This window comes from Calypte anna, chromosome Z (genome assembly GCF_003957555.1).
Source record: "Calypte anna isolate BGI_N300 chromosome Z, bCalAnn1_v1.p, whole genome shotgun sequence".
NCBI classification, from domain to species: Eukaryota; Metazoa; Chordata; class Aves; order Apodiformes; family Trochilidae; genus Calypte; species Calypte anna.
Genome location: NC_044274.1, coordinates 64,788,988 through 64,914,541, shown reverse-complemented (window position 1 = coordinate 64,914,541; position 125,554 = coordinate 64,788,988). Strand labels below are relative to the sequence as shown.

At 43.1% G+C, this 125,554-nt stretch overlaps 2 protein-coding genes across 2 annotated transcripts; one reads left to right on the top strand and one right to left on the bottom strand.

The window, feature by feature from the left end:
• Positions 1-30,124: 30,124 nt before the first annotated feature.
• Positions 30,125-83,003, bottom strand: KIAA1958 (KIAA1958 ortholog). The gene is made up of 3 exons (XM_030467476.1): positions 82,930-83,003; positions 50,768-52,028; positions 30,125-31,263 (listed from the first exon to the last, which is right to left on the bottom strand). Exons 2-3 carry the CDS (start codon positions 51,915-51,917, stop codon positions 30,218-30,220), a joined length of 2,196 nt encoding a protein of 731 aa, XP_030323336.1. The 5' UTR covers positions 51,918-52,028; positions 82,930-83,003; the 3' UTR covers positions 30,125-30,217.
• A 15,922-nt stretch (positions 83,004-98,925) lies between these two features.
• Positions 98,926-114,516, top strand: HSDL2 (hydroxysteroid dehydrogenase like 2). The gene is made up of 11 exons (XM_030467709.1): positions 98,926-99,053; positions 102,442-102,605; positions 102,996-103,094; positions 103,221-103,335; positions 105,698-105,801; positions 106,714-106,812; positions 110,956-111,150; positions 111,644-111,706; positions 113,000-113,173; positions 113,709-113,837; positions 114,273-114,516. The coding sequence occupies exons 1-11, from the start codon at positions 99,037-99,039 to the stop codon at positions 114,383-114,385; spliced, it is 1,272 nt and encodes a 423-aa protein (XP_030323569.1). The 5' UTR covers positions 98,926-99,036; the 3' UTR covers positions 114,386-114,516.
• The last annotated feature ends 11,038 nt before the right edge of the window (positions 114,517-125,554 follow it).

The window sequence follows — 125,554 nt, the reverse complement described above, 5'->3', positions numbered from 1 at the left end:
TCAGTGGGGTCAACTGGGAGGTTGGCAGGGTCAGCTGGGAATCAGTGGGTCTTGGGGGTGTCAGTAGGACAGTAGTGCTTCGAGGTCATGGGATCACAGCGGGGAGGGTTCACCAACCTTTGGGGATAGAGCAGAACAACCTCTTCCATGCTAGATGGGTCCACATGGAGCGCAAGGAAGTTCTTGGCCATCTTCTGCATCTCTTTGTGGGCAAAGAGGGAGGGGCACAAACGAGGGACCCAGGCATCCACAAGTGGCAGGGAGGATGATGTCAGAGTGACCAGAGTGCAGTGATGGGGATGGCCATCCCAGCAAGGCTGAGTTGACAGTCGCAAAGGGTATTTACAATACCCCCCTGGAAGGGGCAGGGCGTGGACTGGAGGGTTGAGAGGGCACATCCTAGCCCCCTTCATCCCCCTATAAATCCCTCCTGTTCCCCACATATCCCTTCAGCCCCTCCCCAACCAGCCATTGACCCTTCTGAGTTAACCAGCATCCCCTGCCCCTCCAAAATCTACCTACTAAATCTGTGCACCTTCAAAACACCCCCAAATCCCCATCAGACCACCCCATACAATGTCAACACCACAGCAAAGTGCTCAGATCAGTGCTGGGTCATCTGCACACTCAGCATCATGGGGCAGAGCCCTTTTGGGTCACCAGCCCTATAAAGGGATGGGTGGTGCAGGGGAAAGCATCTATGGAGTCCAACACTCAGCTCCCACAGCATCAATATTCATGATTAATTGAATGGTTCAGTTATCAATATGCATGATTCAATACTGGTTTCAAGCAGCAGAAGCAAATACACTTATGGGATTTCCATACGGTACCATGTAAATGACACAACCTTCTATCTGGCAGCCAAATTGATTTCAGAAATAGCCCTGTAAATAATAGTTACAGAGAGTTACAAAATACATCTTGGCTATTCCCATGAACAACAAAGCAAAACACTGAGCCACTGCTGTGGTTCTTAGCAGCCTGACATACAACATGTTATTGACAAGCAACTGTTAGATTTCCTGCATCTCCTAACATTAGTATTTCATAGAAGAGGTGAGAAATGTGCCTTTATTTCTTTTGTGTTCACTAGCATTGAAAAGGATTCATAACTCAGGAGATGAAGGAATCATCCTTCAGTGACTTGGAGATCTCAGTTATAGGTAAAATAGTTGGAAGAGTTTAAATTCATTAGCAGTCAAAAATAAGAATTGCAGCAGTGTTGGGGAGAAATGCCTTCCTGGGCTGGGCCAGGATAAAGGTGATTTTCTGTCTTGTACTTCTGCTTTCAGCTAAGTCTCTTGTAAGTAGCTGCACTTGCTGAAATTAACAGCAAGTTTCTCAGTCAGTGTCTGCTTCTAGGACTGGTAATGCTTGATGTTTATAGTTAAGCTGGAGAATGGTCTGCAGAACCAAGGGCACTGTTCAGTTCTGAGAACATTTTGCCCTCCAGAAGGAGAAAAGGAGTAAAGCGGTCACACCTACAACCCTCCCTTAGGGAGGAAAGACAAGATAAATGACCAAAATTGACCAAACAGAGTATTCCATCTCATACACATCATACTCAGTATAAATTTGAGGGATCACAAGGGTCAGACCCCTTCCTTCCTTCCCTTTCTACTTCCCCTTCTTCTCCTGTCCTTGTTTGCTTTGGCATCCTGGGAGGATTCCATCCCTTCCTCTCCCTGTGCTCCTGATCCATCCCAGCCTGAATCTGTGTGTTCCTGCCTCCATCTCCCAACTGCTGCTGACCCCAGGAGTCCAGCCTGGACTTTCCCAGGGCTGCCCTGCAGCCTTGGTATTGAAGTGAGCATTGCTGGGGGGGGGGAGGGGGAAGGGGGAGAAGGGATGAGCATGGTATCAATTTTCCCATATATTTGTATATATTTAGTAATTTTTCCTTTTTTGTGGTTAGTGGGGCTATAGCTGTTATCTTCTTAATCACATCCATTGGGACGTGGCGACATCCATCTTGCTACTTAATCCTCAGAAACTGTATCTCTTGCACAGGTCCCTTGACCTGGCTTTTAAGAGCAAAACCAGCCTTTAGAAGGATTTCGATGATCTTATTACCTTTCCTGAGGACTTCTGTTGCTGTGTCACCCCACACAACAATGTCATCAATTTACTGTAGATGTTCTGGAGCTCCACCCTTTTCCAAGGTATTGTGGATCAGTCCATGACAGATGGGAGGGCTGTGTTTCCACCCCTGAGCCAGTCAATTCCAAGTGTACTGGACAGCTTTCCAGGTGACTGCTCCTGTCATTTGGTTTACTTACCAGGCCAGTGTTAAACCGTGACAGATGCAGTCAGAACAACTTGTACAGGTGTGAAAGGATGGACATAATAATTCAAGATTCTCCAAAAACCACCAGGCCATGAAAACAACACCGCCCTAACAATGACAACACTGGTGGCCTGGCCATGGTGAGAGGCAAATCAAATACAAATACCCAGAGAGAATCCCACCAGGGAAAAACAGGCAGCAATATCCCTGCATGGCAGAGGTGGAACATTAACTGCATTGCTTTGCTGCAAGGGGACAAAAGTGCTTAGGAGACCCAGGGTAGCCTCAGGGCAAGGGAATGTGCTTCCTCCTTGAAGGAACAGGGTGGTTGGCTGAAGGGGCTCTGACCCTCAGCCCAGGGTGCTCAGGAGCCCTGGCAGTGATTTGGTGCCCAGCAGTGAATGCCCAGCAGAGGCTGAGGTGCCCCAGGGGCCAGGACTGGTGGGACAGGCTCAGCAGCAAAAAATCTGTCTCAGAGACCTAGTACACCCAACAAACCTTGTACAGATTCCAGTGCCACTGTCAGAAGGACTGTCTGGAGAGTGAAGATTTGTGTTGCACCTCACACCTCTCCTTGCTAGTGAACCCTTACTTCTAACAAGCAAGAGCTTGCTTTGAAGCTGATACCAGCTTTTGCACACAGATTTGTCATCTTCTATTTGTCTTTTATTTTCTTTTAAGCTTTCCTCAGATGTGACTTACAGCTGGTCAGTTGCTATTCTTGTGCTACAGAAATGCCTGTTTGTAAGTTTAGGTGTATCCTTTGCAAAAAAACCCCATCAAAAAACAAACAAAATCGTAACCAAAACCAAACCAAACCAAACCAAAAAAAAAAAAAAAAAAAAAAAAAAAAAAGAGAGAGAGAAAAGAAAACTAAAAAAGAAAAGGTGACCAAGCAGGAAACAAAAAGGAAGGTGTGGCATGTTCTTCCAAGCTCTGGCCCCAGCTTGACTCAGCCTGGGTGTCAAAATAGTACCAGACACATGGGATTGTCCCACCCAGTGCTGCATTAGAGTGAACAGCAGAGTAATCAAGGTAGCATTGCTCAGTTTCACAGTGAACTCCCTAAGGGCTCTCCTGCCCCCCAGGCCTAACCCAGGAATCATGGCTTTGTTTTATAGTACCCAGGAGTGTTTAAAAGGAGGTGTGCTTGTTTAATGGCAAAAACACAGCAAGTGGCCACAGAGAGAAATCCATTGCTTTGGAAAGCAGTCATGAGCGGTCCCCTCAGTCTGTATATGCTGCAAACAGCCAACATGTAATACCAGAGAATATCATTGTCACTGTGCTAGACAAGTAAGAGGCACTCACAGGACAGAGTTCAGGGTTAAGCTTTCAAGTGGAACAGAAATCAGCCCATGGATTCATGACTAGCTGGTTGGACATCACCCTGAGATGCTCCTAACACACACTGATGGATTTGAGTAAGTTTTAAGAAGTTTTTTTATAATTCAGCAGCCCCAGATTAAAAAGCTCCAGTTGTATTGCGCCGGACTGTTTCCAGCTAGACCCACTTTCTGCACCAGCAGCAGCAGGAGGCAGAGAGAACCCAGAAAATACTTCAGAATTGTCCATGGGAGTTCTTCTAGTAAGATCATACCACAGCTTGTCTATCTACCAGCACATCTGTGACCTTGGCTGGCAGATCTCAAATGGACTTCTCCGGGCCCCTGGGAGGTCCATGACTGCTATGGTTTCCTTTGGGTTGTGTTTTAACTAGGTATGGAGCTCTGTTTTACAAATAATCTCTGTGGGTTAACTTCACGTCTCTCACTCCAGCATGACATCTTGATCCCATCTTCTCTCATTGTTTTTCCCTAGACAGGTTTAAATTTTTCATGAACCTCATTAGTGAACTCAGCAAAAGCAACTTCATCCATCTACACAAGTCCCATGACATCCTTTCAGTGTCTGAAGTGTCTTGGCAAAACCATAAGGAACGGGTGGCTCACTCAGGGTCTGGACATGCTGCAGCTGTTCCAAGGATGACTAAACGCCCTCAGCCACTGGGCAGGGACCTTCTCTGTAGCTGCAGAACTTTCTTCATCCCCTGTGTCTCTGGGAAGGTCTACTTTGATCACTCTCCATTCAATCCTGGAACCCCAGGGAATGGGACCACTGGGAATGGTGTGTGATTCTCTGCTCAGCTTCCTTGAATCCACTTGTCTCCCTTAATGTTGTCTGTCTTATCTCTGCACTTCTTGGTTAATTGCCTGCCCACCTCCCCCTTCTTCCACAGTTGCCCAGTTGCTTTTCTCACCCCATCATTAGCAAAACTAATGAAAGCTCTTTTTTGTATCAGCAAACAAATTATTCAGGGAGGTGTAGAGTTCAAGGCAAGGTTTTTCTTAAGAGCAGAAAAATACTCAGCAAGTAGCACATATGATCATGGTTCTGCAAACCCTTCCACACCTGGACTTGGGGCTGCTGGTTGAGGCTGGGAGGTACTTCCCTGTCTTCTGGCTTGAGTTTTTTCTAAAACTCTAAGCAGAGTTTTTTCTAGGTAACATTTTCCTGTGTCTTACACACCTTCCTGGAGATGTGAGTGTAGGATTTGCAGCTGTCTCCCTTCACTTCCCTAATTTTTACCTGGTGACCCAGGTGACTCAGTCCTGGGTAGTTCATTACTTTGTCTTTTCCTTGCAGGAGAGTGCTCAGCCTGGTTCATGGGTTGACCTAGACATGCCTTGTGGATGCTGTCCTGACTGCCTTCAATAGGCACCTCTCTGTGTGGTGAGTCACCTGAGTCTACAGTGAAGATTGCAATGACCCTTGAGCCACCATAGCAGTAAGAGACTTCCAGTCCAGCAAAATGAACAACAGCCTTTCGATCCCAAGTTTTCAACTCCTTCATGCTGCCACCCATGTCCTTACCCAAGTCAGCAGATTGGTAAAGAGATAACAGATGGAGTAGAGAAAACATAGAATATGAGATGCTTTTTTTTTTTTGAAGTATATATCTGAAACTGTTATTTTACCTTCTCATTCATCACTGAGTCCACAAGAAACATGGGTGGTTTACAAACACCAGGTTCTTTGGACTCTGCCTATGTGCAGGTGTAACTCTGCATAGCCTGGCTCAGGACTGCAGTGTATGGCTTTTTTTGTTTTGTTCTTTAGGAAACTTCAGTGACTTGATAAATCGTATTGAGCAGATAAGGTTTAAAATCAATGTTTTGAGTAACTGAAAGTCTACCAAAGAATGGAAATCTTTATTTGATTGAATTAAATGTATTTCTTACACTGGTTTGTGAAAAATATTTTCTTGCAGCAAAATCAAAACATCATTTCAGCTTAAATCAAGTGGACTGAATGCATCATGCCAGATGCTTTGCTGGCTCCATGCCCATGTAAGTTCAACTGTCTGGAGGACACATTTTGAAGTGAAGACACAAACAGACACTCTGACTCCACTTAGTTTTTCCTTTGGTATAACAGCAGCCTCCCTCCCCAGCAGACAAGATTGTGGTAGGACATTGTATTCATCATCCATCCTGCTGACAAAGAATGTTAGAACTAAAACACCAGGTCCATCTGCTATTATGTGCTTAAGTGCACAGTTGGGTATGGAGAGAAGTCTGCATGTCCTCTTCCACCCAAGCCAGCTGTGGTCATTCTGTGTACCATACTAGACACTCAGATAAGCAGTGCATTGATAATCTTAGAAATAATTCTGGAGCTTGCCAAGGTGAGCATATGCCTCACATCATGGATGTGTTTGGTCTAGGGTGAGCAGGAAGGGAATGCAAAATAAAATCTCTGCAATTAATACATTCTTAATTAACCATAATCCTATCTATCTTTGAACTACCAGAGTAAGGACTATTGTTGTTCCAGTGTAATCTCCGTGGCCTACAAAACATAATAAAGTTAGGATTTGCTCTACTGCTCTGATTTTGTAACGTAAGAGATGTTTTAAAGGAAGGTGTTGAGTGTAAGAAACATCCACTGAATGATGCAGATTGGCCTGGAAGTCTGCAAGAGCTCACTTCTCAACAGGGACAGAGCACAGCCTCATGTGTTCTTACACACCTCTCTGTTAATGGCTGGAAACATAGAGCTCATGGCCTGAGTTTCTGGTGCAGAGCAGAAGCACAAGGCTGCTGTAAAGCCCATCTCTCTGGAATATATGTGCTTGGGCACAGCACAGACGATACCTGCTTTGGCTGGAAATTAAGCTGTGATGGAAAGCCAAGGGGGATGCTTTCTTACCCTTTGCAGCACTGAGTATTTGCTGACAGTCAGAAAGGATAAGTGCTTCTCTTGACACATCCAGATTTTATTTTTGGCTTGGTGACTATGAAGTACAAGATTTCTCAGGACTCCCAGAGGAGTTGCATTTATCAACAATGCCCTTGCAGACGAAAGATGGCACAAGTGGATATGGCTGAGAAAATGGTCATACCTGGCTACTGACCCACACTATGGCCTTTGGCAAGTTCTATCACACCTCTTTCAGCCTTGTCAGTTTGTAGGAAAATGTCTTCTTCAGATAAAACTAACATAGTAGTACAATGCTAGTCTGATTAGAGCATATTAATCACTGCTGAAATACAGATAACCGTACTCTGAGACGAAGAGGTCAAATGGGTTAAGTATGGCTCACCAAAACATATGTCTCAGGATCATGGATTTGAGGAGCTGCTAGAAAAAAAGACAATCAGCACAAAGAAGTTTGGCTAATAGGCTAATATTCTCTGTGGCAAAATTTGACAGCTAAACACCTCGTTCTTCCCCTTGTCCAAGTAATTTCTGTAACAGTTCAGCTCATAATGGTTTCAGAGTTAACAAAGGTGACACAGCACAATGTTTTCCTTAGACATTTAGACTCCCACAAACAATGTATGCATGAGCAAATCAGTGTTGCTGTGTTATAGCCACTGCTTCTAGTGCCTTGACTCTGCTGGTCAACAGGGAGAAGCTTGCAGTCATTGACAGAAACTCCAGCAATCCCTATTACCATGACTTAAAGCAACCACTCCTACTGTTCTGTATGGTCCCTCAGCTAATATATGTTAATTTTGCAGATGTCTGAACCCAGACAAGTGCCTGCCTCCCCTGCAAGACCAGGATTCTCCTGGGCACACAGGCAGAGAAGAGAGCCAGGATACCCTTCTCCACGATACCCTCCACCATCTTCTGCCACGGAACATTCCTGACCCACCAAATGCAGCCACAACAACTGAGCAAAGAAATTAAGGGCAAAAAAATTCTAGAGATGATAGAGACAGCCCGTGTTTTTTTGTGGCCCCCATTTGTGCCTAATGAATCCTCACCATGATTTCTTTTACTGCCAAGAGCCACCAGAAGGCACCAGCCTGGGAACTGCTCAGTGGTAGTGACTGCAGGAGCAGCTCCTGCTGGTCAGCAGTTTCTCTATTAGTTGCCAAACAAACAGTATGATTTTCAGGGTGCATTCATGTTTTAAAATGATTTGTGATAGAATGACTTCTTCTGTTCCTTTCAAAGATAAACAAACCTAATCCAAGCCCAGCTTCTGCTTTTCTTTAGCTGGTGATTTGCTCTACAGGACTCAGAATGGTATTTTTAAACAGGGAATGCTCTTTATTATTGCCTGTGAAACAAAATAAAACAATGACAAACAGAATTTATTCTCTGGGTGCAGTGCCCACAATTCACACCCAAAACCCTGTTCTGTCAGATGCTCCCATTATCACCACATGAGCTTACCTGGAAACCTTGAACATCCTCTGCCTTCCCCAGCAAAGGCTGCCAAGGCTTCCCAGGGTCAGGCTCTTAAAAAACACTCTGACAGTGGGAAATAATGTGCACAGCCTGTAAAGGGTTGTAGGCAGCAGACTTTATGTTTCCCTGATAGAGCTGATGCTCCTCTGTGTTTCAAGATCCAGCAAATTACTTTCTTAAAATTAAAATAATGCTGTGCAAAAACATATAAAAGACAGAAGCAATCTTAAATTTCACAACATCCTACAAATCAAACAAATCATTTCATAAAAGAAAATCTGGGGAGTTTGGGGGAGGGATAAGTTTTCTTTCAAAAAAAAAAGTACAACTAAATGTCATTATTTTATCTTTGCAATCATGTTCCTGTTGGACTGAGGCTGTGATTTCAAGGTGCTACTCAGTACTAGAAAATCAATGGCATACAGCAGGCTCAGTAAACCTCATCAGACCTCTTACAGACCTTCAAACAGGTGGAAAAACAACAGCCATATCTTTCCTTTAAAAAAGAAGCTGTTTGCACATCATCAAATTACTCATCCTTAACTCTGGTTTAGGTCTCCCAGGTTTTCATTCTTATGACTTGAAGGCTTGCAACACCTGAAATTTTCCTCCCCATATAAGGTGCACCAAGCTGTAGCTGTGGAAGTTTAAGGCAGTTATTTTTACAACTGACCACTAATTATTTTTTTAAATTACATAATTTGGACACTTGGACTGGGGACAACTTAAGTGCTTTAATTTTCAAAATGAGCATTTGACCACTGATACGAGCCCCCTTGAAGATGTCTTGAAACCTCAACATCTGCACATTGTTGATTTTTGAGCTAAATGCTCACCATTTCTAAATGACTGTCTGATAAAGCTGTCTGTTGGGGATGCTGTGATTAGTTTCATGTGTTTGTTTGTTACTAGGTACAGTCAACAGCATTTTCTAGCAGTACCTACAGAAGCAGTGTAAAATTATCAGATACTGAAAAATATCTATATTGACAATACACCGAACAAGTGGATAAAACTGTATATAATTAAAAAATATGGGGGTTTTGTTCAGTAGCTCTGAAAGACAGTATTGGCACCTCTGATTCAAGAGTTCTTGGTTTCCCAGACTGAGCCTCCTTTCTCCTAAGCTATGCTTGCTAAGGTGCAAAATCCATGATGCATGAATTGCTGCCTCTGATGAGGAAAAACTTGCTACCACCTCTTTTCTCAGGAGACCTAGGACCAGTGAAAGACACCATGTGCCCCAGCTTTTCAGAACAAAGCTGTATTCATCCTCAAAATGGGATCGCACCATGTGCATTCATACCTCCTCAGGAAGAATCTGATGTCTTTCCACTTTTTTGCTCTTGCTTTAAAGCAGTTCATCCTTTTCATACCACACTAAAGCTACTGAAGGGAGAGATGGCCCCATTCACATTAGGGGCTGGGGTGTGTGTCCACATACTTGTAGAAGTGTGTGCAGAGTCTCTGAGTACTTGTAGCAGAAATGGCTCTTCATATTCACCCCACTTCCTTGCTTCACACTACCCACTCTGGAAAAAAAACCTGGACCCAATTCAGCGTCACCAAACCCAAAGTTGGTGTGCTGCTGTAAAGCTCATACATTCAGGTCCTGGCTGGGGCATTTCACCACTGTGGGCAGCAGGGTTGGAGGGCTTTTATCTCACAGGCATCCCATTCTCCACATCTCTTCCTTGTCAGCAAGGGAGAAATAGACAACAGTGTGAGAGCGGGCATCAGACAATCCAGCCTTGCTCAGGACCTTGCTTATTCTTGAGCTCTCTGGTGGAAGAGCTGAGGGTTCTTCTGATGATGGAGAAACCAGCACCAGCATTCTTGACAACCCAGGCCAGGCCTCACTGGACAGCATGGAGGGATGTGGGCAGAAAGTCAGACCTACCTGTTCTCGTCATGGTGATGTAAAAGTCCTCTGGGAGTTCAAGCTTCACTGCTGGGGTCTGAAACAAGAAGGGGAAAAATGTGTCATGTACTATGGGAAGGAAATGCATCTCAGGTAGGGAAGACATATTTAGGGCTTCTCCATGTTCTGTTTGAAGAAACCTAGAGCAGCTTTCACACTTTCCCAGAAGTTTCTTTGGGAGGAGGCTACATGTTTATTTAAGCAAAAGAGATGCTGTGAAACTCTGTGGTGTAAGGATGTTCAGATAGACCAGGTCCACTTCACTGGTGGTGGTACCCACCACTTTTGCACCAGCTGTAGAAATTCAAGTTCAGAGAAAAGTAAAATTCCTGGGGTTTTTTGAAGTGAATGAAGGTTTGCAGTCACACGGAGGTGTGACTGTGTGCAAATTTGTGACCTGCCATGTGGGTACAATACTCCGAACATCAGCAGCAACATGGTACATGCATAACCTTTTCAGGCAAAGAGGAGGAGAAAGAGAAGGAGGAGAAGAAAAAGAAGAGAAGCAGCTGCTGCTTCTTTTGGCCATGAGATGTCAGTACTGCAGCCAGGCTGCCAGCCAAGCTGCTTCAGCCTCCCCATGAACAACAGAAACAGCCATAAAAATGTGGGTGGGCCTTTTTGTGCTTTGGCCTTTAGCCACAGCCCTTATTTTTGGTGTGTACACTGGTTTTGCTGTGAGTTCATTTTTGGAGGAAAGATCTCCAGTGCTCTGAGTTGGATTGGGCAGCTCTGGGAGCAGGAATCATGAAAACAGATAGGGTTATCCTTAGGGTAACAGCAGGGATCCTTGTGAAGGCTGTGTGCAAGTGTCATGTACATGAAATCTTAACCATCACCCTGGGTTCCCAAGCTACTGGCTCAACTATGAAGGCAACAGAGTGTGAATTAGAAAAGGTTCCAACTTTATTAAGAGACACGTGGGAGGACCACAAGGAGGAAAAGAAGGCTGAAATCCCATGTTCTTCCAGGCTTCATAACTTCATTTGACCAGAGAAGCTGGCTCCACCACTGAAAAAACAGGATTTTGCTCAGTTTGCTAAACTTAGTGATGTCCATGTAATCTCTGAGTCATCTATTCACACAGCAGTATTTTCACCCATAGAGCATAGAAGGTAGCTTTAGTGGTTTGGGGCTCACATCATTGATACACAGGTACTTGGGATTATCATCAAAATTAAAGATGGGAAATTTGCTGAGTTTAGTTGAATATGCTAGAATACAAATAAATAAAGGAGATAAAAATATTCTGTCCTACTGACATGATGCCACCACTTCTGCCTAAGGGAAACTTGTTGTTTTTCACAAAATGCAAGAAGTTTAAGACAGATGAAAGACAGCACTTTCATGATGATTTCCCACAAGTTTGTGTCCTGAAAGCTCAAGATGTGGCAGGAAGGGTAACACCAAGGAGTCACATGGCTGCCACAATACTAAAAATGTAGCTGCCAGACAGAGCCAGTGATAGCCAGGAAATAACACAGCATCTTTTGCCTTTCTGAAGAAACAGTAGGAGGAAGACAAAGACAAAGGTTTTTCCTTTGTTAGTCAGCTCAGGAAAAGGGGAAAAAAAACTTGCCCTTCACAGTCTGTCTCCGAGGTGCCAGTGTGTCACACCAGTGTAGGTCTCTGTGTAAGCTGGGCAGGCAATGCTAACCAGGCAGGGCTTTCCACTCACAGCCACCTTCCGCCCCTGTGAGGGATGAGCGAATCAGGCCCTGTCACATCAGTGGACCAAAAGCAGGTACCTCTTGATGAATACCATGAGTTAAGTGAAGACATACAGTGTGCAGTTACTAAAAGGTGAGCCTTAGCCCCACAGGCAGGAAATAAAGTAAAGGATTGATGGAGAACCTTTTTATAGGTCCTCAGGCACTCAATATCCTTTATGGAAGAGTTATACATTTTTATGATACCACTATAACTTTATTATATCCACTATACTTTAAGTCTACTTTTTACAGGGCTGAATCTAATGGATTTTGCAGTCCAATGCATTCTAGCTGTGAAAGTTTTGCTCTTAACATCTGTGTACTGAGTGAGGGATCTTCACAGTGACCATCTCAGGTGGCAGGAAAAGGGAAGAGGTGGTAGACTCAAGAGAAGGAAGAAGCTGGATTTTTCCTTCCAACCTTCAATTATGTACTCACAGATGATCCTCACTGCAGCCCCAGAAATGTAACTTTGCACACTAGGATGGGGCGATCTTAACAAGAGGTTTCTCATGTGGAGATTTTGCTGTTCATACAAAAGGCAAACGACTGCATAAAACCAACTGGAGAACCCACTACAAGCAAGGTAAGTTGCAAAGCTGAATAGATGCACTGTGCATGGGTTAACACCATCAGCACATTGTCTGATCCTCCAAGATATGGACAATGACATAACAGCAGTCCTCGTTCTGTGGTCTGCAGACCCCTGACAGCCCAGGGTCTCCTCCTGAAGACTCCATGAAATCTTCTGAAAAAATACCACACTGTGCAAGGGCAACATCTGAAAAATACTCAATAGTATTCTTCTACTGCCCCATCCCCGGGCACAGTTCTCACAAACTGAAGGGACCCTTTTCTCCTGTACTTGGCAGATACTTGGCAGACTAGAAGGCAGCTAGTCAGTGGATGAGAACAGAACTTCTTTCCATCTGACAGAAAGGCTGGAAGTACTTTTTCTAAGCTGAGCTGTGTTTACAAACTTTGCTCACTACAAATGATTCTTCTTTGTGCTGATGACCACTGCCTGTGGTGCCTGCCAACCACCCTGTCCTCCTGCTACCCAAGGGATGGTGCTGCAGAAAGGAAATGTGACAAATTCAGGTGGCATGAACATGAGTGGAAGTTTCTCCGGTCAGTGGCCTCACGAGCTCTGCACATTAAGTTACTAGATGGGCAACTCTGCTGAAGAAAGGCTGGGATGCTCATGGGAATGACAGTCAGCTCAGTGGCCAGCAGTTTCCTCAGCAAGGGTTTGCTACAGCCCTCTCACAATGTCTGTTCAGACACTGTTTGCACCCCTAATCAAGAAGCAAATTTTAGGTCAGGCCTCCATAAAGCCTAACACCTCCCAGGATGTTTGTCTGCCCAGCCCATGGATGAGTCACATTCACCTCACACTGCATTTCCCCAGAAGTCACCTGCTACTCTACCTCTGAAATTGTCACCTCAGGAGCTGCCACCAGTTTGCTCTTCTGGGTCAAACAAGGGTGATTTCTGAGAGCACCAAAAGTACTAAAATCAAGAGCCTGAACACACAGTTCTAGTTGTCCTGGAAGATTTAATAGCATCAACCTCACTGATGTTCTCATACAATCCTACAAGCATTAACTAACTTCTGACAGGCCTTGGTTTGAAAATCATGGTGAACACTTCCTGAATCACCATATCACTAGGACAGTTTAACAAACCACATCAGAATATGGACTTAGACTGCTCCTGGCTTTGCAAGGCAGGGTTTATCACATACTAGGATATTAAGTCATAGTCTCTGTTTTCTCCGGTTTTCAGATTTTCAAAACTGAGGTGTCTGGTATGAGTTGAACTCTGATACATGACAGTGCTGACGATAATATCCTATTATTAGCTCTTTGGTTCTGAACTGGGACAGTGAGTCAAGCACTTCATCAGAACAGGACAGCCAGCCAGCCATTCAGGGATGTCTCATACCTTATGCACGACAAGCCCATTTAAGTCCATATCCCTTTTTCCTTTTCTTTCCACTAGACAAACTGTACTCATAAACTGAGAAATTACAAACATTGGAAAGTATTACACTATGTTGAAAATGCATCCAGATCTGAAAGTGATTGCTGCTGCGAGCAGCTTGCAGATCTAATACTTGCAGAAAAGTTGTCTTAGCATAACCAACTAAATAAAAGGGTGGTATTGCAAAGACAGGTATGTATCAGCTACCATCTCTAAGGGTGTTGTATCATCAGAAGGCTGGAACAAGAATTAACCAGTTTTACATGGCTGCAGGAAATGGATCATCCTTGATTTGCTTTTTTTTTTCTTTTTCTTTTTTTTTTTTTTCATTTTCTTTTCTTTTCTTTTCTTCCCATCAACGTAATGACTATTTGCTTTCTTTTATCTGGAAAAAAAGAGTTCATCCCTTTCTTTCTTGGCCAGGGTGGAGGAGTACTGGAAAAGGCTGCAGTCATGGTCCAAAGGCATACCAGCACACAGACTCTGTTTAAGATAAGAATATTCCCCCCCTGCCTTCATCGCTAACTTCAGCGGCTGCATGCCAAACCACAAAGCAATTTGCCCATCGCCTGTCAGCAGCCAGATGATGTTCTAAGAGTTTTAAATTATGTCTGAATACCTTGTGGACTACTTGATAGCAGTGTTGGGACACGAGATACTAGGATAACCTACACCCTTACCATGTGTGGACAGGAGCTCTCACTGGTACCTGTCACACAGATTTTGAAAAAGCATTAAGTGCCCAGGAGCACAGATCTCACAGAAGGGCCTCACAAACCTGTGCTCTGGGCTATAACCACATCAGCAATTGCAGGTTCTGAATCTAGTCCCATGAGACTGCATTTTCATGTGTGTAGCTCACAGGCTGCCTATGAAAGCAAGCACATCCTGACTCTGTACTATGCTGTAAGCACAGCATGACTTACAGAGAAGAGTCCTGGCATCTAAATCTGAGAGTCCTGCTCCCTTGCCCTTGATCAGCCTTTTGCCTCCCTCTTCCTGGAGATTACCTGAGGGCTCATTTCCAAACCACCCTTCAGGGGATGCAGGCTAGATGCATGAGAATATGCAGCACTTGAACATCTCAGTAATTATGGTTCCCTTGAAAAAGTCACCTTCATGTTCAGCTTGCCTGATGCCACACTCATGGTAGAAAGCCCACAAAACCACACAAAATAGCCACCTGTGCAGGCACAAGCCCTCTTGCCAAACTTATGTCAGAGATGGTACATCATACAGGAAAAAAACAGTTATATTTGTCATTGTTTGCTAAAATGTGCACGCACCCTACGCCTGTACAGACAACCATTCTGTTACCTGATGGTTTGTAGATGCCCTGTGCCAGACCCTTAAAGTTGAAATGCACATGGTAAACATTTAGACAGATAATGCTCTACTCCATGCTGAGGCCAGGGGTTGTACTTTCTGTTTGGTGAGGGAGGAAGGGGAGGGCTGCTACAGAAGTTAATGAGACGCCATTAAAACTTTTGAGGTTTCAGGTCTGATTTATTTTAGATCTCTCTGCTCTCCCCCAAAGAGAAGGCAGCTCACCACACAGTGCCTGTTGCTGTCCCAAACACAGATGAGTGGTATCATCTTGTATCACAGGCTTTACAGCTCCACAGCAAGCAGCATCCTACCTCCTCAGCACTTGGATCTTCTGCCTGCCCTCCCTTGTGTAGGCAGGTTTTTCTCCAGATCTATTCTGTTTACCATTTTGTGTGGGGACAAAAAAACCTCAAAATGCTGTACCTGCAAGAACACATGGAGCTCTGAGGTGAATAATCCTGCTGCAAATAGGATTTTATCTTTGAGCTCCTCCAGGTATTCTTTTCTCACAGCTTACAGAGGAGCAGCAATAAGCATGTCCCATATCTGCCAGTCCTGCATGTACATTCTCTCCTGAAGACCTGTAGGAATCCGGCCCATAGAACAAAGTGACCATATACAAATTGATGTATCTTCTTCTACACAGCTGTCTTTTTTTTGTTTCTTCTTTCCAATTACTCTCTTTGAGAGCTAATCCATTATCAATAGTCAAGGCTGTAATGTAACAAGAAGCCAACAGGCTATTCTAAAAACAAATTTTGCAGATCTTTCCAGGGATAGCTAACAATTTAAATTTGTCCTAGGTGTACACTATAAAGCAAACCACCAGCAAGCTACTCTGCCATCTCCAAAGCCTATATGAAGAGGTGATGTGCCCTAACATCCCTGAGGAACTTAGGCACCAGTTGCAGGCATGATATTTTAAGCAATGTCTTAAGCACAAAGTTCAGATTCATTCAGTTGCAAGCAGAAGACTTCACCACATTTGTGAGATCACCCTGGGCAGCTCTTCAGATTGCCCAATGTCCTCAGTGCTGTTTGCCAAGGCCTGAACCCTGCAAGACAGGTTACAAGGTGTGCACAGTGCTGCTGGTTAGCTTTGGATCCAAGAGGAGGAGGAGAGGAGACACAACCATCCCACGGGCTGTGGAAGCATGGAGGCTCTTGAAGCGGCAATCTGGGTTAAATCAGTGTACAAAGGAAAATGTGAAAGCAACTGAGTTACCACAATTCTACCAGTTTGCTTAGCTGCATCTGTATTAACCATGTTAACCACTCACCATCACCTGCATTCTCATTTTGAGATGAAAGGAAAGCACATTAGCTTCAGCCTCTGTGAAGACAGCTTCATCCAATATATAGAGTTTAATCCAGCTGGTTAATTTTGCATTTGCAACAGACACTAAACTCACCTGGTATCCCCTGGCCATCACCGGTCCATATCTCACTTCTGTGTCTCTTCATTAAAGGTCTCTGTTTTCCATTGTCTTTTGTCACAGGGGCCATGACAGGGCCTTTGACACAAATCCTTTTATATGCTGTCATGCTGAGCAACCACACGTAGTCCCCCCACCAGCATCAAGCAGCAAGAAGGGGATTGATTCACAAGAATTTGCCAGATTCTGGCAATGCACTCCCAGAACACCTGGTGAAAATTGTATTCCTCTACCCCTCACCCATGGTGTCACTTGGGTCTTACTGTCCTGCACTGGTGTCTGAACACAATGCATAAACACATTACTTTTCCCTATATGCCTGTTTCCTATGGGATTTGGCTCTTTCCTTTTTCTCATGTTCCTCTGGGAGAACCTGGGACACTCTTAACTGTCTACAAAACAGCTGTCATTCCATGAACAGCAGCTTGGTGGATTTCATTGAAGTTCCCAAGGGATTTTTCACTTGGCATGTTTCTCTTTCACATTATAGAGGCTTTAATAGCTTTATTTTTATTATCCTTTACTTTTAAAATCTCAGAGAAGATTCAGACATAACAAGCAACTATCTTAAAAGATGCATATCCTTGGATGAACATTTTATTCTCGATGAACAGCAAAACAAAACTACTATGTGGCAAGCAGCTGAAGTTCTAAGTGAAAAGAGATAATTTCAAGCCAAACTGTGCCTTAGAATTGATGTAACCCCATCAGGTTGGGGAAAATGCCTTTAATCCAAAAAGGGTCTCAGGACATGGGCTTTCACCCTTACTGAAGTGAGATTAAATGGGCACATGGTTCAAGTTGAGCTTGCTTGCAAGTACATTCCTGAGCCGGGAAGGATTTAAGCCATTGTTTCTCTGAAACACAACCTCAGAAGTTAAGGAGGGCCTTAAGCAAGCCTGTTTGCACTCTGCTAATCGAAATGCATCACAGGTCTATGAGAACTTCTCAGACAGTCTGATACTCACACTTGAAAAGCATGACAGAGGGCTGTGATTTTTTTACACAATGTGCTTCAAAATGCCAAAGTAATTGCAATCACTTGATCAAAGAAAGCAGTCAGATTTGCAGAAAACTCTTTATTAAATACATGAGACTTGGTTGCTACACCTGATTACAGACAAAATAGTGAACAAAGCATGCACTTATCATAGACACCAATTACTATCTTTCATTATTTTAAGTGGTCCTTAATTCTGTAAGTTTAAGGCTTTACCACTAGAAATTTTAAAAAACAAACATAAAAAGTCATACTACAATAGTAGCAAACATTGTACAGACAGTGAAATCAATCCCTAACACAGCAGAACCAATCTTCTTTAAGATTATCATAAGGGAATAAAAATCGAGCTGAAGAGCAATGAAGACCAGACTACCTCTCCAATTTGCAGATCAGTAAAAGTGAATGCCACACTCCAGTTAGCACACAGATGAATCCGTTCTTTTCAATAGCCTAATTATCTGAAAACTGAACAAGAGAAGAAGCTCAGACACCATTAAAAAAAACCCCAACAAACAACAACCTCTTGGTTTTCCTTTCTTCTTACTGAGGGCACTTTTGTACTCAAACACTAAAAGAACATTTTTCAAGAAGATATCCAACTGAAGTGTGCAGGCAGCAGTATGGCAGACTTTGTTTACTCCATCCAATTAAAGATGTGAAGGCTCTTGCAATAGGAAAACAAAACAATGAAAACCCAGTTCTCAACCGGCACAAGTGACAGACAGCTTTGTTGATCTTACTGACCTTCAGTAAGACCTGTGTGAATTTTGTTGGTAGAAACACGCTGTAGCAATAATAAGTCACCCACAAGGGGCAAAGCTTAGCTGGCTGCTGACTACAAAGATTACCAGCCCTGGAAACCCAGCTAGAGATCTGGAGCTTGAAGTAGGTTATGAAATCTTTCCTCATGTATGGCAGTGAAGCCTTTTTTGCTCGTTTTTCTCAGGCTGCTGTGTAACTCCCCAAAAAAGGTAATTTGAGGACAATGGGCTTTAACAGGTAGCTCTGAAAATTAACTGCAGTTAAGAAGTTTATTCACATTTCCACAAAATGATCTAGTAATCTCACTCTTCCCCTCAGATATTCTAGCTTTTCAAGGCTTAATGCAATTAAAATGCATCAAAATATGACTTCTCCCCAGTAGACTGTCATGTAGACAGTCTCCTAAATGCCGGGGCAAGAGATCTGTGTAACAAAGAATCCTATGCAGAGAAAACTGTGTTTCCAATGGAAGATGCATAGCACTGCTCATGCTAAGATCTCTGCCTTAAATAGCTGATTACAGCTCGGGCTTGCAAAGCCGCCTAAAAAAAGCAAAGTCTCCAAATTCCACTGGGGTTTGAATGGATCATTCTCTCCTGACTCTTGTGAACAGCACAGCATAAGCTGTAGTTTTTTTCTAAAAAAAATAATAAAGGAAACCACTACCAACAACAACAAAAAACAGGAACCCAACCCCTCTGCAAAAAACTAACTCCAAAATTTTGTCCTGTGTAACACACTTCAGACAAAATGCAATTAAAACAATTACAGGATTGAGGATATGTACACTGAAGACAACAGTGGGATTGCATCTTGAAACTTGTGAAACATGGTAAAAAGGAAATAAATGCCACTAGCCTCTATGACATGCCACAGGCAGCAGGATAAATCCTAATGCCAGGTCTGCAGCTGCAGAAACTTAACTGCATTTCCAGCATGTGAAGAACTAGTTAGAAGGATCCTGATCACTTTCTTGATTCAAATCTAAGATGAAGACCTATTTAGTTTCATTATGGAAGAGTAGAAGAGAAAGAATAACAGCTGCTGTGCTGCAGGAATCTGATGTAGTTGGGTTTTTTTGTTTGTTTGTTTGTTTTTTGGCAAATTGGGCCAACACCTTGAAGAATGCCTCACACATTTAATATTAGGGCCAAATAGGCAGGAGTTCTGCCGAGTCAAAACTCACACATGCTCATGTGCAAATGGCTACTAGACAGCACAACCATGGAGAAACACATTATACCTTCTGGTCTCAGCTTGCTTCTGATCTGGCAGAAGGAGCCTGAAGAAGCTACCAGTTTTTAAAGGACAATAAAAGGGCCAAACATTTCTGAAGAGAACCCTATTCCCTCCAAGGGATGGGAACTGAGGTGCTGAGAAAGGCTTCTAAACATCCCAATTTCTGGGGGAAAGTTAAGATCTTTGTTTGGGGTTTTGAAATTTACCAGTTTGTGTGGGACTGGCTTGTGACAGTGGACATGGGACAATTTTCTAAGTGTTCTGGGATGCATCCGCTAATACTGCTTTTTGTAAATGCCCTGGGTACCATGAAAAGGAGCAGCTACCTTGACAATTTTGGCATGAACTTCTTTTTGGAAGTATTTTACATTACAAGGGCTGTAAATTATCTTGATTGGGAACAGAGATGGGTTTAGACTTGTAACTGTAAGGATGAATTCAATACTCTCTTATTTTTCCAATGACACCGTTTTTCTGGTAGCTTGTTATTCTGATTTGAAAAGTCTTTTCAAGACATTAACAGGCTTCCATCTCGCAGTAGAGATGGAAAATTGATGGGTTTCTTTTCTTTTTTTCTTTTTTTTTTTTTTCCCTACAAGATGCTATTGTAAAGATGAGCTAAGGTACAGCTGACTACGCCAGGTGGCTGGGAATTGCAGTTGACATCTTGCATTTCCCTCCTGCCTGTTTCTGTTGTAGGATTACAGTATGGTACAATTTCTGACTGTCAAAATCTTATCAAAATCAAAACAAATGTGTATGCATGTGTGTATTGGCTCTACTGCCAGATTCTGAGCAGCGGGTGGAAAAGGAACTAAAAATGCAATGTCAGAATTCTGATAAACAGGGTTTGTCTGCCATGAAAGCAGTTGGAAGGAACAAGACCAAAAATCTTGGGCTTGAATTTCATCCAAGTCTCATTTGGCAGTAATGTGTGACTTCAGCAGAGGAGGACAGGGACTGGAATCCACCACCTGACCAGGTTGATTCTTGTTTACAAGAGCAGCTCACTACTGTTGAGAGCTAACAGTTTTTTATTGTAATCAGAGGGTTGATTTAATTAAATGGCATTTTAGCCTGCTCTGCAAGGACTTACATAAGCTTGGCTAATCCATGGGTCTGTAACCAACAGGAACATTTGGGTACTACGCATTCCCTTGTAACCTTCACATAGCTGCCCCACTGCAGCTGCAGAAGTTGTACCTGGGGAAGATGGCTTTTTTCACCTCTATTAAAGGAGGTTTTTCCAAATGAAAATGAAAGAGAAGACACTTTAAAGAAAGACAGAGAGTTAGCCATTATTTTCTTTTTCTTTTTAATTTTTTTTTTTTAAGCTCCAAGCTGGAATGTGATCATCTATGAAGAACAAGGTATTAGAAGTTTGGCACCTCCTGACTATCACAACATATTGATTCCTTCTACAGAAGGCACTAAATACTGGCTTAAAACAGGAAATGAACAGCAATATGCAGAGTTTTATCACAGACACAAAAGAGACCTGCTAACTGGCACAGTTTTGTTGTACAGTTTTCAGTTACCTACAACAGTGGTGATTATAGCAGCAATGGTTAAGCATTTTTACAAGTACTACATAAACATACAAATGTCAGAACATCTAGAAAACATGCAAAACTTCAACAGCAACACCACTGATTCACACAATGCATAGAAATATTCTTATTCTTATTTGGCAAGACAGCAAATCTTTCTGTTATAAAACAAACCAAAAGAATTAACAAAACCTACTTCTTTTACAAATTGTCCTTAAAAAATTGAGTTGTCATAAAGTCAATGAGTGGAAATCAGCCTTAGAGAGAGGTTTAACTCAGAATGGACTGGTCCTTTAGGCGAGTTCCCATTGTTAGGTGGAAAGTTGGTTAAGTTTAAGCAAAATGAGTTTTTCAACTGCTATTTTGAGCGAAAGAGTGCTAATCTTTTCAGCTAGGAAAATGGGAGAAAACACATTCACAGTAAAAGATTAGAAAGATTAAATATTGCATGCAGGGAAAGATAAAAGACTCACTTTAACTGTTTCTCCCTAGCACTGCTCACCATGAGCCCAAGGGTTGTCATAGCAAAAATGCTTTTCAAAGGCATAGTTAAAGCCAGAAGATAATTAAAACAAATGGAAAAGATTTTCTAACTCCAGTGTAAATCAAAGAAGGATATTAAAGGATAAGGATTATGCTTTCCTTATTTAGAAAAAAAAAAAGACAAAACCTTCCATTGTGTTTGCCAGGCTTTTCCACTGCTTTTCCACTGTCTCCATCACATGTGGATATTCTACCATTTCTTTTTCTTCAAATCTTGAATAATTTGGTCTACCCAAGAGGTCTCAGGATGACCCTGGGGCAGATGAGTCTCATGCAAAAAAGCCAATTCTGACAACACAACTATGGCCAAACCATGTCCTTTCCTGCAGACTTCAGGCCCACTTGTTCCAGTGAGACTGGTCACGAGTTAAGTGCAATGACAGCCCGACTGGGGTGGAAGCAGAAGGCATGGGTATGCATTTCTCACAGTACTCTGCAGAACTGGCACCAAATCCCCTCCAACAGCAGCACCACCAGCTCGCAGGTACTGACATGAAAGAGAGAAAAATGACATTTTCACTATTTCTTTTCTCTGGCAGTTTTCAGACTCTATTCAGGCATTTCATGGCATGGTTTTCTGCACATTCCTGAATGTGCTCTGGGTTCTTCTGCACCTGAATTTCACATCCCTGCACCCAGCCCTGTGCAGAGAAACCCAGCCTTGTAAGCCACTCACAGGGAAAGCTCCTAAGCTCCTGCAGAAACAAAAGCTTGCAAGATCTGAACCATGAGCAGCATGCAGAAAACAAATGTCTCCACAAACTGATTGACACTGCAGTCATTGTTCAGTGCACCTTCAGCCTCAGAGTCACTATGAGATCTGTTGTCCTACACAAAAGCAACCAAACTCTGCTCAAAACCAGTTACTATTGCCTTGCCTTCTGGTTCTGCACTTCGCATCCACTGCTGAAGACAGAGCAACTGAAGTGCCTCTCCTGCATTGGCTTGCTTTCAGGCTGGAAATTTTACATACAGTAAGTGAATTAAATGCGTGATAGTAGAAGAGAGGGAGGAATTCTGGCAGGAGAAATGTGGGCCAGACCAGGGACTATTTAGGGGTAGACATGACTTAGGCCAGCTGAGAACATGCTCTAGTGGTAAGGACAGCCTTGGCAAGATGACAGCCTTCAGAAAGGGGATTGAATTCTAGACATGAGGAATGTTAAGAGAGTCGTCTTTGTTCACACTAATAACAGCCAAAGTAGCAGAGATAATATCTGTAAAATGGATTTCAAGAGTTTAGTTTGCTACTGTAAAAATAATTCAGTATTTTTGTCCAAAATATCTTGCATGTTCTTGATTCTTTTCCCCTCTCGTGGCTGTTTCATTATTTACTTGACACTTCTAGACTGTATAGAACAGTAGTAACCAAAAAAACTAAGGCAGGTTACTGAAGCATTGTGGAAGATCTGAACACCTCATAACCACTGAAACTGGGATAGATCCCACAGACTTCAGTGACAGCACCTACTATGCCAGCCTCTTAAACACTGTGAACAAAAGCTGCATAATGACAGAAGAACCACCTGAAGTCTGAAAAGATACTGATTTTTCAGATACTAGTGACTGCTCTGTCATGAATACAGAGCACAAGGACAGAAGATTAGGCAAAATCCATTCTAATCCTTTTGAAACAAGTAAGTCCATTTAAAATGCAGATAGCTCACTTAATGGAAGTTGTGTAATAAAATAGAATTTTGTGTGCATTACCAACTAAAGTTAACCAGTTGAGTGAGGAAACAGAGGAAATGAGTTCTGCACTTGAGACAGTCTCTAGCAACTATGTCAAGCCCCATTAGTTCTTGTAATGAGCACCTTGTATGCCAAACCAATTTTTTCCCTCATCAGATGAATTAAAGCCTTACGCATCACCACAGCTTTGAGCATGGTCCAGTGACTGGCTAGGGTCAAAATCTTTAACACGCTCAAGGCTGTCTCTAAGCTGTGGGGCTTTTTAGCTTTTCAGCCTTTCACTGCTGTACACGTGGCTTTTGGGAAGGGCTGAGGTGCTGGAAGACAACATCAGCAGAGCTTTGCAGGGCCTCAGCCAGAGGCAGTGCAGTGAGGAGGAACAGGCTGGTACCTGGTGTGCAAGAGTGGAGATGGTAGCAGGGCAACCACGTAACTCACTGGGGCTCAGAGAAGCTCCACTTGTCCTCAGAAGGGCCACTCCATCGCCGGCTGTCTTATACAGTCACAGTCATACTGCTGAGAAAGAGGTGGAGCAGTGAAGTCCCTGGTGGCCCTTGGCTTTCCAAACCCTTGAGGAGACATGATGCAGCCCCACGTGTCCATCATATGCTGTCCACGGGGAAAGCACCATCATTTAACTGTGCTTAGGGCCTTCCCCCTTCTTGGTTTGCAGACACCTGGCTGATAGGGGTGTCCTTGAAAATATTCCTGGTCTCCCAGTTTTTCTGGAGAGTGGTGCAGTGAGAGCCACACTGGCTCTGCAGAGCCAACAGATGTTCCTAGAGCACACCAAGGCATGCTCAGCACCTAGGGACTTTCACCAGGAAGCATAGTTCAAGTGTTTCAACTAGGAATATAACCATACTTAATGCTGGACTGTCTTCTCTCCACACTGCTCCTCAACACTGAGAATGAAGATGCAGCCTTCACATTGACATTTAACAAAGAACCTTCATTAACAAGTGTTGACCCACTTCCTACCATGTCCCACAGTCAGCAGCTCAGTCCTCCTTTATATCAGAGGCACGACTTGACTCATTTCAGGCAGATGAAACCGTATTTGTGTGTCCTGTCATCTCTCTTCCTTCCCACCGACTGACACTGCCTCTGGGAGTTCAGGGAGTCAGGGGGTCCCCAGTGCCCTACTGCCTGCACCTTGTGAGATCAACTTTCTCCCATGATGGAGCGAGACCACGAGTCATGTACTGCTGAGGAGCAGTCATCTCAGTCCTGTTTTAAGGATGCCAGTGGAGGGCCACACAGCGCACAGATGTGGTCCTGGTCCTCTACACAGGAGTGAATTTCATCTAATTTAACTATTTGAAAGGTCTCTCACAAAAAGCAGAAGAGAGACGGAGAGTGCTGCCAGCACAAGACATGCAAGCCTACAGCATGTTGACATGCAGCATCCCACAAACCTCACATACCCGATGCAAGGATGTCCACCCTGAGTACATTATCCCCAAAGCACAAGGTCACTTGGTAGGCAGGGAGTGAGCTCTCAGACAAGAGGGTCCCTGCACAAAATGGTCCCCTTGCCCCACAGTGCAGATGCCAGGAGAGGGAAATGTTAAAGGATACGGGACAGACAGAGGAGCAGGGATGTCAGGGATGGGGAAGGCCACTGCCACTTGCAGCTTATTGTCAGGAGCAATGATCAGCCTGTGCTCCTCATGGTCCAGTCAGATCAGTCGATGCACTTGGGGGATGTAATCAGACACAGGGACAAGAAAGGGTAAATGTGAGCTGGGGGAGAAGGAATCCTAGTGCAACAGGAATCTCCATTTCCTTTAAAGTTGTTTAATCCCAGACTCTAGGGTGACAAACACCTGCTCTTCCTGATCCCCATCTTCCACCCCACATTGCTCGCACAAAGAGCAGGACAAGATCTGGTCACAAATATCTGAGACAAACAAGCACAGCAGTACAATGCACTGCTTGCATCTCATTCTCTACATAGCTTTCCAAGAGGGCAACAATGTTGTAGACTAAATACCAGTGCACAGCAGCTTCTAAAAACAAAAACACAAAACAGATCCAATGCATTGATACTCTTCACAAAACCAGAATGTGTGACAGGGACACTGTTACCATGGTTAGATTGTCCTATGTGTCAATAGCCTGGGTACTGATATCCTAGAACATTACAGTATGCAAGTGAACAAGGTATGTGGGGCCATTTTAGACATTCCTTGTAATTTAGTCTACAATGTAGTTCACAACAATGTTTCATTCTCCTGCACTTAAAAATACATTTTGTTGCATAAATACATATTTGAAAATTAAGCAAGCAGTTTGCAACACCTAGATATCAAAGACTTAAGTTTTAATTACCTGCATGAATACACATACATTGTGCAAATCCACAACACCATAAATACATGCGTGAGTGACTAATAAAACAGAGCTCAAGCTGTCCACGTGCACAGCTCTGCCCAGCTAAATGTGCAATCACATGAACAGATCCAAGCGTACATAACGTGCCCAGCTGCACCCAGATCAGCCCAGTGATGTCTATGTATGATCCCCATGTCTGACTCTTGGTTTGGTGTCACAAGAAGGCCACATGGGAAAGCCTGCACAAGATCTGCACAGGCTCCCCTGCACTGTGTGCTGGCCTGTGCTTTGGCACTCTGCCTCTTGCTTAGGCTGAAGGCCAGATTTGCTCTTGGTAGCACTAAGCCAGTCTCCCAAAAGCTGGCATGTGGTTCTGAAGGCAACCAGTACATCTGCAAGTGATTCAGAAGGGTCTGAGTCTGCACTGCCCTTTTGATGGGCTTCCAAGGTTTCATGAAGTAAGCCAGGTGACTATGTGACTCTGGAAGGGAAACATCTTCCTCTGTTCCTACCCCAGCTCTGCACCTCCATTTGTTAGCAGATTCAACTCAATAATCTGGCAGAAAATCATCTTACTTCTCCCTTTTTTCTGCTGCATCTTCTGCTGGGCTACTGAGTTTCAAGGTTGGACACCAGATCAAAGGAAGGTGAGTGGCAGGAAAAAAGGGAAAAAGAAAGAAGAAAAGCAAACCAGCTTTTCTTCTACCCTTATCTTATGGAAATCACAGCCGGTACCATGAGGAAAAGCTCAGCTTCTATCTTGGAGCACAGCTTAGTAAGGAGCACAGGAAGCTGTCCCACTGTAAGCCACTTCAACTATCACCAGCTCACAAGTCATGCTGTATGGGAGCAACAAGTTTTGCTAGCTGCCCCTTTGACTCCATGGTGAAACGCACGTGGTACCAACAGCCGTGGCAGGAGACCTTAATCCTTTGCTCCATTCAGAGCGGAAGGGTTGTAAAAGGTGGCAGCATTAACCCCTGGCCATACCACTCTGTGGTAGTAGCAGAGAAACTGCACACCACCATGGTGAGCTTGCAGTCACTGGTGAAGGAGGTCTGACACCTTGGTACTTGGTCAGAGTACTGGAAGAAAATTACCAGCAACTGAGTTGTCACCTGACAGCTGAGTCCAAATTGACTGGAACATCACCTCTCCCACCAGCACGAGACAAAGCCATGAGAGTGCTATAAATCATAAGCCCCCCTGACAGTGAGTTTAAAACCCTCTGAGGGCTTTCATAGAAATGGTATTTCATTAAGCTGTGGTCACTCAGTTCCTGTAGCAGTCCACAGATGAAAAATGGGTAACCATCTAGATGTGCTAAATGTCCCTCAAAGCCAACAAATTTAGAGGGTGATACTACTTGGTTATAATATTATGGCCACATGTGTGTATTTAACTACTTCAACAAGTAGTCTACTTGGGGCTGCCCCATTAGAATTTACCAGGCAATCTGCCACCAGCACCAACTGGAAGCTGGAGTTACTAATTCCCTATTAAAGATGTCACAAAGCACAACAAAACCACCCTTGTAATGCTGAGACTATCACAGTAACCTCACAAACCACAAGAAGATAAGCAAAAGCTCCTGATGTGCCCTACTAAGCCAAGGATGTCTAAGATGTTGCCTCATCTAGTGCACTGGTTGGACATCACCACAGATCATCCCAAAACTGTGGAAAACAATAACTCAGGCAGTATGCAGTGTCAAGAAGTCATGGGAAATTCTTTTTATGACTTCCTAGCTCAAAACCCAGGAGTGCCTATCTTCTTTCTTCTTCTTCTGGGTCACTCTTGAGAATTTCTGGCTCCTGTGAATGTATTTGAGGTCTGTGCTGAGGCTTAATCTCAGCCCTGATGTGCACTTCAAAGACCTGTTTACAGCACAGCAGCTCTGCAGCCAGTGATCTGCCTCCTCAAAGACAAGAATTGTGGAATCACCATGCCAAATAGCCCCCATAAATTGAACACTCCAAAGCAACAGGCCTCAGGCACACCCACAGAAGGTGTGAACCACTGCTAAGCTCTGAGCCTGATAATAGTGTGAGAAGCAATTTGGTTTTAAGGTCTGTTTTTCTGCCTTGTGGGGCTTCAGGACATGACACAGCCACTCCATGGACTGACTTCTTTCCCCTCCAATCTCAAGGCAGCTATCCCAGCAAGAAGGGTGTGGTGGTTAGGGGAAGAGATGTGGAAAGCAGAGAACTGGCCAGCTGACACCCAGCCTCATGTTGCAGCACACAAAAGACAAGGTGTGACAGCAGATCCTGCAATAGCTGCCACTGGCAAGTGCTGAAACAAGTGCTGATGAGGGAGAAACAGAGACTAAAGACCTGCCTAAAGGTTGGGTCCATGGTTGTGCTCTCACCTGGCACCTCTGAAGAGATCCTTGGCATGGGACCCCCACCCTACAGGAGCAGCTAAGAGCAGCTGCATGAGTCCTCAGTGGGAAATGGCCAAGAAATCCCACCAGAGCGCACCACTGGGTTTGCAAAGCTGTTTTTAATTGTATCACAATAAAAGCACTGCCACAAAAAGGCAAGGCTGTGGCAACAGCAATCAGACTGCTGCTCTCATCTGGCAGCTGGGCAGCCATCTTGCTGGCTGCACCCTAAGTCTTTTTGTGCTTCCTTCTCCTTTGCCTGTACATCAGATCTGCCATGGAAGTGATGGGCACAGCTTGCATGTACTTCAGTAGAGTAAGTGGGTCTCAAGCCCCAGAGAAGTCACAAAACCACAGCTCTGCATTACGAATGACTGCCTGTGCCCACAGCCCACCAGAAAGGCTGGGGCTGCAAGTTTGGTGGCTGAACTACCACAGCATGCAGGACCCTGGGACAGCTGGCACACAGGACACACAGACTTGGTGTCAGCCTTGCTATGATGTGTGGAGCACAAGACCAGAGCACGCTGCATCATCTGCTGGAGGCTTTGTGAGAGGACAGGTGTTTATTACAGTGGAAATCTTTGCTCCTGTATCTTCCAGCAGCGCGCCTGCAACCTGCCCCACCTGCAAAAGAGACCTTCAGTAAGGCTTAAGTGAGGTACAAGCATTCTGCCACGTCCTTCACAAACAGGAACATTTCATCCTAGCAACACAGAAAAAAAAGGTTTTAAACCGCTCAAGGTGAATTAATTTATTTCTGTCTGCTACCTTTGTTTCACCCTTTCTTTAGAATTAACGATGATTACTGTAACTGCACAGTTGCACAGCTAAAGAATATAAAGGATATCCAGGAACGTGAAGGAAGACAAACAAAAAAACCCCTGAACTAAAGAAACAAAAAAGCCCCTCAGTAACAGTTTGATCCAGCACTCATGGGAAGTCAGCTGAGGATGACTCTTTCATTGACTTCAGTGGGCATTATATCACTCCAGGTCACTTGTCTAAAGCCTTGTTGCAGCTCTTGGGTATGCTGGTGGATCGTAAAACCGAGCTGAACTACTTGAGAAGAACTCTACATTACTTTAAAGGTCAAGAATTATAATAATTCACTAAAATGCTGTCTTTGTTAGTGTTTTCCCTGTACTTAGAAAGAGGAACAATTATGTTTCAAAGTCAAATGCTGGAACAGCAGCACTAATTATTTCAAGACTTTAAAGACTAAATTCTGCCTTCAGATTCACATGCACATTTTCCATTGGCTGAAATGGAAATAACTGATGCGTAGTTGACTTTTTACATTCGTTTTCCAGCACTTAAAACTACCAAGCTTTTTAATCTTCTGTAGAAAATAGGAAATTAACATCATACTCTCTATGCTATTTTTTGTGTGTGTGTGTGTGTGAATTTCAAATGATGGCTTAGGACATATTTGATGTATTTATTTCTGTTCAGTTAGGAATAAAAATGTGGATTTTTCAGCACTGCTGCATTCCCCATCATACTCAAAGAGTGTCTCTGAGTTAGTAGATTTTATGCTAAGTATACACAGTGGCAAAATTCCAACAACCCATGCTTAAACAGTTAAAATTATGTGTATGACAGTGGGTTTACCATTATACTTTTGCATATTGTTGAAAACAATACTTTTTAGTCTAAAAAACAGCAACATTTTGATCACAGAATATCATCAACAAAAGCCTCCAAAATTAAAAATAGTCTTTAGCTGACTTCAGGGTTTTTTTCCCATCTGGCATAAATGAGCTTCAGAAAACAAAATAAAACCCAGAAATTGTTGTAAATGGTTTTATGAACTTACATTGATGTATCTCCTTATTTCTTGGTCTTGCTGATTAAGAATAAGACAGCAAGTAAGAAGCAGCAGCCAGTGATAAGTTTGTCTCCTCCAATTTGGGAGGTGATGTTAAAATAAGAAGTTGAAAAATACTTTAAAACAGAATTGCTATGTAAGCCTCCCTGGTGATTTAGACTGATGTATGCATGTTAAAATGGTATTTTCAGTCTATCTTGTGCTGCCTGAGAACCATTTTTGTCCTTTTAAAATCTGCATTTATTTTATAACCCCTAAGTACTTTTCGTTTTTGTATTAACACTATAAATACTATGTTAGTAATACTAAACTATTTCTATTGACTTATTTGTAAAAAGAAAAATATATTATGTATTTATATACTTTTATAAAGTGAAATAACACTGGAGAGAGGACTAGGGGAGAAGTGTACAATCACAGTTGATTTGTTGGGCACACAATCAGTGGTTAAAACAAAAAGGAAAAGGAAGAAGTGTTCAGGTGACATCCCTCTTTCAAGCTGTGTCAGAGGAAGAGTCATAGGATGCCGACACTATGAAGTTGCCGGTACTGGAGTGGCTGGCCATGGACTGGGCAGCCTGCTGGCTCAAGTTATTGCAGATCAGCACCAGCTGGTTGCTCTGCGCTTCTGAGAGGGTGCTACAGCTCTGGTAGACACTGAAGTTGGTCTTCCGTCCGGGGATGTTGCCTTTCTCACACATGGTCTTTACCATCTTGGCAAGCTTGTTTTTCCCCAGGGCTTGGCAGTTGTACCAGTGAAGCGCGGCCAAGTTGACGACGGGTTTGATGGAGAGGTAGAAGGGCGCGTCCTCGTAGCGCATGGCTGGCGGTCGCCTCTGGGCGTACTCCTTGTAGTCCTGCACGGGGCAGGTCTGCGGGGAGTGCTGGGTGGCGTAGACCCGTGAGTCCGTCCCGCCCCTCTTGCTCTTGGCATTGATATCCCCGTTGTCCGGCCCCATCCACTCCAGGTATTCCAGCCCAGTCTCTGTCACCCGCAGCCGGATGTCTCCCCACTTGAGGGTGGACCCGTGGAAGCCCGTGCAGTGTCCAAAGGCCTTGGTGTTATTCAGCCAGACGAGGTTCAGGAGGCCTTCGGGATTGTATCGGCTCAACAAGCCTCTTTTGCGCAGGATCAGCTCATCGGCAAAGGTGAGCTTCATGGATTTGTGTGGCTTGTTTCCTTTTCCTTTACACCTCAGCTCGATCTGTTTTTGCTTTAGAGCTTCCTGGGACCTTTTGAACTCCTTATCCCTCGTAATACTGTATCCATACCTGTGCTCTTTGAGATACCTCTCCAGCCCACACTGGTAGTTGGCCAGGCTGTTTGGCTCGTATTCAGACCCATCCTTTTGCCTGGCATCCACAAAGAAGGAAGCGAGGTAGGCATCAAGCTCTTTGCAGGGGATGACATAGATCTCCCGGGTCTCAGAGGGGTACTTGGAGATGAGGAATTCTCGGAAATTGCGGAGAGCTGTCTGTGTGCTGCGAATGGTCTTCTCGTTCTGCTCCCTGCTGAGCTCTGCTGCTCGCTCATCCTGGTCTGGAAGAGGGAGAAGGGGAAAGACAAAATAAAGCAGAAGCTGTGAGTTTCAGGGGCAAACTTTTCCCCAGAACAAATTCCCTTAAAAAGGAAAAAACAACAACAACAACAGATCAGTTACACAAAGAGCACTGGTAAACACTGCTACATACTTTTTCATGACCGAAAAGGCAACTTTGGTTTCACAAATGATGTATTAGAGCATGGCACAAAACCAAAGTAGCTCCTCATGAGGCTGAGGCACAGTTTTGTGCATAGAGATTTGTGGAAATAGGCATTAGAGGCAATCTGCTTTTTAGAACAAATGCAAGGTAGGTTTTTCTGTGAATCCGAGTGCTGTGTGCAGGGCTCAATATGAGTAATAAGTCCATTCTGAACTGCTTCATTTATGAAACTAATGAGAGGTTGCACTGGTTCCCATTTTTGCTACAAAAATAACCGAAGCATCGTATTTATGATGGGAAAAATTATCTTTAATCAAACACATTTTTAAAGAGCTACATAAATCTAAACAGAAATGTACGGTACAAAAAAATGGAGCACATCCTGACAAAGCAATTGGCAGGAAAAGCACTACAGAGCAATATGTAATTTAGAAATATACAAGAATAAAAAAAACAGATAATATGTTCACATCAGAAGACATGGAAGAAAAATATGATTATACCCAGTTTCTCTGGGTAATCCATCTATACCTTGACATGGAAATACAATTATAACAATTTATTTTAATTTTGCAGAAGAATCCTGTTCTGCAAACAATTTTATATTGCTCTGTAAGGCTGTACTCAAAGGTCCTTACTGTCAGCAATATATCAAACCACAACATTCAACAACTACTGCTACAATGGTTATTAGTGACAGCTGAATTTTGGGCTGATCATAAGCATAAAAAGGAAAAGCTTTTGACATACAAGTGATGTGTATTAAGGACAGTGTTCCTGGCATACACGAACTGTTGATCTACAAAAGGACACAGTTTACAAGCCCATAGGTGGAACTGTCATTATGAATGTGACAAGCCTTCATGATTTTAGCATATGAACAACAAATGCAAAGAAGAAAAAACCCAATTATTTTACTGTTCTCTGTAATTGTGAATTCTTTTTTTCTGTAATTCTTTTTTTTTCCTCTCTCACTTAATAAGCAGAAGAGGTGAAAAAGGTTGTTTCATTTTGCCTCTTTGCAAAAAACATGCACTTTCAGCATGTCCTTTTAGCACTCACCAGGTATTTTCACACCCAACATTCACAACACAAAGGTCTGTGAGACCAGGGGGAAGTTGTCAATGTCCCTCTCTTTCAGGCCAACCATCACACTCAAGCTTTGTAGCAGGGCTCAGACCCTTGCTACATGTGCCCACTCTGACCTGCAAGCATGTTAAAAGGGGAGGCAGTAGGAAAAGGAAAGTGCTCTGTCTCCTTCCCTAGCCCACCAGCAATTTTTCATGCAGTGCAGATACACTGGTGTGCAGCTGGACAGCTTCCCCTTCCATCCATCTACAGAATAACTCCAAAGAGAGTTCATCCCATCACCTCCATACCACAGCTGTACACAGGCACAGGGAGTGACTTGCCCTAGGTCTCGGTGGACAGCCCTAAATAAGGGTCAGGTATTAAACCCTAAAATTGTGTCCTGGGTCTTCCCTGTGAGGCACCCCCTGAGCGCCCAGCCCTCAGTGAGACCTATTGAGAGGGGCCTCAATTGCTCTGCAAAGCACAGAGAAGCATGGGCAGCAGCTGAGGTCCTGGAAGGCTTCTGTAGCCGGGAAGAATGCTGTCACAGAGCACTGATGTTCACTCAAGCTGTGCTCAAGGGGAAAAAGAAAAGGTCAAGAGCCTGTCTGAGAAAATGATTTTAATACTGATGTCAGTATCAAAGAGCTAGCAGCCTGCAGAGAAGTCTCATGCTTCAGGCAACATGTTTTATAGGTCCTGTTATTACAGGTAGGCACAGGCTGGAAACAAAGAGACAGTGCTCTTTGAAGCTCTGAAACAAATGTGTACTCTGGTACTTTATTCACTGCACCCACCAGCACTTAGGCTGCATAAGCAATCAGTGCTTTGACTGACAGCCCACATTTTAAGTGCTGTTTCAATATAAACAGCACATATAATGGCTTGGTTTAATACATGTCATCAATCACTACTTCTTAGAGGGTAGCCTGTCACAACACAGCAGTGATACCCAGTCAGTCATTTATGTTTCAGCATCCTTCCTTAATCTGCAAAGAAAATTGCTGTATCTGCAGCTAACAGGTACAAACCCATGCTGAAATGAAGATCCCCTGAATTTGCACAGGTAAAACAGTATCCCAGATACCATACATTCCTGCAGCACTCTGGAGTGTTACTCCCCAAAGCAGGTGAGAAACATTAAAGATAAGGCTTCTCACCCAGACACATCAGGAGGACAGCATCAATTTTGACTGTGAATCCAGTGTGCAGTGGCAGTGGAGTATTCTCTTCTTCTAAGACTGCCCAAACATGAGGCATATTACACAGCACAGGATGAATGGAGGGAGACACTGGGACCCCAGGCAGAGTCTGAGACAGCCAAGGTCATGTGTCAGCTGAGCTAAAGTCAGCCTCTGCATGTGCTCATCATCCACAGCAAAAGCAGATGCATCTGAGCCTAACTTAACTAAGACAGCTCTTTACAGCCTAGGATAGTTGACAAAGGAGAGTTCTTCTTGTCATTGAAGTCTTACTTCATTTAACCAAGATTTCATGGTGCTGAAAGAAACAATATAATCCATCTCCAGCTACCATGGAGAATTAAACTGTATCCAGGCACACTTTCAATTGCAACAAACTTTGTGTTTTCTCCTGATTTCATAATCTTATTCTTTCTTATTGTGGTGGCTTACCCTAGTCAGGACCTAAGCACCTCACAGCCACTTGCTCACCCCACACCCCAGAGGGATGGTGAAGAAAACAGAGCAAAAGCAAGAAAACCAGTGAGTCAAGACAAAGAGTTGAAGGGAAATATAAAAAAACCCCGAACAACAAGAGTCGTTCACCACCTGCCACAAGGATACCAATGCCCAGACAGCCTTTGAGCAATGCTCACCTCCCCCAAAAAACTCTCCCTTCATTTTTTTTTGCCAAGCATGATGTCAGATGTCAGAATATCCATCTGGCTGGGCTGAGCCAGCTCTTCGTGATGCAACCCCTCCCAGCCTCTTGGCCACCCTATGCCTACCTACAGGAAGGGCAGTCATTAAAAAGAGATGTTTAAAGGGATGCAAGGTGCATTCTTTCTGTAGAGCCTTTGACAGGACAAGGAGATGATAAACATTATTTTCTGCATGCCCTTGTAAAACATTTAAAACAAACCCATCTACTCTACACATCTCTACTTTGCCTACAGGAGATAAGGAGAACTGAATCAAAAAACCTTACCACAGTCGGGATACTTGGCACTGGTTGTTCAGCTCTAGCCACAGGGCCATGAGACTTGCCAGAGCAGATTAGGCTGGTGTAATGTAATTTTGTTCCTTACAAACCCACCCAGACTTACAGACACAAAAAGGTTACATAAAGTAATGCAGTCATTAAGAACTAAAGACTAAAAGGCATCCCAAGTACCATCATAGTGAACTTCTGAAAATGTGTACGTAGTGGTAAGGATATGACAAGCTGAGAGTGCAACACTTCATGTCTGGGTCTGGTTACTGAAAGTGGACATTCCTGTCCTGAGACAGGAGTATTTCCAATGCAATAAATCCAAGAAGTTTGCTTGGTTTCACTTTGCTGCATCTTGATAAGTAGAAACTAAAAGCTCTTTTGGCCAGGCCCTACTTTTTTACCTGCTGCTTGTTTGGGTTTTGCTTAGGGTTTTTGTTTGGTTGGCTCTTGGTTTTGGTTTTTTGTTGTTTTTTGTTTAATTTCCTGTGGTACTTCTAGAAACTATTGTAAACACAGGCGGGGATCTGTATTAGTTCCTTGACCACTGCAAGCATAAAACTGTTTGCTTTTGGGCTTCCACGGTTCATATCAACTCTTCACTGTGCATGAGTTCCAAACCAGGAAAAAGCACAGAAAAAACCTCCTACAAAACACTTCTCAATATAAGAACACATCTCTGTATCACGAAGGCCCCATGTTGCAAATTTCTGGAGGGCAGGAGTGCAGGGAGGTGTTATAAATGCTTTCATCATTCTTATAGTCTTCAGTAGGTATCTGCTGTTAGGCTCCAAGAAGACGACATATTCTCACTGTGGTCTAATTTGTCTCAGCAAGTAAAAAGATCTGAACCAACCAGCCAAAAATTATTTTCCTTGTCATAACACAATTTTGGAGTTGGTACTGCTGTTACCCCTGTTTTACAGACTAGGAAAAGAAACAGAAAAATAAATGGACTTGAAGATGCAAATTTTAAGGTCCTGCCCCTGTCCAGCTGCATCGATGGAGCTCTTGAATTTCCTGTCTGATCTCACATCAAAGTTTCATTTCCAAAAAAAATATAACATGGCAGGAAAAGCCATTAAAACCCACTCTACTGTGGGATCTGGGGTAAACTCCCACCTAAGAGTCTGAAAAAGTGCCAAGTAGTTTAGGTGTCCCAACTGACATGTAGCCAAAAAGATAAAGTGACCTGGCAGAGATTAAACAGGCAACCTAGTGGGAACTGAAACCATGAGATGATGTCTCCCACAAAGCAACAGCTGTTTCTGATCTCTTCATAACCTTAACATGGCCAATATTTAACATTATCAGCAGAGTTATCAAATTCAGGTTTGTTTTTATTTCAGCTCATACACATACTCAGACTCCTTGAAAAGGACACAACCTCTGTAATTATGTATGGAGGAAAGGCACTTCCTTTCACAGCAGATAGATGCAGACTGTTAATGTTCAGAGAGGGTTTGTAACGTTAGTGGGAGTCATGAGCCTGACAGATTATTGCAAGAAATCTTCAAATCTGCTTAAGGTAGGCAGTGAGATCTCGGAAGAAAAAAACTAAAGGTGAGTATTTTGGTGGTAATCACACCCAATTTGTGTTGTGACTAGGGAAACACTTCTGCAGCGTAACTGCTTCTACCAAAATGCTGTCATTCAGGTGAAAAAGCCTCATTAACCACACACAAGTCACTGTGTATCTCTCCACAGTGGTGCTAAGTGCTCTCTCCTCAAACCCCAATGCTTTGACAATTGGCTCTTTCCTCTGCTCCACAATGACTAAAAAGCAGCGATATCCAACTCAGGGCCCTGGCCACACACACACAGCCCACTGAAACAGCTAACGTAAACCACAGTCTGCTCCTACTTTTCTCCTGTCCCCTGCCTGTTTCAAGAAGGTATCTTGCAGGCAAACAACATTCTCATGTCCACATCCACCACAGACAGAAGTCTCCCTGCTGCACAAGGGAGGTTTGGTCAAGCCAAGAGGCAGGGGTGGGGGACCCTCTGACAAACGCAACCTCTGGAAGCAGAAGCTGTCAGGAGTGGCTGAATGTCACACCATGGCATCCGCCTGGACAAGTCCTCTTTCTGCATGCAAAACTCAGAAAGATGACAGATGCTTTCCACTGTACCACAGCAATGACCTAGTGAGAGCCACTCTCCTTTCTCACCACCGAAGAAGGTGAGGGTGTAAGAGCTGGAGGCCTCCCTGGCAGAATCATCTCTAACCATTCTCAGAAACAGCCTCAGATTAAGAGACAGAGAGTGATGCACACTTGGAGAACGGTGGTTTTGGCACTTGTACTATCTGGTATGTTCTAACTTCCTTGGGGCAACTCCTACACTCACACAGCAGACAAAAGCTTAAGTCAAAAATACATATGTTCTAATGTAATTATTAAATGTCCAACAATAATTATTTAGGAAGTCATGAGGCCAAACAAAGTGCACTCTCCATGCCATGACAATCATAAATTGTTTAAGCTTAGGCTTTTGGTGAGTCAGAGTCAAAAGAGGCAGGAAAACCCCAAAACTTCCTGGAGACTTTCATCAGTTTTAGACATCCAACAGCAACTGAGAGCTGAAGGATTAAAGGATTAACTTGTTAGCTACACTAGAACAAAGTGCTCCTGTACCTTCTCTTGAATTTCTGTGCCACTGGTTTGACATTGCTATTAAATTCTGCTTGACAAAGTTCCCTATTTCCACTACGTCAAGTAAAACTCTATGTAGTTTAACATTTTCAAAAAAGGCTTTCATCAACATGTAAAATCTGCAGTATGATAGTTGTTTATTAATTAAAACCTATTTATGAAAGATTTTATGTTTTCTGGCAAAAAACCCCTCCATGCTTCTATTCAGTTAATCTCCTTCAAAAAAACTGTCAGTAAAATATTTTATGATTCTGAAACTAAAATGCTTTAGATATTCTCAGAGAAAAAAGAACACAGATTCCAAACAAATGAGCACGGGAGTATTTACACACTGGTATGTCAATGAAGTAAGAGTCACTAAAATAAACTTCAGTCATCCATACACGTTTTGCACTGCATGAAATGGGTATAGAGGAAACATATAGGGATTCCTGCTTGGTCATCAGTGCTAGGTTTGAGTTTACTGTCCCTTATCTTTCACCACTACAGCCTGAAAAGATAGGAGGCTCAATGTGTCTGCTAGCAAGATCAACAATAAAATTGACATCAATATTAACAGGACTCCCGTTTGGTCCTCAGACAAGAGAAAGCCTGTGGCCATGAAAAATAACTAAGAATTTATGTTCTCCTATGAATGAGTGGACAAATGTTTTACACAGTGGATATTAGCAATCACTGATGAATTGTGCTAAACAGCAGCACTTTGGAGACTTGGATTTGTACAAGTCTTCCCTCTTTTCCACCTGCTATAGGTGACAGCTGAGCTACGTCAACACAAAGATTCTAAAAATGGATTTTCTAAATCAAAAAGGCTGTAATGTGTGCAAGTAGACACCTTCTAGTTGTCTAGCTTTAACTCACATTTCACTTCTTCCATTAAACATTTAGATTATTTCTGGAGTATGAGGCTGTGCAGTTCATACCCCCTTTTGAAGCTGTTCTATGATGCACTGGTGGGAATCAGTGCAATGTAAAATGGAATGTATTTCCTCTGCATCCTGATAGCAAGGCTACTTGCTCCATGTTACCTCGGGTCCCACCTCTACTTGCATGAACAGATGTATCAACTCTATCTCTCTCAGGCTTGCCCAACAGTGCAGCAGGGCAGCAGGGCAGTACAGCTGCTCCCTGGGGCACAGCATGAAGAACAGCAGATGCAGACGAGGTTTTGCAAGAGCACTGGAGAAACCATTTATCTGGTACTTAGATGATATCCAGGCAAAATGTTCTCAGCTCATGGCAGGACTGGAGTCTGACATTTCAGCTGCCCTGTCCCACGTCAGTGACCTGGAGCATGACCAAGCCTGGAAACAGCTCCAGGTTTACCTGCCCTGCCTCTTCGATTTCTTATTTGCACAGCTATTATATTTACAGGAGGATTATTTAAAAAAAATCATAAATTCTTTAAACCATAACATAATTGACTGACCCAGCTTTTCATAGACACAGAGGGTTTTTATAAAAGCCCTGCTTGGAGTCTTCTATACTACAACCCCCAAAACGTTACAAAACATTCTAAAAAATTTGGAACGTCTTTCATTTCAAAATAACCAACTGATCTTTCTTCTATTATGTTCACTTTTAACACGTAATTGCTCTTCTTCTAGGCCTCAGGTTAAAAAAAATAAGGTAGACTGGTGAGATTGGAGTGATGCTGGAGCTGGTAATAGCAATGCTCTACCCACAATGAGTGGCAGACGTCAGCTTTAGGTTGAACATGCATCTTTGTATTCAGCCATATAATATTCTAATAATTCCAAATCAAGTTGCAGATTACACTGAAAGTTAAATCCGTACTCAAAGTACTGACAGACATTTTTTTGCTGAGTATTTTCTTCAGAGTAAATACTTAACTCTGGAAAACAGAATTCTTTTTTTACCTGGCACTTTTTAGCAATACAGTGACATGTTGCCCTTTCAAAGAGTGTTATTTACTTTAGGATCTGTGGCAGAAGGAATTAAAGGACCATGTCAGTGATTATCTGACCTACCCTGAAAACTGGAAGGTGGATGATGTATGGAATCAGTACAAGAAGTGTTGCATACACATCCTCAGTAGAGTATCTATTTTTCTTCCAAGTAAGTTCACAGATCAACAAAGCATATTTTTAATTGTATTCTGAACTGGGATCCCTGTATTTAAGTATATGCTTAGGTAGAAATGTAGAAGTGTTCTGGACTGAGTCATCATTTGTTGAGAAGGTAGAACAAGGGCACAACTGAGTAACATTTATATAGAATCATAGAATGGCTTAGATGGGAAGGGACCTTAGAGACCATCTACTCCAACCTCTCCACCATGGGCAGGGAGACCTCTCAACGGTACTAGGCTGCTCAAAGCCTCATTCAGACTGGCCTTGAACACCTCCAGGGAGGGAGCATCCACAACTTCATGTGTAAGACAACTTGATTTAAAAGTTGTTACGGGAAGAACAAGAAAAAAAATCAAAATTAGTAGAGAAAAACCTGAAAAGGTCTGACAAACATCTCATTTCTTGAATTATTCTTGTAATTTAAAAATTTATGAAGTACTGCTCAGCCAGCAGTTCAGCTAGTGGGCTGCTTTGCACAAATCACAAGCACAAATTTATACAGCATTATACAAAATCTTGCTCAGTGTAATTTTGTGCCTGTCTGCAGTTGCAAGCCCTGTAGCCCTGATGTGAATCAGGACATGGACATGTATCCCCTTATAGTCTTAGTCTTCTCCTTGAACAACATCCGACATCACCAGAGGCTTGAAGTATTCTCAGCTTTACCCCACCACCAGTTTTAATGTAATTGCTTTTACGAGTTTTTGTAGTTGTCATAAGAATAGCTGGAAAAGCAATGCGATCTCAAAGGGATTAGGAGCCAGGAGTATGAAGTTTGCTTGCTTTTGATTCACTCCAGACATCATCTGAGAAGCAGAGCTGGGAATTATCAGAGGGAAATAAAGACGAGAGAGAGAAGGGAGAACCAGAACAAAGAGAAAATGGAACAACACCGAAGAGATTAAAAACAGATGAAGCTCTTCAACATCCAAAATCTAATTTATATCACTCTTTCAGAATGAGGCAGTCTAACTGGGGCAACAAGCAGTGAAACAAAGAAAAGAAGAATGTAATAAATATTTTATTACATTAATCATAATAAGCAGCACTTTAAGTTTTGGCCAAACCATATTCTTAAATCAAGCTGAAAATGTGAGCAGTTTCAGACTGAAGAGCACGAGGCCCACATGACTGTAATTAACATAATAAATCATGCTGTAGAGCTCTCCACACAGGCTGACAGCATCTAGCTGATATATTGCTTATTAGAGGCTGCAGACATTTCTGCCTCCATTTTATTAAAGTGCCATTGGTAGTGAATCAAATGGTACCCTTTTCTATTCTGTCTGAACTACGTACTGCAGGTGTGACAGGAAACGTGTGCTGGGAGCCTGTGCCACTGACTTCTGGTGACACAGGCCACAGCATGCACACCTCCACATCCATCCTTAATTTAGGATGGTACTTAAATCGCCTTGTTACAAAGGGCACAAAAGATAAGAACAGAGAGCTCACAATTTACAAAAACCTTGCCTAGTCAGTTTCAGTGCACACTTTCAACACATGCATTGCTTTTGTCTTCACTGAGTTAGCAAGCAAAATTGGAGGACCAGCTCTTTACACAGTTCTACAGGGAGAACCAGCTGCAACACTGAAAGTGAAACAGCTCCTAAGTTGGATTTTTTAGCCCACTTTGAACCTCTGCTGAGAGTCCTCTCCTCCTCACATGCCAGAAAAAATGCTAACTTTGAACTTCATCTCAACCTTTGCAAATGCAGCCTTCGCCATGAGTGAAAGTTCAAAGATGTAAAAGTCTTAAAAGGCTGGGGGGGCTCCATATCTGGGCAGTGACATGAATACATCCCAATTTGGGGAGAGGTACACACCTCAGGCTTAGCTGTACTGATGGGCAGCTGCTTACACAGCCTGGATGACCAAAAATCACACCCTTTGTTGCCGATGAGCCATGACATGTCCAGGCATTTGCCAGGACAAGGAGTCCCAAGAGGCTGGAGCAGCTGGAAATTCTCCACAGAGAGATGAAGAGAGAAAGAAATATAAATTCATCAGGAATTAGGCTGTTGTTTGTGGCACAACTCATTTATTTATGCCCTTGAATACACATTTAAACTTACTTTTTCATAGTTTTACTAGATATATAGACACATTTTGCATCTCTACTTCAGTAAAATCTCTTCAAATAAATTGAGGCATTTCAAAATTTTTTCTAGCTATGTGCACACAGAGAAAGCATATGCACCTCTGTGCTGCTCAGAATTAGTATTATTACTATTTCTCTCCTGTAATTATGTTGTCAAAACTCTCTTATCAGGATTGGGCTGCTATTTCTGTAAAAATAATTTGTCCCCTGTATTCAATACAAACAATCAGTTCCCTGCTACTGTATGAGTTCATACCAAACCCAACACCAACTAATTTGTTTAAGAGGTGACATGGAGTGTAGTTTAATGGATATAATTACAGATTAATATATACATATAAACCAGGCTGTTTTATTATACACTAGCACAATAAACAGTCTTATGTATTTAACTGTACAAGTGAACAGTAAACAGGACAAGTCAAACTGTATGTTGTCTGAGGGCTAGCTGAAATCAGGGAAGAAGAAACAATGACAATTCCTTATACAGACAGAAAAAAATGGCAATCTGCAAGCAAAAAGCAAAGCATATATGAGTACAGAAGTGTGAATGCTGTGCTGTCATGCCAAGAACAGTTTTTCTGTCTGACAATTTGTTTTCTTGGATGCACAGACAGTAAGAGAGAGCAAGTCCCAAATAACAGGCAGTACTCAGTTTCCCAAGAGTCAGTGACAGAAAAAAGCTCCAGAAACTGGCAGATTCACATGACTGAAGGACAGAGATCACCACAGACAGAAGAATGCTCTAAGTTGTGGACAACATTTATTCCCATACAAAACCATCCATGATCCTGCAATCCTTGGTCAGCCACAGCAGTAAAGCAGAGATCAGGCAGATGCTCAGTTCAGGGAGAGGAGAGTATAAAGAGAAAATTGAAGGAAACTATTCAAAGATGTGGGGATTGGTGAAGATGTTATGAGAATGGCAACTCTGTGAAGACCTTGAAGCAAAAGCAATGATCCTTTGATCCCTAACAAGTCGTGGGAGAGGAGCTGAGCTATGCTTGATGAAGAGAGCAGACATGCTTTGTGCTGATAAGAACAATGATTTTATCTGCACATAAAAAGTTGGAAATTTCCAAGAAAGCTGTGGAAGAATACAAGAGAACATTTGGGAGAGGGGTTCAGGGGACCTGGGGGGGAGGCTCAGCTGTAAAATTCAGCTAGCGAGTTAAAAGACTTTGATTCAGATTGTGTCAGTGAATTTGGGTCTGTGCCTTAATACACCATAGAAAGATGAGAGATAAACATCTTCATCTTCCACAGGCTTAATCTCTGGTTACAGGTATGTCCTGCTTGAAATCATGCAGTAATACAGCACATTCAGCATCTGTGGTGTGACCTGGGTCAGCACAGCTCAGGAGCAATTCTTTCCTCATCTGAACAAAACAGAAGGCTAGTTTTTTTTCCTTTTTCCTTGTTTGAGGGGGTTTTTTAGGGTGATTTCTTTTTTTCTATGGAAAAAACAGCAAGCAGGTGATTAAATATTATTAATCTGTTGCTGTATGCTTTCATCATGAAGATGTAGTTAATGAAAAGCAACAGCAGACCACAATGTCACTGCCAGTCTAAAGTCATCCTGAGTTTAACCAACAGGTCACCACATACACTATTACTCCCACTGGGCGTGTACTTCAATTACAGATAATGAAAGTGACAGGTATATGTTAGAAGTAAAGTGCACTTAATGCTTGATGTATAATTGAGCATGTTAAGCCAAAGCTTCCACAACACTCAGAGAGGTCCTCAGCACCACAGAAGAAGCACAGAGGAAGTGCTGTGCTGGCTGCAGTACCTGGGAACTGCCACCTCTGAGACAACTGTGATCAGCCACATCCTGACATCTTTGCAGGCAGCATTGCTTGGCCCCAGATAAATGCAGACTCCTTTGGGAAATGAAAATACAGCTCTGCCTACAGAAGCCACCAGCCACATTCAAACCATTCAGAATAACCCATGTCAAAAATAGCTGTTGTGTGACCAGTTTGTGGAGGGCCTCAGCAAGAACACTTCATCAGGGAAAGATGTCTCAGTTTCTCTCTTGTGGTGTTGTGATTTAATAGCCTGATGCAACATTTCCTGTAACCAGGATGGGCATATTCTTCATTTAAATATACTTGATCAAAGAAAGATTGATTTCTGCATGTTTCAGTGCTTCCAGGTTCTAAATGTTATGGTAAACACTGCTCTGTGCTGTGTCAGCCATGGTAAAGCATTTACGATCATGCTTCTGTCTTTCTTTCTGGAAAAATTTGAACCAGAATTCCTGTATTCAATCACGTTCTAGTTTCACTGCAAACAAACAAAAAAAAAATCCCACAGTAGAACGAGACTCACTAAGAAGGAAATATTTGAGGTATGAGAAAAAGGGAGAAATGAGAAGCTACAATGTTTTGGCTTCACAGAACACCTTACAAAAGAAAGTCATGCTCCAAGCATGGTAATAGGTGAAAACAGTTTTTTCTAGAGTTTACTGCTCCTGTTAGAAGCTTAGACCTCCAATACATTGTCAATAGTTGTTCTGTAGATACATTTACTGAAGTTTCAGCCACATCCAGAGTGGACAGCACCAAGTCCTGTATCCTCTCTCCATTCCAGTACTCCATTCAAAATGCAAAAGGAAAGTTCCTCTCTGAGGCCTTTCCAGGGTCAGTGTCTCTCTTGGCTGCTCTGCTGCATCTCCTCTGCAGATCCCAATCAGATTTTGCCTTGCCTGTTTTCTTAATGAGAGACTCACAAATCAAAGGATGAAAGTAACTTCAAAATTAAACAGAGCAATCCCAAAGATAACCCAAATAGATATCTGATCAAGAATACCATGTTAAATAGTATTCTATTTCCGGAAAATAAAGTGATGTTTAGAACAGACTTGCCCAGTTTCCTTTGATGTTTCCATATGTTGTCAGGACAGCTGGAATCAGCAGAAGCCTTATTTTCTTCCAGTATTACAAAACACAGCACTTTGCACAGAACAGTTGACTGTTTAAGATGTCTCTACTGAAAGGGAGAGTATAGCACCAAAATCATGTTGGTCTTGCAAAAATGTGTGTTTTCCGCTTCTCACTTGTGCCTATTTTTTGCTTTCCTGCCTTTCATGTTGGGTTAACATAAGAGAGGGGGTACACTTCTATATCTAAAATGAGCAGAACCATTAATTGAAGCTGGCAGTTTCTGCTCCAGTATGACACACCAACTTAGTTAATACTGTTTGTGCTATGGTACTTAGAACTAAAAATATGTATCATAATGCAGTGTCAATAATTCCCAGTGATGCAATTCCTCTAATCAGAACCACTGAGAACAGTCCTGGCTGTCTGGCAGCTGAACTTGGCATGCTTTGCAGACTTAAATCTTAGAAACTGCTGGGGTGTGGCTGCAACAGATCTGCACGGAATAGACTCCTTCCTACCTATAGGCAAGCAGCTTCCACAGATTCAATGGCAACTACATTCCTCAATAAGCCTATGCAGCTTTTATTACAGCTAACCAACCCAAAGCCCACCCCCTAATACAATCCACACCAACCTACTTTCACTGTGAATTAACAGTTTCCTCAAAAATGTACATATACAAATCCAGTAATGGTGCTGCCAGGAGCTCTCTCTGCCTGGTGCAGCTGGTTCCACTCAAGAGGACGTCAACAGTGAACACAGAACATGATCCTTGACATCAAGAGAAACCCCAGCCTCACCTTTTGTGTGCCCACCTGCTTTGATATATACTTAGTATTTAAGAAAGCAAGAAGATCATCCTTTTAGTGACAAGATTACTGCTGGTCTTCAAGGCTGCAAAGAGCCTTCTGTGTCTGCAATGAATTTCCACTGAAGAAAATACACATGATATCCTGTAATGGTGTTAAGTACATTTCTTAAGCAGATTGAAAATCTGAAGATGTTTTAAGACTTGATGAGTCTTCATTTCAGTGTTCTCCTGCAGTAACTTGATAAATGCTTCCTACAGGAACAGCTTCATAAAACATACTTGTATTAGAATTATTAGTACTATGAGATGATTTTTAAAAAATGGTTGCTATGCTGTGTATCCAGGTGACAAAGGCAAATATATTATGACTCTGCCATGTCAGAATTTGTTTTTTTTATGATATTGTCCTGATCCCTTACGATATTGTAAAGGTAAGTAATACCATCCTCATTAGCAGAATTTCGTGAGTAAAGCCTCCAAAATGTTATCTTATAATTTAACAACATTTGGACATAGATAATTAAGGATGGGAGTGTGGTGGTAAAATCCATGCTGCAAGATCAGAAGGCAGTGGCAATGCAGGAGGTGATAAATCAATTCACTATCTTCTTTTTGATTATGATTAAACCTATGATCTGATTTTGTACTTCTAAATATTCTAAATAAGCAAGGCAACTTTAAAAAAAAAAAAAAAAGAGTATAACGTTTTTTTCTAATTCTGTATCTCAGCACTTAAGAGCATGAATTTATCTCAATTATGAGACCTAAAGGGTCACCAGTGGACTCTGAACTCTTCAGTCCAACTGAAGAAGGGACAGTCTCATCCCTACAAATGTTTAATTGTTCACTTGATGACATCCAGCAATGTATGTCCCTGAAGGCAGGTCTCAGCAGTCACTTCAGCCAAAAGCCATCAATCTTTCTATGTAAATTACAAAGACTGAGACAGATCAGTGATTATTTGAGTGTTCCTGGAAGAGCATTAATCTTTGACGTGATTATTTGCCTTGTGTTACATTCATTATTGGCACAGTTCCACTGTACTTGGAAGAATTACAGCAGAGATTAATTTGGCCTTTCTCTATGTATGGCTGATGCTTTATATACCTCTTAAATAAACATTAATTCTTACTTGCATTTCTTTGGCATGTGTGTGCTGACACATTTCTTTCCTTGCAGTGTAAACAATGATTTACGAGTTTAAATTAAACCTAGTCAAAGCTGCCAGTTCGTAAGGTGTGGGGGACTTCTCCCTTCTAAGTGTTGTAACACTGACAGTCATCTAACGGCCTCTAATCCACGAGTTTTATGATCACACCAGGATCTCAGCCCCCACTTAATTTAAACTAAACTAAAACAAAATTGCAGAGGGGGGAAAAGGGAGACGACCTAGTTGTTTTAATTACAGAAAAGCACTTACAGATATTCCACCTAAAAGCACTACACCAACATGAAATGACCCTCAGATGCACTGCATTTTATAAAGGTTCAGATGGAGATGTTATATGAAAACATAAAAAGGACAGGGATGTTCACCCTGAGAACAGAGCATGTCCATGTAAAACATTACCCAGCAGCTTGGTGAGTTCAGCAATGATAAGCATGATGGATAAGTATGATGGCCTTGTGAGGGTAAGCACAGAATATGTGCCACATTTCTGACAGAAGCAACAACCCTAGTCATTTAATTTCCAGGATTTTTTATTTTGCATTTCCACTCATTACTCTCTGCATTCTCTGCAGACTTTATATGCATGGATTTGACATCTTTTTAGTGTATCATTGTGGAACATTTTCCTCCTGCATTTATAGTGTTGGACTAGTGCTGGACCCAAGATATTCAAAGCACAACTTAACCATCAGTCTTCAGGTGGAAAGTATTCTTCACAAGAACTTCAGCAATTCTACTCACAAAGTAAGTCCCACCTGTCTGAGGATCAACACTTGGCTTCCCATTCACATAATTTTTTTTCACTCACCTTCCACCTTCACTCATGTAGCCTACCTTGTCCTTGATGGTTCTTGGACATAAAAAACAGGTAGGATTATTAGCAAAATGAAAAGACAGAAGAAGCTGCTTGGGAAGCAGAAATTGCAGAAATACCCTGCTCCCCACAACTGCAAAAATCTGTCTCCTATCACATGTAGGTATTTTCATTTTTTCCACATGAATAAAGGACTAAATAATAGCTACATATATTCTTGAAAGCTCTGTTAATAGCGTGGTAAATACCAATATGAAAATCCACAGATGAATGTCCACTTACTAGGGCTGAAGTTGAACAAAAATAATTCAGTATTTTCCACAATGCTAAAATGGAAACCTAAACCCAGCAGAAATAGGTGCCTAACCTCAATCAGTCTTCACTGGGATGCTGCTTCACTTTCAAGACACAAAAACAGCTTCATAAAGTCCCTACATACATGTTCATAGAGTGGCTAAGGTTGGAAGGGACCTTAAAGATCATCCAGTTCCAACCCCTCTGCATGGGCAGGGACACCTCCCACCAGCCCACATTGCTCAAGGTCCCGTCCAGCCTGGCCTTGAACAGTTCCAGGGAGGGTGCAGCCACAACTTCCTTGGGCAACCTGTGCCAGTGTCTCACCACCCTCAAATTAAAGAATTTCTTCCTATTGTCTAACGTAAATCTCCCCTCTTCAAGTTTTAAACCATTTCCTCTTGTCACCTCACTACACACCCGTCTAAAAAGCACTTTCAGTACAGGTAGTCAAGGTTTAATTGAAGAGAGTAAAATAGGAAAAGAAGAAAAGTTTTAGAAACAATTCAAAAAGTATAATGTGGCTTCAAATGGCCTAAGCTAACATATATCAACAATACTTTTTATTTCATGGAGAATCTCACTCAAAATGTCATTGCCTCTGCAAGTGCCATGCATGGAAACTATCAGTTGTGTCAGATAAGAATACAAGGATACGTGACTTTAGGTAAATCTAAGAAGAATATCTCCTGCTCATAGGATTACACCCTTTAGACATAATTTATTACTTAAGGTCTGCCTCCTGCAGAGATCTCATAATCATATGACCAGTTCAAATGGGGACAGGAGCAGAGATTCACAAACTATTTTAAAATCAAGCAACAGTTTGCAACAGACAAGGCAGAATTTAGATTCCCTGATTGTCAATCATCCACTGAAACTATAAACTAATAAAACCTCTGCTCCTCTTTGTGTAATTCTTTCCTGCCTTTTTTTTTCTTTTTCCACAGAAGAATTATACACATTCTTGTTCTGATCAGTTAAGGAAAGGAATATTTTTACCTATGATAGATAAACATGCTTTTGTACTTAATATCGCTCAAATTATACATATCATGTACCACTTCTAGTACATCACTTTTTGTGAACAGAAAAATCTAACAAAATCTGTGTACATGAGCCACCACACTCTCATCTTTCATCAGACCTCCATATTTTATCTGAAAACATTTGCTGTGCAGAATTACACATCTGTAATAAATTCACTTGCCAATACTGCTCACCTCTCTGCAACTTTACATTTTATTAATGCCAGCACTTCTTTCCTAAAGGAGCAGGCTTCATGGAAATCGGTGACTTTACTGTCATGTATATCAAGCTTTGGTCACATGCCAATCATTCTACCCTAATTAAAATACAGTTACCTCTGAGCACAGTAACAGCATATCACAATGCCATACCAGGCTGGGTAGAAAAGGTGCCTAGTTCTTTTGAGAACAAGAAATTTGAGTATTGTGAACTTAAATGTTTGATCTGGAATTCAGACGGTATACTGAGATGGCATTGCTGTCTGTATAAGAAGTGCTGGGAGGTTCTTACATCCAATTTATGCAGTGGGTGTAAATCTGGATAAAATCCCACTTTGTTCTCATACTAAGACATGAGACATGGACCAGCTCTGCTCTGGAAATTATAAACGCCCAAATGTGGCACTATGTCCATTCTTGTTATGTTTAACCCTAAGCAGTAACATTTGCTGACCATGTTCAGCTTCTGAGGACCTGGCAACAGCAGTATGAAAGGATTTGGTTTTTTAATTCATCTGTTGAAAATAAAGCACTCTTCCAAATTATACCCATTTATGCACATTCTGCCTAGTTTTGTATTTCATTGTCTCAGACTGCACAATTGAGACTGAGCACATTGCAAAGGCAGGCTGGTTGTAACCAGCTGAAGCATATACAGCAGTGACACACTATAAACTGAGGAATGCAGAATAAGTAGGTCTACCATGTTCTAGCTAGTTCATGAACTAGCCAGTTCTAAACTAGATGGAATTTTGTAAGGGAATTTCATGAGGGATGTTACATGATGAGACTGCTGCAAAGTAATGTGTCAAAGATGCAGCCACACAGAAATCAGTCCCAAAGACATTGCTTTGCTGTAACAAAGACAATTAATGATAATTTCTAATGCTTCATGAGGTTTTACTTTGCAGAACTGGGTATCTAACTTTGCCCACTGTTTTATCTGGCAACAAGATGAGCAGACTCTTGCCAACTGATAGATTTACTGGCATTCAATCAGGTCTCATGGTGTCCAAGTTGAATTATCATCCAGGCTGTTAAAGTCACTGTTTTTAGCACTTTAAGTAGCTGCCATAGAGACTGTATATAGGCTTGCTTTCCCCCCCCCCCTCCCCCCCTCTGCTGTTTGGCTCTGCTCTGGAAAATGTGCTCTTACCCTTGCCTTTTCCTGGGATGGCAGTACCCACCAGCTGAAGAATCAAAGCCAACACTGACTTAGGTCCTGAGGCAGCTGGTGAATCTGCTCAAGATTTTCTCTCCTCCAGAAGACTTACAGCCAAAACTGAATCATTCTGCACAGGGGATAATCATTCAGCAGAAGCACGCTGCTTTAGCAGCCTCTTCATCCAATTATGTTGATCTGTTCTCAGAGCTATGACAGCAGTGAGAGATTAAAAAAACCAAAAAGGATATGGTAGATGGGTACTTCCACTGAGAATAAGGAAAAAAATTATTTTCTTTTAAATTCAAGGTTCAAGTGTTACCAGTTTCACGCTTAAGATTGTGGTTGTCCTCATCTCTGCAAGCTGCTCTGATACACAGGTCAGGAGAACAGTTTCATGAAGATTTACAGAAGCACAAGACTCTCTCTACTTACTCTGCTTGTGCCCTTCTGTCCCTCTACACGTGAAGCATCACTGTTCTGACAGGCAACACCCAACCCTCACCCCCAGGCTGCACACACTGAGACCACTTCTGGACCACCAAAAATGCACATGGTCAGGTCTCACAACCTCCCCACCCCTTGCATGCTGCAACACATTGTCACACACTCCCCCATGACACAACTGCACCCAAAAGGGACCCATAAACCCTGCCTTTCCCCATGGCCGTGGGGGTGCTACCTACCCTTTGCTCAGTTCAGGTTTTCCAAATCCCTTTCCAAGCAGGGGGCTTCTCTACCCACTGAACTATGAGCTGACAGGCCTGGGGCACCCTCATGCCAAGCAGCACCTCCTCCCTGCCTGCCCCCGTGCCAAGCCAAGCCTGGAGCCACCCCAAAATGATTCTCAGCATCCTACCTGGCATCAGCTGCACTGCGGCCTCAGGGGTGGTGGTGGGGACTGCGGGGGGCTGCTGCTGGCTGGAGCTGACCTCAGGCTCGGCACTCACCGAGGGCGAGCCGGCTGCCTCCCCTCCCGGGGCCGGCGGAGGGGCGGCCGGGAGGGTCTCCTCAGCGGCTGGCGGCTCCTCCTGCCCGGGGAGCTGCAGGGCGGAGAGGGGGATACTGATGGGTTTCCCCGCGGCAGCGTTGGAGCTGGTGGCGGGCACCTGCAGGGCAGCCGCAGGGCCACCGGCTGCTCCCCGTGCCGGGGACGCCAGGGGGCCGCGGGGCGGTCTCTGTGTGGGCAGCCGGGGCGGGCCGGGGGGCGAGGTGGAGCGGTGCTGCGGGTCGGGTTCGGGGCCTGGCGCTGGCTGGGGCAGTGCCTTGGTAGGGCCCAGGCAGGAGGGTCCGGGCTGGGTTTGCAGCTTGGGCTTGGACATCTGCGTCAGGGCGAGCGCTGGCCCGTCAGTGCCAGCCGTCAGCTCGGCGTTGGCCACTATGTAGTAGTCCTCAGGGAGCTCCTGCTTTATCTTCTTGAGGAGCACCTCCCCGCCACCCTCATCGGCAGGCTGGGCCTGGGCAGCAGCGGGCAGGCTGGCAGGCGGCCGCTTGCGGGGGCCGGCGGGGGCCCGGTGCGTGTGCGGCTCGAAATCGCTGTCCTCGTCGGTGACGGAGGATTCACAGACCATGTCAAAGAGGGTGGCCTCATCCTCGTACTCCTCCACGGGCTCGCCGAGCTCCGAAGGCTCGCTGCAGCAGGAGAAGTCGCAGGAGTCACGGGTACGGGTGCAGTCCAGCTTCGTCTTGCCCGGCCGTCCAGGGTAGCGCTCCAGGGGGCTGGCCTGCACCTCCGAGGGCACCCCCAGCATGCTGGGGCTGTCCGAGTTGAAGCTGCGGCTGTCCTGGAAGCAGACCCGCTCCTGAGAGCCGGCTCGGCAAGTGGCAGCCAGGGGCCAGTGGTAGGCATGGCCAGCGCTGCAGCCCCACATGGCCGTCAGGTTTCCATGAGCCCCCTCGGAGAGCAGATGCTTGAGGTTCGGGATGAGGCTGCAAATGGTCCCGTGGCTGTGGGCCCAGCTGACCAGTTTGGAGAGGTTTTCGGAGGAGGTGTGAAGGCAGTCCTCCATGGTCAGGATGAAGAGCTCCTCGCCGCTGGGACGTCGGCTGAAGACACTGTTCAGATCACAGGCTCCTGACACCCGTGGTCACCCGTTGCCACGCTCATGCTTGCTGCTCGCCTGCAAACAGAGAGCAAAACCCCGCTCTTCAGCACTCCCAAGGCAGGTCCACGTTTGCAGAGGCAACGAAACATTCATAAGCTCAGCTAAGCCCATTTCCCTCTCATCACATGCGCTCCAAAGCACATTTCTCAGCGCCACACCTGCTTTTAAACAGCCTTGTTCCCTACTCTGCCTCCAAAATATCTGCCTTCAAAACCAAGGAAGAATATCACTGCAGTGCACAAAGTAATATAAAACAGCTTTTCCAACGAATCAGCTCAACTTCAGTGGCAAAGTTGAAGGGTAAATGGGTGGTAACAGGCAAATGCAGCCCAAAAGATGGTGACTGGGTCTCCGTACTTTGGAAATTAACTAACATCTTAAAATAACCAATTTATCTTGAACACCAGGGCAGCAATCAGACTCCAACTCAGACACTCCCCTTGCACCTGATGAAACATTATGACATTTTATATAATTTATGCACATTTTTCCAATGTATCAAAGACCTCCTTTTCAGCTGCATTTGTGACACCAAAATGAAGGCCAGAAACTTTAGTTTTCCGTAAGGGTAAAAAATAAACAAGTTCCTACTTTGCTATGCTATACTGGCAGTCATCAGTTATCCAAAGGCTTGAGAGAAGCTTAAAGGACCTGCAAGGTTTAAGTCATAACCTTACTTAAGACGCGAGAATTAACCTTTTGCTTTTTACCATATTGTCTATTTTTCCAGATTTAAATCATGATTCTGTTCATGACAAACGCTTGCCATTTTTACCAAAACTCTTTAGAAATCTGCATCAGAAGACAAATGACCTCTGAGGCCAAAACCAAGAATCCTACAACACAGGCCAAACATAAAAATTAAAAAACTGTAATTTGTTAATCTTTTTCTAGCAGGAACTGATTCCTGCCCAGGTGGTACAGACACCTTCCAAGCAATGTCTCATCACACACAAGACTGCAAGCACCAGAACATTCTATGAAACATTGCAATTGTTTCTCTAATCTGAATTTCTTTTATCATAAAAAAGACAATGGAACATGATGCAAGAAGTGCTTAATTCACTACATGAGAAGAAAGGAAGGGAAAAAAACCTGTAAAGAATCGGCATTCTTTCAGTAAACAAAGAAGAGCAAGGAATTGAAATATAACTTTATTAAAAATACAGATATTGTTTATGAAAACTTGCTGGACTACTTGCTGGGTTACAACTTGTAGCTTTCTTTCCCCTGAGAGGTTTACTAAGATACCTGGTATCAAAATTCAACAATCTGAGTACTAAGGTCCTGATGGTATACAAGCAGGACTGGCACAGATTTGGTGTCTGCTTAATGACCATGAAGGCACTGCTGGGGCTGGGGGACAGACAGCTGGTACAGCCGCAGGCATCAGGCACTGGGCTGACAGACCCAGGCTGAGCTCAAATGGGGCTCTTGGGCCACCAGGGCCTGACAAAAAATTTAAGGTACAGTGGAAATGCTCAGTTTACATACGTCTGTGGGCCAGTCATGTCTGCTATGTATCATCTGCTTAAATCACCATCTGTAGGAGACTGTTCACAGGAACATTTGCTATTACTACTTATTTTTTAACTTTTATTTTGCTTATAATGTTCTGTATTCCACACACTTCTAGATTTAAGCTGCAGTCAATGTTCATTTTCCTATCATCCAGTCATTTTAATATTTAACTACTGCAATAAAAATATCTTTTTGTGGGGTTTTTTGGTGGTTTTTTGTTTGTTTGTTTATTTGTTTTTTTATTTCTGATTTTCACAAAGACCCCACTACTGGGACACTGGACCCCTCAGAAGTCTGCTTCTGAGGTGAGACATCATTAGTCTATACTGTAAGGATTCTCAAGGACCACAGCTAAAATAAATCAGTCAAGTGTGAAGCTCTGTTGGACTTTAACACATCCAGGTAACTCACACTCCAGAAGTGTGTAAGAAAGCACAGACAGGTCAGAGAGGGACCCAACACACAGCCCTCATTTTAGGTCCTCACTGTTACAAAACTGAGCAGCCTGTCTTTACACTACTACTTCACTTTTAAAAATGAAGTTTATTTGAGTTACTGGAGAAAATCATTAATAAAAGAAGCTCAGACAACTCCAAATTTCATGGTTGCTGGGCAGAGGCTGGGCTGAGAATGTTTTGAGGTTACTGATCAGTTAAATAAATATTCGTATTTGTCAAGCAATATCCATGTTTCCTATCTTGCCCGGTGTTAACTGCCAGAAGTCACCTTTTCAAACAGGGGATCACATCTCAAAAAACAATTTCTACCTGGTATATGCATATTTTAAATTACTAAGCACCCATGTGGAACTTTTTCTCATTAAAGCAATCAAGAGATACTGAAGAAACTCCAACACTGCCACAGGAAAGCAAAGTCTGAGTATCTCTTGCTGTACACACCTGATAACAGAGCATTCACCTTTGGTGATTTTGTCAGGCAACCAAAAGTAACTGGGAACTCCTCTAAGTTGCACAGGCTGGTGTGGAAACTCTCCCTGAGCTCCTCCCTCCTGGTCTTTCTGAACATGACCTACAAGACTTGGAGCTCTTGTTGTTGCCATCTCACTTAATATTTTCACATCTCCTGTGAGACTCTTCAAGTCTCCTGTCAGGTAGCTGCAGACAGCTGTGTTTGCTCTGTGCAGAAGGAGGTGAGGAGGCTGTTTCAATGGTTTTGCTGTCTGTATCCCTGGCTACCTGCTCCCATTCACCAGACAAAGGGTGACCTGTGCAAACAAAAACGGGACAAGTACTGCCTACAATTTCCTTCATGAGGCTCACCATTGGTTTTTTCCTCCCCAGCAAGGCACTGTGCCTCACCGGTGGGGTCAAGAATGGAGCTAGCATAGGAATTTCTAAATATTTTGCAAACTTACAGGTATTCTTCCAAAATCTTTGAAATTAAGATGACAAGGAGGGAAGTCCTGGATAGTGTGGAAGAAGTATAGGAAACAGAGTTAAAATGGCATAAGAGCCAAGCATGATTCTGCAGCAGGGCAAGCCAGGGTGGATGCACAGAGAAGAAATGCTACAATAAACTCCAGCTTCTATTATTGCCCACGGAAAACTCCAGCAGTGGTTCTGATTTCACAAAGCTCCTTGCATGATAAATGCAGTAGGTCTCACCCTGCCAGCATTTTAGACAATAAAGCTCCCCTTTGAAACATCTACAAGTTGTTATATTTGTTTGCTTGTTTGTTTGTTTGTTTGTTTTAAACCTTTTAGAGGTGAGCTATCAATCCTGACAGAAGTCAAATCCCCCTGGGCATCCACATTTCTACTGCCTGCTGTATCCAAAGATTTGGACATAAAATGTGACCCAACACAGAAGAAACACCACAAGATGGGAGGAGTATCACCATACTCACCCAAGGCAAAGAGGGCAATCTGGAAAGTGAACAGAATAAAGGATGGAGAGCTTTAGTTAGGGCTATATTCAGAAGCTACACTAGTGCATGTGAAAACATGGCACTGCTTAGTTACAGCAAAACCAGGGATATATCTTGGAAAGAGATAAAGCTCAGTTTGGCTGAAAAAACATTTTCCACACAGGGAAATGAGATCAGGTTAACTGCCTCTGTCTAGATTGTTTGTGCAGGGCTGAAAATGCAAATACATCAGTTATTCAGAAGCAATATGTCTGGTTTGCCAAGTGCAACAGAAGTTGACAATGGCACTTTGGCAGGGAGGGACTCATACTGTAAAAAGCACAGCAAATCCATCGTTATCTGCCTGATTTCCTGAAGAGGAACCTTGCCTGCTCAGCCAGACAGCATGCTGCTGGCTGACGGTCTGCTCTTGTTTGCTAAATCACATTTTAAAGATTATATGTCATTCATTCAGACCGGCAAGATTCAATAAGATGATTCATGGTTAATAACCCAGTCACATGGATACTCTGAAATCATACAGTAGCGGGCAAAACCAATATAGCTTCAGAGTGAATAATGCTGGTATTTTAACTGCATCACAGATGGAGAAGCCATAACCTTCCACAGCACACAGCATTTTTCTGCTGTTTGGTGCCCAGCAGTATCTAGTTCAGAGTAAAGCATGTAGAGGCGCTGGAAATTCACTGCAGCTATCTAAGATGCTACATTATGAATTCCATGTAATGGCTTGTTCAGCTTTCGCAACCTCATTTACAACATGACTCTGAAATGACTAATTTGTACATAATAGATGCTCTGCCAGAAAGCATTATTGTTACAAAACCATTCCTTGAGATTCCTTAATGCATTAAGTGGAACATCACTTTATTGGGGAACAGGGATATTTTACATATCCTGAACCAGGCTTTTGCAACTGGAGATCTACTTGGTGACCAAAGGGTAATAAAAAGTAGCAGTCTCTAAAGATCATTCCTCTTCCATGTTCTAGGATGGGACTTTGGCTTATCTACTTTCATGGAGGCAAAATTCTTCCTGATTTTACACACAGCAGTAGGAATAGGCCCTTTGTTTGAGTCAGAGAAGAAGCACCAACACGAGGTAAGTCCCAGCAGCAACAGCAGTTGGTAGCCGTGGCCATCTTGAACCCCTTCCTTCATCCCATGTGAAGGATGAACAAACACTGGTAGGAAGCACTGCCTCTCCTCCTTTCCCTCATTGTTCATGTGTGCATTGCAGTGGAGTTTTGGTTAGGATTTAGTGGGAGGTCCTCTGGGACAAATGGGGGAATCTGTAATGTGGCACTGCCAGAAAGGAAGAGGTGAGGATGCAGTGAAGAAGATGAATGCAAAAAAACCGTGATGAAGCAGAGCTGTGCGGCTGGAAGCATGTGTCCTTCAGCAGCATCTAATCAGAAACATGCATTTGGTGGACCTACAGGGAGTGTGACAGCTACATTTTGTTGTGATGAAGGCAAGAAACCTTGTTGGGAACCTGCCCTCTGACAGACTCACGGGCAATTAGCAACTGATTTCCTTCATGGAGCAGCATCATACAAGCTGACACAGACTACTTTCATGACACAAACAGATGTTTGAAAGTCTATGACCACTAATGATTATTAGCATTTCAGTAACGGATGTTGATTTTTGTTCAAGGGAACAATACAGCCATGGATATGTGAACCAACTCCTGCTTAACAGTATCAGCCCCAGGCTAGTACTACTGAGAGTTTTCTAAAGGCTCAGTATTCTCATGTAAGACTACAATGCAAAAATTACTTTTTTAAAAATAAGAACTATCTTTCTTCTCTCACAGCTGTATGAAAACTCTAAAACCTGAATCTTAAAACATTAAAGGACAGGAGGGAACAAGCCTGCCAGTACTCATTTACACAGCATGGATTTCAAAACAATGTTACTACAAATTAACTTTTCTTCTTCCCAGATTGAGCCTGCCTTGTTTTGCCTGCTACTGTAATTGGGGAATGCAAACCTCCCTGTCTGTGTCTGGATTAAGGAGCTTTTGGGTGGATTTTCTCCTCCCTGTCCCACCGTTAGGGTGGGGGGGGTGGGCAGGCCCAGTTACCAGCTGGGCCTAAATTGTGACAGGTGTAAATATCCATCTCCATCATGATTTTAGCCAATTGAAAATATTAAGGCTTCTTTTAACATATGCATTGCTTCAATCAAATGCTTAACCCTGCTAGGGACTGAAGTCAATAGTGGCAGAAATCCAAGCAGCCATTTCTCAAGAGAAGGCACCAAGGTCCCCAGCAGGTCCTGCTCTGGTCCCACAGGCTGGGCTGGCCAGCACTCCAGGATCACGGGCAGTATTTCTGCTTCTCCAAGTAGAGGCTGAAGCAGACTCATCAGAAGCTGCTGCCTTCCCCCCAGTATCACTCCTTAAATGTCAGAGGCCCCAGAAATATACCCAAAATCAAGCCATTGCTAATTTGCTTCCCTGCTGTCTCCTATAAGGGAATGCTGCTAACAATGCAGTTAAAGAAGTTGCCTCTGTATTTTATTTCTTCACCAATATTGCTAAGGATGTCATCAGCTTGCCCAGGTAATGGGATGAACAACCACTCATTCAAAATGAGCCAGTAAATTCAAAGTGGTGCGGGTGGGAATAGTTCAGTGAATTTGCTCTAATTTTAGACTTCAGAAGTACAAAACTTCTATGTCAATGCAAATATTACTGTATTTATTTTGTCTGAAAGGAAGACTATGAAGCAAGAAGAAGCAAAGTGGGTGGAGAAAGACCATGTAGAATGGCAAGGTATGCATTAACTATGTGTCCTCCTTTACCATGGTGGAAAGAAGCAGACCTCCATCTCTGATACATGGTACCCTTCAGTTAGGAAAACATATTTTTAATTTAATGTCTCTCCTGAAAACAAAAGGATATAAATTACAGACAATGGGCTCACAAATTCTGGCAAGTTCTGCAAGCTTCTGAGATAGTTTGGCAATACCATGTACCCTTAAACTGGAGAATTAATCCTTTAGCATTGCTCATGTGTGATTGTTTCCTTATTCCTTTTTGTACAGTTACCAGCTGGTGTCTTCAAGGGAAAAACAAACTCTCACCTTAACAGCATCATAAGAATTTCCTAGGTATGTGAGCTTGTACTATTTCTTCATGTTTTTAGCTCTGTAAGAATTGATTTAGAAATAAATAGGGATGTACAGTAGGAACACAACCTAATTTCTTACCTCCACAATTCTAGACTCACAATTCTAGACTCATCCTAAATTTTCTATTGATTCAACCATTGTGCGTTTTCTGCTTTGTGTCTCTCAGAGCTTCTGTACTTTGGCCTTTCTGAAGTCAGTAGAGCTCTGCTACTAAATACACAGGCCAGAGTTTGACCCTGAAAAAACCACAATTATTGTTCCTATCACCAGTAAGAAGCACCAAGAAGCTTTTCTGAGATAGGGTGCAGAGAGGAGGAAGAAAAAATAACCACATATCTTCTGGGCAATTTGTGCTGTTCTTCATTCAGAAAATCTCGTGGTTGTCTGTTACATTTGCTCCATGAGACCGCAGCTTCCCCTCAGCTGATGGTTAAGTCTTCAGGGAAGACTCTCTCCTTGCTAAGCATGGCATGCCTTCAACTGCAGCTGTCATCACAGCAAGCCCGAGGAAAGCAGCAAAACCTGTTTGCTAGTAAAACTCTTTTAGTTGGCTGAGAAAAAAGGTATTTGGCAAGGACAGCATTTGGAGGTTCCCTTGTGTTTTCACAGAGAGTCCTACCACGGGATTAGGAGCCACCCAAGGACCTGCCTTGTTCACAAATGAAACTGACAACAGAACAGACTGAGAAACAGTCTAGGAGTTTGATCATTAATCCAAAGCTAATGCTACCAGCACACTGCTGCTTTTTTTGGTAATTTTTCCTAATTGCCCACGAAACAGGACTCATATGTGCCTTGCACCTGAACAGTATGGCTGAAGTATCATAGAGGGATCAAAAAATCCCCAAGAATAGAAGCAGGTGGAAAGGGAGTAAAACAGAAGATGTAGCAAATCTCAGCAGGATCTCATCATTCAAGAACCTCTCTTCCATCACGATGCAAACTCCTCAGTTTAAGCTTCCTCAGACTGACTTGTTCCTCACTCTGTTGTCCCTATCTCACTGTGACTCTCCTGATCACTGCTCAGACATGTTAATTCCATACCATGAATCCTCTAACAAGTCAGCTTCTGTGCTGGTACTTCCTAGTCACAAGCTTCCATCCTCAGGAAAACAGACCTGATTTATCATTTGCAGTACTGTCCTCATTTGCAGTAAGTAGGATCACCAGAGAAGGCCAGAGAGATGCACGGGGCTTCTGCTTCTTGCTGAGGAAGGATCTTCCTTCTAAGGAGCATATCAGAAAGAAAAGTGAACTTTGCACTATGTATCTGCACAGTTGCTGTGCACCTCCAGCACTAGAGAAGTCAAAGGACTTGGCAGTGCTACATTTCATTTTATTACCTTGTGTCTCCCTTGCATATCCCAAAAGGATATGTTCTGCCATGCTCTTCCCAGGAGCTCTAAAGCTCTATGGTAATCCTATAAAAGATTAACCCTCCATACTGGTTACAACTAAGCAGTGTACAGCTGAACCTGGAAAAGATTTAACAGCTTTGAAAGCACTGAACAGGGTAAGCATAGTCATAGTGCTTGAGGAGTGTAAATGTGTAAGACAGTGAAATCTGGCTGATTCAATTCAGTAATATAACCTGAAACTTTCTTTCAAAGTCTTAATGAAATGCAGCTCATTTTGTTAACAGACACTTCTCCCTGGGGTCTACAGTGAAGGGCTGAGAGATGAGATGGATGCTGTGTCCTGGCTTGAAAGCTATGTTTCTTCAGGTTGAGAGACACTAGCAGTTGTATGGATCTACTGGTTGTTATATTAACAGTTCAATGGTCATTGTGTAACCCAGACTGAGAGGAACGGCCAAGACCCAACATGGAAATAATTCTCCCCCTTTAGTAGCACTCCATGAGCTGCATTCATTCAAGTTTCACCTCATCAACATGCAGTTCTGGGCAGCATTTGTAACTGTTTGCATCACTGGTGGAATCCAGCTTGCCTGTCTCATCTCTCCACATCACTAAGTCTGCTTCAGCATTCTAGTTCAAGTTGCATCTCCTTGTCAGAATTTAATAAATGAGATACCTCTTGCAAACCAGTCTGGGCTTCTTGGGATTTTTTTGTATATATATGTACCATTGTATGAACATAACTGTGTGCTCAGCACACAAAGGTGGGATTATTTTTGGCTGTAGCTTAAATTCCAAGCCTGGAGAGGAAACAAAGAGTAGACATGAACTTCCAAGTCTTCATTATGTCACCAGTTCTCAGAAGGCTGCTCCGGTATAACAATTTTCAATGCACTTTTACAAATGGCAGAGTTTCAGTGAAGGGAAAACACAGCCAGTTTTATATGTCCTTGAACTGAACACACAAGCCAAGTCTTGCATAACTGAACTGCTGAAGCATCAGATTCCTGAAGTTAGGATGAATCTAGCCTTACCTCACCTCTCTTTGAGCTACTACATTTGCATTTCAGAATGCTTCAGGCTCTACTGGATAAAAATTACTAAATATATATATCTTTATATATATATATAACTAAATATATACATATAGATATATATATCATCTATAAATATATATCATCTATAAATATATATATATATATGATCTAACCCACATATATATTAGGAATTCTTCTATTCACAAAAATACACAGCTGGACCAGCTCAAATCCTGCTTGTAGAAACCTAAGTGCTCCCTCATCACACAAGATACAATGATTTACTCACAGTTCATCCCAGCATTCGTTTCTACTGTGGTGTAAGGTTACCCAGAATAAAAGTGTGGAGGGAGCAAATATTTTCAGTTACATTCATTATTTTCTCCACTTGCAACAGTGGATAATATGTATCAAGAATGAAGATCAGGGCAAAATCCATCCTGGACATAAGCCCATGGAAAACTGAATCTTGTTAGAATTTGGCTCTACTTTCTTTTGAAGTCATAATGGGTCTGACACTGAACCTTCAGACCCAACCATTCTTTTCATAAGGGGTCTTTCTAAAGGAAGGGTTGGACTCGATGATCTCTGAGGTCCCTTCCAACCCAGCCAATTCTATGATTCTATGATTCTATGAAAGTCAAGAGGAAGTTTCCAGCTCTGACACTTTCATCATTACACTGTTGCTCACTCCTCAAATACAGATAGGACCACTACTGCACAGGATGAAAGAGCTGTTGTGATACAGCCAAACTATTCAACATCAAGCTTGCTTAGGTGACCTTGATCTCGTACCTACTGAGATCAAGAATCCACAGAGTTCAGTGATCACTGAACCAAGCCCATGAGTTTGGACTTGGCTAAGGAATAATGCTGCTGCAGCCACCTGATCCCTGTTATTTGGGATCTGGAATATACAAAACATACTCATATCATTTTTGTATCACTATCTTTGATAGATGGCATTTTAGATTAGTCACCACTGCACTGATTGCTGCTCACACTTTGTCTACCAAAATTTAATATAAAAAAACCAAAATAAAAAGCAGTGGGACAGATGTTTTACTATGCTCTGGCTCCAACATCACTGGCTAAGGAATTCAGCATGAGTGGGGTAACCCCGCACACAGCAATGCCCGCTCATACATTGTTCTCTAAAGTTCCTTCCAGAACTTTGCAAATCATAGGAAAATATGAAATCTGTGCTTAAACACAATTCTACAGGTGTGTAACAGCTCTGCAAAACAGCCTTTTGGAAATGTTTTATTTCTGGCCCAGGCTCAGATTTTACCCAGCAATATCCAGCTGTTCATTACAGCCCAAAGCCACTCCTGCAGCCCTCAGAGAAGGACTAAAGCATGATGAAGGGGGTCAAGATTCCATGAAACAAGAATAAGACCTCTTGCCCCTTTTCTTGAAATCCAGCACCTCTTAAAAGTGCTAAGAACTCTTATATCCAACTGGCATCCTTGCTCTGAGCAAGCTATAGGGGGACACAACAACAAAACAAATTCCCAGAGCAAATGCAATGTGTATCTGTATCTGGTTTGCTTTTGCCAGAACTGGATCTTGCAATAATCAAACAGGGACTCCAAGGAAGCTCTAGTACTTGATGAAGAGACTCTGGAATAAAAGCTACTCTGGGGAGGAGACAAATGACAGTGATCAGGAACTCGGCACCCAGCCAACACCTGGATATAGCAAAACAGCACTGCTGGAACAGTGCCAGGGTAACTACCCAGTGTTCACAGTGCTTTCATGAGATTTGTCAACAGGATTGTTGACACCTAGAAAGCAGTGTCAAGGTAGATGTGAAAATATAATCCTGAGGCAAATATACATTGCTATAGCATGCAACCACCAGGACTGCTCAGAAGTAGACACTCTACTTAAGAAGATGCCTGTGCATTTGCAGTAGTGAAACTCTCCACTGCAGTCAATCTCAGCCATCTCTCATATTTTACTAGCTCTGTATTCAGTGGATATAGATTTTGAATAAAGAACACACTTTTTGGTAAATAATTTCCAAAAAGGTTACCAACAATGAGATTTTAAAGTGCTGATTGTTTGTTGAAAATATAGACTTTACTTACCTAACAAAGGCCTTTTAACATTCAATTTAATAATTAAATAAATTTAACAATGATACCATTGCTTGGCTATTTTATGTTGTTCAATAAAACCTGTTCCAAAATTGCACCTTCACCCCATTTCTCAGGATGATTTGAACATAAAACTCACTATGTCAAAGATGCTACCATTTGCCTTAGCTTGCAGTTCACGTTCTCTAATGGAGGAATTTCACAATATACTTGGAAAATCTTTAAAACATATAATTTCCTGAGTTTACAAAGCAGCCTGTGTACTATCTCTAATTTTAGAATTACAATAAGAATGAAGCCCACACAGCCTGTAGGCAACATGTTTTCCTTGGTCTTTAATTTTCCTAGAAACTGTATTAAGAGAAAGTCTGAATGTGATTTACTGGAAAGAAAACAGGAATATTACTGTTGACTTGCACACAAATAATGAGACCAAACTCTCTCATCTTCTCAGTGGAAAACCAGTCCCCTCAGACAACTTAGCTATACCATGCTATTCCTCACATGCAAAACACAAGCAGTTTCTGTTGAATGACTGCTGTACCAGATTCAGCTTGTAATTTTTCTTTGTAGAATTTCTTTCACTTCAGGGATCTAAACTAAGGGAAATTGGAATATTGTAACTATGGCAATATTGAAAACATGCATTATCTGGCTGAATAGTACCAGTAAAACCACATTATTTACCAACCACAGGAAAAGAGGGGTTGTTTTATGTAGAAAATGAGAACAATTACATTAACTCAACATTGGTATTTGAGGGTAAATACCACTTTCTATGCTGAAATTTAAGGGTTTACATTTTCCCTTTTTTTTAACATAGAGATATTAAATTATTTTTCAAGGACTTAATTCTCAGCAAGAAAAATACTCCAAAACTTATCTATACAATGCACTTTTCTGTACTTTAAGAATCAACAATTATCATTAAACTATTAATATCAGACTGAGGTCCAGCCCCTGCACTTTCTTTTTAAGATATTAAAAAAAAAACAACCTTGGAAAAAAGAGTTGCAAGAAAAAACAACTTGAAAAAAACCACAAGAATCAAAGACATCACATTATTCCATGAACAGGCTTGTATTCAACTGTGCATAACAGATCACACGCAGCTGAGTCCCTAATAAAGTTCCTAGACAAGACTTTGACATCATGTAGAAAAAACAGTAATATGAAAGCTGCCCCTTAGAGGATCCAGTAAGACCAAGGATTTGCATTCAAATGTAAACCAGTAGGAAATACTAGGTAATATCCCACAGTCAATGAATAAAAGAATTAGAAGTGCTCTACCCAACTATGTGCCAATTTTTTTCTGTTATCCCTTGAAAAATTTCTAGCTGTGTGTCCCAAACGTAAATAAAAAGTTCAGATAACCCTAAAATTTGAGTCAAGGTTTAAAACAGAATCTATTTTCAGATCACTGAGATGGGTTTTCCGAAAGTGCCCAAAGAGATGGAAACCTCACGAGTTTGTACCTACAAGCAGGTGAGAAGCTGGTGGCAACTCCATGGGGTAAGCAGCCTGACCTGCTCTTGCTCTTGATGGAAAAAGTGAGAAGCATGCCACAGTGTGATGTGGAAATCTCAGGGATGGAGCCCAGGGAGGCCATTCTGAGTGGTATTTCAAATTCTGCATGAGTTCAGTGGGACTACACCTACAGAGGCTTCAACCTATATGAATGGAGAAGTCCCCTTTGACCTTCTCTGGCCCAGGCTACCAAAACCCCAGTTCTTAGAGGTGTTCATGTAATCAAAGGACAGACAAGCATCAGGTAGGATTTTCAGAGGTCTCTGCAGGCATATAAACATATCAAATCTGACCCTGAGTGTCTAAAAATCTGTCAAAGCTTTAGAGGCAAGTTCCAAAACTTTGCCACAAAGACCTAAATGTGTGTTTTATAGAAGTACAGTTCTGACCGGTATCTGTGCAAGATTTGGCATATACAACGCAGAGATGTAAGGATGGTGTATGGGTAAGAAACAGAGAAAGCCCAGAATATTCAAGTTTTACATACAGAGGCACTAGAGACTGGCAAACAAAAGCAGACTTTGGGGGAAGGGCTCTCATGCTAGTATAAACAGCTGAATAAGAGTAATTACAATCACAACACTAATTTATTTTAAGGTACATCCCTCACACCACTAGCCTCATTCAAGAAATGCATCCAGATACATTTCTTAGTCTCTCCAAAGATAACAGAAAAATCCCTTAGAAAATATAAATCTTTCCATCTGTGGTACTCCAGGCTTTCTCTTCTCTTGCCAATTAAAAGACAGGCAATAAACCAAAATATTTCCTTAAATGTAAGTTTCAAAGATACCAGAAGGTATTTTACTATATCAACTTGACAGTGTTTCAGTGTTTCCAACTAAATTAATTCTTTCTTGTGGCTGCATTTATTCCAGGCTTTGAATGGAGTTAGTAGTAAATACACAGCCATTGGTCCTTAAAAAAAAAAAAAAAAAAAAAAAAAAAGTAAAGCAAAAGAAAAAGAAACAAACAACAAAAAACTCAACACCAAACATTATCACAGAAATATGAGATGAAGTGTCATACTCTGTAGTTATTCCAGATCATTGATACCAATATTAATCTTTTAAAACTCTTTCCAGATATTAATAGAATATTAGCAATTAAATACAACCACTGGAAAAATGCCAAGAGTAACTGGAGATTACAGTCTAGGTAACACTGAGCTTTCTAACATATGTAATTAGCAATCTAATGTTTGTAAACATTTCCAACACACATTTAGATATCCATTCATCCACCACATCCATCATCATGTAATATATTTGCATTTGAAGCCAATCAGCTCTCTTAACACATAACTGTTCATGTAAATTCAGCGGACATCTGGGCATGTCTTGTTTGGAAAAATAAAGGAGAACCTAGATGGGCTATTTAGGAATTATACTGAGGGAGACACAGGCTCTTATTTATAAATCAGAAGCCAAACAAAAAAGAGAAAGGGTGAAAAAGAACGTGCTGACATCAACACAGAGCCTACATGTGTTCATTAGACTGCCCTGACCAGCTTTCTTGAATTTCTGCTGGTGTTTTTCCAAAAAGACTTCTTCCACAATGCACTTGGACAGTTTCATCTCCTCTTTAAGAAAGAGCTGCTGTAGTCAAAGTTGCTGATTATTTACTATAATGGAAAGTCCAAAACAAACAGGTCACTATTAAGTATTCTTGTATTACTATGTTGCACCACTCTATAGGAATCTGCAAACATGGTTGGCTTTTCCCAATGGCAAACCACTGCCAGAGGGAGAGCTGGTGTGACAAACAGTGCAAATTACTGCACCCAAACTCATCAGTGATGTTGTTGGTGCCTCTCTTATTCTGACCTTGCCAAGGAAAGATGTCCTTCCACTCTGCTGAAAATTGCAATATCCATCCCAAATGGAGGAGCAACCTGACAAGCCAGCACAATTTCTCCCTGTCTCGCACCAGACCTAAGCCTTGAGCTGATTTTCAGCCATGCTCCACACTGGGAGCATTTTTACCTTTACCTGCATGCATACCATGAGATCCAACAGATTTGAAGAGTGTCTTCCACCCACCTCCATTCCCACCTCCTCAATTGCAAGTAACAGGTACAGTCTGTCACCAAAGAGAGGGATGGGACTGCAGACTCAGTGCTACCACTGAACAAGTGACAATGTCCCTGCTATGTTTGCCTTCCCAGTCCTACTGGTACTGCCAACTGAGTCCAAGTTTTCAACAGAATTGTCTTCTGAGATTACACTGATAGGTCAGGACATGCTGGCATCTCCAGCCAGGGTCCCATCACATTTACAATGCCAACAACAAACCCCTGGCACAGCAGCCCTCTCCGTGGGGACTCTGCTGTTGTGCCAAATGGAAGGGCATATTTCACTTACTCTCCTTCAGGGTCTCAACAGGACCCTGTCTTGGCTAGACAGAAAGCTGGAAGCAATTTCTGACCTGCACTTTCCTGTAGTGACAGAAAAATAAATGCTCCCACACCCAACAGGTGAGCACAGTCTTGCAGGGCAGACTCACGTGGTTTTTCCTTAAGTCATATACAATATTGACAAACTGATCTCTCTGCAATCGTCTTTCAAATTTTACCATTTTGATAGAGTGGAAATGCAAGAGCTGAAATGCAGCTTCTGATGGGGCATGAACATAACCATGCCTGTTCATAACCAAGTTACTTACAACAGCCAACATCCATGAAAACAACTGCATTGAAACAAAGTGCTTAAAGGCTTTACAAAACAAAGAGGACATCCAAGATGTTCAGGCATCCCAAATTATATTCCAGAGGGCAAGCTGCCAGCTTCAAAAGGCACAATAGTAATAGGAGATGAAATTGAACAGCTCTTCCCCCCCTTAAACATCTTGTATCAGTTAAAGCCATGAAGTGTGATCTTCAGTTTGGTCCTGGGAGGTGTGGCCACCTTTGTTAAAATCAGATCTCATTTCAAGCTGCACCAACATCACCTACAGTGGAGTCTAACACTATGGTCACTAAAGCAAGCAAAACACTCAGAGATATCAGGGGAAATTTAACCTACTTACTGCCTGCCAGACTGGAACAAACAGACCTAGGAATACTACTAAAATAGATACAAATGAAAATAAAGTCTTGAAGAACATTTAAAAAGGCTTGTGTTTAGAATAGCTCTACAGCACAAGAATAAATCTGCCAAAAACAAAAAAGCAAGAAATTAAAATCTCTTGGCTGTACCCTTTTGAAAGATGATAAATAGAGAAAGGGGAGTCAAAAGATTTTTCTTTATGCAGCACAGCTGCACAAGTTAAACATTGTATAGCTTAGAGCACTGTCTTGGATAACGAACCATTATAAAACATTATTTAAAGGTAAAGCTTCTGGCTGTTCACATTTGGAGTTCAACGGATAGAGCAAGAAGGGAAGGACAGGGAGGCAAAGGAGAGCAGCATCTGGGACAAATACAACATTTGGCAGACAGCACTGGCTCTGTGCCAGCATAGCTGAGCCAGCCCTGTAAAGATACAAGTGACACAAAAGAAACCCCCTCTCCCATCACCCTCCAGTGTATGGAGACAGTTCTGGCTTGTGGAAAGGACTGAGAGAGGGAGATGGCACCAGAGACCACCCCAGTGCTGGGTGAGCAGTACTTGGTGAGACTGACCTGCTGGCTGCCAGCCTGGGGTGTACATCACCAGAACATGGCACAAATCTGACCCACAGTCATGCAACACCCAGTGTTGGGCTTGGCTACATCCACGTTTTCCAGGACTCTCTGGCTTGGTGTTGTTCTGTATGTATTAGCTTCACACGTGAAAAACAACCAGCTTGCTTCTGCTATCTACGGATGGCAGCACAAAGTCTAAGATACAGACAGTTAACATTAGAAAAAGACTGACTTAAGAAATATGTCAGCAAAAAGCCCAAAAAACCCAAACACAAATATATTTTAAACAGATGTCCGTGAAGAACACAAGTGGTTATGTTAGCACTGGACTAAACTGTTCAATAAAACAGAGCAACACTGTCATCCGTCTCTGTTCTCACAAGTGATTCCACAGTGTTAAAGACTAACTTGAATAATTGCTCTTAAGAAAGTCACTTCTTACTCAACTATCTAACTCAAATACAGCTTCAGCAAGGATCATGTATGCCTGTAACTTTACTAATATTTGCTCATAGCATATTGCCACTCCAACAATGCTACCAGTTCCCCGCTAGGCATAAAGGCATGCAGAAATACAAGAGATATCTACACATGAGATGCCTAGGCCCACACAGAGGGACTGCTGGAAGGTAAGGCGAAGGTTTCAGCATCATCAGACAGCCATCATTTCAACCATCAACCACCTACCCACTGCATCTTCACAGCACATGCATGCCACAGCCAGTGATGTGCCAGATGCTGGGTGATGTATGAAGGCACTCACCTGATTCCCCTTGCAACTCCCCATTCATGCCGCTGGGGCAAACTCCTGTGTCACTTGAGGTTACCATAGGCAAGATATCTCACTTGTGCTATGGTCTGCACAGTCTTTAAATCAAGGTGAGATTTTGGTCAGGATGCAAGAGATGGAGTGGTATGTGTGCCCCCTGTGCCACCCAGCAGAGAGGGAGCAGTGCATGCACAGATGCCTGTAAATTGAACTCATACTGCTCGTAAATCTTCTCAAACCACCCTAACCACCTAAAATTAAGCATTGCTCTTCATGGCAGCTTCTAGACAACCTTCTCTGCTAACTGTGAAGAAGACAGCAACCAGACAGGCCATGAGTTTTAACTACAGCAGCAAAAGTTCCTGAAAAACTGCTCTCCCAGCAGTCTGCAACTTCCCACTCCCAGCCCACTAAGTCTCCAGCGTGCACTGCAGAGGAGTGCAGAGGCATACTTTACAAACACAAAACAAACCAGAATAAAATAGGATTTTGTCAGAAAAAAAACACCACGCCCTGCTGCAGGGTATGCATGGTCATTCTGTCTGTGCCCAGGTTACTCTGTGCTCCCCTACACAACAAGCAAATGCATCCCATTAGGAAGAACAAAAAAACTTCACATTTCTCTCAGCAAAACACAGGCATATTACTTGTCAGAGGTGAGCCTGGTGGCTTGGTGGCTGCAGGTGCAGCACCACTCACAGCAAGCTGCATTTCCTGACAGAGCATCAGGCAGTGCTGGTAGCTCTTCCATTGCCCATATTCAGGTTTTTTCTGCCTCAAGGTGTCACTGGCAAAGGCATCACCCCCCAAAAGACACTACTGAATATTGTTCCCTCCACTTAACAGAAAAACCTACAGCTTTGACTTTGTCTATGGGGAAGGGTATTCTCACTTCTACCACACTCCCAGCCCTTGCTGACATGAGAGCCAAGAAAGCAAGAAGAGCTGGTCAGTGCTAAACTTCCAGGTTCAGGGTGGTTTGCAACTGTTTGTTCATAGCCCCTCACCTTTATCTTTGTTACTGAACATGAGTCTTCCCCAACACAGCTCAAGAGCATGAACCCAGCAGGGTTCAGCCTGCCCCTGACCTTGCACATCTCTTGGAAGCCAATTGCAGTAGTTCAGGTGCTCAGTAAGATCAGAAACCAACCCTGCACCTTCTTTGTTGAGTACTTTTCCCCTCCACCTGAAGAACAGCAAATTTCACTCAGGACTGCAGCACATGACACTCCTCAGCTGAGCCATGCACTTATCAGAACACATTGCTCATTATTTTTGCCCACCTCTGCTGGTGAGTGAGTCTTTTCTATGTATTTTCCCCTCAAAAGAAGTAATTTTCATGTGTCTTTGGAGAAGGATCTTGATGCTCTTGGTAGTGCAGGTGGGAAGGTGAAGGTTATTCTTCCCCCTTGGTGCCCCATTAGATCACCAGACCTGTAATCCCCATTCCTCAGGGACTGGATCACTGGTTTTGAGCTCTGGATTTTGGAGTGATTGGGTGGCAGTGCTGAAAAGGCTGCTTGCCTTTAATCATAAACCTGACACTACTGGGCTGCATTAAAAAACACCAATATGATTAGTAAAAAAACCTAGGACACAGAAGTCTTGCCCTTGCACCCAAACCTGGGGAAGCTGGTCTACTCACACACAAGCTTCTCCAAATATACAGCAGGATTACACAAATCAAGTCCAACACCATGCCACCTTTTCCTTATCCTCTGGAGCTCATCCTTTGGCAGAAAAATCACTGTAGCTGTCAGAACTCTCAGGCAGAGCAAGGCCACCCTGGCCCATCACCCCAGAGGTGTTTCTCAGTGGTCTCTGGCTGCACATAATCTCCTTTAGCAACAGAACAGCTTTCAGCCCAGGTCCTTCTGCCTCAGCTTCCCAAGATCCCTATTTCTGTAATGCAAAGGGCCAGTGGTCAGCCATGTGGCCCTCCTTGGGGTCCTCCTGGGCATCTAGTTGTAGAGCAGAAAGGACCAAGGCAGACCATTGCTTACTGCACCATTTCAGAGGGAGCTGTAGCCTCTTGCCTGGAGACTCTGATTCAGAACTTGGTTTCCCCTTGAGAGATTTATACCAAAGTACAGTAAGCTCTTTCTGGAAGCACTACACCTGAGGTACGTGGCTTCCAAGGCACACACAAGCTTGGGAGCCCCACCTCATCACCCACCTCAACAGCACCAAGGTGCACAATGACCTGGTTATCTTGTGCACCAGGCAGTTTCTTCCACTACTTTATTTCCTACTGGAATGGCTGGAAACTTCCATGCATTTTTGCATTGTTTTCTTTTGTCGTTTCCATCTCAGGGTATCCCTGACATTTATCTCTTCACACCACTCAGTCAAAACTCAGTCAAGTTTTAAAACTTGAGTCTTTCCTCTCTTTCACAGCATACTCTGATACTGAACTATCCTAAAGCTCTCTTCCTGTAGTCTGCTACCCTCAGAGCACAGGAATACTGCTTTCTTACAACAGTTGTCCATCAGTGCTGCTTTTCACTGTCAAGATAAAATCCCAGGACCCTTGCACATTAGTGGCAAACTTCTAATGCAAAGCTTGATTTTTAATGATAGAACTACAGACATAGCAGAGAAGGCAAATCACCCAGAAAAGCACTAGCAAAGTAGTTCTTTACAAAATAAAAGCTTTTCTGAGACAACACTTGTACAGAAAGTCTAGACAGTACCACCCTACCCTCCCCACATGCAGACACAGTACCTAATACCAGGCAAATGGTGGTAGTGTCAGGTGTCTGCCCTACCCTTACATCAGATACAATGAATAATACACAAGCAATGCAAAATAGCTGTTTCATTCTGTTCCTACTTACTTGAGACTGCACTGAATGCATTACCTTATCTCTAGCTGAATGCAACACATCTGCCCAAAGCCATCACTGAACACTGAATTAAATTTCCTTGGCAGTAATATTATTATACATACAGCATGTTTATCTAGTGCTGTCTTTCCTATTTTCTATCTTAAGTGTCTTGAAAATGTAAAAGCAATTCAATTTGCTGCCTACTCAAATACTTTCTAGCAAACAATCTAATGGGTCAAACGGAAAAATGGCAATTCTGTTCTCCTTTGTCAGTCCCCTTCTGACAAAAAGCAAACACCCCACATAACAAAACCAAGACATTCAAACAGCATGCCACATCAGCAGAAATTTTACTTTGACATCCTTCTAAATTCCTTATAGCATAATTACAAATACAGCAAAATTTATACACTTTTATTATTTTTGAGACAGCATCTTGCACAGGCAGAGCATAATTAAAAGCAGTGCAGCTCTTAACAACAAATGCAGCCACATAGCATCATGTTTGTACAACACTCTTGAGGGAAAATTGCTGCAGACCTGATGGCTGAGAGTCTTTCAAAGCAGTTATTAAACAGGGAGAAAAAACAAATAAAGCAGATGAAAATTACCTATATGACTTCATTCACTTGACCTTTAATAAAGCTCCAACAAGACACCTGATGCCTAGGAGATATGTATACACGCAGGATCTGTATGCAATGGGATTAGCAGACCTGGACACCCTATAAAAAGTATGGTGCTGTCAGAAAGCTCTGGTGTTAGCCTTGGGATCCTGAGTCCAGCTCTCCCAGTCCCCAGCTGGCTGGGAGGAGGCTTTTACACCAGGCAGTGCTGTGCTCCTCCATTAAAGGTGGCCTCAGAAGCACAGTTTCTCAGACATCAGCCCTGGACAAAAAGCCTGCAGCAGCCTATTGCATCTCCAAACTGAGCTCTGTGCAAGGTGAACAACCCTCACAAAACCCACAGGTTCACCCACACAAAAGCCCCAGGTTCTCTGCACAGTCAGGATGTCACCACCTATCACTTGCTAGCCCAGGGCTACCAAATGCTGCCTTAACTTTGCAGTCATATAGTACCATCATACCCTTCAATCCCTCTGCACCAGCCTAGTCCCAAAACCATGGCAATGAATATCAGTGGGGGCCAAGGCAAAACTGAATCTGAATAAAGACTCCAGCTCTCTTTGCCACACAAGTCCCAAGAGGCACACACAGATGCTCCTCCACTGAGAGCCAATGAAGTCCTTATTGTGGATGGGAAAGGCAATATGCAGTGGTCAACCCAATTTCTTCTGAAGAGCTACAATCTACCAAAAACACAAGAAGGGAAAAAAAAAGACTGCCACCTCCCTTGGAACACATCAATGAAGATCACTGCCCAGTAGCCATAAGCAGTGGAAAAAAAGACATTTGTTGAAAAGTGGCTATAAAGTAATATTAAAATTTACCCTAGCTGTGCCAGAAGGAAGGAAAAAACTGTCTTCCAACACTGCACAGTGTAGGCAAGTAGCGAAATTCACAGGTAGAGGCAGCTAAGGAGATACTGAAGAGATGATGTTTAGGTGTGTTTACTCAAGTTTTTTCTTTTTAACTGTGGTAGGACAGTTGGTAGTGCATCAAGATCAATGAAGTAAAACACAGAGCAATTTGCTCTGCTCTTATCTTGTTAAAAAGCATATTTCTGATCTGAATCTCACAGCCACAAGCAAGCCATTGACATCAGGGTATGGCCACATGAGGAACAGCTGCAAGGGGGGGCAAATCATCACCTTCCACTGACAGGGAAAGAGAGACTTCTACTGGAGAAGGAAAATGTACCATTGAGCCCAAAGGGCAAGCCCTGAGATTGTAAAATGCACACACACATGCTGGATTCATACCTCTTTGATCCATAACACTGACTGAAGTGGTTTCAGGTTTTTACTTCCCTCATCTTAATCTTCACAGTATCACCCCATGCAAACACTTCTGCACCAGTTAAATTGTTTGTAAACTGAGCTAATCAAACACAGCCCAATGGTTTAATCAGTATCTAGGAAGACGGTAGAGGTGAAGAGAGTTTTAGAGATGCCTGAGTGGAAAGAGGTCACTTAGCTTTAGAGAGTTAACATCCAACAGGAAAGTATTGAATATTAGCACACACAGAGAATTAAATGGCGATGGTTAATAGTGCATGTCTTTGCTTTATGGCTCCAAGCTGCTATTTCTCCTTGACTCCTGGCTAGACAAACACAAATTTTAAGCATCTTTATGAAGACTGTTCAAATTCATACAGCAAACACAGTGCATCAAAGTAGACACAGCATATTGGAAAGAGCTCAATTTAAGTGCAGAATGTTTCTTGCAAATAAAGGACCAGGTGAATAACAACCCCTCCATATAAATTGCCTGATGCTGTATTACAGTAATGCTCCACTATCTTGTGGAGCCATCTAAAACATGAGTTACTTGTGATGCTGAATATAATGTATTCCCTTGCAGTCCAAAATAAATTGCAAACCCAAATTTACAATTTTTTTTTCTCTTCCAATCTTCGTTTTTTTCATTCATGTATATGCATTACTAAGAAGGAATGCTGTACATTCCCATAATGAAACCTACCTCGTTATTTTGAAATATATTATCAAACCAGACAAAAAAAGCTTGCTGATGGGGAAGCAGTCACAAACAAAAAATTTGGAAAAAATACAGGGAAAAAAATGCACATAATTTAATTATCTACTTGCATTTCCAAGCAATAATTGACTAGTACTCCTATTTCTGGGAGGACCTGTGTTTTGCTGGATTGCACCATAAGATCTGTTATAAGACTGAGCCCTTTGGCTACTCCTGGTAAGACAAAGGGGAAAAAAATGTCTACATGTCTGGATCTATATATCCTGCATAAATAATTTTCTGGCTTTCTTCACTCACTTCCACAATAAACACTTTTGCTCCCTCAAACCAAGACAGATCTATAAAATCGAAATATCTGACCCAACTGTTCCTAGCCATAAAATCTTCATTAGCTGCCAGTATTCCAATCAAGTCACACTGTCTCTTCAGCATCCAGCAATGTGCCCAGACCCTAGGCTGAAGTCTGGCACCAGGTCAGGCAAGGTGGGTGGAGTCCCACATTGCTTGTTTAATTCATAATATTCTGTTCAGCATAAATATGCCATTTAAGGGGTTCTTTGCTGTATCTTGCTATGAAGAGAAACTCTGGGAAGAAAACAGGATTTAACTGAAAGAGGTTTTGGACACAGGTTAGTTGCATTGGGTTTTTTTGCATGCCTTGACTTGAGGTCATGAGCTTTAAACTGGTAAGGAGAAAATACATTGGCATGTAATTTGAAATCTAGAAGAAATATAGATTATTAGCTGGTATACTTAAAATTCATTGATTTGTTATTAGGATGACACTTCTTCTTAACTGGTTCAGTTCCACAACAGTTATCTGTATTTTTGGAAATAAGAAACAGAAAAGGCAAATGTAAATGGTTTAGAATTAAGTCATTAACACTCATCACATTCTCTGAAATTGCCAGCATTCGCACATCTGGCACAGACTATTCCAAGCACTTCACAGAATGATTTCAATTGTAGTTTACCAATTGCACAATAAATGTTTGCCTCTTGGGTCAAAAAAATTTAACAAGTCTATGAGTAATAGCTCAGTTTTTAAAAAGGCAATAAAGAAATAAAAAAGAAGCCAGAGAAAAGAAAGAAAGACAAAGCTAGAAGACAGTACAGAATTTAAATTTCAGACAGGAAATACTCACTTTGTTACTTATACATGGGAAAAAAAAAAGTATAAAAAAAGCTTACAGTTACAGTAAATCTCAGCAGGGCAGGGACACCTTCCACTGGATCAGGCTGCTTCAAGCCCCATCCAGCCTGGCCTTGAACACTTCCAGGGAGCGGGCATCCACAGTTTCCCTGGGAAACCTGTGCCAGTGTCTCACCACCCTCACAAGAAAGATTTTCTTCCTAATATTGCATCTAAATCTCCCCTCTTCCAATTTAAAGCCATTCCCCCATGTCCTATCACTACACGTCCCTGTAAAAAAAATCCCTCCCCAGCTTTTGTGCTGCCATTTCAGGTTCTGCAAGGTGCTCTATGGTCTCCCTGGAGCCTTCTCTTCCCCAGGTCTAAAAACCCCAACTCTCTCAGCCTGCCTTCAGAGGAGAGGTGCTCCAGCCCTGTGATCATCTTTGTGGCCCTGCTCTGGACTTGCTCCAAAGGCTCCATGTCCTTCTTATGAAAGAGAAACCATTCAATTGAACAAGTATTTTGGCATCTTCTGCGCAAAACTGCCTCAACATCAAAACACAAAATCTCAGAGATTAAATAAAAGCTCCAGCTTCTACATTTTGAGAGTAATTCATTAATTTTGTTCCATCCTGCAATATTTTGCAAATTCTAAGCTATGACATTTGGAGTGTTACCAGCTAAAATATGCTGGCTCCTTATGGTGTGTTGCAGCAGATTCTACAAACTATCACGATGCAATGAGGGTTTTCTCTACAGCTTCAGGACAACACTTAGCAGAGAGACAAATACATCCTCTTTCTCCATATGCAGACTCAGATACACCAGAAGTATAGGAATTGTGGTCTGTGGCTTCAGGTTTAAGGAGAGGAAACAAATAGAAAGTTAATAAAACACTGCAACGCCAAATGCATATTAAAAGATCATCTTTCCCTAATTTTGGCTGTCATTCTGGAAGCTGGCTGTACACTACTATTTGGAAACACCCAGCTACATCCCAGATAAGGTGTCGGTACTGTATGCTGTTAAAAAAAAAGGGAGGAAGTTTCTCACTTTCTGAGTGCCTTCCTCCAGTAGGACAACTTCTAGAGAGATATTAGTGCCAGGACAATGACAAAGCTGAACATATGCCAATGGAAAAGGTTTCCCATTTCACCACAGAGTTGTCTTCTTCAAGCTGTGAACATCCCTCCATGCAGCCCTTCATACATTACTCTGGTTACCTTCCTCTGGGTTACAAAGTGATTTGCTGTAGCCACCAACTTCAGGCAGGCAACTGTTCTCCCCCCCTCTCTGTATCTCCTCTTAAAAAAAAAACTGGGTTTCTGTTTGTCTTACTTAAACCTGTTGGGAAATGCCCATTATACTCTGATTCTACAAAAAAACTCCTTCCAGCTCCTCTCTCCCTCCAGAGAGACACTCCTTTAGTGCCATTGTGAGGACTTCCCATGGCAGCATCCTCGCAGGTTATCCCAGAGCTTTGTGAGCCTTTTCCTTAGAGAGCACATTTTGATGCCTGGCCCTGACTTTCACTCCAACTGAAAATTATTGATTCTTTTCCCATCCACCTTGGTCATGAAGCAAAATTACTCCCTTCTTTGCTTCAGATTTTTTTTTATTTTTTTTTTTTTCTAAAAAAGAAAAATGGCCCAAAACTTGCAAGCCACCTTATAATTTCAGCATTTCCCTGATGTTAGAAAGGAGCAGAGCCCTGCCTTTTACACATCACACCTTTTCACCTCCAGCCCAGATCTCCAGCCCCCTGAGACAATTTTGAAACATAACTCTGTGCTCCCACACCTTTGTGGCTCTTCTGGCCCTGTGCTCCAGGCAGGTGCAATAAGGAGGCAGCTGCATTATTCCTTCCTCTGTATCGCTTAGGAAAATGCTGAATAGGATAGGGAGTAGGACAGACCCCAGACAAATCACAGCTCCCTCACCCCTTAAGTCACATACCATGCCTGTGAGACCTATCTTTTCTCCCATCTGACAATAGAATAGAGTAGAATGTGTTTAACAATTACGTACAGTAATAATAACATATATACTATGTAAATATGGAAGATTATATTTAATATACCAAAACCTGCAGATTGCACAATAATATAATTCAAAATTTGTTATATTTATATGTAGACAATTATTACATATGTAATATGTACATATGTATAATACATATGTGTACATAAGTGAGCATAATTCCCTATCTGTGTATTAATCCTGGTTTTATATAACACATCTTTACATATTTGTAAAATATAACAGCAGTTATTTTGGGTCACTAGTGGGCAAACTCCTCAGAGATTTCCCAAAACAGCTTGTAAACCACAGCCCTTGACCTTGCAGAAATTTACACCCACATAATGAATGGTTGGGTTCTGTGGAGGCATACCAGAAACTCAGCCTTTTGGGCTGGAGGCGTGTGTGAAGGGGCAGGGGACACACTTGACCCTGGCAGCCGAAACAGCAGGACCCAGCAAATAGTTTTACCAATGGCAGGTTCCTTGTCAGCAGGCCAGCACAGCTCCACATATGGGAAAGAACTGCTTCAAAATGCTGCTGTCTCCAACACTGAAGATGACAGATCAGCAGCCTGGGATCCTACAGAGGGTGCCGTGTCTGGCTCTTTGCCATTTTACAGCTTTCCACTGGAGATTTCCATTTAAGACAGAATTCTAATCCATCCCTTGTTCCAGTTAGGTTTATTCTGCCTGATACACCAGCCAACATCTTTAAGGCAGGTTGGGCTAATCCACTGTATGGTACCACCACAGGTCATTTAGAGGCACTGAAAGAATTTCAGTGTAAACTACTAAATCACCACAGGTTTTTCTTTTCTTCAACCTTAAGCCACAACAGAACAGCTGATGAAATTTGGAATGACTAAATTCAGTTGCTGGCAGCTTTACACATGCTTGCTGCAGAAGATAATCATATCATGGGCCCTTTCCTGTCTATTTGTCTCATTACAGGTGTTCATAAGCCAAAGGACTAAACAGTAAAGCTTTCAAATGCCTGGATGTTTGCTCACTGCTATATGTTAGTGGGGTTTTTTTAATTATTCTCAGTTTGTTTGGGTTTTTTTCGCCTGATTGTCCACACTGAACAAATACACTCATTTTACTGAAGATTGCAAAGGAAAATGATAGCACAACCATATAAAAATGCACGGGAAAAGTAATGAAATAAAGCTGGACTGAAAAGGGAAGAAGCACCTCTTCCTTTGTCTCTTCCAATTGTCTTAGGTACTATTTGTAAACCATATATGTAAAATATTCTAGGTACAGGGACCGTTTTCATATAATAATTACTTTGAATCTTGCTGTGGAAATAGAAACTTACAGAAGATCACAGTGCTCACTCTGTGAATTCCATGAATCTAGTCCTGTGATTTCGCACTTACAGGAAAACTTTTGTTCCTGTAACTTTTCACAGCACTCAAACCCTAAGATGCCCGAGTCCAGCAGGATTCATGTGACATCTCTGAGCTAACTACAGACAAGTGAACAAAAGTTTGCATATCCTGCCTGTAGCTGAACAATAAATAGAAAAAGGGAACGGAGCAGTATGAAGGAACTCTCCAGCAATATAAGGACTGTGATAAAAATTGTCAGACCAGAAAATGTAGAAACACCTAAAATTTACAATAGCTCCCAGACCATGAAAAATAACTTCCTTCTTGGCATAGGTATCACAGAAGAGGTATCCAAAGCTAAAGCTAAATCCAAGACCTAGGATCTTTTCCCAAACCCTCCTCCAAAGAAAACATAATACTGAAATTATTTGCTGATATCCCATCTATGCATGTATGACTGAGGCTAAATTATAGCACACTCTCACCATGCTGCAGGCATCTGTTCTTTCATTTCTGTTTCCATTTGACTGCCTAAGTCTGGACATTCATATCAACAAGACCTTTTATTTACTTTAGGGCCCAGAACTACAAAACCAGAAAAATGCAGGCCATCAGTGGCCAGCCAAGGGTCTCATTAGGGGATCTATGCAGTGTACCCATTACCATGGAAACGAGAGAGGGCTGGCATGCTGCATTTTTTGTCTTGCAAGAGAATTCACCAGCCTTGCCAGTAAATAAAGTTCATAAATCAATAAATCAGAGCCAAGATCAAGTAACTGAAGACGAAGCAGTCATGCTCCATGGGTCGTCTTCATAATTAATAGTACTAAGCTACAAGTCTTCCAAGTTCCTTTGAGCTATTATGCAGATCCATCATGGAAACATTTGACTCAGACTAACACTCCTTTTTTAATATTTTCCCCAGAAACTTAATCAGAAAAGCTGGTAAAACATGCACTATTTTAAGTGACTAACCTTCATCTCACCCCAATTCACTTTGCGGGAAGGTGTGCAGCAATAACCTTGGACAGCAGAGCCTTGTGTTCAGCTAGTTACACCTGAATTACCAGATACATAACAACCCTCAAGAGGACTAATTGCCATACACATTTCTGTGAAGTGCCTTACAAACAGAGGTTAATTTTCACGCCACCTCTATGAGCTGTACACGGATGGGTTATCACTCCCAGGGTGCAGATGCAGAAAAACCGGCAGCGTGGAAGTGAGTGCTGAGGCTGGGATTACAGGTCTGCCCACAGCTGAGAACTTCAGACCTCCTCTGTCTGCATTCTATAACTGAGGGGAGGGAAGCAGACAAGCATAAAGCTGGGAGATTGAAAATAGCGAAACATGTCCCTACTGAAAATCTGAAGGTCTCTGAGGAGCTGGAGTGCATGTTAGCCCATTCAAATGTGCACCAAGGTGATGTTCCATGGCCACTGGACAAAGGTGTACCTGGCAACTGACAGGTATGAATTGCTAACAAAGCAAACTGCTACCACTCTGGGTACCCTGTGACTCTACACCTGTTATCGTTGTGTGAATTCAGCAGAACTGTGCTGGGCTTTTGAAACTTCCAGTAAGTTATAGGAAACTCCCTAGCATAGTATGGAGACTACCAGTGCATGAATGCGTCAGTACAGGAGCAACATCAGTATGTATTTGCTTTAAAATAAACAAAACGAAACAAAGCAAAGCACCAGCTTGCTAACAGTGGTTAGGGAAGTACTTGAGCTGTTACAGCTTTTCCACAAGTTTTAGGTTACCTCCTGAAAACCCAGCTATTTTAGTGGCATACAAAGACAACTTGTGTTACAATCTTGAGATGAGCTACTGCCAATATCAGAAAGAGTAAGTCCACTGCATACCTCTCTCACAACCGGCTTAACACTGCATGTAAGGCCATCTATCACTCCCTGAATACTTTCTGTTAATACTCAGTTCACATAGGATCCTTTTGCAAATTCTTACCTCTTTATTACTCGTTTGGGTGCAACATTTTTCAACTATCAACCTGTTTTTTTAGTTCATCTACAAAGGATTTCAAAGACCTAATAAACTTGAGCACAAGGCTGAAAAGGAGCTTTGTGCTGAAAGATTAGAAAGGAGAGGAGCTGTGGGTATCAGTTAGCCAGGTCGTGTGCCAGATTTAGCACAGGACAGCAGGTGAGTGGACAAACCCTGTGACTTCTGACTTTCAACTTTTGTGTGGCTTCAGAAGTGGGCAAAAATATGTTTAGGCAAGCCTGAAAGATCAGCCGGGAACAACTGGCAGACCTGACCTGCAAGACAATTTTACACATCTCCTGGTAATATCAGACAGTTGGAAGCTGTCTGAACTGATGCACGTGTGCTGTGAGGCAGGCGTGCAGCCCCAGCATGGAGCTGCTGAGGTTATCAGGTTGATTGCAGTGCCACATGAGTACAGCCCTGTCAGTGTGATCTCCAAAATACCTGGGGAGTAAGAGAAGCAGTCATGAAGGGAAACAGGAACTGGTCACTCCTGACCCAAAAAACCCCCTTTCAGGGTTATGCTGTTTAAAGAAGAAAAAAAAAAAAAAAAAAAGGAAAAAAAAAAAAAAAAGAAAAAAAAAAAAAGAAAAAAAAGAAAAAAAAAAAGTTAAGAAAAACAAGCCTAGTCCCTAACCAGAAAAGCTGTTATCCAGAACACAGCAAAGGGTTGTAATAATTTGATTTATGCAGATTCTTCCTACTGCTCACAAGCACACTAAGGGCTTGGTCCCACTAATTTTCAACAGAAAAATGGAAACCATTACTGTCCCCAGCAGTTCAGGGAGAGGTCTTAGCACCTATCACAGTTTGAGCACTGCTTGCTGAGGATGTATTTCTGAGAGGATAGAAGGGGAATGGCAGAGAAGTCAGGCAAAAGCAAACTTTGTGTATTCACAACTCAAACGTAAGAAGGCAGACATAGACGAGGAGTTCATTTTTACCTGGTGCATTGCTTTGTTCCTTTGACAGATCTTCATTCACTCAAGTGGAAAACAGCCTCACTCTACATCGAGCACTGCTGAGCTGTGCTCAGGGGATATTTATAACCACCAACACTGTAGGTGGAAGGTGAGTTTTAATGTATGGTTAGTTGTTTCTTTGGCTGGGAAGCAGCTCTGTTTCTGAGACTGACAGAATTAAATCGTGGAAGGCTCACCGTATCTCTCCCCACCGTTTTTTTCACTCTTTTCCTTTGCACTTAACCATCTTTTCCAAGCTTGTTCCATAGTTTTCTGGCTTCCCTTATTGCCCCCGCCTCGTCTCTGTGACAAGTTTGCCAGGGTCTGCTTTCCCCAGCGCGCACCCCGCTGCCTGCTGGGGCTGGCAACCAGACGGACCCTCCGGAGATCCCCTGCCCTCCCACGGAGATGCCGGGGTGGGCGGCTCAGCCGCAGAGGGGCTCAAACCTCACTATCAGTCACTGTCCTTCTGCCCTTCGGGGTTCCCACACCACTGACCCCCTCCTACCTCTCTCTCCTGAGGGTGGGGCGGGCAAGGGGACAGGAAGGGTCTAATTTCTGCTTGCAAGAGGATGCAACGGGGGCTGGAGTGGTCAAGCCCACGTCGGAGGTCATCCCTATGTCTCGGTTTGCCTCGACCCCCGACCCCCAGGCACTCCTGTCCTCCTGTGCAGCACGGGGGTGGGAGCACACCCGCAACGGTGAACCGCACAGCCTATGGGCTGGGGTGGTCGGGCAGAAGGGTCGGGGTGGCAAAGTCTATGTATCTGTCCGGATAAGCTTCTTCCCGAAGAGCCCTGAGCTCGGCACAAAGAGCGAACGGGGGAGCATCCCCCGCCCCCCCGGCGGGCAGCGCTGTATGCACGCACACACACGCATGCACACGCATGCACAGACGCAGCCATAAACGCGTGCACACACGCACACACACATGCAGGCGCACAGACGCATGCACACACACACGCACACACACACACATGTGCACACACGCACGCAGGTACACGCACGCACACACCGGGTGCAGCCGGCGGGTCACGTACCTGCAGGTGCCGGTCGGAAGGAGGCCGTGCAATATCGGCTGTATTGCATGGGGGGGGATTACCGTGATAGCGCTTGGGGGCGGGGGGTGCCGGGCTCCCTCCCCCTCCTCCTCCCTCTCCTCCGCCCCCGCCGCTCTCGGCTCTGCCCTGCGCGCTGGGCTCGGATCCGGTGAGGAGGCGGCGGCGGGCCCGCCGGCTGTCAGCGGCCGGAAACCGGCGCCGGTCACACACACACACCGCAGGAAGTGTGCAAGGGCACGCGCACCGCAGGAAGTGAGTGTGCACGGGCACACACCCCCGCCCCACAGCACACACCCCCCTGGACGGACGGGGCGGGGAGGGAGTTGCCGAAGCCTGCCCCGAGGGTGGAGGAGGGGGGGGCAGCGGGGGGCAGCGGGGCAGGAGACCCCTCGGGTGATGGTGGTGGAGGGTGGGCAGCTCTGCCCCACGGGAGGAGGCAGAGCCCCTGTGCCCGCAATGCCACGGGAAGGAGCCGCTACCTGGGGAAAAACGGGGAGAAATGCCCCACGCAACACACGGGTTGTCCCGGCAGTGCCAAGGAACACATTCTGGGGTGACAGAAAATGCTGTAGTTTGAAGCATCCTGACCAAGGTCTACTGAGTTACGCCAGCCGAGTTACCGAGTTACCCTGAGTAGCTGTGTCCAACTGCTCGGTCTCAGTTGTCTTCTGCAGACCTGGAGATACACAGTTTACTGCGTTTTTGTTTTTTGTCTTTGTTTTTTTAAATAGAATCACGGTATCATAGAATCAGTGATATTGTAAAAGACCTTTAAAATCATCAAGTCCAACAGTTAACCCAGCACTGCCACTGCAAAACCACGTCCGTCGGCAGCACATCTACACCTCCAGGGATGGTGACTCCACCTCTTCCCTGAGCAGGCTCTTCCAGTGCCTGACAACCTCTTTCAGTGAAGAAATTATTCCTAACATCCAATCTAAACCTCCCCTGGTGCAATTTGAGGCCATTTTCTCTAATCATATCAACTGTTATTTGGGAGACAATCCCCCCCTTCCTACAATCTCCTTTCAGGTAGTTGTAGAGAGCAATAAGCTCTCCATGCTGCCTCCTTTTCTCCAGGCTAAACAACCCCTGTTCCTTCAGATGTTTCTCCTAAGACTTGTGCTCCAGGCCCTTCACCAACTTCATTGCCCTCCTCTGGACTTGCTCCAGCACCCTATTTCCCTGCTGGTAGTCAGATAGTAAGTACAACTTCTTGTTTTTGTTACTTCTATATGGTTTACACACATCTGTGCTCATATATGTGCACTCCTCCCATGTCTGGATATTAGGCAATAAAAACTGTGATTTATCCGTTGTGAAAAATGCAGCTTTCTTGATTGTTTGCCACGAGAGATCTCAACAGTAACATCACTTATGTTAGGATTTCTTTGCAATTAATCATGGGAGGGCTCACCATGTGCTTGCAGCATTTTCTCTGGGTGTTGGTTCTCCCATAAGGAGCAAGGCGCGTGCCAAAGCAAACTCGGCTTGTCTCCTCTTCTGAGCCTTTTCCCCTGCCTTGTTGCATCACTCCAGAAGGAGACAGGCCTGGATGCTGCTGGGGGAGAATCAGCCTTCCAAGCCGGCTGCTTCATGCCCCAGAGGTTTCCTTTCCTCATGTTTCTTATGCCAACATTTGCAAAACTTGACTGGGCTAACACATGCTACAAGCTATGATGGCAACAATGCTTACGCAAGAGTATAATGCAGGCAATCTGGAAGTGTGGCTGTGCCAAAAATAATGCTCTTTCTGGGTCTGCCTGTGAATTTGGTAGCAGCTTTAACTTCACCTGGGGAAAATTGCCATCCCTGTAAGATATCACTGTCATGTCACTGCAGCTCAGTGGAGATCTTTAATGCTTTAAAAACAAGTGTTCAGTGTTAGACTTCTAAAGACAAAGAATCCTAAATGGGACTGTCCTGCCTCAGAGCTGCCAAGGGACTGCTGCAGTGAGGGGGTGTTAAACCTGGTTGTTTCTCCTCAGCTGGCATTACACACATCAGCATAAAAGAGTCTCTGACTCTTGGCATGGACACCTGCCTCAGGTGCTGAGCATCTCTTCATAGATGGTCCACATCCTCAGATGAGACAGCAGCATCCTGCAGTGGGATGAGGAAGAAGGTATATCACATCCTCATCCCAGACCTAATATAATCTTTCTTCTGTGACCTCAGGCAACTCCATAATCTCTGTTGATCCATCTGTGCTATGACCATTCATCTGCACCATCAGGCTGCATGATGAGGAGGAATTTGCTCGTTCCAGGCACCAGTGCCAGGAAAACTACTGCTCGTGGTGCTCAGCAGAAGCTCATGCTCTCCCCTCCTGGACCTGCCAGATTACCTGCTATCCTCTTAACACCAATGCCAACAGCAGTCTAAAAGCAGTGGACAAAGACAAAAGCATCCCTGATCCCACAAGAACTGAGCTTTTTGCAGGAAAGCTACTCACTGTAGCTGCCAGACAGAGAGAGGAATCGCTGCCCTCCTGTCTGCTTGAAGAGTGGTCCAATGATCATAGAATATAGGTAGATGATCATACAGCTACATCAGAGCACAGATGCCTTCATCTCATAGAAGACATGCAGACACCTCATGACTGCATAGCTTTGTTGTGAAGCCCCTCAGCTTCTTCAGCATCCCTCCAGCACTGGGTAGTTCCAGTAGTAACAGATCAGAGCTTAGTCTTTTCCCAGAGACATTATCTGTGAGAAGAGACAGGTGCCAACTCACATCAGTGTCACAGGTCTTTATCCCAGTTGTGCCAGACTGGCAGGTGAGCTGGGATTCATGCTGGAAGTTTGTTTTTGCTGCCCAGGTCTGCCCTGTGTTTGACCCAGGAAGGAAGGAAGCAATGGATGAGTCACATCCCTGCAGTTTGTGCCTGGCTGTCCCTACTTGCTCCTGCCCAGTTGGGCAAGGTGTGCCAGCACACACATATGGTCTCCATCAGCCTCCACCATCAGTCATGAGCCTGACCTTGTGCCAGAAGTTTTGCCAGCTGAAACACCAAGGTAAAATAGCACTCCTACTCTGGGAAGTGCTGAACAGCATCTCTGGGAGGGAGATGGGGGCCATCAGAAAATAATCCTGATTTTAGCAGAAGGTTGGTCATATACTAAGGACCTTCCACAAGAGCTCTAGAATGAGAGGGAAAGATGAGAAAGGCCACACGTAGGTTTTAATTAGGACTGGCTGGATTACAGGAAGGATCAGGCCACTGCCACACCTGCTTTTGCCACTGCTTTTGCATCATTTCACTGCAGGTTCCCACTGGTGTGTGCCCTCCAAGGCCTGCTGTTAACAAACCAGTGTCTTACCACAGTAGGAATGCTGTGTTTTTCAAAGGTACGTTCCCTAGAGGAACACATGCCCAGCCAAACTAACTCCTGCAGAGCAAGAAGTTAAGCTAGAACCACTTTCCAATCAGAAAAATGCCTCACACAGCCAGTAGCTTACTGAGAAAAAGGCAGCCCCTTGAGACAGTGTGAACTGAAGGAAATGCCTTTTTTCAGACTACATTTGATGTGAACCAAGCAAGATTTGACCACATCAGTCAGATGGAGCGTGGAGAGAGAAATTTTTGGAAAGTCCCAAAAGGTCCCACAAGAATTGCAGTTCTGCTGGCAGAACCTTGTGGTGGCCTTTCTCTTTACCTCTGTAAGAGGTCCTTCCTTTTGGCAGCCTGCCAGCATGCAGGCAGTCCACTGGATGTTCACTGTTAGTGCCTCCAGATGAGTCTAAGATAAAAGCAGAGAAAATCCAGGGAGCCAGCTTCCCAGCCCAAATGTCAATGTGCCAGCTTGAATCTCCCCTCCAATTCCTTTTAAGAGGACTAAATACAAGGTAGACCCATTCCGCGTTTGCTTACATGCTTCCCTGTATGAAAGGGCTTGGAGAAAAACAGGTACCTACAAGTCAGTATTAATGGGTGTGGGATACCAAATGAAGGGACAGGTCAACCCAGGTCCTGACATTCCTATCGACTTGTGGTCCCCTGAAACAAAGAACTATTTGCTGAGACAGGTGTGTGTAGCAGCAAGAGAATGTCTCAGATACTCAGAGAAACTTCTCCCTGAAACAAAAGCTCTCAGAAAGCGGGGGATTTAAACAAAGGGAAGACTGTTGAGGAGTACCAGAAGCCTATGTAACAGGCTTAAAGAGTTACAAGGATTAAGATGAAAAGGAATTTTGGGAGGTAGGAGAGAAAACATTATGCCACATGGCATGAAGCCAGCAAAACCTGCAGTACCTGGGGAAAAGGTTAAGGTAGCAGGGGGGAGATCATGACCACAGACCTAATTCAGACTTGTCCCCACACAAGGAATGTGTGTGCTAATTTACATAAAAAATGGGAACAAATGTACCAATAGTAAAATGATGTTGTAGTTTAGCAAGAATGTTCCAGAAGTGCTGAGTGCTGGAGCCAATAAATAGGGGCACACAATGAAGCACAGGGGCTCTTTCTCTCTCCACACCAAACACCCACCCTGGCAGGCCTAATGCTGGATCCAGGACTGGCATTGTCTCTATCTTTTCTTCTCCTATTCTTTCTGCTTCTCCTTTTTCCTTTCTAAAATCACTCTGTAATGCAAGGCCTGCCATGCTTTTACTGAAGTCACACAGCTGGAATATTCATGTATTAGTAATGCAAGGCATGTCATACTGCTTGCCATAGTTTGCTATACACAGAGCTGATTATCATTAATCCAGTTAATACACTGTGGGAAATTAATAAATGTTTGTGCATGGACTTCTGAACTTGTCTGTCGCTTGTCTCACAACAAGACTCTGTTGTTGGGGATTTATAAATCTAAATCTCTTGTCTCCCTCTTCTGAATGGGACATGGTAATAGGTTGGAAAAGTGTGGGGGGATCCCCTGGGGTGGCAGCAATACCCTGGAAGGACAGAGCAAAAAGTGGGTCTGCAGGGCAGGTACAGCTTCCAGACACCCAGCCATGAGGTCTGGAAGTCAAGGACAGTGAGGTGCAGGAAGTCCAGTGGCCTGCCTTGCATGCAGACAATGGGTGTGACAAGTTGAGGTGGGGTATTGCAACACTCTGGGGGTTAGGGAATAAGAGGACAGAGTCCTGCTCCCATGGTTTGTGTAGAGGACTTGCATCCCAAGTTTTCAGTAGCAGTGCAGTAGAGATACAAGGGTGTGGGCAGGACAAGAATGAAAATTGTCAAGCAGGCTGAGAGCACTTCTGTGGACAACAACTGTCTGACAGTGTCAGGGAGTAAAACAAGGGACAGGGATTTTGTTATTGTGAAATTCTTTGAAAAACTGGTAATAAAGAGAACAGAATACAGGATTAAGATGTTTGTCTGTCAGTTTTGGGGTCTTTTTAGGTTTTCTATAGAAAACTTCGGAAGTTTACTCTTTGAAATGTTGATTTGTTTACCAGGGCATGGCAACACAGCACCACAGCACAATCCATTTGCTTAAGAGTGATCCTTAGAAATGAAGAGCAACAAAGCAATTTGCCCCTCACATACGCTCGTTACTAAAGGAAAGTTTTTTTAAAGCAGAGTTCTTGAATTAGCATTTCTGGAACATCTGTAATTAAATGTACACAATATTTCAAAGCAAACCACTTCTGGTTAATTCTTCCTTTACTTGCCTGCCTGCCCCAAAAATTACTTGTGTGGGCACAGAATGTTGCTGAATGATTCCTGTCACTTCTGGAGATGGTTTCAGGATGAATTCATCTTTGGTAGACCTGGTCCTTCTGCTCTGCCTGTCCTTCATCTCAGCATCTTGTTGCACCCTGCTCTACAGTATTTCAGTACTTGTAATGCTGTGCTTAACACTGGCCCTACATCCCTGCTCCATAGGTCAGAAAATAGGGCACAGAGAGTTGAAGGAATCCACAAGAGAGGAAGACATGCTCCCTTCTGGGTCAGTAGCATGGGACACAAGCCCACAGGGAACCTGATCTGAACATGGAGGTTAGAGGAGAGTGGTCCTGCTCTCCAGCTGCCTGCTTGCTATGGTTGCGTGTTGAAAACACTGTTCCACCTGGCTGGGGCAGGGCAGGTTGCACAAGACCTCGGGCAGATGTCTTTCAGGTCCTGTAGGAAACACCAGGCTGAATTAAAAGGTGTGATCCGGCAAGGAGTGTTCCAATCTTGTTCCTAAATAGAAGGCAGTGTGGGACAATTTGAGGAGCAGGGATGCAGCCACCACAATGCACTGCAAAGGCTTTGTCCTGTTCCAGTAATTAGTGATTAACAGGAGACTCTGCCCTTCTGAGGCTCTGTTTGGGGTTGTTCATCCCGGAGAAAAAAAGGGGAGACCTGATAGCAATTTTCCATTACCTGAAGGAGGATACAAGAAGGCTGGAGATGGACTGTTTTCAAGAGCTTACAGTGATAGGATGAGGGGCAATGGTTTTAAATTAGATAAGAGTAGATTTAGACTGGAGGTTAGGAAAAAGTTCTTTACCATGAGGATAGTGGAAAAATGGAACAGGTTGCCCAGGGAGGTAGTTGAGGCCCCATCCCTGGAGATATTCAAGGTAGAGCCTTGATGAGGCTCTGAGCAACATGATCTAGTTGAGGGTGACCCTGCTTACTGGAGGGGGGTTGGACTGGATGACCTTTGGAGGTTCTTTCCAACCCAAATTATTCTATGACTCTAACCAGTAGGAATACAGAGAAAGGCATGTGAAGGTCAGTTGCCAGCATGTCTGTGCTACTTCACCAGAGGCCTAAAGTACCCTTGAAAATCCAGTCTGCGCTTTTTCAGAGTTTTCAACACACAACTGTACTTTTTATGAAATTCCTCTGGATTTTAACTTTTCTGATATGGCTTTAGAGAGTCCAAGAAGTCTCATTTTCAACTTTCATGACACTTTTACTACTCAGAGGAAGAAGTTTCAGTTGTTTTTCCTCATGGAAAGACAAATGAGATTGACAGCGTTCTCTGTGTAAATGAGAGAGAATATGAACTTCTGTAATACAGAAAAGCTTTTAATTTCTTAGTTTTTGCTTGGGCGACAGAGCTCTTACAAAAATGGTTTTGAAATGCGAAGAATGAGCTCCTTTCAGTATTGAAAATTATTTCTGCTTTAGACAAATAACTTGAATGTCTTACAGACAAAAAAAGACTGACCTGAAAAATAAAGAGTCAGAGAAAGCCTTGATCAACTGCATACAAGAAGTATTGTAGAGCTTCCCCAGAGCAGCCATCTGCAAGAAATGGTTGAGACAGAAAGGACAGGACTGTAATTCTCCATTTCCTCTTGCACTGGGTAGCAGCTCTCCATTTGTTTTGGGAAGACCCACAATAATATCAGAAACCCCCGGGTCTTGGTGTAACAGGATGTATGTGGGGCAACAAGGAGAGTGTCAGCTCTTGCATGACAGAAATACACAGGTAAAGCAGAGCACATTAAACAAAAAACAGAATAATGAATATGGCAAAAATGCATAATGACAGCTCAATAAGAAACCCACTTGAAAGAAAGCAGGGGACTTGGCAGTGTAAGAATGAGCTAATTATAGAATGGAGATTTGGCTGACACTAATGAGAACGTACTGTGGGTAATTTTTGTAGGTAGGGTAAGGACAATGGGCTGTTTCCTATGTCTAAGAAACCATGAACGCTTCGATCTCCAGCCTGTGACCTCGAGTTACTCCCTAATGTGCTCTACAACTCAGAGAGTGGCTGTAAAACAAAACTGGGACTTCCTTTTCACCCCCTTGCATAGGTAGCTCTAAGTTCATGTTCAGACAGATGATAGCACTTTTCTTACCACTGGTCTGTGAGGGCAAACTTGCTTTTTTAGAGGAGTTCACCCTTTAGCCGCCAAACTGTGGAGAGTGGGGAAAGCTTTGCAGTGACAGAACTGGACTGCTGCCGGGGCTTATTTTTTGGTTTCACCATAGAAATCCTGTCATAATTCCCAGTCCTTGGTGCAATTGCTCATCTATAGCAGGCTGACAACAATGTCTCATATGTGATGTTCTTGGAAGCTCTGCTTTACTTCAAAGAAAAGTAAATGACAGCAGCCAAAGTGGTAAACATGTAGATGGAGCATTATTTACTTAGGATATGTTCACAGGAACATTTTATTCCTCTGGCAAAGAAAATAAGCAAGTGTACCAGCTTCTGTTTCCTCTCAGCTTTGTGTAAGGCAATGGTGTAGTTCTTTTATGGCCTCATTTTTGGCCTTTAAAACATAGAAGTTTGAGAGACTTGATTTTCAGTGAATATATGTGACCTCAGACACTCTACTTTTATTGTAAGGTCTGGATCACAAAATTCCCCTATATCACATTTACTTGTTTAGCAGAAATAGCAAGCTCTTTGCTTACAAAGAAGTAGTTGAAAATGCCCTTCTGGACAAAATATTTTTATGGAGTATGAGTTACATTTCTAGGGAAAAAAATCTGGAAATTTATACACTGGCTTAACACTATTTATTCTTCCAATACCAAACCTCACACCATCACACAACATTAGGAAAAAGATTACAATGGAAGATAGTGATACAATAATTACTTCCCAGCTTGTTAAAACTTTAATCATTGATGAAAAGATATGTTCTGAGAGCTGATGGTCATGCTATGTAGCTTCTGTCTATGGGAGAAAGTAGGAACAAGAAAATAGGCTTAAAAGTATACTTTACATTTAAGAAACTTAACCTAATTATTCTTTATTGGGTAGATCTTGATCTTAGCCATGCTGTGCAGAAACAGCGTGTGCCCTTCCCTTCCTCCTGGGTTGTAAAGTTCTACTCTGCATGGCTTTGAGTTCAATCTTGTGATCACAACTTAATTGTCTAACATTCTTTTTAGGACTAAACAGCAGGTGCAAGACATGTCAAGAGCTGCACATACACCTGCACAAGTGGCTCCCACCTTTGCAGTGCTTTCTGTGTGCACCTCTGCAGACAGCCTCTCACTTAACACCTCTACAACGTTCCACCTGAGCTGCTGTCTCAGCCTTTTCCCTTCTGTTTCCTATGCTGTTGTCTTTCTGCTGTTATGGCTTTTCACCTGCCAATCTAAGTATTACAGTAGGTTCTTATGGAAAGCACTTGCTAACAGACTGAGGATTCACCCTTTCTTCCTTCCATGTTTCTTAGCTGGTTTGTAACTTTAGGTTACATTAGGGGAAAAATAAGTGTTAACAAATAGAAAAGTAGATAGTAGGCATTGTCAGGCATAAATATGCTTGAAGTGGAGTGATGGGTGTGTGACACCTGCTGCAGATTAAATGTGGTCCTGTCAGCACTGGCTGACATCCTACAGGAACTATGAAGAGGGAGCTGGGCTGGGTCCTAATATCAAGCACAGAATTAACAGAGGGAGAAGTCTTAGGAGAGTAGTTACAGTTATATCTTTCACATCCCCTATGCATGCCAACACTAGAGAAGACACTTTTCTGGGGGCCTCATTGCTTTGTAGTTCTTGGCTGGTCACTGGCCAGTTTCCCCCTTCTTTCTGTTCCTTTTCCCCTGTGGTGGCTTCAAGCTTGTGTGTGGACCTCACTGACATGATGTGAGAGGTGAGATGATGCTGTGCCCACACAGCTGGCAAGTCCCCTCACCTTTCTTCAGCATCAGCCCCCAGCAGGAATGGTGAGAAGCAGAGGTAGAGAAGAACAATTACACCCTGGTAAAAAATTCTGAATCTGTGTTTTATTGATTGAGTGTATTATATTCAGCTATATAAAGCAACATCTTCTCCTAGGATGGAATGGTAGACAGAACTGGGATGAAGCAGCTCTCCATTATAAGAACAGAAATTCAGTGGCTTTAATGTTTTCAGGATTCAGGCTAATGTTCTCCCAAACCGAGTCTCTCCCAGACAACAAATCATTAGGCTCTCACTGATTATTTTGGTGGGACCAGTACATATGATGAGTCCTGGTGCTCTGCCACCGAAAACTACACCCTCACTCCTCCTCTGGACTTCGCACCAGAGGTGAAGGAAGGGAGGTGAGGGTTGGATGCAGATGTTGCTGTAGCCTCACCGCAGCCTTTCCCACAGCTGAACCCTACTGCGTGCTGGGTGCTCCCTCTGCCGGCACCAGGCAGTGGGTCCCTCGACCAAAACGGCTCGAAAAGGGGAAAAACTCAGGAGAGGAGCTGAAACCGCTGAACAGATAGGAGGGGGAGACATTGAACAGAGCTCTCGGGCACCTGAGGAGAGAGTTTACATTTCCTTCACAGTAGGGTGAGCATCAGTCCTGTCCCTGCCCTCAGCAGCATGCGGATCGTGCCTGTGTTTTTCTGCATGGAGCCTGCTGGAGCCACGACCTAAAGGATCTGTGGCTTTTTCTCCAGTAGTTCACAGTCACAGATTTTTTAGTCACCTCATTTCTACGGACCTCAAAAGCTGTGAACTGACCAACAGGTAAAGAGGCAATATATTTCCGCCCTCATGGAAATGTCCTCTGACATATGCAGAATGCAAATAACCACAGAAATTCCTCTGTTACAGCACCCGTTATAGGTCTTGTCCTAAGAGTGCACAGCGGACTGGCATGTTTTTCAGTGGAAGCTCCAGGAATGGCATAATATGGAAGTTCATAGTGCAGAGATCAAATACCCCTAATCCCAGCAACACAGGTCTCACAGCACCCATCCGAAGGCACAGTCACCAGCCTGCTTATCCTAAGGACTCTGAGGGGAAGGCAGTGGGATACCTACCCACATGCTCAGGATGCTGCCTGCAGGACACACATTCCTGGGTCAGGAGGTGTAAATATATTAAATTGAAAAGCAGAGGTCCGAGTTTGCTGATTTTCTTGCTGATAGTTTGATTGTTTGTCTTGTCAGGCATGAATCCATAACTACTTACACCAGTGCTCTGGAGGTGGTAGCTCCCACCCTTCTCTCCCTGGCATGAGTGGTTACACACACAGCTATAGGAGCACTCAAGCACAGGACTCAAACACTGTTCCCCAGGGCAGCATGTGGGCTCTCACTTTTCCACCATGCAAGCAGCACTACTGACCTCCTAGAGGGAGAAGAAACAGTATGGCCAGTCAGAGACAGGTTGTGCTTTTCTGGATTCACCTCCCACAAAAGCACTTCTGAAGATGACACCTTTCTCTACGATCACAGACACATTGCAATCCATCACCAAATGACTTGCACGACTACCAGTGGTTTTGTGCATTTTCAATGTTACTGACTACACAGGAAACACACACACCATTAACTACACACACAGTCAAGGAAGAAAACAGGCACATTCTGCCTTCAGGTAACAGGACATAGTTACCTGGATGTTGCACGCCTTTCCTTTCCACCCCAGCAATGCTGAAAAACAAAAGTTGCAGGAAAGTTGTACAGCAAGGAAAGATGCAAAGGCAGGGGGCTGATGACAAAACAGTATGAAATTAAACAACCTTGCTTCTGATACCCAAGCTCATATAAGCACATAGACTGTGTTTTCCAACAGCTTGAGATCATGAGCCTTTTATAATAATATCTGATAGAGAAGGTCAGTTCCTACAACCTTTGTGACACAAGTACAGGAGAGAAAAATGCCATTTGTCTCCCAGAGGATAGGTCAGTGCTCAGCTCAGCTCTTAACAGTACACCAGAAATATGTTATGCAACCCTCATCCTGGGGTCAGAAGTCACATCTCATTAGACATCAGGTAATTTGAAGACCAGAAAATAGTGTAAGAACTAAAATTCTAATAGTTCTATGTCTCACAGTAACAGAGCCATTTGCTATCAGAGTGAAAATGGAAAAAAAATCCTTGAAAACTCAGAATTTTGATCATAGCTTTTCTTTTAATCATTACATTAAGGTGCTAAGAAAAACACGTTAATTGTTGGGCATTGCAGTCCAGCTGAGGTTTTGTCTTCTCTAACAAGTACTTATTCTGCATCAAATTGATAACTGGTATTATCAAAACAGCCTTGTATTTATATATTAAAGTTGTGCTAATAAGGTTTTCCTGCACAGTTCAAAAATCATCCATGACAGAATATTTTACAGACTCATTGCCAGCACCATGTTACCTTTAGCACTTAGTTTTCCTGATATGAAAGCCAAGGTTGGCTTTAGCTTACCTAAAAAAAAAGAAACAAGATAATCAGAAAATAAAAAGGAACTAGAGGCAGACTTTGCACAGGAAAATGTAATGTGACCAAAACCAGTAACGTTGCTGGAGTAAGACCTTTAAATTCTTTAGAAATTCCTCTGTGGTATATTCTTCATATTCTTTATCCACCTGGTAAATATGCTAAATCATACTCTGTGATTAAGTCTTATAACCTTTCAAATATCTCATTGTAACAAAGTATTTCCAGATATGTGTGTCTATGTATCTATGTGTATCTCACAAGACTGAAGAACTGTGGTGTAAAGGAGGAGACTGGTTAATTGTTTTCCTGGTCTATTTCTAAAGATACTTTTTAAGAACTTGGTTGTAATGATTAACTTATTAATGGTGAACATTTTTTTTTTCATGATAAATGCATTATCCTCTGACTCCACTTTATAGTTTTGATAAACAAGGGTCAGAACCGTCTTGAATAGCAGTAAACGGTGGAAATTACACTTTTAATGCAGTGCAGTACTTAACATTATAAAAGCTGTGACACTGCCTATTATCAAACAAATTCTTCACCAGTAAAAACCTTTTCTGGAGCCAGAAAATACTCAGCAAGAGGGCCAAATTGCATCAAATGTTGTATACTGTTACTTAACAGAATTATTAAATAATGATTGATTTTGACTGAGATGACACTATGTAACTCCAGTCTCTCAGGGAAAAGAAACAAACCAGGTTACTTTTGTAGCAAGTTCTGCTGTAAAAGAAGCATACATTTCATAAACACAAGTTAGAGATGTGCAGAACGGAACTCCAACCAGTTGACTGAATTCTTCCTGAAGCTACTCTTGCTGCTAAAATTTCCACACCTAGTTAATAAAAGTAGTATTAGCTTCTGTGCTCTTCCTATTCACACTGTAAGCAGGCAGAGAGCCCTAAGGCAGCACTTTGCAGACAGAGTGGTGGCAGCTGCTGTGTCTGCCATGACCCCACCAGCAGCCAGGCTCCTCTCATCCTCACCCAGTGGGGCCAGTGCTGAGACAAAGGTGCCCACATACACCAGAGATGAAGCTGCTCCTTCCTGCAGAGGAGCATCACCACACAGAACACAACAAAATGGAGAAAAAGAAGTAGGGGGAGTGTTTGGATCAGCTGGAGAAGGTGAGTGTTGCTGTTCCAAAACACCCAGTGCCTTGTGCTAGGAGTGAGAGTGGGTGTGTGAAGGTTTCACAAGCCACGGCCTTACCAGATAATTCAAACTGAAAGACTCCCTGAGTACTTTTCACATACTCCTCACTCAGGGATCCCTGAATAACTCTGAATGTTTCTGCAACAGGGCCCTGGGCCTTGTCTGCATGATCCTTGGCTCCAGCTGCTTCTTCACTTAACTTCTCCTCCTCTTTGGAAGCCTGAGAAGCACCTACAAAACAGAGATTATTTTTCCCTTTCAAATGCAAAGCTCTTTAAACTGCAAGGAGAAATACGGGTAGAGACATCCCTTTGAAAAGACTTCAGCTTCACAGTAGGGGAAAGGAGTATTTTTCTGTTTCTCTATGAATACTGGTAAAGGATGTTTTTCAGCACCTGGGAATCTGAACACCAGTGGGGCAGGAAAGGTATTTCTTCCAGGGTTTTCACTTCATAACATGTCTACAGAAAAGTAAAATAAAACAAAAAACAAATTGGTGTTGGTGGCAGTAAACAGAACTTTTACAATACTGCATTCATTATCACCAGAAGCGATCAACTTGTTCATGCAGTGCTTTCTTTACATCTTTCTACCTCCATGGCTACTATCAAAGCTGGAAGTTTTGATGAAGTTTGAAGAAGTTGAGAGTTTGAGAGAAACTGTCAAGGTTGCACAAACCCCCCAAACATTTGAGAATGAGAAAGTATGTCACTAGCTAGTGAGTAGTAATACACACATTGTTTTGGGCAACAGGAAAAAAAAAAAGTTTTGAGTATGTACTCAATCATATGTAATTGCTTTGTTATTACAAAATTAAAAAAATAAACTCTTTTAAAAGCCCACCTCAATGTTGCTCTGAACACCTGTCCTCCACATGCATTTATTTCCAAAAAATTATTAAAATTTGAGCCAAATTTGGGAACTGCTTTGAGTAGCAATGTGCTGAGGCAAGTTCTCATTCTTTGTTTTTAGGCAGCCAGATATTATTTGATATGCAAATACAATAGTGTGTTCAAGAGTAGTATTTTAAATACAGTGATGGTCAGCTATAAAGATTCTGCTATTGCAGGGAGCCAACACACAAGAGTGCCAGCTCCTGTAGCACCTTCTCAAAACGCCCTCTGCTTCTCACACTGAAAAACCTCCTGGGGTGTCAACTGATCCTTTTTATGCAGAAAAAAACGCACCAATTGCTCCATTTGATCCATTAGAACCTGAGGGGCAGAAAACTGGACATGATTCCTCGGGGCTTCTCCTGCAGGCACATCTGTGCAAGGCTGGAACCGGCAGCTCTCTGCCCAGGCACTGCAGCTCCCTGACGGGGAGGGAGAGAGGGAGCTCCCTGCAGGCACAAGGTCACCATCCTGGCACAGAGCTGTCACACTCCAGCCCAGCGCTCCTCCTGCTTTGGGCTGCACGCCTGCAAGGAGCCCGAAGGAGAGCAGAGTCGTGCCTCAGCAACTTCCCAGCAAAGCTGCTGTGCTCCCACCTCTGCAGGATGCCATCCTTGGGAAAGCCGTAGGGGGGAGAGACTCGCCAGATACAGAGATGCCAGGCGGCCCTTGGCCCCTTCGGCTTGGCCAGGCAGGGTCCCTGCAGGAGTCTGCAGCTGTGTGACAGCAGGATCTGCAGGGACAGTGAAACCACCATCATCACACTGATGCACAAGGACCCAGCAGCAGCTCTGCTTATGTATTGGTTTGATTTCTTCTCCAGTCAGTAAAACCATCTCTCTCTATTCTGACATTGGCTTCAGACCCATTGAGAGATTTCCCCTTCTTTGAGAGCCAAATCCCTCTGAGGATGCTGTGCAGGATCTCTGCATGAAAGCTGAGGGGGAAAGAGAAGCCAAAGTTGGGAGGAGGTGGAAGCCTTGCCCCCAGTAGCAGTAGGCAGGCAGCACAGCAGGAGTCAGAGGAGCTGTGTTTTAATTTTAATTGAATTTGTTTTAATTAGTTTTAATTTTGTTGTAGGGGTTTCATCAAGAGGCAGAGCACACACACTATTTTACTGCAGCAGCCCCAGTATGCATTATTATGCATTATTGCACCAATTCAGACATTAACTTATGCTTATGGATTCGTTTTGATTTCTTCACAAGTCAGTAAAACTATCAATCTCTCTTGTTGTGAGGTATTCCTCTCAGGATGTTGCACAGGAGCTCTGCCATGAAAGCTGAAGGGGAAATACCAAGCCCAAGGTGTCAGCTAGAGGACGATCTGCCACCTGTAGCAGCAGACAACTGCACGGCGAGGGCTGGAGGAAGCCAGAGCAACACTGGGCAACAGAGGGAGAAGTAGGTGATCTGGGAAGGGTCAGGGGTGTGGTGCTGCAAGGTCCGGAGGCAAGGGTCGACCTGGCAGTGACAGTGAAATAGTTGATGGAGTGAGGAGGAGGAGAAGGAAGGGGCAGGTTTGGTTGGGTGAGCAGCAGACAGACAGACAATCCTGCTGCAGGCATTCTGCTGAGTGAGGCAGAAGGTGAGACGGGGAAAGGCTTCAGTGATTTGAGTGGGACTAGGTCAGAGTTCAGTTCAAAACGAAATTTCACACTCCCAGCAAAGATGTTGGAAACCCCTTCACTCCACTCCTTCCATCCCATGTAGGGCTTTACCTACGTCACGGGTCGGCTCACATCTCCCCGCCTGCACTGCCTGGGGCCGAGGCTCAGCCCTCTGCTCCCCGGCAGCCGGCATCAACCCCGGCCCCAGCCTCCCCTTTTTCCAATCACACATTCCCGGGCAGCGTTCCACGTTCCGCCCTTCACCTCCGCCCCCCTCGTTCCGCCCCTCGCTGCGGCTGCGCGTAGCGGGGCGGCCCTGCTGGGCTTTCTGCCCGTCCCGGGGCGGCCTCTACCCGCGGCGCCATGCTGCCCAACACGGGGTAAGCAGCCCCAGATCTCCCTCCTCCACCCGCGTCCCCTCCGGCGCACACCCTCCCGATCCCCCCTTCCCTCGCCGCCGGCCGCTGCTTCCCGCCCCCCGGTGCGGCGGGCAGAGCCGCAGGGCGGGGGGCGAGGCTGAGGGAAGGGCCTCAGGGGCAGGGGGCGAGGTAGGATCGGGATGGGGCGGGCTGCCGGGACGGGCGGTCAGGGAGGTCCGTTCTTGTCATCGGCTGGTAGCGTTCATGTGCGGAGGGAGAGGAACCCGCAGATGACGGGGGTTTCCAGTCAGGAAAAGCCGGGGGGGTCCCAGTCAGGAAAAGCTGCGCCGCGGTCGTGGATCTCTCCTGCAGTTGGTGAGTGGGTCAGGCCGGGCCGGGGGGCTCCGAGTGTAGGAGGTGAGGGCGGGGATGCTGGCAGAGCCCCCGGCAACCTCCGTCAGTCCGTGTCCTTGAGCGGGGAGGTTTTTTAGGGGCTGGAGGGCTTCCACAGTAAATTATTAGTCTATGTGTAATTTTAGGTGTAACAAATTGTTTTTCTCTCTTTTATGCCAAGCCAGCACCTTCTTACCTGGCAATCAGATTTTTTTTCCAGTGTCAGATCTTAATTTAGATGGAATTTGCTGCCTCTCTTCAGAGCCAGCACCACTAGCAGCCAGGAAGACAAGTTATAATTATTTGCTGCTGTATGTTATAAACAGGATTATTGAATAAATTCCTAATGTATGTGTAAGCAAGCTGTAAAGAGTGCCCCTGATGTGCCTACAGGTTTCCCTATCAGGAGTTGTGCCTGGAGAGAAGGGAAACTGACTTACTTTTTTTCAAGTCTCTTGAGCCTGCGAGGCACAGAGGTCAATTTGATATTTTTTTGTCTTATTACCAGAATACACTTGTGATAGAAGCATAAAGAATGCAACCTTCACAATGTGTCATAAGCAGCTTGAGACAAGCACATGCTTTAAAAAACTTGTAAACTATTGGACTGCTAAGTGAATAAAGAAATAAATCCTAAATCTTACAAGCGTCTCAGCTTGCTTTTGAGAGTAAAAATTTCTAAATTCTGGGAGATCTGCTGACTGAGTAAACAATTGTTGGTGCAAAGTTGCTGGATCTGGCTTTGTGGATGCTGTCACACCAGCTTTCAGAGGATAGATAAAGCTTCTTGAGTGAGACATATAGAAGTAAAACTAAGGCTGAAGTGGGAATGCTTAAAAAGGCATGAAAGGAGTGTGAGAGATACTATTAAGTCAGCTCAAGGTTTCAGAAGTGATGAGTTGGAAATGAATTTTTCCTGTTAGTAGGGCTTTGCTTGTTTTGGTGAATGCATAGGGACAGAATTGGAATTTATGGAGCCAGAGTTAAAGGAGGATAGCTCCAGAGAATGAATGTAGTTAGTGGTGATTGTAACCCAGGAAGGAACAAGGGGCTTTATGTGGACTGAAGATGCAGTTGTGCTGAGAAAAAGGAAAATCTGAGGGCAATGGCTATTGTAGGAAAGACTGGAGGGGAAAACTAGAGAGAACATAATTGGAGTGAATGGAACATGCTCCCTGACGCATTGACTAAAATAATAATTTGGGGAAAGGAACTGAATCTGCATCTGGACTCTTCTAGACTGGATTGTGGGATAATTGAGGTTGGAAGGGACATTGAGAGGTCTCAAGTCCAGCCTCTTGCTGAAGGCCAGGTCAGTCTGGAGATAAGGCTGCTCAGGCTTTTGTCCCTTTGGGTCTTGAAAACTTCCAAGCCCTGTTGTGTGATTCTCATCATGGGGACAAAAGCCTGAACTTCTCTTGTTGAACTTTGTTTTTTCAGCTGAAAAGGGCCTGTTGTCTCTCCTCCATCTGCCACGGCATGTATGCATTGCTCCATCTCATGAGTCACCCCATAGGTATTGGGGGGGGGGCTGTTGCTTTGTCCCTAAAGCTGTTCTCCAGGATGAACTGGCCCTCACACAAGTGCAGAGCTTCCAGCCACCTCTCTTGTCTCCCTTCATTGAACTTGCTCCCATTTGTCAACACATAGCTTCTGCTGAGGGATCCAGAACTGGTCACAGGATAGAAGTGTTGTTTTAGGAGTTTCACAGGGGCTTAATCCCTTTCCTCAGTCTCTGGTTATCATGTTCTTCTAGTCCAGGGTGATGCTGTTGCCAGGCACACTGCTGGCTCACGCTCAGCTTGCATTCTGCTAAGTCTGCCAAGGTTTTCTCAGCTGAGCTGGCAATTGTGTCCCTAGCCTGTCTTGTTGCTGGGACTCTAAATTCCCAGGTGCAGGACTGTACATCTGTCCTGGTTGAATTTCAGGAGGCCCCTGTTCATCTAGTCTGTCAGAAACCCCCTGCATAGCAGCTGTGCCCTCCAGCTTGTGAAAGTGTTGTCCACCTCCAGGGCATTTTGTCACATCCTTCAGTTTGTTGATAAAAATGTTAGGCAGTAGTGGTCCACGAGCAGAAGTGGCTATGAGTCTCTGTGCAGAGTATTGAGTTACAAACCACCACCCTCTGAGCCTGACCAGTTTTTTACATTTTGTCAGGTTATGCAGCCACCAATTATCTTAAAGTACATGCAAAAATATTGTGAGAGGTGGTGTTAAAAACCCTGCTTTCATCCAACCCATTGAGTGGAGGGTTTGCTTTTACTAGCAGTGAAGCAGCAGAAGCCCCTGTGCCTGTGACATCCTTCACAAGCCCCAGCTTCAGTTGAAACTTTGTTTTTTTTCTGCCAGCCTCCCAGCACACCTGGGTGATACTCTTATTCCTCCCTTATGGCCTGTCCTTGCTCCCTCTCCATGTGTGACCTATTGAATTAAATGTAGGTACTGGGAAACTACTGAGGTTAATGTAAAACTTTTAATAATTGCCATTACTGAGAATCAGTTTTTTGTCACTTGTCTACAGTACCTGGCATTAACATATTGGTTCTGGACTTGATCTTTAAACCCTGTTCAGATGGCAGTTTTTCTTGTTTAGAAGGCTGTGACTACTAAATTACAGAGAACTCCATAGGTGTGTTGTCTCATTAGAGACTGGGATTTTGTTTTTGCAGCCTACACCTTTTCTGTTGATGGAGAACCTAGCAGTTCTGTGTTGTGTCTGAACAGTGTGTTGTCATTTTACAAAGAGGGGAAAATGTAATTGGGTGACCTGTCTCACCTTCTTGCATGATAGTGTTGGCAGACTGGGAGAGTGGTGTTGTCTTCAGTGTGGCTGTACTTAACTGCAGCTGTAGCTGTTTCTTTTGTATTTAGAGGCTGCTCTCCTAGTAAAATGATGAAGGTATTTGTCTGCTAGACTGCACGAACAACATTTTCCCTTAAAGTGCTGGAATACAATGATTTACAGGTTTTGCTTTGTTCTCCCTCTTCACTCTTCTCCTTACCCTTTCACTTTTAGGAAGCTAGCAGGATGTACTCTCTTCATCACGGGGGCAAGCCGTGGCATTGGCAAAGCCATTGCTTTGAAAGCTGCCAAGGATGGTGCAAATATTGTGATTGCTGCCAAGACAGCTGAGCCCCACCCTACTCTCCCAGGGACCATCTACACTGCTGCAGCAGAGAGTAAGTTGTGGTACATGAAGGTAGGCTTCAGCTGATGGGATGCACCTTGGCTTAGTTGTCCTACCTCTCTTAGCTCCAGTGCACCTTTAATAAAATAAGCTTTGTGCTTCTCTTGCCTCCTAGGAAAGCCAGGAGGTATCGAAATATTAGTGTAATGAAGACCTATGTGTATGCATGTGCTAATTGATATATACATCTGTACCATGCACATTCTCAGTGTTAAAACTTGGTTTTGGCTTCCTTGTTCTTCACACAACATGTGAAAGGGTTCCGGTTTGAGGGACACTGATTTTTTCAATGCCACCCTGAAGCATGTGATTGAAGTAGATATTGTCAGCAGGTTCATTTCTGAGAGGAAATTTTTTAATGTTTAATATTTTAATTGTGCAGTTGAAGCAGCTGGAGGAAAGGCTTTGCCATGTGTCGTTAATGTGAGGGAAGAACAGCAAATTATTAATGCTGTGGAGAAAGCTGTGAAGACTTTTGGAGGTATGCTGAGGTGTGGGAGAGATGTTAACAGGCAGATTGTTCAAACAAAAAGGAAAAAGAACAGCCTGCCTTACTTCTGCTTTTTGTGTTTAAATGCTAATATGAAATGTCTTATTTTAAAACCAGGGATTGATATTTTGGTGAACAATGCAAGCGCCATCTCTTTGTCTGGCACTTTGGAAACAGAAATGAAGAAAGTCAATCTTATGATGGATGTCAATGTACGAGGAACCTACCTTACGTAAGTGCTGAGAGAGAGAAGCAAAGTAATTGTAACATCAGGTATGATGTTATCTCAGTTTTTCTGAGAAATTGTGCAACTGTCTTGCTGCCCTGGAGTTGGAGTACAAGTATTGCACTTGTGCTCACAGGAAAGTGCTCAATTATTGGCCTACTCATTTGAGATTAATAATTGCAATAGTTAGTTGCAAGTTGGAGCAAATACAAACCCTATTACTAGTCATTAAGTGTTCACAAGCCTCTACATGCAGGTATGAAGAGCTCCAGTTTGGCTTTGCTAAATTCTGTCTGCTCTTGCATTTCAAACAAAATGACCTTTGCATACATCAAATGCAATATCTTGTTAAGTTACTTCTCATAAACTTCTTTCTTTTCTTAAAAAACATTAGGTAACTTAAAATAGTTAAAAGAGAAGTGTTAAAGATGTAACTTAACAATCTAAAGTGTTTTCTGCCTACTTAGAGTTTATGAATTCTATAATTTATTTCAATTGCTATACCAGCTTTTGATTTTACCATTTCTATGGTCCTGACTTTGCTCATTTTTTTGGAAATGGATCCAGTAGGTGGAATCATCTTTACGTTTACAGGATGTCATTTAAAGTTGCTGTGTTTTAAAATTAAAACTTTGGTTTTTATGAGTTGCATTTGAAAAAAAAAGTCCTTTAGGATGATGCAGTTTCTCTAAATTCAGTTGCTGCTTGATGTGATTTGGGGCTTTTGTGTCAGAGTTTTATGTAGAGTAGTATCTGTCATTCTTCTTTGTGCAGATGAATCTGGTTATCAGATTGTGCAGTTATATTCCTTAATGGTCTTTTGCTAAGAATCAGTGATGGGATTTGCCATTAGAGTAGTGTTAAACCACACATGAATAGTGCTTTTCCAAATCACAGGAGGCACATGTGCACAATATGTAGCTAGGATGCAGAGGGAGGGGAGTGAAGGAGGGAAAGACTGCTTTCACCCTGTGATGTCTGCTTGTGAAAGACTGTAAGTAGTTCTGGTCTCAGAAAGGAAAATGTGTTTTGGACCTTAGCTTTCTAGAAGATGCTCTGTGGGTATCACTTGCTGAATCTCTGAATGGGCTCCACTGTATTGCCAGTGGAAAGCTGCATTTTCCCCTCACCACCCAACAGCAGCAGTCACTTTCCATTAATTAATGGAGAATTCTTAAAGTAATCTGTACTTTGGGTGCTGCTTTGCCTTAAAATGATTAAAAAGCAGGTTCTATGCTGCTGCGAATGGAAGAGAATATGAAAGATCAGCACATCTGAAAGGAAAGTGCAAGTGATCTTTGTGATTGGGTTTGTAATTGTCAGTTGGGAAGACCTTGTCAAGCATTCTGCCTTTTCTTCCTGTTGCTTTGTATCGTGCTTCTGTTCATGATTTGTAGAGCTCTGTGTTCAATGTTAAGAAAGTTATTGCATCTCTAACAAAATGGTGCACAGTTTTTGTCTGCTTGGGGGAGTTGGGGTGGGTGTCCCACATTACATAATATACCTGTTGGTGTATTCTTAGTTTCTGTGCTTTAAGAAATTGAGACATCTTTAAGTGAACTTTACACACTACCACTAAAAAGAGTTGAGACACCCAGGACATAAAAGCAGGTGGTAAATGATTTGCTTCACTACTTCAGTGATTTTGCATTAGTAGGTGTCCCTTCTGCTGCTGACACTATGCATGGGTCCTGTTGAAATGTGTTACTAGGAGGTTAGTCATGAAGTCTACCGCATTGCAGTTCTCACTGGGAAGCTTGATTAAAAACTTGCCAGCAGAGATCAAATGCAAACCTGTACCCTCATACTAGGAGTGAAGTCAAATGACTGTTTCTATAACATAGAAATAATGATTTAAAGATATAAAATCTAAGTTGAATTAAATACTGATTTCTCCAGTCAGAAGAGAATAAGTTTTCATTTTTGTTTGGAATATTTATATTATTTCTTTAACATGTTTCTGAAGAAGAAATAGGTATATGATTAGAAGATAATCTATTACTTATTGGTGTTCTGCACTGTTATTTTTGCTTGTTACCTCATTGTGTTTTGTAGCTTCTACCAGAACTATTACACAGAGATTATGATTTTTGAGTATCTAGAAAATCAGCAGTGGTAGATCATGCTGCACTGTGTGGTCCACTGTGTGGTCCAGTTAGCAAGAATGAATGCTAGGCTTGAAATAAGAGAGCTGGCGAAGATTATTTTTTTTGTTGCTCTTTATGTCAGTTAAATATTTGATATAAGAGCAGGGTCTCAGTATAGTATTGGGCTTTCATGAAAACTGGTCTGCTAGTATTTTTTTTCCTATAACTGTAGGTGTTTTAAATAATGAGAGGGGACTGATTTGTCTGAATTTGTCCATCAGGTCTAAAACGTGCCTTCCCCACTTGAGGAAGAGTAGGAACCCCCATATCCTGAACCTCAGTCCCCCTATGAATCTGAATCCTGTGTGGTTCAAAAATCATTGTGGTGAGTACCATTCAGTGCCTTTGTTGTTATGTTTTACAAGAGCCACATAAATATTTACTGAAATGTACAGGAGTGCCAGTCCAGAATGCTAGATCTTGTATCTTTAGCACAGCATACAGACTGGCACTAACTGTTCCTCAGGATGTTTTGTACCTCACCTAAAAGAAAGGGTTTTGCAGGAAATTTTAATGCAGGTTTCATATTTTCAAGGATGTTTTCAAGGAAAGTGTGCTTTTTCATGAGAAATCGGAAGACTACAAGATATCTTCTGTTCCAAACAGAGATTTAAATCTAAAATTTATTTTCTTAGTGATTCAGCTTCACATTTGTTTAAAGTCCAATGTTGTCTTCTAAAATGGAAATTAATTTTAAGTCAGGAAAAGGACCCCATTATGTCTTGAGGTTAATGCTGCTCATTTAAAGCTGAAAAAAACCCTTTCAATCTTGGACGCTTGTCACATTAAACTCCTTCAGAATTTCTTTTTTTTTTTTCAACCCCCTTGAAATTTATTAAATGATTTAAAAATTATTTTAGTTAAATTTTATAAAATTTAATTTATTTTTCTATAGAGTACTAGTTTGGTTACTACCAGATAGTATGCCTTTAGAATCTTTGAAAAAAGTGATCTCTCTTTTCAGTGTTCTGTGCATAGAAAGCACAACAAAACCACCATATAGCTAGGCTTCAGTCATTATTTTTGTTAAAACATGTAACTCTCACCTTATTTGTAGTGAAAAGAGGGCACTTTTTATCTTCTAGGGGTGGTGGAGAAATGGAAAAGAGATTGGACTCTATAAAGATGCTGTGTTGTCTAAAAAACTTAATTTTCCTCATGAACAAATCACTTTGTTCTTCATAATTGAATTTCTATTGTTAAAGTGTAAATTTTTATCTTCTTATGCTTGTCTTAGCTTATACCATTTCTAAATATGGGATGTCCATGTGTGTCTTGGGAATGGCAGAAGAATTTAGAGGAGAAGTTGCTGTCAATGCGTTATGGCCTAAAACAGGTGATTTTTTTTTTTTTTTTTTGTTAAATTATAGTAACATAATGACTTTCTGTATTTTGTCTTCTATTGCCTGTTTTATTTGGCTTTGATTATACTTTGGTCTTTTTCTGGAACTGATTTGGGAGACTGGCTAGTAGTTCTCTTGCATATTCTTTGTGCTGGTTTTCATTCCTAGTTCTGACTAGACCGTTGCTACTTTGATCCAAACTCATTTTCAGCTAGTTTGCAATCTGTTCAATTCTGTCAGTTGGCTGAAGTGTCTGTGCCACACTTGGCTTGTCTGTGTTCTTTCTTATGCACCCAGATAAGAAAAGTATTAGTGTGCTTAAGTATCTGTGCATATAGCATTGGTTAGAATTTCTTTGCTAGTTAAATTCTCAGAGGGTAGATGGAACTGACAAGTTTTATACATATGATTTAAAAATCCTACTTCTAGAAGTTTTGGCACAGTGGGCCAGCAAATTCACACAAACACCTGCTTGCAAATCACATGAAATTAAAGAGGTCTGTGGAAGAAGGACATAGAATCAGTTTGTTGTCAGTGAGATCCAGGGCTGCTATTTGAGGTTTAAAGAGCTGCTTGCCCAAGGGCTCCTCACCCCAAATACACCTGTGTGCAGAAATTATACCACTGTTGAAATCTGTAAAGACGGAAGGGTCATCCTTCCCTTTAGTGGTGAGAGACCAAATATTACAACAGATGTGTTTATTCCATTAACTATGGAGGAGAGAGAGAGGAAGAGAGGACATAAGAATATCAACCGAAGTCCTCTTCTGGGGCGAGTGCTCCAGTCTAAGTGCTCCAAGTGTTTGTACCCAGACACTTTCCAACCTTTTGCTGCTAGGAGTTGCAGGTCCCTTTAACTTGTGGTGTGGAAGCTCTCTGATTTACTTCCTCTAAGGTGAGGAATATGAGCAAAATTTAAGTATTTTGGACAAAATAATTTGAATTTCTTTGCTTTAATGCTCTAGGTGATACTCAGTTGAACACTTAGATTGGTGTGTCTGACAAACCTGGTTCTTTTTCATGGGTCTGGATGCTTGCATCCTAAATTCTCCCAATTAAGTAACGCAGTTATTCTGATTAAGCAATGTAAACTGTATATGAGAGTGAAGAAATTATTCCAGAGTATCTCATTCAGAGAGCTATGCTCTTAAGATGCAGACAATGTTGTGCAAAGTTCTTAATTACAAAAATCCACTATAATCTCATACAAATGCGATTAGCCTCAGTGGTAGGGTGGATGTGGGTATCTGTTGATTAATCCAGCTCACACAAAAATGAAGCTATCTGTGAGATGCCAAGAGCTCTTCATTTATCCAAAGTGAAAGTGGAAGCCTACCAGAGGCCAAGAGGCAATGCCTGTGCCAAGAGTGTATGTAGAAATAGAGGTAACCTGGGACAGGACTGGAAGACTCTTTGTGTGCATTAGAGGACAGGCAGCAGCACTGTCTATTGAATAGGTTGGACAGTGTGCAGGCAGACTACGAGGTAGTACCTGCTTAAAACATTTTTATTTCAGTCTCTGAGGATAGGCTTTCTCTGCTCAGAAGAATAATAGTTGACTCTAACAAGAAGTGGTAGAATCATAGAATGTCAGATTGGAAGGGACCTCAAGGATCATCTGGTCCAACCCTTATAATATTATTGTTTATATGAGATGTCCCAGCACCCCATTGAGCTGAGACTTAAAACTTTCCAAAGTGGGGGAATCCACCACTTCTCCTGGGAGACCATTCCAATGTCTGATTGTCCCCATAGTGAAAAGTTTTCCACTTGTGTTCAACCAGAATATCCCCGGCAGAAACTTGTGCCCATTGCCTCTTGTCTTGTCCATGTGACTCCTTGTAAATAGGGAATCTCCCTCTTCTTTGTAGCTACCCTTTAAGTGCTGGAACATTGTTATTACATCTCCCCTAAGCCTTCCCCTCTTAAGGCTGAACAAATCCAGTTAGTTTTCTCAGCCTCTCCTCATATGACAAGTGTTCTGGTCCTCTGTGCCTTGTGGCGCTTCTCTGGATCCTCTTCACCTTGTCCACATCTTTTTTGTACAGCAGGAACCAAAACTGAACACAATACCCCAGGTGTGGTCTGACAAGCACTGAGTAGACTGGGATGATGACTTGTTTCTCTCTGCCCTTGTTGATGCAGCCCAGGATCTGTTGGCTTTCTTTGCAGCTGCATTACACTGTTCACTCATGTTGAGCCTGTTATCAACCAACACCCCTAGGTCCCTCTCCAGCCAAGTGTATCCCAGTCTGAACTGCACTCCTGGGTGTGCCCAGGTGCAAGACCTTGCCCTTATCTACACTGAACTTTGTAAAGTTACACTTTAGCCCACTTCTCCAGTCTGTCTAAGCCAGGACAGTGGCTCTCCCTTCTAGGGCGTCCCAACTTCTCCACTCATCCTGGTGGCATCAGCAAAATTAATCAGGGTGCTCCTGATCCCAACATCCAGGTCGTTTCTGAAGATGTTAAAACCCACTGTCAGTCCTTGGGGGACTCTACATATGACCTGTTGGCAGTTGGAGGATCAACTATTTACTGTCACCCTCTGAGTACAGTCTGTCATCCAGTTCCCCACCCACCACACAGACTACTTGTCCAGTGGTCTGAGTCATTTTCTTCAGGAAGAGGCTGTGGGGTACCATATCAAAAGCCTTGGCAGAAGGGTAGTGCCAGGAAAAGTGAACAGGTTAAGGACACCACAGATTAGTAGAATATATTCAGGTCAGCAGAACCTGGTAAATTTCATCAGAATACTTGACAGAAACATTCTCTGAACTGTTAGCTGTTATTAAAAAAATGAATAATCTTTTAGGACAGACCAAAGAAAGGAACTTTCTTTCCTATCCTTAAATATGAGAAAAAGATGTGGGGAGACCCAGGTGCATGTAGAGTATTTTGATGTACTCTTTTCTATTTAGGTGTGTTTAAAGCAGTTCAGCTGATTTGGAAAAAAAAAAACAAAAAAAGATGCTGAGGTTAGTAAAAGGTAAATGAAACCTAGGGGCTAGTCCTCACCCAGAATAATAAAGCAGTCAAGAGGTCATCTACTTACTCTGCACTTTGCTAGAAAACACTCTGACAGAATCTTGCTGGCTGGCATTGAAGGCTATTCTCTTTTTTCCCAGTTGCTACTTTAGGAAGTGGATGATCCAGCCCAGTGGGGTCTGTCCTGCACAGTGCATGTTCTTTGTTTTTTAAAGGATATTGGGATCGTTTCTGCATCAGAGCTGCTGTTACTTTCTGTGGAGTGGAAACACTGATAGGAGGACAAAGTGATTTACAATCTGGTTTATCCTTTGGCTTCCAGGACCTGCTAGTCTGAGGTGCAGGAGAGGATTTGTGAATCTGTCCCAAAATTGAGGGACAGAGCATTAAGTCTTACACAGCAGATAGAAAAAGTCATGAGACAGAATGGTATGAGGGGAAAACAGTAACATGGCAAATGCCAAAAGCTACAACCAAACTATCTCTGTGGAACAGGAAGAAAGAAAAAAGAAATGGTATCTCAGCCTGAAAGAGAAAATTAGACTTAGACAGGAACATGCTACTATTTTAGTTGCAGAAGTTACTAGAACTGATTGACAAAACTACCAGAACTTCAGAATATCTGGATTTTATTCTTGCGCCAAACACAGCCTTTCTGTAGACTACTGAATAAGTTATTTGAGTTTTTGATATTTGGTTTCTCAATAACTTAGGAGAGACATTTTGGTATGTCATGGAATTTACAAGGCTAAAATAAAGCATTAAGATTTTCACTGTAGTAATCACCAAAGGACATACCTCTTAATGGCTGAAGTATCATATGTTCACTGTGAGAAAAACAGTTTTACTCTTAGTTTCTTATGTCCTGAATAACCCAGAGGAAAGCCAGGGGATGGAGGGAACACTTATAAAGGGATGAAGGGATGTAAATATCATAAAAATTCCTGCCCATTATTCTACTTCTTGCTTACTTTAATAGTCTTCTGTTTTTTTACTGCTTCTTTTAGAGAATTATTTAATGATTGGTTAAAATTTGTTGGTTTCCTTTTGCATGAAAGGAAAGCAAAGTGTGTGCTCACCAGTGGCATGGGCAGTTCATGTATATTGTCAGTGTTAAAGTTTGTTTTCTTACCCTCCAAACTTTCTAGCCATACATACATCTGCTATGGACATGCTGGGAGGAGCTGGAATAGAAAAACAATGCAGGAAAACGGACATCATTGCAGATGCTGCATATTGCATTTTAACAAAACCAAAAACTTTCACTGGAAACTTCATTATTGATGAAGTTCTACTGAGAGAAGAAGGAGTTAAGGATTTTGATGTCTATGCAATTGCACCAGGTAAAACAGATCTTTAAGATGAGAAGTACATTCAGGAAGGGGCCAAGGCTGCATGGAGAATACTGACAAAGTGTTGATTCTAGAGGCTCTTAAATTAGTCTGTGAAATGTTTCCTTGCCTTGGGTATCAGAACACGTATGTGCCTTCTTGGAAAAACACATAGGTGTCTGCTTAGATTTTAATCATAAAATGCCTATTAAATTAAAACAAAACAAACAAACAACAAACGCCCACTTTAATTAAAAACAAAACTGAACTAAATATTGTAATGAAAAAAACCCCCTGCACTGTAGATGTACATATTGCTATTAATCAGCTAGTGAGACAGTTTGTTTTAGGAACAAAACTCTAAATATGTTATTTCATGCTGTGACTTTCTTTAAATTGTAGTTTAAGTACTTATAAACTTGACTCTAGTTTCATACAAAATGGATTCCTGTTTGTGCTGTCCAGTTTTGTTTAGACTTACTATTACATTTTTCCTCCCTTTTAGGTCACCCTCTGATGCCTGACTTTTTCTTGGATGCTGAAACTGATGCGACAGCCATGCAACATGGTAGGAAAAGCACTGTGTGTAGAGACTGATCTTCTCTGACCATAATGAATGCCCTCTCTATTTCAAGTTTTTCATTTTTCTTTTTTCTTTTCTCTGAAGAGCTTTAGCTCCAGTCAAGCCATGTGGCAAAAACTGGAGGGTGTGATTTTTGGAAATGGTACTGTACTTAAAGCTAGCAGAAGAATATTATTGCTTCCTGCAGGACATTTATGGTATAAAATCAGTGTTTTATTTTGAAGGATCCTTTTTAACAATCTGAATTCTGGTAGCATGAGGGTCACAGGAAAACATTGCTGGAAAAAGAAATTAAATACTAAACAGCACATTTTACAGGAGTATCTGATTTGACTTGACAGATTTGTGAGAAAGAACACACAACTTAGAGCCCCCATTGCATCTTAGATAATATCGAAAAATTTACACAGTTTAAATATCTCTTAAATGAGTTTTATTTTAAAAAAACCCAAACAAACACATTGATTTTGCATTTTCAGAATGCAGTGTATCAGGCTGGACGGTGATGAAGAATGATGATCAAGTTTCACAAGCGTGCCAGAACAGAGAAAAGAGAAGGGCAGAGCAGGCAAAGTTTGAACAGTCCCTTTACCCTGATAATACTTCCTGGGCAGGACTGGCACAAGGACTGTTCTGCCAGAAATGGACAGTGTTTGTTCCTTGAGCCTCACAGTGGAGGTTGTTAAGCAGGGACTCAGAGAAGACCCTGACTGGTTTATGATACTTAGGACACCAGTGAAAGTTTTTAGAACATTTTCAAAGGCTGTTCAACTTGATCAGCACTGTACATTGCAAACACTGTCCTTAATCCTTACATGTGCACAGTCAACTGCTGACTGATGTACAGCTTAGGAGCCATTCCCCTGCTCTTAGCAAGACAGGGAAGAGAGAAGTATTGTGAGGTGCGCATGGTGTTTACTGCAGACAACATGGATCTGGTTTTTGTGAGTGCTGCCAGGAGTGTATGGATTGCATTAGAAACCAATGTGCCGTGCAAGAGTCTGTATTCTGACAGTCAGAACTTTGCTGCAGTTTTATTTTTACTTTTCTTTAAACACATTAGGAAGTGAAATCCCTTTGAAGAATTACCTTTCCTGCCCCACAGCTGTTAAGGTGCTGAAAAACATCCTATACCAATATTCATAGAGAAACAGAAAAATACTCCTTTCCCCTGCTGTGAAGCTGAAGTCTTTTCAAAGGGATGTCTCTACCCGTATTTCTCCTTGCAGTTTTAAAGAGCTTTGCATTTGAAAGGGAAAAATAATCTCTGTTTTGTAGGTGCTTCTCAGGCTTCCAAAGAGGAGGAGAAGTTAAGTGAAGAAGCAGCTGGAGCCAAGGATCATGCAGACAAGGCCCAGGGCCCTGTTGCAGAAACATTCAGAGTTATTCAGGGATCCCTAAATGAGGAGTTTGTGAAAAGTACCCAGGGAGTCTTTCAGTTTGAATTATCTGGTAAGGCCATGGCTTGTGAAACCTTCACACACCCACTCTCACTCCTAGCACAAGGCACTGGGTGTTTTGGAACAGCAACACTCACCTTCTCCAGCTGATCCAAACACTCCCCCTACTTCTTTTTCTCCATTTTGTTGTGTTCTGTGTGGTGATGCTCCTCTGCAGGAAGGAGCAGCTTCATCTCTGGTGTATGTGGGCACCTTTGTCTCAGCACTGGCCCCACTGGGTGAGGATGAGAGGAGCCTGGCTACTGGTGGGGTCATGGCAGACACAGCAGCTGCCACCACTCTGTCTGCAAAGTGCTGCCTTCGGGCTCTCTGTCCTTGTCCCTGACACAGTGTGCTTTTGGGTGCTTGCCCAAGGCTGGCTTGGCCTGCACACAGAGCATGGGGCAAGTGGCACCTTCTTGCAGAGCCTTGCCACATCTGTTTTGCTGTGTAGCTGCTTTAAATGGGCACAGCTGTGGTCATGTGGCAGGGAGAAATGGGAATTGCTCAGCAGTCCTGCTGCCTGGTCACCCTTTTTCATTCTTCAGGTGATGGAGGTGGTACTTGGTACATTGACCTGAAAACCAAGGGTGGCGGTGCTGGCTTTGGAAAGCCTCCAGAAGCAGCTGATGTGGTTATGAGCATGTCAAGTGCTGACTTTGTGAAAATGTTCAGAGGTAATTGACAAAGGCATTTGCCGGGGTGGGTGCAGGGCCTGGTGCCCAGAAACATTTTGCTAACGGGCAAATAAACAGCTCCTTGCTGTGTTATCCTGGAACAGAGGAGCTTTTGACTTATGTCTCAAGAGAAGAATAGGCTAAAGCTCCTTGGATTTTTCTGTATTCTTCTGTGAATGGGAAGAGCACAGAAGATTATACTTCTTTTACTGATTACGTATGATGAAAATTTTAGAAGTGAGTGTAGCTTCGTAAAGAAACCAGTTACTCTGTTGAACTTCTGCACATGTCTGTGTTTCCAAAAGATGCACTGATTTACAGCAGAACTTGGTAGGAAGATAGCTGCTGAGTCTCACTGTAGATGCTTTATATTTTCATGTGCACAGACTGTCTCCAGTTAATTTTCATTTTCTGATGGTTCTTTCTTATTTTTAGGTAAACTAAAGCCAACTCTGGCCTTCATGACAGGAAAATTGAGGATTAAAGGTAACATGGCGCTAGCTATAAAGCTTGAGAAGATGCTGACACAGCTGAACTCTAAACTGTGAGGGGAAACCCATACTAACAGAACAGTGGCCTTTCATATATTACTGCAATAAAGTTTTTAAATGGTAGTCCTAATGCAATATAAGTATGTGAAATTTTTTTGAGAAGAAATAAATCCATCTGATTAAGACAAGAAGGTGTCTGTGATGAAACAAATTCATTCTCAAGAGTACACATTAGGTGTCAGGTGTCTTCTGCTCCGGTGGATCAATGCAGGACAATCGAAGTGAGATTTTACCTACGTATTTACTTGCACATATGTCCTGTATAAAAGGTTAGGGGGAGCAAATGTCACCCTGCAGTTCTCTATGACAGAAGTGGTATGCAGAGATTCCTGAGCTGTCTTAGATGTGGAAGCAATATGGTCAGTTTAGCAGGGACTTCATTACCCCAGTAAATAAATATCTTGGTGGGTTTTTTATGCTCTCCAGAGTTTATTACCTACACAAGTTCTCATACCTCTGTATTGCCCTGAGTTAGGCTGCACAGACATATTGATAGTGAAGTTTTCTTTTTGTGCAAGGGTACTCACACGTGTGCAGAAATACACCCGCAGAGTCCCCAGCGCTGACTGCCACCCACAGGGTGCTGCCTCCCGCAGCACCTTCATGCAGCATTTCCAGGATTACCCTACATCACTGCAGCCAGCCACTTCCTCTTCCTTTGGCTGGAAAAGACTGAAGGTAATGAGTGAATACATGCCCGTCCCCACTCTGTAAAGTGGCCAAGTGAACCCGTGGTCTGCAACTCTGGTTGACAGCATTTGCAAAGTCAGTTGGACTGGCCTTAAAATACTTACCCAGTGTCCCCAAAACACCTTCTCAGAATTTAGAGCATTTTACTTTCTTGAGCAAGCTAAGAAGTTTGCAAGACTTTGGATTTGTTTCTTAAATCATTCAGCAAGCCAATAGTTGACAAGTATTTTGATCATGTACTTGTCTAAAAATGCTTCTGATGTTCATTGTGGAGATTCCCTCTCTATTGTTTCCATCACAGTTGAATTCAGACCACAAGACAGAAAATGTCAGGTTCTCCTCTGTGCCCTTTCCTCCTTTCTCACCAGGCATGAGGGTCTGTGGGTGCAGAGGAAGGGAAAGGCTGTCTCACCCTGTATGGAGCAGCGTGGCAGTGCAGGCAAGGGACACCCCAGTGGGGGTCAGTGGGCTCTGTGACAGTGCCCTGCCCACTGCCCTCGGGCCTGGGGGTCCCTGCCCAAAGGTTCCAGTCTCCATGGGGCAAGGTCTGCAACTCAGTCCCATGCTGGTGCCAGGGTTGGTGACTGCTGACTCCAGAGCAGCTTGGGGCTGCACACTCCTGCTTGCAGAGGGAGGGGTGGGCAGGAATATTTGCATGTGCTGGGACACTGAATCAAAGTCTGAATGTGGAATAGGAGGGAGAGAAGATCCAGCACTGGAAACCAAGAGTTCTCTGGAGGAGACCAAATGTCTGAACTGGTGCAATAATGAACACATACTGGGGCTGCTGCAGTAAACTAGTGTGTGTGCTCTGCCTCTTGATGAAACCCCTATAACAAAATTAAAACCTCCTCTGACCCCTGCTGTGCTGCCTGCCTGCTGCTACTGGGGGCAAGGCTTCCACCTCCTCCCAACTTTGGCTTCTCTTTCCCCCTCAGCTTTCATGCAGAGATCCTGCACAGCATCCTCAGAGGGATTTGGCTCTCAAAGAAGGGGAAATCTCTCAATGGGTCTGAAGCCAATGTCAGAATAGAGAGAGATGGTTTTACTGACTGGAGAAGAAATCAAACCAATACATAAGCAGAGCTGCTGCTGGGTCCTTGTGCATCAGTGTGATGATGGTGGTTTCACTGTCCCTGCAGATCCTGCTGTCACACAGCTGCAGACTCCTGCAGGGACCCTGCCTGGCCAAGCCGAAGGGGCCAAGGGCCGCCTGGCATCTCTGTATCTGGCGAGTCTCTCCCCCCTACGGCTTTCCCAAGGATGGCATCCTGCAGAGGTGGGAGCACAGCAGCTTTGCTGGGAAGTTGCTGAGGCACGACTCTGCTCTCCTTCGGGCTCCTTGCAGGCGTGCAGCCCAAAGCAGGAGGAGCGCTGGGCTGGAGTGTGACAGCTCTGTGCCAGGATGGTGACCTTGTGCCTGCAGGGAGCTCCCTCTCTCCCTCCCCGTCAGGGAGCTGCAGTGCCTGGGCAGAGAGCTGCCGGTTCCAGCCTTGCACAGATGTGCCTGCAGGAGAAGCCCCGAGGAATCATGTCCAGTTTTCTGCCCCTCAGGTGGTGTTCTAATGAATGAAATGCAGCAACTGCTTTTTCTTTTTCTGCATAAAAAGGATCAGTTGACACCCCAGGAGGTTTTTCAGTGTGAGTAGCAGAGGGCGTTTTGAGAAGGTGCTACAGGAGCTGGAACTCTTGTGTTCTGGCTCCCTGCAGTTGCTCTGGTGCTCCCAGCTCAGCCTCTCACTCCCTGTGACCAGCAGCAGGGCAGTGCAAGTTTACCCTGGCCTGAACCCCCCACGTTTGTGCCCGTGGTCCAGGGCTGGGCAGGCACGTCCCAAACTGACTTGACTTTCCCTCCGACGGGAAAACGTTTCCCTGGAGCAGGAGGAGCCCCTGGCCCCGCAGCTGCCCACAGGAGGGCGCAGCTCTCCCTTGGCTTCCCAAAGCCGCTGCTTCAGCTTTGTGGGGTCGGGGGTTTTGTCCGTCGGGGGTTTTGCCCATTAGCCGTCGAATCTGTGCTCCCACTGCCGTGGTGTGGCAGCAACACCTCCTGGCTGGCTGCTCCCCTGCACTCTGGGTTCACCTGAGGAAGCTGACGAGGAAAATGCAGCCATTCAGAAGGGGCTGTCAAAAATGGTCCAAGTGAGTGATGTCAGCTGTTCCCTGAGGGTCCTCACCAAGTGTGAGATCATCCAGGCCAGTGGTCTGGTCTGAAAAGGTTTTCTCCAGCTGGCAATCCCAACAGTCTTGCTTCTGCTCTTCCAGTCTGTGTGCCCCTTGCCCAGTCCTGTGTATTTCAGTGGAGAGTTTCGTAAGTTCCCACATGCTCCCCTTGCCTCAATACCACTGGGAAAAGGTATTACAGGAACAGTGTCTTCATTATCTATCTCACATTGTTTAAAGGTGGAATACTAGGTTTTGGTTGTACACTGGATACAGTTGCTCACAGGGAAATCTTCCTCTCATCTCTGTATTGAATTTTCTCTGGAGCGTACCTGTTTTCACAGAGAAAGGATTTCAGTTACTTAATTTCTTTTTCACGTAAGAGTTATTTCTTGCTCATAGTGTAAACTTAACATAAGCTCATTTAACTGGAAATACTTTTATTCAGTTTTAGAGACATTATAAGAAACACAGTGAGTGTATAGAACAGGCTTCCAGCTATTCTGAAGGGCGTGGAAGAGTGTTCAGTTCCTTCAGCACTACAACAGCCACTCCAGAAGTGGTTCACCTGTCTTGCACCAAGATTCAGCAGCTCCTTTGCAGTGCTTTTGGCAGAGACAATTCAGTGGCAGGTAGTGATGAGATCCAGTGACTGGCACAACTCTTGTTAGTTCAGTCTTTGAGCTGGATCATAGAGCAACGTAGGGTTTTTTAGAACTGGAATTACCAAAACCAACACATTTGTTCCCTCGTTGTTTTAGAAAGCCAAGCAGCTAACTGTGGAGCATCTTCTGTGTGTGGAACAGCTCTTTCCATAGCCAGCATTATTTGCTACCATCACCTAACAAAGAGTCTGTTTAAGACAGCTATATTGTGTTTTCAGCTCCTAATTACTAAAATGTTAAAGTCCTGTACTGCGTAAGTTTATGTCTGCTACCAAAAGGGGGAAAAACAAGGCAGTTTCATGCATAAGCTAGTGTAAGTTATTCACCAACACCTTTAATTTATTAACAAAGAGTTTATTTGGATACACTGTAGAAAGTCTTCTTAAGATTTTTTTGAGCGGTAATATAACTACAGGCAGACTAGTTACCATATCAAGCATTTGTATCTTTTTCAACTGTATTGCCTTGGAGAAAATTCTAAAAACCGAGGCCCTAATTAATCACAATTACATTTATTTTAAAAATAATGTTTGAAGTTCTGCTCTACCAATGGCTCAAATGACTGATTTCTATCCCCTTGCTTGTAGCCCTATGGTTTTTTTTTTGACATCTTGGACCAGCATTAGTCGAATGTGTATGGTCTGTGATTCTCCTTTGTTTTATTTTTGCCAATAGACCATAGTCCAGAATTTCCTGAAAAAGGCCAGGCTATTTTAATATCCTTGACTGTTTCAAAAGTTTTTTCAGAACAGAAGAGGAAGGAAACATCTGTCAGCCCTGGTATGTTTCAAGCTCCCTTACATGATGAGTCTCCTTTACACTCACCAGTTAGGTTTAATGAAATGTATATTAATAACATTTCTCCTCTTACAGTTTAGCTGTTCTTTTGGACACATTGATTGTGAGTATTGTGTTAGGAATACTTAAAGCAATTAGATTTGCTGGAAAACAGAATGATGCTGAGTTTCTTTGAAGCAGAGGGAAGAGCACTCGATTAGGCATTTTTATGTCTAATATAAAAAGGACTCTTAAAATGCAGGTAATAAATAACAAAACAGATCATAGGAAGATAGCTCTGATATTTATCTCCAAGAACACTTCAGATTAATCTTCTCAGGTGTCTTAAATACAATCATTCACCTTCCCTCAGTGAAAAATCTGGGCTAATTGGTTCTTTATTTAATGCAACTTCACCTTTAGCTTTTCAAAATAAATGTTTCTGTGTGCGAGGAACCTGTCAATATTTAACATAGAGCCACAATGCTTCTCCAGCCCCTAAATTAACTCTATTCTGGTTAGGCATGTGAAAGCACAGACAAACTAGTGGCAAAGCAGCAAAATTAAGTCCTTTATCTTCAAAGTTAAGCCATATGAATTCTGCAGCCTTGTTCACAGTAAAAAAGAAAAACCAAAACAAGCACACAACAAAACCTAATCAGATAAGTAAAACCAAAACAGTAGAGAAACACTTCTAAATTCTGTTTCATAACAGTAGGAAATAAAAAGTGGGAGATATTCAAAATTGGTCATGCACGCATCCTTGTGCAGAACTGAACTCAACAAAGAGTTTCATAATTTTTCGCAGTCATCTGAGATCTGATTCCAATGGACAAACAAAACTGTTTGGGTAAACACTTCACTCTGAAGGATCCGCTTTGTCCTTCTAAAATGTTCTTATCACACACTGCCCTTGAGTGTCTCCCTCTGATTCCCAGTTCCATTGGCCATGTTTGTTCTGAAGACTTCTAAAACACAGCACTGCCCACAATGTCTCACTTAACTACACAGCCAGCTCAGATATTCTGTTACACGGGGGTGATTGGTATCAAGGTCAGTTGTTTTTTCCTTGGTAACAGTCGGATTGAACTAGCAGGTGTGCTCTGATTATTCCTGTGCAAACAAAAAATGTGGAATAACAAACACCCCAAGTTAGGATAAGTACAACTGAAAACAGAATTTTGTGAAAATTTGTTATTTAGTTGGGGACCATATTTTCCATAGCAAAACACTTCACTCTATATTATAAACAATTTCAAAATCCTTTAAAAAGTACTATACTAATTCTGTTGCAATGGAAGCATCTTCTTACACATTTCATACTCTAAAGTCTGAGTCTGTCAAAATAAATTGATGATTGAGAGAAGAGAAATTCCACAGTAATGTGTGAAAGCTTCAGAAACTGACAGGAGACTGAAGAGAAGTAAAATGGGAGTGGACCACGTTACAGCTTTTGCTATTGTTACAGCAGTTTTCTGCATGAGCAAAGATGGTGTGGAGTGGCATGGTATGTGAAGATGATCACTTTGCTTGCAAGCAAAATGCATGAGCCTGACCTGACATGTAATGGTTTCCCTCACTAAACAAAATAGTGTGTTAGTAATAAACCATTGTGAAGAATTTTCTCTCTTCTCTAAGGAATTTTGCAATAGGTGCCTCTTTTAAGGCCTACTTCTCCAACACTGCTGTTTAAAGTATGACTGCAATGTTTCCAGATATGACCCTTTTTCTCATACTCCTCTGCTTAATTCAGTCACTCTGTGCAAGCCAAGATAGTTACACAAATATATTAGACTTTCAACTCTCAGCACCAGCCTGAAGATACAAAGCACGTGTACTGAGAGATTCACACAACTTAGATTTTATTTTTCATTGTCAAAGATCTTCTCCATGTTTCAGGGGCTGTCATGATGGGACAGGAAGATACTTCTGTTCTGCGTGATCAAGTTTATAAAACCAGGAGGAGGAGGAGTGAATGATACAGAATTTTTCTACATGAGGGTGCATGCAAGTAGTAGGATGCAGCAATCAACAAAGTGTTTTGAAGAGCAAGACACTTACGGATAAACCCCACTGTAACCTGTGCGGGTTGTGCACTGACTTCACCTATCAGTCATTGGAAATAAACCAGATATAGATAAATACAGATGTTGTATTTATCTATATGCATTCTAAACAGCACAGACAACATGCTGTTTAGAATGCATATAGAAAACTTCCTACCCTGTTTTCTGTCCACGAGTAGATGAGGAGCTAGTTGAGAGAGTTTGTGGGTTAGAATTAAGGGGCAGGTTAATGAGGGGGACATTGTGGTGGGTGTCTCTTAGAAGTGAGTGCCTCATTCCTCATCAGAATGAGGAAGTCAATGAGGAATTCTACAGGCAGCTGGCAGCAGCCTGATGATCACAGGCCCAGGATCTCATGGAGACATTTTAACTACCCAGATATTTGCTGGAAGGCCAAATCAGCCATTCACAGTCCAGGAGGTTCCTCCAGTGCACTGATGATAACTTCTTGATGAATTGGTGGAAGAGCCAACCAGGAGTGGAGCATTGCTGGATCTTGTCCTAACCAACAAGGAGAGTCTGGTGCAAGCAGTGAAGATTGAGGGCAGTGACCATGAGATGGTGGAGTTCAGTAGAATTGCAACCCTGGACTTCAGAAAGGCCAGCTTTGCCCTTTCCAAGCAATTGCTAGGGAAAATCCCATGGGACAGGGTACTGGAAGGTAAAGAGACAAAGAGTAGTTGGCTGACATTCAGGGAGCACTGCTTCCATGCTCAAGACCAGAGCAACCCAGTGGGAAGGAGATCAAGAAAGGGAACCAGGAGACCCATATGATTTAAACAGAGAACTGCTAGGTAAACTCAACTGGAAGAAGGGAACCTATAGGTCATGGAAGGAAGGGCTAGCCACTAGGAAGGAATATAAGACTGTTGTCAGAGAATGCAGAGAGGCAACTAGGAAACCTAAAGTCTCTTTGGAATTGTGAGAGAGGCTAAGGACAACAGGAAGGGCTTCTTCAAATACATGCTAGATAAAACTAAGACCAGAGGCAATGTAGGCCCACTGCTGACTGAGGTGGGTGCCCTGGTGACAGAGGATACAAAGAAGGTGGAATTGCTGAACACCTTCTTTGCCTCTGTGTATAGTGATGGAGGATGTCCACAGGAGCCCCAGACCACTAGGGCCATCAAGGAAGTCAGGAAAAAAGATGAGTTTGCCTTGGCTGATGAGGACTGGGTTAAGGATCAGTTAAGTAATCTGGACATCCTAAAATCCTTGTGCCCTGATGGGATGCACCCATGGGTGCTGAGGTTACTGGTGGATGTCATTGCTAGGCTGCTCTCCATCATCCAAGAGGTGCCTGAGGACTGGAGGAAAGCAAATGTCACTCCAGTCGTCAAAAAAGGCAAAGAGGGAAGACCCAGGTAACTACAGAGCTGTCAGCCTCACCTTCTTCCCTGAAAAGTGATGGAACAACTTATTCTGGGTCCTGTTTCTAGGTTTATGAAGGACAATAGGGACATTAGGAGCACTCAACATGGTTTAACCAAGAGGAAGTCAACTTTAACCAACCTGAGAGCCTTCTATGAGGATATACCTCTTTAAAGCAAACAAGACTGTAGTTCAGTTTATATGTCCTTATAAAACAAAGAACTGAAACACAATACATCTATTCAACAAAACCACTCCCACCTAGTTTATAGGCAGCACAAGTCCTCAACATGAATTTGACATACATCAGGAAGAATGCAATTTAAAGAAACCAGAAAGAAATGAGAAAGGAGGAAAAAAAAAAAAAGAGAGAGATAGAAAAAGAAGTAGACACAACCAACCAAGGGAGCTCACAAAGGCGAACTTTCAATATCACTCTGCCCTTCACACCTTCCCTCCCAGGAGGGAATGATTATATTTTTCTTCCTTTCAGTTGTTCCTTGCTTGTGACAACAACATGCTTCTAGCCATATTCTTGCTCAAGTGATAACAGTTAAAAACAAGCCTGGTCTAAGGCCAAAACCACAGGAAACCAAAAGTTTCTCATGATTTCTACCTGGGTGTGCAGCTTTCCCCAGATCAGAGAGTAAAGGCTGAGTTTAAAGAATATATGAGGTTGTGCTATCAAACCACACAAACCACACAGGGGAAATTAAGACTTCAGCTCTCCATCAAATGCTTTTCTTGACTTCTGCCCTAAGAGTCTCAAATTTGAAACACAGCATACAGGCACATTTTTTGACTGTTCACAGGAGGCCCAGACCCCTGGAGCCTCAGAGAGAAAGTCAGGATAGAGGAGGATGATGGTTGATGAGGTTGGGGATCAGTTAAGTAATCTGGACATCCATAAATCCATGTGCCCTGATGGGATGCACCCACGGGTGCTGAGGAAAATGGTGGATGTTATTGCTAGGCTGCTCTCCATCATCCAAGAGGTGCCTGAGGACTAGAGGAAAGCAAATGTCACTCCAGTCTTCAAAAATTGCAGAGAGAAGACCCAGGTAACTACAGAGTTGTCAGCCTCACCTCCATCCCTGAAAAGTGATGGAACAACTTATTCTGGGTCCTGTTTCTAGGTTTATGAAGGACAATCGGGTCTTTAGGAGCACTTAACATGGTTTAACCAAGAGGAAGTCACTTTTAACCAACCTGAGAGCCTTCTACGAGGATAGAACCAGGTGGATAGATGATAGTAGTGCAGTGGATGTAGTTTATTTTGATTTCAGTAAAGCTTCTGACACCATCCCTCCCACAGCATCCTTGGAGCTAAACTGAAGAAATGTGGCCTGGATGATCAGGTAGTGAGGTGGATCAGAAGCTGGTTGTAGGATAGAAGCCAGAGAGATGTACTCAATGGGATGGAGTCCAGTTGGAAGTCTGATTCTAGAAGAGTTCCTCAAGGGTCAATACTGGGAGCAGGACTATTTAACATGGTCATCAGTGACATGGATGAGGGAACAGAATGCACTGTCAGCAAATCTGCTGATGACAGAAAGCTGGGAGGAGTGGCTGACACCCCAGAAGGCTGTGCTGCCATTCAGAGGGACCTGGGCAGGCTGGAACACTGGGCAGGGAGAAATTTAATGAATTACAACAAAGGGAAGTGTAGAGTCTTGCACCAGGGAAAGAACAACCCCAGGTACCAATACAGGCTGGGGACTGAGCTGTTGGAGAACAGCATGGGGGAAAGGGACCTGGGGGTGCTGGTGGGTGGCTGGAAGGATGACCAGGAGCCAACAATGTGTCCCTGTGGCCAAGAAGGCCAATGGCATCCTGGGGTGCATTAGAAGGGGGTGGGTAGGAGGTTGAGAGGTTCTCCTTCCTCTCTCCTCTGCCCTGGTGAGGCCACATCTGGAATGTTGTGTCCAGTTCTGAGCACCCCAGTTCCAGAAGGTCAGAGAAATGCTTGAAAGAGTGCAGCACAGGGCCACAAAGATGATTAAGGGAGTGGAAAGGCTGAGGGAGCTGGGTGTCTATAGCTTGGAGAAGAGGAGCATGAGGGGTGACCTCATGAGTGCCTGGAAGTATGTAAAGGGCCAGTGCCAGGAGGACAGAGCCAGGCTCTATTCAGTCACAAGCTGGAGCATAGGATGTTCCACATAAATGTAAGAAAAAACTTTCTCACTCTGAGGGTGACAGAGCACTGGCACAGGCTGCCCAGGGAGGCTGTGGAGTCTCCTTCTCTGGAGACATTCAAAACCCACCTGGATGTGTTCCTGTATGACTTACATTAGGTGACTCTGCTCTGGCAGGGGAGTTGGACTCAAGTTCTTGAGGTTCTTTCCAACCCCTCACTTTCTGTGATTCTGTGGAAATGTCATGCTCAAAAACTGGTCACATAAAGCACAATGTCAGAATAAAAGACTTTTCAATTATGACAGGAAGAGGATAGATCACTTGGGTAAATAAATAATAATTAAAAAAAAAAAAAAAAGAGTACAGCACAAAACCAACAGAATGGAATGCAGAGTCTGGTTTCATTAGGAGCTGACTTGGGAATACCATGAAATACAGTAAGAAACCCCCAAAAGACCTTGTTTTCATACGTGCACTGCTGCAAAAAGGAAATATTTCCTTAACAGCCAGAATAATGAGAAATATGGAGTGGCAGAGAATCTGCAGAAGATACTCTCCTGGATTTCCAAAGCACATGAAAAATAGCTGCAAATATCTCACTAGGCATGGAAATCCAGAGCATCTATAACAGGCAGAAAAATCCACTCTGAAGCAACAGCATCTTGCAAAAATACTAATTGTTAAAACTCACTAAAAAAAAAAAAAAAAAAAAAAAAAAGAAAAGTGGAAGATGTTTGAAGCATCTTGAAAATTAGTTAAGGTCTATCAGTTTTAAAGCTACTGAAGATTGTTTGTGTGGTTTTCTTCTGAGCCAGAGAACATTTTTTAAGAAGAAATAAATTAATTTTTTATTGTGGAATAACACTACAAGGTCGTCTTCAGCTATCTCCCAGGAAGAGCATATTTCTAATCCCTTGATGTTTTTACCTGACCTTGGAGATAGGGGGAGAATCTCAGAAGAACCTGGCAGTAGAGAACTGTTTTTCAATTATGAGAAAATTTTAATCCTTCTTGACTTGAACCTTTACAAATCAGGGCAGGTAGCTTAAACTAAAATATTACAACAATTCCAAGCAGAGGACATCAAAGTCTCTTCCTGGTTTCATACTAAGCTGTAGATAAAGGAAATTCTTCCATTGTTTCAAAATTAGTGAGAGAGTTAAATTTTCTTAACTTGAAGCCAGAAGATGAGTATTACATTCAAGAGCTAGAGGCTATGACTGATACCAAAGCAGTGCTGAATATGTAAGATGTGTACTCTTCCTGGTTATATTTTGCTATATTCATTCATCATGTATTAG

Excerpts from the sequence above, each read along its gene's own strand:
- KIAA1958 (XM_030467476.1), bottom strand. The coding sequence starts at position 51,917 with ATGGAGGACTGCCTTCACACCTCCTCCGAAAACCTCTCCAAACTGGTC. Across the intron at positions 31,264-50,767 it reads CGCAGTGCAGCTGATGCCAG|ACCAGGATGAGCGAGCAGCA; the intron begins GTAGGATGCTGA and ends TCCCTCTTCCAG.
- HSDL2 (XM_030467709.1), top strand. Across the intron at positions 102,606-102,995 it reads CTACACTGCTGCAGCAGAGA|TTGAAGCAGCTGGAGGAAAG; the intron begins GTAAGTTGTGGT and ends TTAATTGTGCAG. Across the intron at positions 105,802-106,713 it reads GTGGTTCAAAAATCATTGTG|CTTATACCATTTCTAAATAT; the intron begins GTGAGTACCATT and ends TGCTTGTCTTAG.